At 38.1% G+C, this 144,179-nt stretch overlaps 6 protein-coding genes and 3 long non-coding RNA genes across 20 annotated transcripts in view; 4 read left to right on the forward strand and 5 right to left on the reverse strand.

Moving 5' to 3' along the window:
- Window positions 1-20,985: 20,985 nt before the first annotated feature.
- LOC110896748 lies at window positions 20,986-22,925 on the reverse strand. 2 transcript variants are annotated; one of them, XR_002568137.2, is made up of 5 exons: window positions 22,500-22,925; window positions 22,113-22,372; window positions 21,422-21,503; window positions 21,192-21,268; window positions 20,986-21,098 (listed from the first exon to the last, which is right to left on the reverse strand). It is a non-coding gene; the product is annotated as an uncharacterized LOC110896748 (long non-coding RNA). The 2 variants fall into 2 exon arrangements; XR_004874148.1 differs by having other exon boundaries at window positions 21,422-22,372.
- A 5,457-nt stretch (window positions 22,926-28,382) lies between these two features.
- On the forward strand, window positions 28,383-30,902 carry LOC110895071. 2 transcript variants are annotated; one of them, XR_002566884.2, is made up of 5 exons: window positions 28,383-28,663; window positions 29,731-29,861; window positions 29,942-30,219; window positions 30,489-30,550; window positions 30,655-30,902. It is a non-coding gene; the product is annotated as an uncharacterized LOC110895071 (long non-coding RNA). The 2 variants fall into 2 exon arrangements; XR_002566883.2 differs by having other exon boundaries at window positions 28,386-28,663; window positions 29,942-30,136.
- A 4,123-nt stretch (window positions 30,903-35,025) lies between these two features.
- Window positions 35,026-55,300, forward strand: LOC110895069 (alpha-glucan water dikinase 1, chloroplastic). Of its 7 annotated transcripts, XM_035980588.1 has the most exons (33): window positions 35,026-35,152; window positions 35,746-36,048; window positions 36,858-36,902; window positions 36,992-37,092; window positions 37,197-37,275; window positions 38,403-38,494; window positions 38,586-38,739; window positions 39,536-39,925; window positions 40,778-40,885; window positions 40,974-41,072; window positions 41,163-41,297; window positions 41,400-41,488; window positions 41,603-41,737; window positions 47,440-47,602; window positions 47,697-47,786; window positions 47,872-48,057; window positions 48,310-48,372; window positions 48,878-48,940; window positions 49,013-49,072; window positions 49,158-49,310; window positions 49,417-49,500; window positions 50,166-50,342; window positions 50,692-50,798; window positions 50,899-51,216; window positions 51,553-51,685; window positions 51,786-51,911; window positions 52,000-52,110; window positions 52,818-52,899; window positions 53,008-53,024; window positions 53,093-53,266; window positions 53,406-53,498; window positions 53,598-53,713; window positions 54,832-55,300. In XM_035980588.1, exons 2-33 carry the CDS (start codon window positions 35,779-35,781, stop codon window positions 55,034-55,036), a joined length of 4,218 nt encoding a protein of 1,405 aa, XP_035836481.1. In that variant the 5' UTR covers window positions 35,026-35,152; window positions 35,746-35,778; the 3' UTR covers window positions 55,037-55,300. The 7 variants fall into 7 exon arrangements, 6 of the variants coding, with proteins under 6 accessions (XP_035836481.1, XP_021998027.1, XP_021998029.1 ...); XR_004874149.1 differs by lacking the exon at window positions 53,008-53,024 and having other exon boundaries at window positions 52,818-52,875; window positions 54,832-55,258; XM_022142335.2 differs by lacking the exon at window positions 53,008-53,024 and having other exon boundaries at window positions 35,027-35,152; window positions 52,818-52,916.
- A 13,372-nt stretch (window positions 55,301-68,672) lies between these two features.
- On the reverse strand, window positions 68,673-69,995 carry LOC110892961. The gene has a single exon (XM_022140091.1). The coding sequence runs from the start codon at window positions 69,993-69,995 to the stop codon at window positions 68,673-68,675; it is 1,323 nt and encodes a 440-aa protein (XP_021995783.1).
- Window positions 69,996-78,945: 8,950 nt separating this feature from the next.
- Window positions 78,946-79,947, reverse strand: LOC110895068. Its single transcript, XR_002566882.2, has 2 exons — window positions 79,478-79,947; window positions 78,946-79,134 (listed from the first exon to the last, which is right to left on the reverse strand). It is a non-coding gene; the product is annotated as an uncharacterized LOC110895068 (long non-coding RNA).
- A 3,755-nt stretch (window positions 79,948-83,702) lies between these two features.
- Window positions 83,703-88,795, forward strand: LOC110892960. The gene is made up of 7 exons (XM_022140090.2): window positions 83,703-83,989; window positions 84,108-84,194; window positions 84,326-84,532; window positions 86,949-87,113; window positions 87,423-87,476; window positions 87,599-87,745; window positions 88,394-88,795. Exons 1-7 carry the CDS (start codon window positions 83,780-83,782, stop codon window positions 88,769-88,771), a joined length of 1,248 nt encoding a protein of 415 aa, XP_021995782.1. The 5' UTR covers window positions 83,703-83,779; the 3' UTR covers window positions 88,772-88,795.
- Window positions 88,796-90,595: 1,800 nt separating this feature from the next.
- Window positions 90,596-93,776, reverse strand: LOC110895067 (pentatricopeptide repeat-containing protein At1g60770). The gene is made up of 2 exons (XM_022142334.2): window positions 93,389-93,776; window positions 90,596-92,041 (listed from the first exon to the last, which is right to left on the reverse strand). Exons 1-2 carry the CDS (start codon window positions 93,626-93,628, stop codon window positions 90,815-90,817), a joined length of 1,467 nt encoding a protein of 488 aa, XP_021998026.1. The 5' UTR covers window positions 93,629-93,776; the 3' UTR covers window positions 90,596-90,814.
- Window positions 93,777-95,997: 2,221 nt separating this feature from the next.
- On the reverse strand, window positions 95,998-105,167 carry LOC110895066 (HBS1-like protein). 4 transcript variants are annotated; one of them, XM_022142331.2, is made up of 13 exons: window positions 105,011-105,167; window positions 104,189-104,359; window positions 103,968-104,088; window positions 103,709-103,882; window positions 102,702-102,899; window positions 102,529-102,606; window positions 100,887-101,239; window positions 100,689-100,799; window positions 99,263-99,747; window positions 98,503-98,671; window positions 97,676-97,915; window positions 96,916-97,050; window positions 95,998-96,362 (listed from the first exon to the last, which is right to left on the reverse strand). In XM_022142331.2, exons 3-13 carry the CDS (start codon window positions 104,083-104,085, stop codon window positions 96,228-96,230), a joined length of 2,196 nt encoding a protein of 731 aa, XP_021998023.1. In that variant the 5' UTR covers window positions 104,086-104,088; window positions 104,189-104,359; window positions 105,011-105,167; the 3' UTR covers window positions 95,998-96,227. The 4 variants fall into 4 exon arrangements, with proteins under 4 accessions (XP_021998023.1, XP_021998024.1, XP_021998025.1 ...); XM_022142332.2 differs by having other exon boundaries at window positions 104,189-104,299; window positions 105,011-105,152; XM_022142333.2 differs by lacking the exons at window positions 102,529-102,606; window positions 102,702-102,899 and having other exon boundaries at window positions 105,011-105,166.
- Window positions 104,960-144,179, forward strand: part of LOC110892959 (zinc finger MYM-type protein 1-like) — a 39,504-nt gene continuing 284 nt past the window's right edge. The window contains exons 1-7 of the mRNA XM_022140089.1: window positions 104,960-105,073; window positions 105,179-105,252; window positions 105,921-106,233; window positions 106,276-107,219; window positions 107,307-107,499; window positions 143,624-143,676; window positions 143,881-144,179. The exon at window positions 143,881-144,179 is cut by the window's right edge and continues 284 nt beyond it. Coding sequence (XP_021995781.1) covers window positions 104,960-105,073; window positions 105,179-105,252; window positions 105,921-106,233; window positions 106,276-107,219; window positions 107,307-107,499; window positions 143,624-143,676; window positions 143,881-144,179 — 1,990 coding nt within the window. The remainder of the gene's footprint in view (window positions 105,074-105,178; window positions 105,253-105,920; window positions 106,234-106,275; window positions 107,220-107,306; window positions 107,500-143,623; window positions 143,677-143,880) is intronic.

Here is a 144,179-nt window from a genome sequence, read left to right on the forward strand (position 1 = left end):
TTAACGGAAATGTGTAAAAGACTCGGACAAACAACGAACCGGTCACAGAGGGTTATACCATCATGTAACCTGGTCCTAAGAGAGTCCTAAGGCATATCTAATTCATACTTTAACGGGTCAGAACTGAAGTCAAAGCAAAAGTCAAAGTTTTGCGACTTTCGGCTCCGAACCGGGTCAAAACAGTAAATGGTCGGATCAAACAAGCTTAGACTAGTTAATATACTTATTATCATGTTTTATGAGTGTTAAAATAGGTTACACACCATCTTCATTACTGATTATGCATTAAATCGCAAAATAGCATTTCTGTTGACTTTTTCTAAGCACGTTTGACTCGACATTCGGACTAGTTAGAGTGGGAATCAGAGGGTGCCCTTTTAGGGGTTTAAAGCCCACATAATTACCAACAAATAACTACCTTTGATTCGGCTAATCACTGAACCATTTGTGATTAACCGTTAAGTCAACCGTTAATTACGACGGTTTGACTTTTAAGCTATAACTAACCAAAAACTCAACTAAGAAAGGTTAAGGAAGCTTACCAAAGTCCTATGCACGACTAGGGATGGCTTGGTTCTGCTTTGGAGCTCCAGAAATGATCAGAAGTGCAAGAGAAAGGTGTGAAGAACTTGTTGTACATGAAGGCCTTTATATAGTGTTCATAAGGCTCTAGATTGTTGACAAACAAGTCTACCCATGCTCATTGATCATCAACAAGTGTCTCTAAGGGCCCTAAAGCAGGTAGGGGGCGCCCATGCTGCTACATTAATGCAACTAAGTCGTTTTGGAGTGAAAAGGCAAGCATGGAGCAAAAAGAAACGACCAGAGAGCCCCTCGCGTGACGCGACGGACCCCCCTTGGGCCTCGCGTCGCGCGACCCCCTTCTGCAGCAGATCTTCAACTTTTTGATTTTTGCGATTTGGTCCTTGGCTCTTCGAACACTGATTGGCCATCAGTTTCTTGCATATTGAGCCTTAAAAATTTACGTTTAGGGGCTTCAAGACCTATACCCATTTCGTTAAGTCCCCGGTTAACTTATTGCTACCCGAAAAGTCCTTAACTTTCAACGTTGACGTTTTAGTCCCTCGCATACGAATTTGATCACAACTTGCTCATACGATATCGAAATTTTATGAATTTTTTGTCGAGTATTCTAGTGAGTATAATTAACCGTTACAAAGCTTCGGGTTTGTCAAAAGGTCACTCAGAGATATAACTTAAACATGTTGACACATTTGACCCCTGTAGTTTGTAATTCCTCACTTTCTTCCACATTTCGTTCCGTACGATCCATGATTTATTCGTTTGAAGGTTCTAGCATCTTTTAGGGTTATTGTACAGTATATTTACCCCTTGTTGACATTTTTAACCCTCGAATTTACATACTGTCAAGGCTTGTCAACTTTAGTCCTTTATTTAGTATTTGATACCACGTGTAAACCTAAGACACGTGTCGATACATTATTGGACACAAAATTTCGAGGTGTTACAGGTTAGCAGAGGTATAAGCATTAGACTCAGTCACTTGTTGGAGTGTACTCTTTGTGATAGGTGGTTGAGAGGAACTGATTTATGTCTGAGTTATATCCAAAGCATGCAACAAGGTCATTATTGATGGTGGTATTTGTGAGGTGATGATGGGAGTTGAAAGTGAATTTGCCCCGGGCAGTGGGCTGTGGATGATGGAATCAAGTAATTCCAGAGCATCATAATGTGGTGTCCCTGTTCTTACAAACTGATCTTTTTGAGAAGAAGCAGGAGGAGGTTGAGGCATGGGTTGAGACCTTTCTACCATCTGCTGTGAGGAAGTAGCAGCAGTGATTTCTAGTGACTTTTGTGTTGTCACTGGCAGTTGCTCTGGGATCTCATCTTCCAGAGTTGCCTTTAATGTAGGTTTGGGGGGCTTTTGAATTTTCGTTTGTTTTGGTCTTTTGGTGGATTTAGGTGTAGGTTTCACAGCAGTTGTGTTACTGCTGTGATCACCTTGAGCAGTGGGCTCAACAGCAGGTGCCTGAGGAGCAATGGTAGCTGCTAAAATCTGCTCAGGAACCTCTGCTTTTGTTTTAGAAATTTTTGATAGCCTTATAAATGTTTCAGGTGTAAGGCCATTTATTTGAAAAAGTGATCATGGCATCTGATGCACACACTATTGAATAACATCTGTCCACGTGTAACCTCTGTTGTAAATCAGTGTTTCGCACACACAGAGGATACACTTTGGCAGTGGATAGATTTTACTATTTAACAGAGTTTTAATGCCATCAGTGCTTTGAACAGACATTGAGGATTTATTGAAAATTCAATTTTAAACTATTTTTAAGGTTATTTTTTATTTTTTTCTAAAGACATTTTTATGCTATTTACATAAGGAACACAAGAAAGCTTGCTTTAGTCCAAGTTTAGCACTCCAATCATAGGGATCAAGTTTTTCAACAGTAGATGAATCCAATTCTTAAGTTTGTACATCTACCAACTGATCTTTAGGATGGACATGTTAAAGATAAAATCAAACCTTTTTATAGCAATCCCTCACAAAGTGATGTCTGATGATGAATGATGGTGAATCAATGAGATATTGAATCTTTTGATGATATATTTCAGCTACTTGACTGCCCTGCATAAAAACAATCTTTTGAGCAACTATACCAAGATTCAATAACATATTTTGAAGTTACAAACAGTTGGACTATTCAGCTTGCAGCAGCACAATAATATTCTTCAATCAGTGGTTATGAAAACATCATCTTGCTTTTTGCCTAGTCAAAACACTTTGATATTTGTACTTGTTTGAGTATGATAAATCTTGATAATCAGGCTCCTAGCATATGCAATGTTCTTTGAGGACCCACTTTTCGCCAAATAGATTCTCATCCTTTGGCTGTGGCACAAGATTTTCAAACTTGTTGTCACTGAACTGCTGAAGCTCCTCTTAAATGACAATTACCCAACTTTCTGTCTTTCAGTGCTATAGGGCACATGACATGTTGATGGAATGGTAGAAAGACACCAAGAGGACACACGTTTCAGGAGAAACCTTTTGTAGGAATCCTTTTTCATTGATGTTGTCAAGTGTTTGGTGAAATGGATGAGATGTAAAAGAATTGATGTTTTAAAAGGTGAGGCTGCAGATGTGATTCACCGGAGCTAACAACTGTTGGTGACTTTAGATGATCCATCAGCTGTTTGAAATGAAGGTGAAGGGATTTTAAAAGATGGATTTGGTCCACTGATAATTCTTATCCATTTTTTATGGATATTTATTTACAGTGGTTTGGAGTGGAGTAGTGGTAGAGGTTTGGAGGGCAATTTTGGTCAAACACTGTTGGTGCAACAGTGGATAAGCTTTGACAGAAGTTTTGAACATCTGCTGCTCTGATGAAGGAAATGATTTTGTCCTGTGATAACACAGTATCATGTCCAACATCTTTTGATGGTGATAATGAGATATCTGCAAAGTAACATCCTTAACAAAACACATTTTAGATGCATATGATCAAGATTAACACATTAGCATATTTTTACAGGGATTTGTATCCAAGGTTTTACTACTTATCTATTTCCTGTTTTAAACATTTGATAAATTTTGATTTTTATTCAAGGTTTTACTACTTATCTATTTCATGTTTTAAACATTTGATAAATTTTGACAGTAATTGAGTATCCCAGATGATGGTAACCTTTTCACTTTAACTACACATTTTGTGTTCTAATCCTTAGAGTAAAACATGAGTAGTCAAGAATTTTAAGGTCTGTTAGCAATCAATCATTGATCTGTTGTTAAAATAAACTTGAGTTTGACATGACCTTGACCCATGTACCATTTCCTTTTGATCTATTTTCAAGGATAGTATTACCACAAAAAATAAGGGTTTTACATCTTGACAGGAGATTGAAACTTTTACTATCTAAAACAAGTAAGAGTTCAAAATATATTATTCTTAAGAAAAAAAATAAAGAACAACATATCCTGTTATATTTGAGAAAAACCTTTTCAAGGAAAAGTAATTAAAGGTTTTTCTGAAAACAACATCAAAAGGATCTGGTATATTTTCAATTATACCTTGTTGTATGATCATAATCACATCATTCTCAAGTTTAGGAGAATGGTCAGTGGTTTGAAAACTTAATAACCACTGTTTGTGCCCATTTCCTTGTCAGTTGATTACTAATGTGAGGAAACATGTTCACAAAGGTTTTGAAAGTCCTTTTATAGAACTTATTACCATGTGATGATTTTGAAAAATTTTGTCTAGTCCTCTTTGTAAGTTTAATCACTGGTGATACTTTTGTTACCTGAATTTCCCTGAGTCAGTGAATGCACACAGTTGCATGATGACCATTGTTAACCCAATTTGTGAACTCTTAAGTGTTTTATATTTATACTCTTTTCTTTTGAGAACAAAAGTTTTGAGATAAATACACTTATAAGTTGTTTTTTTTTGTGATTTTTCTTCTTCCCTTTTTACCCTTTCCATAGATAGTTATTAAGATACCTACTGGAAGGTTTTAAGGAAGGAATACTTAAATCCAAGATCATTTTACAGCAATGCTTTGAGAGATTTGGTCATTTTTGCACATACTTATGCCAAATTTCACATTACTCATGATCTGGACACCATAGACTGCTGATTTTCTTAATGTATTCTTAACACGATTGATTTGGTCCTTTTTGAGAATTCTCAACCTGTTTTTCAATACATAAGATCTAATAACTAAAGTTTTGATTTCCCTCTTTTTATGTTAACAAAGACACTAGTGCTTTTATCTGCACATAGGCTTTTGTCAACCATGAGGTGAACACCTTAGTTGCAGTTATGATGAAAACAACACAAACTTCATAATAACATTTGAAACCAATTTTGTAAAGAGAATAATCAGACCAAAGTCGTCAGACGAATTTCCAGATCTGAAACTATTGGTGATTTATGCATGACATCACTTGTTATGTGAAGTTTGTGTGTCATATGACATCTTGGGTGTTTTACAGAGCTTTTGAATAGTGACTTTGAACACCATTACTCGTTACTCTGTTTTTCAACTAAATACGATCAACCTTAGCATCAATGAATTTTGAGCTGAACTGTTATGTCAAATTGATTGTTAGATCGAATTTGACTGTCCAAGCTCTGATACCAATTGTTAGGATTGGAGGCTGTCATGATTGTGTTTGTTTGTATAAATTGAACTAATCCAAAGATTTTTTTTTTCATTCATCCAAAGATATGAATGAAGATTTGAATGCAGCGGAAATGAAAACAAACTTTGTAAACACAATCAAAGAGAAAAATAGATTTGAGAAACACATGATTTGCATGAGTCAAAAGATTACAAAGCAAATCAAATGATTACAAAGTATGCTTACAAAACTAAACTCCCCCTCAGCCAAATACTCCATGGTTGATTGCACAAGATGAAGGATTGGACTATAGGAGAAGAACTCACTCAGTCAATCAAATGTAACAGTACAGAGTACTGTTCCATTTATAGGCAAACCAAACCACTGAGGCATCTCAGCTGACGTCACCATGAAAGTGACATCTAACAAACTAACAAACTCTATCTACTGTTCTACAACAACTGACCATACAGACACTGCTTGCATTCTAAACACTGATGTATAACCACTGATTCTACATTCCACTGATGTAGTCAACCACTGTTGTTTGAGCAACAGTGCTTTCTTCAAAGGATGATCAGACCTTGAATAGGTAGTGCTTTAATTCTTCATCAGTGCTTTGGCTTAACAGTAGATTGAGGATCAGCAGTTGTTGATAAGGACAGTACTTGGAGTATATCAAATGTTGGAGCCACTGTCAAGGGGAAAGCTTAGTGTAAACAGCTGCTTATGACTAATCCACTATAGTGATCCAGTTTTGGCTTTCATCATCTGTTCCTCTGGTAGGGTTCAATCCCAACATTGTTTAAAGAAGCTTTAACATCTTTCTCCTTAGTGTTTCCTTATTGACAAAGTTTTTCCTTAACACCATGTTTTTTAGTTTGAAGAAAATATATAAAATAGAACACAAGTGATGTGTGCCAATCCCACGTAATCCCATGCACACCACATCCTCTACTCCTTACATGTGAATCATACAACGAGTGAACGTGCATACTTAAATCTATGCATTTCCATTTTTAATTCATGTTTTTACTGTCGTTATTTTCATTTGGGTTGTAGCCTATATAAAGGCCTTGGAGTTTTAATATTAGGAAGTAAGAAATGAATTAAAGAAAATTGTTCCATTTAGAATCTCTTCTCTAATGTTAGTATTGGGAGATCACTCAATCATTTCGAATTTGCTTTCTATTATTGGTGCTTTCATTCCCGAACTTCACTTTCACTATGCCAGCCCTCACTTGCATTATGCCGACCCGCACTTCCCTTTCCGATGAAGACGTCCGGGCCTTGGCCCCCAAAATTGACCGGCTATTGACCCTCCACAAAACCATAACCGCCTAATAAGATGCCATAACTATTGCTCTCGCCAACTTCAACAATGTTATAACCAATCACCTCTACCCACTACCAACTCCACTATCACCTCCAACAACGACAATAATTGCCATCACAACACTTACCATCACGTCCATCTCTAGGTTGAACACAATCGACCCAATCTTGCCAACCCCCCTTTCAACTGCCTGACTACCGATGTCAAAAATAATTCCAACACCAACCGTACCCTCTACACTGAAAACAATATTGGTACTGAACTTGTCACCAAAACCATAGTTGTCTTCGGAATTGCCTAGACCACCACAAAATTCGATACAAAACAGTCAGCCAAACGTGTTTTATTCCCAAAATCGCTTGCCTCACGACGCACACACCTCACCCTTTCTTTCTTGCTTGTGACTTGATCTCCACCTACCAAACCAAACACAAGTCTTTCAACATTGAAGGTTGAAGACTTGGATTGTTTAACACATTGTAGGTCACTTGGGTCCTTTAGGGCAGCAAGCTTTGGAGGTTTTGAACCTCATAACTTCTGGAAATTTGTCATGACATAAGCCCCACAACATTAGTTTAGTTGGGGACCAAGTATCGTGCAAGATTTCCATAAGAAGAATGTAAACAAGAATAAGTTGTAAAAGAACTTTGTAAAAATATAAATGTAACCTTCTTTGGACATCAAATATGGAGTTGTACCACCTTATTACACCTTGGTGAACATTGGGTAACAATCTTTGATGTTGTCCAAGAGGTTAGAAGTAAAGAAAGTAGAAGAAACATGAAGAAAAGTGAGGTGAAAGCTCATTTTCGGACTTGATAATAATTTGCCCAAAACTTGAAATTTCTTGAGAATTCTTGAGTGTTTTAGAGTATACTGAGGTTGTGGAAAGTGAAAATGTGATGGAGGAGGCTTGGTTTTATAGGGAAGAATTTGGGTTTGGGTTTAAAGAAGGTTAGAAGGTGATTGGAGGAGAAAGGAGGTGGAAAATGGTGAAATCCGATAGGGGGAAAATCCTGCTGCGGATTGAGCCTGGTCGCGCCACGCCCAACATGCTCTCGTTGTGTGGTGCGACGAGGTCATGTTTCTCAATTTTTTTACATTTGTCCAATTTCAGCCCATGAACTTGGTTTTTAGGTTATTTTATGTTGTTTTCTTATGTTTTAGCTTGTTTTTAGGTATCAAAGTGTATCCAAGTATGGTATAAGTATGATGCATGCATGGTTGATGTTTTGATAGTATTTCAAGTCTTGGTTTTATGTATAAACGTGTATTTGTTGATTAATTGAATGGCAATTAAGCATGAATGTAACATGTGTATAAAAATACGAATTTTGCATTATGTTCGAAGTCTCGGATTACAAATGTGAAAATGAAATACGAATTACAAATTTTCAAAATTAGAAAGTACGAAACGTTACAACCCGCCTATCTTTAGGCATTGCCCGCTCACAACCTAAAATGGCTCCAAAACACCCCCTCATCCTCCCGAACTCTTGTTCGTCTCACATAATTCGTCTTTGGTATTTTTCAACAAAAACATCTTTTCTCTCTCACATCCACATCAACCGCATCTCCTTCGTCTCTCCTCCATTAAGATTAAAAAAACCTCCAAAAACATACATTGGGAATGAATAGCACTATATACTCAACGTGTGATAGACTTTAATAGAGTGTCTTGACAAAAATAGTACTAAACTATTTAGTGAAATAATTACTTAAAGAAAAAATTAAAAATTTCAATAAAACACATCTTCCGAACCTCTCTATTTTCGTAACGATCAATCCCAACCCATGAGGTTTGTTGCAAAACCTTTTCCACCATCCTTCCCCAACCAACAATATGAATTCAAAGCAGGGGCGGACCTAAACCCAGCCCAAGGTGGGTGGGCGCACCCCCGGGAAAAAAATTAGTGCTAAGTTCCGTCGAAAATCCCGTCCGCACACCTTGGAATTTTTCGTCCGCACCCCTTGGAATTTTTCGACCGCACCCTTGAAATTTTTCGTCCACATCCCTTAGGTAAAAAGTGTTATCATTTTATATTTTAATTTTTTTTAGTAAACTCTTATTTAAAAAAAAATACTACCTAAATTATATACCTTTTAATACCTAACTAACTAAACGACCTTTACCTACTTATAATTCCTAACTAGCTAGCCCACTAAGTCTTAGCACATTAACCAAACCCAACAATATTTCAAACTATAATAAAATAATTAAAGCCCAAAATCTTTAGAAATTCTCTCCCGCTCTTTCTCTCTTGCGTCCCTGCACTGCCAACGAACAACATCACCCAGCGACAACACTCTAGCAGCCGGCGACCACCGTAATCAGCCACCATACCACCGTCGTTTGACACCAAATCTAACCGGAATCCGAACACGGGTAAGTTTCTTTGTTATTTTTATGATTTTGGTTGATATTATAGGAGAAAAAAGGGTAATAAAGTTGTTAAATTGGTTTGAAATTTTGTGTGTTTTGACGTTGTTTATGATTGTTTAGAAGATTTTTAGGGTGATTATGTTGTTTATATATTTTTTAGGGTGATTATGTTTATATATTTTTAGGGTGATTACAACTTACGTTATGATTTCTAGGACTTGAATAGTTGAAAATTAAAATTAAAATTGAAACATTATGTTATGGAGCGATAAACTTATGTTATATAGAGAAAGAATTGCTTAAGAAATTAGTTTTAGATGATGTTTTGGATATATTTCAAAAAATGAAAACCCGTAGGGCGTCGACGTTTTAGTTATGTTTGTAACAAGGTTTGACATGTTTTTGATGATTATATAAATTTAGTTTGATGTTCGTTTGTTTTACATGACCCGACCTGATACAAACCGATTTTTTTACTTATATACCTAGGGGCCTAAAATTTTTAAAAATGTTCCGCACCCTCATGAAAAAATTCCTGGGTCCGCCACTGATTCAAAGGGTTTTCTTCGATCAACGGTTAAAGATTTGAATTCTAAGTTGCTCGTCTAGAAGCCTAAGGTTACCTCTGGTGATGGATGTTTATTTAATTGATTTACATAAACCTTGTGTAGTTGTTTAACATTTGGTTTATTATTGTAACTAGATTTAAAGCCCCGCCGCGTTGCGGCCGGGAGGCCACAAGTGTTTGATTACATCATTCTTCCATAGTCACATCGCCTAACCTATATATCAAGGATGTATGATGTAACACCCCGTGTTTTCCAAAAGTCAAAGTCAAAGTCAAGTGTTGACTGTTATTGGAATTAAAGATTAATAAAGGTTAATTTCATTTTAGTTCATTTTGATTTTCATATTATTTGGAGTAAGTGTTGTATAATCAAACTAATCGACCGATAATCGAACCGTGAATCAACGATCGACTGTGAATGGTAGGAAGTAACAATGCAATAAAGCTAGTCAATCAATAATCAAGCTAATCAAATCAACCATCGAACTCAAGTGTGGGGATTTTAGTACTTTTTATACGTGTGTGAGTGCCTTATGTGTTACTTGTGCATGTTTACTTTTATGTTAAAGTGTGTGGTGAATCAATCAAATCAATCAAGACTCAAAGGTGAATCAAACTCAATGGAACTCGAACCCGAAATGGTTGTAGGGATGCTTGTATGTTAGATATAGTAGTTGGAACTAAAGGTAATTTGATTAGGAATTCTATCATTCTCAAATCATCGTTCATCGAAGTCGAAATATCAAGAATCGTCGCGAAACACTCAAAACTAGGCAAGCCGATCGAACAGGGCAACCTGATCGAACAGGCTAGCCGATCGAACAGGCTGTTCGATCGGACAGCTGCTCGATCAGGAATGCTGTTCGATCAGCTGACCCTTTCCTCTTTTGGAAGCCTATAAATAGGGCTGTCCTTGTCAACCTTTCCACTTTTGGAAAAGCTCTGACCGACCAGCCTCTTCTTCTCACTAAATCCAAGATTTCTCTCAAACCGGTAAGTATTTCGCTCTAATCCTTGTACGTTTTCGTTCATTAATCGATTCTCCATCTTTCTATCTTTCAAAATCTGAATTTCATCCATGAAATCACCAAGATCTAGGTGTTCTTGAGTGATGTCATCATGGTGTTCTTGGTGTTCATCAAGAACATCATGTTCTTGACTTCATTTAACCATGAATAAGCTAGATCTAACCGATTTCCACATAAATAACCTAAGATCTTTGGAAAATCTTAACATTTCACGGTGGAAAAGGATTGGAAGATGGGTTTTCATCTATCTTTCAACTCTTTTACACTCAAAAAGGTGAAAACGAGACTTGAACCGGTTTACAAATCAATCTAAACAACACATGGTTCAAGATTCGGGTTCTACCGAGAGATGTACCGATTTCGGGTTAAACGTTAAACTTAGGTTCCAAACCGTCTCTGACCGAGTTTGGGTGATTCCTGCTCGAGTTGGTAGGCTAAGTAGGGACTTCAGCTTTGTGGTTCAACCCGTAGTCAAAACATCTCCAAATCACACCAAGTAACGGGAAGAAACAAGTGTTAAGTGAAAAGTTAACCGAATCGAGAAGCTGGCCGAACGGCTAGGCTGTTCGATCGAACAGCCCAACCGAACGACTATGCCAGCCGATCGGTCAGGCTAACCGATCGACTAGCACTTAGACCCACCAACTCACAAAAGTGTAGTATTGACGAGATACTGTTCGATCGACTACGCCACTCGATTGTAATCATTACTGCTCGGATCATGAGATACTATACTTTAAAACACATAGACTTTTTGAAACAATGGAATGTCACCCGATCGAGCATGCTAACCGATCGAGTGACATCTTGCCAAGTCTACAATGCTAACCGATCGGTTGGGCTAACCGAACGAACAGCTGTTCGATCGGCCAACTTGAAAAGTAGTACAAACCATCATACACAAACACATCCTTCACATCAAAGGAAGAAACAATCCACTTGAAGGAACCAGCCGATCGAGCCAGCCGGCCGATCGAGCGGATGTTCGAACGGACTTTCAAACCAATCGAACAGCCCACTCGATCGAACTGCTGTCCGATCGAATGGCCTACTCGATCCAAGTACATTGTTTACTTTTTCCGCATTACTCATCGTTGTGTTATCGAACTATTCAGGCTAACCTATTCTCAGTGCTCCCTTCAATCCACAATCAACCACTGTGAGTATACTCGATCCCTTTTGCTTTCAGCACTTTTGGGTGTTACATACGTAATCTATCAAATTCACAAACGACACAAACTATTTGAACGCTAACCTACTTGCATGTATTACTTGTCTAAATGACTGCTGTTTATTATGTTTACACGTGGAGTGCTATCTGCCTGCTTTAGCAACGTAGTACTATAGTTTGGACTCAGCACCCGTTCACACGGGGGTTGCTAAGGACAATTACTTGCATGGATTACGGTGGTAATCATGTATTGCGAACTGTCTCGGACAGTCAACTCGAAGTCATTGGTATCGATGGTCCCATGTTGATAATTTACATGCATCGTTTGCCCTTGTGTACGTGCTTGGTTATGCGTAAACTATTCGAACTCTATATGTTATATCAAACTTGTGTACTCACCTTTACATTATATGTATTGACTTTTATTTTAACGTATGTGACAGGTGTTTAAGCTACTAGCGTGCTAGGGAAGCGAGGCAATAATAAGCTTCTAGGAGCCTGTGACCTTAGGACAGTGTCCACGTATCTGCTCCAGGGCCATAATTATCTGTAGATCTTGTACTGGCACCTGTAGTCAGTAAGATTTACGGATAGTTGTCTAGAAGTCTTAAAACAATATTTACTTTTGGTCTGTAATAATTAAGAATCCGAGTTGTCGGAACAGTTCCCATATTGTTTAGTTGATTTCTATGATAACTTGTTATTATTTGGGACACGGTATGGGACGTGTTATATAACTGAATTGTATGATAGTTGTTGTGGAAACTTCTGAACAATCTGTTTCGCTCAGTGCCGCGCCCCGATGATTCCGCCATCGGTTGGGGTGTGACAGATTGGTATCAGAGCCATAACTATAGGGAATTAGGTTAAACACGATCTAGTCCGGATCGCTGTCTTAGAAACCTAGACTATAGTTAGGAACCAAGAGACCAAGTTTATGTGCTTATTTTATGTTGTTTCCTTCTATTCTATCATTACATCCAAACTCCGAGCCAAATTTTGTAATTTGGACGGGATCAGGAGTGAAACCCGTAAATTCCTGCCTAAATTGCAAATTTTTGCCAATTATTTTGTGTAATTTTCTATCAACAAACGGGGGAGAATTATACCAAATTAGGGCTGAAACCCGTAATTTGATGAAAGCTTTCCTCTAAATTTTCTTAAAACAAGGAAGAAATTGCTGAGCTAGGGGTGAAACCCTAACCTTGGCAGTTATTCCAACCTTATTTCATCTCGCCAAGGCAATTGACGGACTCTAACGACCTGAACTCACGAGTATGGCCTAGAATGCGCATGCATAATGCCCAAGAATCGAGGCAGAAACCTGTCCCCTAGAGTCGAAAGTGACGACAAGTCAACTGTGAATAGTTAAATTGCCATGGTTAGTCAAAGTCTAGTAGCCGCAGACAATCCATTTTCCGATTTTGAGTGTTGCTTTATTGATTTTATATGATTTACCTGTTTACGTGTTTTAAGATTCGTTGATTGCTCCATTTGTTATCAATCTGCGTGACTTTTGTTGCTATTCTATCTCGATTCAAGTCCCTGTTGATGTGATCTAAACGAAACCAGTGTGCTATGCTACGACTAAGTTAGACGATACAATGTGATGCTATCCGATATGCAAAACGAACGACACTCGACTTGTGATTATAGGTTTCTGTTTTCTGACAGCCTCTGTGATAAAATTTCGTACGTGTTTAGGGAATTAAGTGCTCTATTTGCTTAATTGTTTATGTACTTTAATTGCTTCTGTGCTTATGTGCCTCTGTGATTATGTGCTTATGTGTTTATATGTGTTACGTGACGTGAGATGTGACGTGATTCTAAGCTTTAGTAAACTAAGACGTGCGAGATTCGAATTCGTTGTGTTGAGCCCAATGGCGATGTCTATTGCAGACCATGTCGTCATCATCAAGGCCTCGCCAACGTCTTACTCGTCGGGAGAAGAGAGATCGTCGTTTTGCTGCTATCCTCTCTAAAACGGTAGCAAAGGCTGTGAGTGAAGTATTCGAGAACGCAAGCAAGTCATCTGAGGAATCCCGAACCCTCACGCCCAAAGACTCCAACAAAGCTACTTTTAGCTTCAAACAATTCAAGGCATGTGGGCCAAAAGAGTTTACCGGTGAAGATGGCCCTACGGCTCTGTTTCATTGGTTTGACTCGGTAGAAGTCACCCTTCGTCAAAGCGGATGCCCAGATCACCTCCGTACTCTCAATGCTACCGGTGTCTTCCAGTCGCGAGCTTTGGACTGGTGGACCGCAGAAAGGAACAAGCGCGGGAACGACGCTGCATACGAGCTGACGTGGAAGGAATTGAAAGCGATCATGATGGACGAGTTCTGTCCTCCCCACGAACGCCAAAAGTTGGAGGATGAGTTCTGGAGTATCAAGCAGAAGGAGGGCGACAACGCTGGTCTTACCGCCCGTTTCAAGCAATTGAGTATCATATGTCCCGACCAGGTCAAGACTACTGACATGACCATCAAGAAATACATCCGTGCTCTTCCGGATTGTGTCGCAGATTTTGTTCACGCCGCCAAACCCGCAACGATCGAGGAAACCTACCTACTCGCTGCCGAGATTAACGACAAGCGAGTTAAGGCTGGTGTCTGGGATAAGCCATCCAAGTCGTTGCATCAAGTGACTACCGCATCAACCGACAACACCACCACTCAAGCCTCCAAGTCTCCGAGAAGAAGAAAGAAGAACAAAAGTTGCGCTACCGCAACCACTGCTGCTCCACTACAGTCTGTACCAGCCCAGCAGCAACAGCCACAGCGTTCAGCGCCAGTGATCAATGCGCCGCCAGCGAAGCGTGCGTACACCGGCCCCCACCCACTCTGTGCTACATGTTCTTATCATCACCCGGTGGGTGTGGCTTGCCGATTCTGCGCTCACTGTAACGTCTACGGGCATTTCACTGCAAGTTGTCGCTATGGTCCCCGTCAAGCCCAAGCTCAAGCCGCTGTCAACCAAGCTCTACTCCCTGCTCCTCAAGCTCCTCAAGCTGCACAGGCCCCGGCAAACAATGTTCGGACCTGCTTTGCATGTGGTGACCCTAACCACTTCGCAAACCGGTGCCCGAACAGGGTGGTGAAACAAGAAGCTCAACAACCCCAGCAACAACAACAACAGCCCCAACAACAAGCCGCTCACGCCAGAACTTTCAACATCAACGCACGCCAGGCTCAAGCTGATAACAACGTGGTCAATGGTACGTTCCTTGTGAATGGTATATATGCATCATGTTTGTTTGATACTGGAGCCGATAACTGCTTTGTGTCCTTTGAATTTGAGAAGCTTCTTAGACGTAAGCGCTCTTATCTTTCGACACCCTTCGAAGTAGAAGTCGCTACCGGAAGAACCATTGCTGTCAATTCCGTGCTCCGTGATTGTACTCTCAAGCTCAACAATCATATATTCCCGATTAACCTCATTCCAATGCAGCTCGGAAGTTTCGATGTCATAGTAGGCATGGACTTTCTTCGTGAAAACCGTGCTGAAGTTGTGTGTTCCGATAAGATGATTCGTTTTGTGCTAGCTAGTGGTGATATTCTATGTGTTTATGGTGAAACTACTGCGAAAGATCTCAAGCTCATGTCCTGTCTTCAAGCTCGCAAATATCTCCGCAAGGAATATCGAGCCTTCTTGGCCAACATTGTTGTAGCAGAGACGGACAAGAAAAAGAAAGTTGAAGTCAAAGATGTCCCCGTTGTCCGAGAATTTCCTCAGGTGTTCCCTGATGATCTTCCTGGATTACCTCCAAGCCGTGATATCGACTTTCGAATCGACCTTATTCCAGGAGCCAACCCAGTGGCCAAAGCTCCGTATCGACTCGCTCCATCTGAGATGCGAGAACTCTCAAACCAACTCCAAGAGTTACTTGAAAAAGGCTTCATTCGCCCGAGCACTTCTCCATGGGGCGCACCAGTCCTTTTCGTCAAAAAGAAGGACGGGTCGTTCCGAATGTGCATCGACTATCGGGAATTGAATAAGCTAACCATCAAGAACCGATACCCCTTACCAAGAATCGATGATCTGTTTGACCAACTACAGGGTGCTCAGTGTTTCTCCAAGATTGATCTACGTTCAGGCTACCATCAGTTGCGGATTCAAGAGGAAGATATACCCAAAACCGCTTTTCGAACCCGATACGGCCACTACGAATTTGTTGTCATGCCTTTTGGTTTGACCAACGCACCCGCGGTCTTCATGGATCTGATGAATCGCGTGTGTAAACCGTTCTTAGACCGTTTCGTCATTGTATTTATCGACGATGTCCTGATCTATTCCAGATCGAGGGCCGAACATGCGCAGCATTTGCGATTGGTTCTCGAGTTGCTTCAGGGAAACCAACTCTACGCCAAATTCTCCAAGTGTGAGTTCTGGTTGGAGGAGGTTCAATTTCTGGGTCATATTGTGAATAGTCGGGGTATACACGTTGATCCTGCAAAGATTGAGGCAGTCCAGGGATGGGTTACGCCAAAGAATCCGTCAGAAGTTCGCTCTTTTCTCGGATTAGCTGGTTACTACCGACGATTCATCGAAGGATTCTCAAAGATTGCTGTACCGCTTACCTCCCTTACTCATAAAGACAAGCCTTTTGTGTGGGGAACCGCGCAGGAGACTGCTTTCCAAACCCTCAAACACATGCTGTGCCATGCACCAGTTCTTACACTGCCGGACGGAAGCGATGACTTCGTTGTCTATTGTGATGCTTCAAACCTTGGACTTGGCTGTGTTCTCATGCAACGAGACAAGGTTATAGCTTACGCATCTCGACAGCTCAAAATCCACGAGAAGAACTATACAACCCATGACCTCGAGCTAGGCGCAGTTGTCTTTGCCTTAAAGATTTGGCGACACTACCTGTACGGTACAAGGTGTACGATCTTCACCGATCACAAGAGCCTACAACATATCTTTAACCAGAGAGAACTCAATATGCGTCAACGCCGATGGGTAGAACTTCTCAACGACTACGACTGTGAGATCCGTTATCACCCAGGCAAGGCGAATGTAGTTGCAGACGCCCTCAGCAGAAAGAATTACGTGATAGGTGTTCAAAACATCCAGGCTCAGTATAACCTCGAAGCTCTCATCCGTGAAGCACAACACGCTTGCTTTAACGAGCGTACGTTGAAGAAAGAACGAATCTATCACGATGGAACTCAACTCGTGAGCAAAGCCAACGGGATATTCTATTATCTGGACCGAATCTGGGTTCCGAGGAGGACAGATTTACGAAAGATCATCATGAACGAAGCCCACAAATCCCGATATTCCGTTCATCCCGGTGCGGACAAAATGTACCAGGATCTTCGCTACAAGTACTGGTGGCCTGGGATGAAAAGGGATATTGCTCTATATGTTGGTAGCTGTTTAACTTGTGCAAGAGTCAAGGCTGAACACCAAAGACCCTCAGGCTTACTCGAACAACCGCCGATACCCGTATGGAAGTGGGAAAGCATAGCTATGGATTTCATAACTAAGCTTCCGACCACGCCATCAGGTCACGACAGTATTTGGGTTATAGTCGACCGTCTAACCAAATCAGCCCACTTTCTGCCGATACGAGAAGACTATAAGGTGGCCAAGCTAGCCCAAATCTACACCGACGAGATCATTAAGAATCATGGTACGCCTCGAGATATCATTTCTGATCGCGATGCTCGGTTTACATCGAGATTGTGGGAAACTTTTCAAGCAGCTCTAGGTACGACGCTGAATTTGAGTACCGCATTCCACCCGCAAACCGACGGGCAGACGGAAAGAACGATTCGTACTATTGAAGACATGCTCCGGGCGTGTGTTATCGATTTTGGTGGTAGTTGGAGCAAACACCTACCTTTGGTCGAATTTTCGTACAATAATAGCTATCACTCCAGCATCGAAATGGCACCTTTCGAAGCCTTGTATGGTAGGAGATGTCGCTCGCTTATTGTATGGCACGAGGTCGGTCATTCACAGTTGACTGGGCCCGAGATTCTGCAAGAAACGACTGACAAGATCCACCAGATAAGGGAAAACTTGGTGAAGGCCCGGGATAGACAAAAGATGTACGCCGATAAACGACACAGGCCCCGCGAATTTGCAGTTGGCGACTACGTGCTCCTAAAGGTATCGCCTTGGAAGGGAGTAGTCCGATTCGGCAAAAGAGGGAAACTTGCGCCTCGATTTGTTGGACCTTTTAAGATTCTGGAAAGGATCGGTAAAGTTGCCTACAAACTCGAATTACCGGAGGAACTCAGCAATGTCCACCCGACTTTCCATATTTCAAACCTTCGAAAATGTGTTGCCGACCACGACGCAATAATACCACTCGACGATCTTCAGGTCAATGAGACGCTACACTTCGTGGAAAAGCCTGTCGAAATCATGGACCGACAGACCAAGCAACTCAGACGCTCTCGTATTCCTATTGTAAAAGTACGATGGGAAGGCAAACGAGGCGCGGAGTTCACTTGGGAACTCGAAAGTGACATGAAGGCCAAGTACCCGCAGTTATTCAGATAGATCTGAAGCATCAAATTGGTAAAATCACACGGCGATGTACGGTTCTCGGCCTAATTTCGGGACGAAATTCCCTAAAGGAGGGGAGACTGTAACACCCCGTGTTTTCCAAAAGTCAAAGTCAAAGTCAAGTGTTGACTGTTATTGGAATTAAAGATTAATAAAGGTTAATTTCATTTTAGTTCATTTTGATTTTCATATTATTTGGAGTAAGTGTTGTATAATCAAACTAATCGACCGATAATCGAACCGTGAATCAACGATCGACTGTGAATGGTAGGAAGTAACAATGCAATAAAGCTAGTCAATCAATAATCAAGCTAATCAAATCAACCATCGAACTCAAGTGTGGGGATTTTAGTACTTTTTATACGTGTGTGAGTGCCTTATGTGTTACTTGTGCATGTTTACTTTTATGTTAAAGTGTGTGGTGAATCAATCAAATCAATCAAGACTCAAAGGTGAATCAAACTCAATGGAACTCGAACCCGAAATGGTTGTAGGGATGCTTGTATGTTAGATATAGTAGTTGGAACTAAAGGTAATTTGATTAGGAATTCTATCATTCTCAAATCATCGTTCATCGAAGTCGAAATATCAAGAATCGTCGCGAAACACTCAAAACTAGGCAAGCCGATCGAACAGGGCAACCTGATCGAACAGGCTAGCCGATCGAACAGGCTGTTCGATCGGACAGCTGCTCGATCAGGAATGCTGTTCGATCAGCTGACCCTTTCCTCTTTTGGAAGCCTATAAATAGGGCTGTCCTTGTCAACCTTTCCACTTTTGGAAAAGCTCTGACCGACCAGCCTCTTCTTCTCACTAAATCCAAGATTTCTCTCAAACCGGTAAGTATTTCGCTCTAATCCTTGTACGTTTTCGTTCATTAATCGATTCTCCATCTTTCTATCTTTCAAAATCTGAATTTCATCCATGAAATCACCAAGATCTAGGTGTTCTTGAGTGATGTCATCATGGTGTTCTTGGTGTTCATCAAGAACATCATGTTCTTGACTTCATTTAACCATGAATAAGCTAGATCTAACCGATTTCCACATAAATAACCTAAGATCTTTGGAAAATCTTAACATTTCACGGTGGAAAAGGATTGGAAGATGGGTTTTCATCTATCTTTCAACTCTTTTACACTCAAAAAGGTGAAAACGAGACTTGAACCGGTTTACAAATCAATCTAAACAACACATGGTTCAAGATTCGGGTTCTACCGAGAGATGTACCGATTTCGGGTTAAACGTTAAACTTAGGTTCCAAACCGTCTCTGACCGAGTTTGGGTGATTCCTGCTCGAGTTGGTAGGCTAAGTAGGGACTTCAGCTTTGTGGTTCAACCCGTAGTCAAAACATCTCCAAATCACACCAAGTAACGGGAAGAAACAAGTGTTAAGTGAAAAGTTAACCGAATCGAGAAGCTGGCCGAACGGCTAGGCTGTTCGATCGAACAGCCCAACCGAACGACTATGCCAGCCGATCGGTCAGGCTAACCGATCGACTAGCACTTAGACCCACCAACTCACAAAAGTGTAGTATTGACGAGATACTGTTCGATCGACTACGCCACTCGATTGTAATCATTACTGCTCGGATCATGAGATACTATACTTTAAAACACATAGACTTTTTGAAACAATGGAATGTCACCCGATCGAGCATGCTAACCGATCGAGTGACATCTTGCCAAGTCTACAATGCTAACCGATCGGTTGGGCTAACCGAACGAACAGCTGTTCGATCGGCCAACTTGAAAAGTAGTACAAACCATCATACACAAACACATCCTTCACATCAAAGGAAGAAACAATCCACTTGAAGGAACCAGCCGATCGAGCCAGCCGGCCGATCGAGCGGATGTTCGAACGGACTTTCAAACCAATCGAACAGCCCACTCGATCGAACTGCTGTCCGATCGAATGGCCTACTCGATCCAAGTACATTGTTTACTTTTTCCGCATTACTCATCGTTGTGTTATCGAACTATTCAGGCTAACCTATTCTCAGTGCTCCCTTCAATCCACAATCAACCACTGTGAGTATACTCGATCCCTTTTGCTTTCAGCACTTTTGGGTGTTACATACGTAATCTATCAAATTCACAAACGACACAAACTATTTGAACGCTAACCTACTTGCATGTATTACTTGTCTAAATGACTGCTGTTTATTATGTTTACACGTGGAGTGCTATCTGCCTGCTTTAGCAACGTAGTACTATAGTTTGGACTCAGCACCCGTTCACACGGGGGTTGCTAAGGACAATTACTTGCATGGATTACGGTGGTAATCATGTATTGCGAACTGTCTCGGACAGTCAACTCGAAGTCATTGGTATCGATGGTCCCATGTTGATAATTTACATGCATCGTTTGCCCTTGTGTACGTGCTTGGTTATGCGTAAACTATTCGAACTCTATATGTTATATCAAACTTGTGTACTCACCTTTACATTATATGTATTGACTTTTATTTTAACGTATGTGACAGGTGTTTAAGCTACTAGCGTGCTAGGGAAGCGAGGCAATAATAAGCTTCTAGGAGCCTGTGACCTTAGGACAGTGTCCACGTATCTGCTCCAGGGCCATAATTATCTGTAGATCTTGTACTGGCACCTGTAGTCAGTAAGATTTACGGATAGTTGTCTAGAAGTCTTAAAACAATATTTACTTTTGGTCTGTAATAATTAAGAATCCGAGTTGTCGGAACAGTTCCCATATTGTTTAGTTGATTTCTATGATAACTTGTTATTATTTGGGACACGATATGGGACGTGTTATATAACTGAATTGTATGATAGTTGTTGTGGAAACTTCTGAACAATCTGTTTCGCTCAGTGCCGCGCCCCGATGATTCCGCCATCGGTTGGGGTGTGACATATGAAACACCCTGCAGTTGGAACTTAAGCTTGTAAAACTTCTCGATCTGATGTCGTGTTCTAATGAGATCTTTTGCCATCACCTTAACAGCTCACTGGATAATCAAAATTTCAAATTTAGTAAAACCCGTGATTTAAAACTAAAAAAATACCAATGATTAAGTGAAAAAATAATAAATTGTGTATACCATTTGGCCTTGTTTGGCGCTCTTCTTGATCTCTGCAATCAGTTTTTTTCTCTTGTGTCTGCAAACCTTGCCTCTCCCTATTCTTATGTAAAAAACTAACTCATCAAAGCCGCTGATAAAAAGGTACACCTACACAAGCCACCATCCATCAACAACATATCTACCACAATTTTACATTAAATAAGAATGCACAAATTGTCCTTACAAACCAATAAACATGCAAGTCCTACCTGTAAAATAATAGGTCTCGACTAACCGGAGACCAAGGATAAGACAAGCGGAGAGCTATCGGAGCCATTTCGCCAAGGATAACTGAAAAACGACATGTGTATAAACGATTTGGTTAAACGATTTGTTTTTACCGCTAATTAGGCTCAGAATAGTACGAATGTTGTGGCTGCAAATATTAGTTTGAGGATAACGTTTGCCACGCCAAAACAGCACTGTTGTGGCTGCAAATATTAGTTTGAGGATAACGTTTGCCACGCCAAAACACCGTATTTTGTACTTTTATCATCGTCGCCAAAATCTATGTCGAGCATATCATAGTTTTAGAGCCTAAATGAAATGCAGGCTCACATAAATACGTGTTCATCATCACAGCCCAACAATCCAATTTGTTCACAGACCTTTGTTTCTTAACGGTAACATAACATACAAAGACACAAAATCTCCCACTGAAAGATTTGAATTTTTCTTCTAGTAATCTCACATGCATTTCGTTGAACAGCCTGTGTGCACACAATAATGACCAAATAATCCAAATGCAAGAACCCCACTTCTTTTGGAGTTCAGTAATAACATAAAAAAAGTTACTACCAAATCAAGATTTGCATTTTCCAGTTCAAATTTATCTTTACCCTCTTTGTATTTGCATCAAGATTGAAGAAGTAATGGAATACAAACTGTATTGGTTTTTACCAAGAGGGTTTGGCGGTGGCGGAAGCGGCTCCCTCACCACAGTGACCATCACCACCGTTACACCATGACAACATCATCACCGTCACGCGCCATAACCACCATCACTGTCACACATATTAACCACCATCACCAAAGCCAACATACGCTCTATACCGTCGGTACAGATCTGTAACCCACTACTCGCCACAGTTTCTCTAAATCAAAGTTTTCAACCACAAAAATCAACATTCAGATTGACCTTCTCTAAATCAAGTTTTCACCTACAAAAATCAACAAGTTCTCTGAATCAACCACAAAAATCAACCACAACCACAAAAATCAGATTGACCCGACACCATAGCCAAAAATCAAGAAAAATGGAGCTTTTTAAAAAATAAAGAAAATCACCAGAGACGGAGGCAGAAGGGGGAGGAGCAACCGGCGGCATCACTGCCGGCGGCGAACTTGGTCACCGGAGCACACCCCACGGCCAAGGAGCAACCGGTGGCATGCGACTGCCAAACACCCTCAAGCCGCAGATGCTACTGCCAGACACCCTCATGCCGCCATGGTCGTCGCCGTGCACCACCATGTCGGCCACTGCCATCTTTCTTCTGGCTCTCTCTCCCTCTCTCTAACTATATGTGTCCAGATGTTGTGAATAAAAAAAAAGGACATTTGAAGACTTTGAAATCAGACTTGATTTTCAAGATCTGGGAGAGAGAGAAAGCATCAAAGCAAGACACGTATGGGTAGGCAGAGGACTACACCACCTCCCAAATTAGCCAATCAAAAGGAGAAGAGAAAGCAGACCCCAATTTTTTTTCAAATACACCCTAAACTCAACTTACAACACACATATGCAATAACATGTTGCTTCTTTATAAGAATATAATATAATTATCACACTTGGGTTTATTTTTTGCCAGCTGAAATTTATTACGTAAATTATTGTAAGAAACTTTATTATAAATCACCTAATAGCGTCAAAACCCGATTAATACATGGGTTAAAAAGATTCATATGTTAAACACAAATTTTACCATGATTTATTTACCTTTGTTCACACAAATCATATCTTAGCGAATGTAAATTGTGATTTATATGTGATATAATCTCCGATCAATTTCGAAATATTATACCACCATGAATACAAAACATACAATGTCAGGAATCAATTGGTAGATAATAAGACCCATATTTACCATAATTCCCTAAAATCAGATTGCACATCCACTTGAGTTTGTTTCCCAAACGTACAACATATATATTGTTGGAGATGATCATCTTGCCTCAAAATATCACCTGGGTTTCTGTATTTACCATGATTCCAATTTAATCCATGTATTTAAAAGGTTGCATTAACATAGCCACAATGTGCACCTAACAATGATTGGATGGTGCACATATAAGAGCCCATGAAAGGTCATTAAACCAACCTTCACCCTTTAACGTTCAATCTCCATTCATATCACATTTTTTCAACATCCCCTCGTGTTAAGAGAGATCAATCAATAACTTATGAAAATCCATATATGAAATCTTAATGTATAAATCCTACATACGATAGATAGTTGTTAGCCTTTTAACCTTCACTTGTGAAAGTATACTTTGTCTCTAAGTTGTATGTAGACACTATTACCTTGAACTAAACTTTTGTTTATGTAGACGACAACACACTTCAAATTCCTCATATAACGTTCGTCATAGTCATGTACACCGTCCTTTAACAGAATCGTATATGAAGTTTATAACTCTCTCATACAGTTCAGAAAAAAATATATATAACTTACCTTATTTTATTTTATTCTCATAATGTATTTATGCATTTGGTTTGTTTGGCTGATATATCAAACAAAATAATATGATGTGCTAATCATGTATATAAGACATGCATTAAACTTATTTCACGTCAAAAAGTTTTCTAAATAGAAAATCTTAATAAATTAAAGGTTGAGATTTGATTTTGATAGGAGTACTTTATTTATTGTGAAAAATATGTCATCCGGATCCGTGTGTTCTTTGGAGTCTTCCAATGGTTTTGTATGTTACTACTCGTAACGTCCTCCACATGATTCTTTGAGTGGTCCACAGCCACGTACTAATGTATTAAAAGAAGAAAATCAGGAAAAAATTGTTTATTTTTTAAAGATTTTTATACGTCACTATAAATTTTTTAGATAAGATTTGATCCTTAAAAATGAAAATAATAAAATACACAAATATATTTCATGTAGATACTTTATATAATTATATACATGTATCGTTGTTTTTTGTTATATAAAAAGTTATATCCCTGATCGGGAATGTAATTTGTGTGGTTATTTTATACGGGTTAGAAAGATCCGTATGATAAACATAAAGTCGACCTTGATTTTAATGATTTATTAACCTTTGTTTACAAAAATCATGTCTTTCTGATCTGATTCCCTCCGGATTATGTGAGAACATTATAACACCATGAATACTAAATATAATACATATATATGTAATCCATATAACAAAAAAATGTCTAAACATACAACGTCATAAATCAAATGGCTGATATATTCATGTCCGGGGATGAAATTTATAACTGCCACCTCCTTGTCATGTAATTTAGTAATTTGTTTACTAACTTAATTTTTATTCACGGACCGGGGATGTAATTTGTGTGGTTGGGTTTCAATAAGAATTAGTTGATCGGATTTTAAAAAACATAGAAAAAGTTTCAAATTTACATTTAGGAGATACACCCATGGATGGCTTTGGGGGAGAGTTAGTGGCCAAATCTCGTCATAGATCTCGTCATAGACACAACCACATCACACTTGAATCAGCCACATTCCACTCAAAATAGTCACGTGTACCACTCGAAACAGCCATGTTCACTCGTTTATGACATGCGGCCACCTCTAAGCACCCAAGAGGGTGTTTCGGGTTGAGTTTTGAAAATAGATTATGCATTTTGAATAATTAGAATCAGATAATTAACTGTAACAAAACATGATGTTGAAAGATAGTGTTTGAATTTGATTATGTTGCTTGATATCACAATAGTCAGATAATCAACTATTTGAGTGTTTGGAAAATATGTATTTAAAAAAATAAACAAGTGAAAATCCTTTTCTAAACGCAAATAATCAATTTTTGAAAAACTGCGTTTTGTTGCAGTAGGAGGAGCTGCTTTGGAAGCGTTTTGTAACTTTCTAAACGCAAATAATCAATTTTTTAATTTTTTTACCCAAAGTCCCAAACACTCAAAACTGATTATTTACGAGTTCAAAACTCAATAATCTAAAGATCTCTTTCAAAACTCAACCCCAAACACCCTCCAAATTGTTTTATGGCGACATGTGAAACTCCACATAAAGAAAACTCGAACATAAAAGCCTAGTTTGAGTTTTTTTTTTTTACCTCACAATCTCATTGCTTTAAAAAATATTCCTCACTCTGCCTCTATCACCTTAAACTCCCATTTTCTAGCGATATTTGTACTCTCCATTTCCATTGTACCTTAAACGAAACCAGAAACACCAAACAAATAGACTCACTACTTATCTTCACTTTATTAGCAACGTTTGGTCGTATCTAGTTGCTAAAAAAGAAGATGAAAAAACAATGAGGTAAATAAAGATTATTTATTATTTTAATAAATAGCATAATGGGCTAGTTGGCGTAAGCCTTACTGCAGCCCTTTATCGGCAACCCATTTCTTTGCAAACCCAAACTCCACCTGAATCTATTTTAAACCTTTAATCAAAAGCCCAAGTGATTTAGAACTCTCACAAACCTTTTTTCTTTTACAAAATTAACTTATATTGATGAAAACAATAAACTTACATTTGGTTTAATTAAACAATTGTATTTCCTATATTAACTAGTGTGAGATTAAAATTGTTTTACAAAATCTTTGTATAATTCATTTTGTTAATTAGATTTATAGGATTAGTCATCTTATAATTTAAAGTATCTATAAAAATTTCTTGAAATCGATTGAAATGTCATTTATAGTTTTATGACTTAAGAAACCAGCTCCCCTAAAAAGCAGCCGCTAAACATGAATTGATATGGAATCCGCAGCTATCCTCACCATTGGCTACCCCTTTCGAACCCACAAAAGGCCTGAACAACTTAATTCCAACCACCAAATGTCTTCGAGAAACCCTTTTTTAGGAAAGTTCTTTTCTTATACAGATTAAACAAAAATGTTGATTATTTTAATTGAACATTTAGTTCACTTATTTGATAATAATGTGTTGTGGTTCCAACAGTTAATCGTTAGCTAAAGAAAATAGGAAAAAAAAAACTTAATAGAAATTTAGAAAGAACATTAAGACTAATTTTTCTTCATATCTCATTAACAAATGGAAACTCCCTTTAAAAGGATTACGTACACATTTCAAGCAAATAGATGTGATAAAATAAGACACCATGAAGGACTTATGCATACGTGATCTAGGAACATTTCAAAAACTCAAAATTTATAAATAAAAATTCAAAAAGTTCCGGTGACCAGAGGGTCAACGGACCCTCTTGACCCCCCTCTAGTTCCGCCCCTGAACATATCATAATGTTTGAAACCTGATTATTTAGATTGATTAATTTACTTGAATGTCTAGGTTGATAGCTTGAAATTTAGTTACCAATTTAGTCATTTAGGTTGATTACTTGTTTTCATTGGTTGATTGGAGTTAAGGTTTTTTTTTTTTTTTTTTTTTTTTTAAACTTTAGGACTATGAAAAGATACTTTTTTTTTTTAACGGCCAACAAACTCAATCCCGAGCACTCTCGGGGCACCCACTGGACAAACGGAGTACTCCGAGAGTAACCCGAGTCCACCACCAATTCCGGGGAAAACCCGGTAACCCACCCGCCCGTAGACACGACGATGAAATTACCGGTAAAACCCGTTTGACTATGAAAAGATAGTACAAAAAAATTATCGAACTTTGAATCTTTATCTTCGCATAACGAATACATTAATTTAGAGGATCTTCTAATGGATCGAAATGTCATGTGACCAAACCCCAAACCAAAGACGGACCCAAGGCATTCCTGGGGTGGGTGGGTGGGCGGGCGCCCCCCTTAAAATTGTTTTTTTTTTTTTTTTTGTATTTTATAGGCAAAAATCCCGACCGCACCCCTTGAAAGTTTGGTTAAACTATTCATTCGCACCCTTAGAAAATAATTTATGGGTCCGCCACTACCCCAAACTGAATAGAAAAATGTATTATAATATTGAGTGACAAATCCACCAAATGTTAACGATATTAATGAAAAAAAATTCTACACCCGATCTCAGTGTATAAAATTCATTTTACACATCACAAAGTATTTTTAAAACATAAATTAAATTAAAGATTGAAATATGATGATGATGGAGATACTTTATTTATTGTTGAAAATGCTATCAATCAAAAGAGACCCAGACCCCATATGTTCTTTGGAGTCTTATGGTTGTGTTGTTCGTAAAGATGGTCAATGATTTCTGCTTCTACAGATTTTTTGAGAGGTCCACTGCAACGAACTACTTATGTAATTTAGTAAATTGCTTACAACTTAATTGGTGTAAATTTTGACAAGATTTAAACTTTACAATAAAAAAAAGTATACAAACAAATTTCATATATCAAATTTAACTTACAAACTGTTACTTTGTAATAGGGGTGGAATCACTCAACTCAAGTGAAGCCACGGGTGTATTTTTTTTTTTTTTTTCAGAGATTTAACTAAAAAACTGGGCACTCAACATTTTAATGTATTATTACTTTAAAAAATAAGAATTTATAGAACTATTATCAGGGGAAAAAAATAAATAAGAATTTATACAACTATTATCAGAAATCATGTTCCATCAATGTTTTTAATTCATTGTCTATTAATGGTTTGACTAGCATCAAACAATTTGCTTAACTTATTTTTTATACATTATAATTATATTTCCAAAGGGGGTTTTCTCCAAATTTATTGAGTTTTCTCCTAAATTGGTGTATATGCATTATAGTCTAGTGAATATGGATATGATCGGGTGGTTCCGCTGGTGACACAATGATATTTTAGTGGTTCGTCACTTATAAAAAATTTTTGTTGAAAAAAATTTGAAGAAGTTTATGGAAGAAAGAATCTTGGATCGAAAATTGAAGAAGTTTATGGAAGAAAGAATCTTGGATCGATCAATAACTTCAAACGGGTTTAAAAAAACACAAGACATCATTTGGGCCCACGATTTTCAGAATACACAATTGAACACTTCATAACCTCTAAAATTTACCTTATTCTTAAAATGAAAGGTCGGTGAATTTGTTTATTATTTTCCTTAAACACGTGTAACTGTCATTGGCTTCTTCACGTCGCCTCTTTCCACGTTACCTTTCATCTTTACCAAATCGATTAAACGTCTCCATTCTTCTTGAACCCTAAATCGATAATCAGAAATCGATCGCATGACAACAACTGCGCTCAAACCTGGCACCCATCTCCTCCTTAGCAAGCCCTAAGTTCTCCTTCTATTTGACCACCAGATCTCCTCAGCGTGTCATCCTTAAAGTCGGGTTTGCCGAGCCTCGATTTTGCCTTCATACAATGGGCAGGTAACTGTTTTTATGTTATTAGCATTTTAATTTCTCTAGCTTTGTATTGATCGTGATCTACGATTATTTTTAGGGTTTAGTCGATTGATTCGTTTACGTTGAAACACTGTTGGTTATCTCTATCTGTGTGATTTTTTGTATGATGACGAATAAATCCAGTACTAGCATTTTATTTGATTTGGATATCATACATATACATCGTACGAAAAATAAATTAAACGTGTGTGTACCGGCTGCCTACACTTTTATGTGAACATTGATTTTGAGATAGTTAATACTCCATTTCTATAGTTTATCAAACCGTTGGCGTTTTAGTAGAGGTAGAGAAACACATATACAATAAGAACAAAGATTTTCTTGAATCAATTTGAAGGATTTTCTTGGCATTTTCAACATGCTTTTTGGAGGGTTTCTTTAAATAGCAAAAAAAAAAAAAAAAAAAGTCGAAACATTAAAAGTTCACATGATAATTGATCGAATCTTCGATTGAATCACTCAAAAGTTTTCTGGCAATTGTTTATTATATAAATACTGAATGTCTTCCTCTAATGTTTCTTGAAGGTTGTTTAGGCCTGGAATTGGAACCGGAATCGTTTGGTCATTTTATTTATCAACATTTTTGGTGTTATCACGCAACTTATTTTGATGTGAAACCTTCCAAAATAAAACTATGTTATTATAGTTTATTACATCAAAAAGAAAAATAATACATAGAAACTGTTTTTCCTCATTTTAATCTACATCAAAAATTCTTTTGATCACCATGTGTTATGGACTTGAAAGGTTATACTCACCACTACGTAAACAAAAGGCGTTATAGGAGAAACACTGTTAACGAAATATAATTGTCATGTAGAGATTAAAATGAGGGGTAGAAATTTGTAGGTATTTAACTAAAATTAAAGTGATTGAGTTTTGATGTAATTTCATGAAAGGTTTTAAGAGATTTCACATCCAGGTGAGGGAGTATGATAGCTCTTTAGGGAGCGCTACTACATTATCATACTATTTCTTTTAAAAGAAGCTATTTTTGCTACTAATGTAACTTTTCCTTTTGAATACTATAGAAGTTGGATTGTTGATGGTAGAGCTATTGCATGAAAGGTTGAAACCTGTAGTCTGCCTTTGGTAAATAAAGTCAAAGACTGGAGCAATTCAGGATTGACCATGATGCCATTTCAGGATTGATAGTAGTGATGTAAGAAGTCTAACAAATCATTCCAACTTTTTTAGTCACTCATGTGACATGCATGACTTTAATTATATTTCATATTGAAGGTATCAGTAGAGTAGTGGTCTGGGCTTCCCATTGGTGTGAAATTTGAACCCACTGATTTGATCTTGAGCTCTTAGAACATTCGACAGCCAAATGTGGTGTGGGGAATCAAAAACCACACCAATTAATTGATGAGTTCATCCCTACACTTGATGTAGATGAAGGAATATGTTCCAAACATCCTGAAAATCTTCCTGGTGAGAAGAGTGCTTATGATGCAATGTTTTCAACAATTAGTAGAGCTGGAATACTTGGCGGATTGGGCAATGGGTGAAAATGGGTAACCTTTTTGCAACAAGTCAGGTTTGGTCAACCTGATTGACCTATGTGGCCCATTTTACTTGCTTTTTTAAACCTCAAGCTTATCTTCTTTTTTCTACCTGCTTACTTAGTTTCAACAATGCGGTTCATTATATCTAACGATTTGTCTTTGATGGGTCAAATGTGTAAGCACAAAACATTAGCTAAAAGAAAAAGTGAAATGAGTTGAGTTGGTCAGATGTACTTAAAGGGTTATGAACTTATCATGGATCCATTTTTATTATGCAGGATAGTGACGTTGAGAAAATATTATATGGACTCAGCTATATAGGAGCAACTAATGCATCATTGTAATATTTCATCTTGAAACACACTTGCAAGTCTACATCACATAGTCATTCTTTGTTTTCATATCTTCAAATATGTGTATTTAATTTTTATTTTTGCATAACAGGTTGGGGGTGAGATGGACAAACTTGCAATTGAAGAACCAGGTTTAAAGAACCGTGGTGTTCCTCAAAAAGTTTCTTACAAGGATTTACCATCTCAAAAACAGGTTTTAGTTTAATTTTAAGTTCAAATTAGATCATTTTATATTAATATGTTAGATAGTAACATAAAGTTTTGGTAAATATTAGGATTACGGATTTGAGAGTTATACAGTTTAATAAATACATATCGGGTATTAATGTGTTTTCCTAATATCTTGATTTGCCACTGTATGTTGTCAACTTGTCATTTGTTTTAGACTCCCACATCGCCTGAGATAATTTCACTAGCAAGATTGGTATGCGTTGGTATTGTATGTCGTACAACTCCTGTAAACATAAAACATGAAGTACTGTATGTTTTTAAGACTATAATGTCCGCAATTATAAACAACTAAGACGTCGCAACAACTAAGTCGCCGCCGCAACGCGCGGCCTATGACAACAACCTAGTGAGTACTTATAGTTATCAACATGAGTCTTATCGATAACATCAAATTGCCAAATGGGTTCAAAAGATACAAATCACCAATGTTGTCCCCATTATTTTTTAACATTTAAATTGAATATACTTGCCACATTTTATTACGATTTTTATAAACTAATTCAAGAATATTTACTTTTTTATCTCAAGTTATTTCCGTTAAGTGGTTTCCTTCTGGGAAGGTCTCAGGTTCGATTTCTACTATGTGCAAAATTATGTAAATATGGGAGAACACCTCTAGGAGGGATTCGAACTTGGGGTGATGGGTTTAACTTTAAACAGCATATGTTGGCCCTTTGGAGTAAGCTGGAAATCCAGTTGATCTACCGTTTAAAAAAATTTATAAAAAATATATTGATATTCTTTTAAAAGATTTTAATGACAACCACTTTTAAGACTAGAGGTAATTTTTTTAAGGTGGTTGGGGTAAAAAACCATTGATTTCCAATCTTAATCATTTGTTAATAAACCTATTTTCTTTGCAATTATCAATATCGCAATTGGATGGTTAGTTTTAATAATTCTTTTATCAAATCATAAGCATTTGAAAGTTATGATTCATTTTGTTTTAACAATTATTAGTAGTGTCAATATTAGATCATACACCTAAAGTTGGACCATTTTGCAATTTGGTTTATTATTTGTAAGTTTCGCGTGTAGGTAAGGCGCATGAATGATCTAAAACGGGTCTATTTGGGCGGGAATCAAACGCTCATTTTGGCACTGTGTGTGAATTTCACTAGTTAAATACAAGTGCAATTTACATGGCTTTATAGCCTAGTGGCATCTTTGGGTGGGATAAGGTTTTGGGATCAATATGTCTTGGGTTCGATTCTCATCCCATATTTATTGGGTTTCCTTCTGAATTGGTGTATAGGCATTATGCCTAGTGGAGATGGATATGATCGGATGGTTCAGCTAGTGTCACGATGATACTCCAGTGGTCCGTCAGTGATGCAAATTTACCGTTAAAAAAATACAAGTGCAATTTTAAGATATGCTCAATAAATCAATATTACAAGTTTTAGAATGATTGATATCAAGAGGTTTCTCAATTTCTTCATTAGTATCGTATTAATTGTTTTGTATAGATAAATAAGATAATCAACACTCGATCTCTTTTATTAAAGTGTTCGATAAAATAAAAAAAAATTGCATGCTTTTTTAAATTAAAATGAAGGAAGTAAAGAAACTTTAATCCACCACGAAATATTTCTGGTTCTAACAAATAGTTTTATTTGGATAAGTGAATATGTGATACAAACAAATAGAGTGGAAAAATTAAACAAAATGGTACCCTAGTCGAGTTTCCAAAAATATCCAACATGCACATAATATCTTCAAGGGGGTAAGTTGAAAGTTGTATAAAAATTAAAGGACTTTTCTGCACCAATAATATAAGTCAGCAAAAAAATATCAATGCCAATGAGGGCCCACCGCCATGGCGCCAATTTTGGGAAGTTTCTCTTTATTCAGTATCTCACACGTGATAAAGCTCTATTTTCGTGACTTTCATACGTGCATGCGCGACATTATGACACGTGTCATTTTCTTTTTTGCTTTTTCCTTTTTATTTTTGTTTAGAAGTCGCACTAAATACCTTTGAGTATACACATTATGCTGCTATCGTTCACTAAAGTACAAGGACACCCCTTGACATTTAGAAATGAAAAACATGACAGGATGTTTAGCGCTAATAAAGTAAATAATAGGGTAGCACGGACTAAACGAACATGAACAAGATTTTGTTTGTTTTATTCGTTAAGAAAACAATGTATACGAATTGTTCATAAACACTTATCGAATGAGATTTTATGTTTTTGATCGTTTGTTAAAGTAATGAACCTTATTTGTGTTCGTTCGTTAAATTTAGGTAACAAGCACAAACGACATTCATGAACACAAATGAATATGAACAAACACAAACAGACGTTTATGAACAGAAATGAACACAAATAAACATATGTTAAAAGATATGTTACATATATAATACACTAATAGGGTTAGGGTTAAAATCCTAAAAAAATCAAATTTTCCAACAAAAAAATATATATAGTTTTGTTGATTTACACCACCTGTAAAAACTGTTTACAACTATTGTAAATGTTGATTTATGCTGATGTCAACAACTTTTTATAGTAGTTGTAAGTTGTAACAGGCTCAAAATGCCACTTCGAAATTTTTTTACACTCGTGTTTATAATATTTTAATCTAGGTGTGTGCAAACAATGGGGCAAAACTCGCAGGAGAAGTCGGAGTTCTCTAAGTTCTCACAACTCGTAGGAGTTTTCTCTTGATCCGAATCCTATACTAATATTTATAAAATATTGTATTAGGGAGAATTTTGAAGTATATAAATAAGATATAAAACTTAAAAAACCTTAAGGAACTATCAACCACAAACAAACATGAACGAACACGCTATTGAACGTTTATGAACATAAATGAACGAATGTCGTAGGTTCATGTTTGTTTATTTAACTAAACGAATGAAAGTTATTCTTCGTGGTCGTTTGTTTATTTATTAAACGAATGAATACAAACGAACTTCCCATCAAACAATTTACAAAATGTCACTAAACGTTGATTCGTTTACAACCCTAGTAAATATTATAACAAAAAGATAGGGACTAACAAGATTTATTTTAACCTTTGCCTTCTTAAATTGAGGTTATGACAAAAGGATGGATGGAAGACATGTGAATATGTTGTAACTTTTAACATGTTTGTTTTATATACTTTTTAGATTTGAAATGTTAATTTTGTTATTAATGTATTTGTTCAACAATTGAATGAAATTATAATTGATTCACTTAAATTCCTCAGGTAAACGAATTCAACAACTATTCTAAAATGTGAAGGAGTTTAACCAAAAGAATTGAAATCTTAAGCTTCGCGTTGCACACATCATCATCGTTGCCGCCACCACTGCTCCGCCAGCTCGCCACCACCCACTTCGTCACCATTGTTGCCGCCCACCACATCGTCGTCGTTGTCAATGCAACTGCCACCGCCACCTCTCGCACCTCCGTTGAGGTACCTAGTAGGTGGGATGGCGGTGGTGCAGTGACGATGACGGTGATTCGAGGGTGACGATAATAGATGATGGCAGTGGGTGGTGACAACAATGATGGATTTCAATTTCTAGGATTGTTATGTCTCCCAAATGCATCATAAATTCAATTTTTGATAGATTATATTTTTTAATTATAAATCATTTGGCAAAATTCAATTATAAGCTCCAAATTGTTTTAAAGTTTCTGATTTACTTAAAAAATATTCACCAAACAAAATTCACCTTAAGTACTTCATGTATTCACCAAACAAAATTCACCTTAAGTACTTCATATATTCAAAGCAAACAAAAGAAATAATGTGTTTGATCATAGAAGACACATATAAAGAGTTTACCACTGAATATTTCTTGTTGGCTTTCAGCACACTCGTTGTATGTCCTTTCGTTTTCTACATTGTATATATGTATTCACCATGTCCCGACACCCTTATTTACGTTTTCGTTGTCAAACGACTTTAGACTAATAAACATTTATTGCATCAAATTTAAGCTCATCGACCTACATACCAACGATGAACATTCCCACACCTCGTTCTCATCCCATACAAAATCGATAACGTTCATAAAAACTGATTGTATTACCATTAAACCATGCTACATCCTGATTCCACCTAGCATTTTATACTTGGGATACAAACACACTTCAATTAAGCCATCCCTTCTAGCAAAATGCATTATACATACATGCATATTCAACTATCTAAAACATGAAGGTGTTTCTGTCAATCAACATAACTCAAAGGACTTCCATCGTTCTTATTAATAATATTAATATTATTATTTGAACCCCCCCTTAACCAACACTTAACCGCATTCTACACTAATCCCCTCTTTTCAACCTCCATCACTCATCTCTCGTTTCGAGATATACACTTTGCAGATCCCTATAATTCTCATAATAAAGGTAACATTTCATCAGATTTCAGATCTAATTCGTTCCGTAAGCCGATACTCTGACAGTTATTCGATCAATTAGGTTAAAATCTCGTTGTTTATTCTTATTTTCTTCTAAATTTCACGTTATTCTCGTTCAATCAATGTGTATATACATCGATTGAACTGTTACAACTGTGTTTTGCTCGTTTTTTATGTTAATTTCGTGCAAAATTTCATGCTCTTCTCGATCAATCAATGTGTATATGCATCGATTGAACTGATAGTCTGATTCAACTGTGTTGTGTGCCTCAATTGCTTTTTTTTGTTCAAACTATTCGTTGTTTTATGTTAATTTTGTACAAAATTCATGTTGTTCTCGATTATTCAATGTGTATATGCATCGATTGAACTGATACAACTGTTTTTGTGCAAAATTTGTACAAAGTTATATTTATTATTCTGGATTAATCAATGTGTATATATCGAAAATGAGCTGATATAGTTGTGTTTGGTGCCTTAATTGCTTTGTTTTTCTAGTTTTCTGTTACGAATTCGAAAGTATTTATAGTGATGGTACTGATTCTTGCTCTGTAATGAGGTTTTGTAACTTTTGAATGATAGTGACGTTGAATCGATTAAAGGAAGGAGGAGAATATGAGCAATTCGTTAGGACACAGTTTGCTTCAATCGTCAGTTATAAAGCATCAAAGTCAGAGAAATTATTCTGGTAGCATTGCAGGAAATACTTTGTTTCAAGCTCAAGCAACTTCGGAGATAAGGAAGTCATCCTCGTTTGCCTTGACCTCTATATTAGCCAGTGATTTCCGTGGTCGTAGATTAACTGTGAGGAGATCACAATCGCAGAGAAATCGGTTGGTTTCTGGTCTTGTTCGAGCAGTTTTAGCTACCGATCCGACTTCTGAGGTACTTCTTTTTGTTATTTCATTGTAATTTCATGATTTTGATATCACTGACATGTTATGGAGTGGATTTTACATGTAGATATGGCAATTGTGTCTTCTCATTGTGCACTTTTATCTTCATTTTTTGAAATTAGGTTGATGATTTCATGTTTATGTTTTAATTCTTCATGTTTATTTGTAAAGATGAACAAAGATTATATGTATTTTATAGCTTAGATGTGAATGCCAAAGGGCACTGGTGGTCTAATATGTAGGTGTTATCTTTTGATCATAGGTTTTGCATGCTTCTTACATAATGAATATGCTGATACTGTGATACAGATGAAAAGGTTCTAAAAGTATTATGATATGTGATTTTGTTGTCCGTTACTCTGCCATTCTGGAGTGAGAATATGTTTTTTTAATCATAAAGGGTGTGCAATTGGCACATGTACCAGTTAAAGTGATTTTCTAGAAGTGTGTCATTCACTGCTTGCTTATAAACAAACTATTGATATTTTGTTCCCTTTCTGTGTGACTTAATAAATTATTTATAAATCTTGCATTGCTCACATAAAGTATTAGATGTATAAAGCAGCTTACATTTTCCTTTTGGTAACTTATAGAATACTCCATTGTTCCCTTGAACGTAGCAGTTTCACGTGAAGGAACCATACATCAGGATTAAATACTCAGTTTCACGACTTCCCCAAAAGATATAACATTTAAATGCAACTTCTGTTATGTGTTGGCAAAGAAATCTTTCTGATTTTGATAGGAAACAACTTGTTATGTGTCGCGGTTTAATAGACTCTATTTCTTTCCTTGTAGCAGCTAGGAGAAAAGTTCATCCTGGGAGGAGAGATCGAGATGCAGGTATCTATGGATTAAAATACGAGATGACAATTCGGTTACTTTATTTTACAATTTCAGTACTAAAAAGCTGTACATCTTTTTGTTTACAGGTGGAGGTTAATGTCTCTTCTGTTCCAGTGGTAGAGATTCAGCTCGCTAACTGTGCGGGCAATCTATATCTACATTGGGGTGGGCTAAAAGATATAAAGGGGTAAGATGTGACTCACAATAATATTTGTAATGTAATTTTACTAGGTATAGATTTTATTTACACCCTTTAGAGAGTTTATTTATTTTTATCTGTCATATCTCCAGGAAATGGGTACTTCCCGGTCGTCGTCCTAAAGGGACAAAAGTATACAAGGACAGGGCACTTAGAACTCCATTTGTAAAAGTAAGCTACAGCTAAATTAAATAATAGAGGTGCCGGAATGGCCCGGTGGGATAATGGGTCAACATGGGCTTGTTGCAAAATGGGTAACTTTTATGTGCATGCCAAAAGGGTTGGTTGGGAAGACCTACTACCACTTTCTTTGTCCATTTTGTTAGTATTTAAATTTAAAATTTAATGTATAAAATAGATAAAAAAATGAGATTATTGAACTAATAAAGGTTTTTCGACACTATAGGCACTTGAATACACTTTAGGTGACTTTTGACCCATTTAGTCCATTTGACCTCTTTCAGTTTTAGCTAACTATTACATATGACTCATTATTACATAAATCTTAAATTGAAAGGTCGGTGCTGACCACCTTTCTGATTTCACAAAAATCACCCCTCAAGTTTTATAAATTGACAAAATTTACCCCTCAAATATCTAACTTGACAAAAACCAACTCTCTAACTTAACAAAAATGACCCTCCTACTTTCTAACTTCTCTTTAACCCTCAAAATTTTGACATGTAACCCATTCTACCCCCAAACTTTACTATAATGTCAAAGGTAATCCTCTAACTTTGTAAATGTCACTTCGACCCCCTCAAGTTCCTAAAGTTTCGAGCTTACCCTAAAACCAATTTCTTACATTTTTTTCATGGACGTATCGGTATAAATTTGAGTTCGTCTACATTTCAACGTAATTGTTGTTTGAAAACGAGTCAGGTCAATTTAAAATGTTTTTTATGTACGTTTTGAGTTGGACTACGTTTTGATGTAAATTTTGTTTGGAAACAAATCGGTTCAAATGTAATACGTTTTTATTCGATAGTATAAATTTGAGTTATCATACACGTAAATTTAGTTCGGAAACGAGCCTGGTCGATTGTAGTGTATTCGTTATCATTTTGCATACAACACCGCCACAACGCGCGGCGGGTAAAAAAACTAGTTATTAGTAAAATCTGAATTGGCCCGCTTTCATATTATTTTGTTTTTTGAAATTGTCGCCCCTATTATGTTCAAGTTGGCACCTTGTCAATAAACCAAATAAGGTATGAGGATTTTTTTTTTTTTTTTTTTTTTTTTTTTTGTGTGTGTATTAACTCCCAACTAATTATGCCTGTTTTTTTTTCTACTAGTCCGGTTCGAATCTATTCCTGAAAGTAGAAATAGATGATCCTTCAATTCAAGCTCTTGAGTTCCTAATAGTAGATGAAGGAAAGAATCAATGGTAAGGCTATATCTTTTAGGCTTGTTCATAACTTCATATTGAAGTGCACATTCAGTTTTTACATAAATGCCCCCACCCCACTTTCGTTTAGGTACAAAAATAATGGTCAAAACTTCCATGTTAAGGTGCGTTCAACGGAAAAAGCAGTTTCAAATGTTGTAGTTCCTGAAGATCTGGTACAAATTCAAGCTTTTTTGAGATGGGAAAAGAAGGGGAAACAAATGTATAGCCCGGAACAGGAAAAGGTAAGTAAAATTTAAATATCTTTTATGTTGTCTTTATGAATCATGTTTGTGTCTGAACATGTTCAAATTACAGTGCCTGTTAAGAAGTAGGATGCCTGCACTTTTTGATGAATATGTATAGCATAGAGTTATTATGTAAGCTAATTAAATATATATTTTTTTTGAGTAAAATGCCAATTTCGTCTCCGAGGTTTGGCCAGATTTGTGCCTTTCGTCCAAAGGTTTATTTTTCCGCATCTAGATCCGAAGGTTTGAAATCTTGCGATTTTCATCCGGCTCGTGAACTCCATCCATTTGTCTCCGTTAAGTCGGGTATTTCTGTCTTTTTTGTTAACTTAAAGGGCAATTTGGATTTTGGTCTAAGGACTCGGTCAGGGGTATTTTAAATGCTTGTACATAAAGTGAAAAAGACTGAATTGCTCTTTAAGTTAACAAAAAAGACGAAAATACCCCTGACCTAACGGAGAAAAATGGATGGAGTTAACGAGCCGGATGAAAATGGCAAGATTTCAAGCCTTTTGGATTCAGATGCGGAAAAACAAACCTTTGGACGAAAGTCGCAAAACTGGCCAAACCTCAAGGACCAAAATGGCATTTTACTCTATTTTTTTGGTTATATAAAAGTTACAGGGTTAAAAAATGTTTATGGATCAAGAAACAGTAGCACAACAATGTAAACATTGTACATATAAAAACTTCTTATATGCTAACTGGATTTGTTTCCTACAGTATCGAAGCCTATTCTTTCTTTTGAATTTTGTTATTCACAGTACTAAAATAATTAAATAACTCACAGATGGAATATGAAGCAGCTCGTGCTGAGCTATATGATGAAATTGCTAAGGGCATTTCATTAGAGGACATACGTACAAAATTAACCAAAAAAGATGGTACAAGTTCTAAACAGGATACAAATGCTTCGGAAGGACAAAAACAAACTAAGGTTCAAAAGTCGGCGGTGAAGAAAAGAAGTTACTCCACTCAAAGGATTCAGAGGAAGAAAAGGGACCTCATGCAACTTCTCAACAAACATATTCCAGTTTCTATAAAGTCTGCAGAGGAAAAAACCTCCATCAAACCAAAAACTTTGTCTGCAGTAGAACTTTACTCTAAATCCATCGAAGAACAAATCAATATAGATATTCTAAACAAAAAGACATTCAAACTTGCTGACGAGGAGCTTTTGGTAGGATCTCCTTACTTTATTTGTGTTCAGGAAAGTAGAGATAACTGCTTTTTCAAATATAATTATAGAAATTATATGATTTCAACAATTGTCAAAGTTTCTCAATAACCAAGTTATAATATTGTTCCAATAAAGTCACTCCTACTTTTTTTCTAACTATATAAACCACTTAGGTTTCATTATTGTTCCAGTGTTGTGAAATATATTTTATAAGTGTTAATCTTATTCTCTTTAAATTAGGTGACTTAAATGGAATACATATGAAACTTGGCTAATTATTTAGTATTTATTTTTACAAAACAACAACCAAGATTCATATATGTTTAATTTAGGTCACTTAACACTAAAAAAATTAACATTTAAAATAAAATTAACAACAATGGAACAATATTGAAACTTTAGTGGTTTTTGTACTTGGAAAAAAGTGTGAGTGACTTTAGTGGAACACTGAAGAAACTTTACATGAGATATTCCCTAAAATATGGTTTAGGAAGTTTTTATGTATGAAATACCCTTTGGGAGACTATCTACCTTTTTTGAACTGTTATTTTTTTATTGGGATAAGGTATGTGGATCTTGGTATTCAACTTTTTTCATTACGGTCACCCATATATTGATACAATTTACGGCCACTCAAATATTTTGGATGACGAAAATGCCCTTTGAAAGTTTTGCTTTTGATGAGGTGTCAAAATTTTATGGTTAAAGTTGTTTTCTTTTAAATTAAATTAATTGCATGTTGCCATTCTAACATGTTTTTGGCTAGCATTGGTATAAATGAAACTAGATGCATACTTAAGTGGCATATAAGGTTGTGATTGTACTTCATCTTAAAACCCTTGTGTGTTGTAGGTGCTTGTAACAAAGGCTTCTGATAAGATAAGGGTTCATTTGGCTACTGGCATAAAGGATTCACTCACCCTTCATTGGGCATTGTCAAAGAAAGCTGGAGAGTGGCTGGTAAGTTTCTTAGTTAAAGCTGGTTGATATGGCATTAAACAAGTTATGGTTCTTTATTCGAGTACTGAAGTTGATGTGCATATTGTAGGTCCCACCTGAACATCTACTACCACAAGGGTCTACTCCTTTAGCTACATGTGCTGACACACAGTTTTCTACTATCTCTATTGATGGTGCTACTAACAAGGTCTGCCTAAAGAAATATTTTCTGAATATCTTTTATTTGACTTCAGGGCCTAATTAATGTTACATTTTTGGCTGCTTTGTTGTGTAACAGATACAGTTGTTAGAAATAGAAATTGGAGAGGGTTTTGTTGGGATGCCGTTTGTTCTTTTTTCTGGTAGTAAATGGATCAAGAATAATGGCTCTGACTTTTATGTTGAATTCATTGGACCCAAGAAGGCAATAAAGGTTCCTCTTTGTATAATCTTATTAATTACTATAGTTCACATGCGTTTTTGTTTTCCTATTTTTGATTTTCCATTATTTTCAATTTCTTTTTTTCTTATGAAGGATGCTGGTGATGGGAAAGGTACCGCTAAAGCCTTGTTAGATAAAATAGCAGGTCTGGAAAGTGAAGCACAAAAGTCTTTTATGCATAGGTCAGTACCGTTGTTTTCATTTTACTGTGAAGCTTCCTTTTCATGATGTTACTAATTATGTTAATTCATGGTTTATATGAATCATGGTTAATGAATTCTTCCTTCCATTTCTAGATTTAACATCGCAGCAGATTTAATGGAAGAAGCCAAGGACAGTGGTGAGTTGGGTCTGGCGGCAATTCTTGTATGGATGCGTTTTATGGCCACAAGACAACTTATATGGAATAAAAATTACAATGTAAAGCCACGGTAAGGTGTCTAGCTGATTTTTTTTCTCTCCTTTGACTATATAGAGGTGGCCAAATAGACAGGTTGAATAATTTTGTCAGAAAGGTGCCAGGCCGAGCTGACCCGAAACACTTTTTATTTAAAGTGAATAAATTTTACTTGATGATCAGTGTAATAACTAAAATTATATGATAGACAGTGAGAAATCACTGGAGAAATTACTGGATAAATTACAGGAAATCAAATAATTAGATTGATTACGTTTTCTTTATTATTTATTTGTTTCCTTTTCTGTAATGTCCTATATATAGGACTTTATGTTTTGTATTGCAACTCAAATCAATAACAACTCAAATTCTATGATTTATCTTGGTATCACAGCCTTCTTTTTTTTTTTTTTTTAACCCTAAAACAACCTGCAGGCCGCTTTTTTTTCCTTACCCCTGCCTTCCCTTCCCCTCTTCTTCTTTCTGATCAACAGCTAACCACCCAACCGGCTCCATGGCAATGATTTCTGCCTTCACCAGTACTGAGAAAACAGCACATAACTCCCACAAATTTGCCTTTAAACTTACCCCTACCAACTATGGCTTCTGGAAAAACATGATACACCCCTTCTTAATCACCAATCACCTCTTTGGTTATGTTGACGGGACCATCCGCTGCCCTCCATCACGGACTGCTGCCACCACTGAAACAACAGCCATGGACAACCCGAGCTACTCCAATTGGCTCGCGAATGATGCTCATGTTCGCATGGTCATTATTTCAACCATCTCCGAATCCTCTTTTCAACATGTTCAAGGTGAAACCTCCGTGACCTTTGGCTCTCCTTGGAACGGGCATATGCTCCGCATAACTCATCTAGAGAATACACCCTCAAAACTCAGTTGCTGAAAATAGAGATGAAGCCTGATGAAACATCTGCTGCCTATCTCACCCGTGCCCAAGATTATGCCACGGCTCTAGCGAACATTGGGGAACCATTTAAGGACAAGGATATCACCATGTTGGTACTCTCTGGCCTACGTGATGAATATGATGGCCTCAAAGCTAATCTCCTGGCTCGCTCTCCGCCAATTACTTTTAATGAATTACATGGCCTTCTAAGTGACCATGAGTACATGATAAATAGGAAGCCACCAAACTCGTTGCAGGCTTACTCGGCTGCTGCACAGCCTGCGATTCTGCCCTCCCCCTCGGCAGGCCTGCTGCCTCTTCCTCAGCACAACCCTGCCCTCACTATGCTGCAGCAACAAGCCGCCCTTCTTGGGTACCAACTCAGCCCCGTAATTAATCAGGCCAACCAACAACCGCAGGCCTATTTCTCCAGCCGCTCCCAAAACAATTCTCGTAACAACCGGCGTGGAAATTACCGTGCTAACTCACGTGGTGCTAACACCAGAGGTCGCGATGAGTACCGTGGATCCAACAATCAAAACCGAAATTCTCAGTTTGCTTGGGCATCCACCCAAAACACCGTTTACGGTCACTGCAATCGTTGTGGCATAGGACACATTCCTGCTCAATGTCCAACTCAGTCCACATCAGCCCGGGAGTCTTCTCAGGCTAACTATGCTGCTTTTGCTGAAACTGGATCCCCATCAGGCTCACTTTGGAAACCAGACACAGGTGCGAATGGCCATGCTACTCCTGATCTTGCAAGCTTGGATAACTCTGAAGCCTACTTTGGTAACCATTCACTTCATGTTGGCGATGGTAATCCTCTTCCAATCTGTCATATTGGCTCATCAATCCTGATCTTGCAAGCTTGGATAACTCTGAAGCCTACTTTGGTAACCATTCACTTCATGTTGGCGATGGTAATCCTCTTCCAATCTGTCATATTGGCTCATCAAAATTTTATTCTCCTAACAAAACCTTTACTTTAAATAATATTCTTCACGTACCCCAACTCACACAAAATCTCTTATCAGTCCAGCAATTTTGTTCAGATAATAATGTGTTTTTTGAATTTCATTCTTCTTTCTTTGTTGTGAAGGACGAGTCTACACATACCATCCTACTCACGGGCCCAAGTGATAACGGTCTCTACTCGCTTTATCTTCCGAAGTTGAAGTCCCTACCACATGTCTCCTTCACAGCAGTCAAAGCTCCTTCAAAAATTTGGCATCAACGACTCGGGCATCCCCATGCACGAGTTTTTCATTCTATTTTGTCTAGCAATAATTTACCAGTTTTAAATAAATTGTCTTCTTCATTGTGTTCTTCTTGTCAAATGGGGAAATCCTCCGAACTGTCTTTGAAACTTTCCAATTTTCGTAGTACTAATGTTTTGGATTTAGTTTATTGCGATGTTTGGGCCCTGCTCCTTCTGTTTCTTTCACCGGTTGTCGATTCTTTTTACTATGTGTGGACCATCACTCGAGATATATGTGGTTTTACCCTTTAAAACATAAATCTGATGTTTTTCCTACCTTCAAATTGTTTGTTAAAATGTCCGAAAGACAATTCAACACTAAACTCAAACGGGTTCAATCCGATTGGGGCGGTGAATTTCGTCCTCTTGCGCCTTTTCTTTCTTCACTTGGCATCATTCACCAACGCTCGTGCCCACACACGAGTGAACAAAATGGTATTGTCGAACGCCGGCATAGACATGTTGTTGAAACCGGTTTAACCCTTCTTGCTCACTCTCACACTCCCCAACATTTTTGGGATTTTGCATTTGAAACAGCGGTTTATCTGATCAATCGCATGCCCTCGAGAACCAACTCAAACAAATCTCCCTTTGAATGCCTATTTCACCGACCACCTGATTACTCTTTCCTACGAGTTTTTGGGTGTGAATGCTTCCCTTACCTACGACCTTATAACCCTCACAAAATGGACTTTAGGTCCATACCTTGTGTCTTTCTGGGTTACAGTTTAATCCATCATGGATATCGCTGCCTAGACCTACAAACTGACCGCATCTACATTGCTCGTCACGTACGATTTAACGAGCACCTCTTTCCTTTCAACCCACCTGACACAACCACCTTACCGGAAGAATCCTCACCATATTACTCTTCATATCCTACTCCACCTCCACCAAACTGTGAACCCAACCCTGTCCCACATCCTATCACCGAACCTGTCAACCAGCCCGTACCCGAATCTGTCCAGCAAACTGCTTCTGTCTCTATCACCGACCCTCTTCCTGACTCGAACCCATGTTCCTCGGGTGAACATGTCCTCACTTCCCAGCCCTCGACTGCCTCCCAGCCCTTGGCTCACACTAATCCACCACCTCGTGCTCGTCCACCCAATCTCCGTCAAAATCCCAAACCTACCATTCGCTATAATCCTTCCGCTTATCATGTCTCTACCTCTACCGATCCTCCCAATTCTGTTGAGCCATCTTCCTTTACTGTCGCCAACAAATCTCCCGAATGGCGCCAAGCCATGGCTGAAGAGTTTGATGCTCTTGTTAGAAACCAAACATGGTCACTTGTACCTTGTGTTAAAAACACTAACGTTATTGATTCTAAGTGGGTTTACAGGATTAAAAGGGATGCAAATGGTAATGTTACACGCTATAAAGCGAGACTGGTTGCTAAGGGCTTTAACCAACGGCCTGGTATTGATTATCAGGAAACTTTCAGCCCTGTTGTCAAAGCAACAACAATACGAGTTTTGTTGTCTCTTGCTGTAACGAATCAATGGTCGCTTCGCCAACTAGATGTTCAAAATGCTTTTCTTCACGGCGAATTGAACGACACTGTTTATTTACGCCAACCACCTGGCTTTATTGATGCATCCAAACCTGATCATGTATGCTTGCTGCATAAGTCTCTCTACGGACTCAAACAGGCACCACGTGCATGGTTTGAACGCCTCAGTAACACTTTGCATCATCTGGGTTTCACTGGGTCCAAAACGGATCCCTCACTCTTTATTCTTAAAAATGGTGGAACTTTGGTCTATGTTTTAGTCTATGTAGATGATATTATTGTTACAGGCAACAACACCAATGCTATTAATGATGTTATTGCAAACTTGGGCACATCCTTTGCAGTCAAAGACCTGGGAGATCTGCACTATTTTCTGGGTATTGAAGTTATTCGTCATGGCAGCCACTTAATTCTCTCCCAGCAAAAATATATATCTGACCTGATCCAGAAGGCAGGTTTGTCAGATTGCAAACCAGTTCCCTCTCCTATGAGTACCTCTCAGATTCTCACTCGCAATGACAGTCCAACTCTTGTTGACCCAACCAAGTATCGTCAAATAGTGGGGGCTCTTTAGTATGCTTCCTTATCAAGACCTGACATTACTTTTGCTGTCAACAAGGTATGTCAGTATATGCACACTCCCACTGAAAACCATTGGTCGGCTGTTAAGCGTATATTACGCTATCTGAAAGGTACTTCTCACTTTGGCCTTTTTATTCGTCATGGCTCGGGTTCCACCCTACACGCCTTTACCGAAGTCAACTGGAACTCAACTTTGAGGGCCTTTTCTGATGCTGATTGGGCTGGCTGTCCCGATGATCGTCGCTCCACGGGGGGGTTTGCCATATACTTGGGATCGAACCTCATCTCATGGAATGCTAGGAAGCAACGCACAGTATCTCGCTCCTCTACGGAATCTGAATATAAAGCCATGGCTGATACTGTGGCTGAATTAACATGGCTAGATGCCCTTTTACAGGAACTTGGAATTGCCTCAATAGTCACTCCTACGCTTTGGTGTGACAACTTAGGTGCCATGTACTTGTCTGCTAATCCCGTTTTCCATGCTCGGACAAAGCATGTTGAGTGTGATTATCATTTTGTTCGCGAGAAGGTTTCTCAAGGAAAACTACAGGTCAAATTCATTTCAACACATGACCAGCTAGCCGATGTGTTCACTAAGCCTCTACCTACTCAAAGATTTCTAATGCTTCGGTCCAAGTTGCAGGTCGTTCCCCGCCCTCAACTTGCGGGGGGATGATAGACAGTGAGAAATCACTGGAGAAATTACTGGATAAATTACAGGAAATCAAATAATTAGATTGATTACGTTTTCTTTATTATTTATTTGTTTCCTTTTCTGTAATGTCCTATATATAGGACTTTATGTTTTGTATTGCAACTCAAATCAATAACAACTCAAATTCTGTGATTTATCTTTATATGTTATAAAAACATCAGTGAATTGAAACAATTATAACAAAATAACACAATTCAACCAACGATTGCTAATGATTTTATTGAACGAGAATGAAATTGAAAACGAATTACAAGTTTTACAAACCCAATTGAAAATCCCCAATTCATACTACTACTACTACTACTGCCCTAATCAACTTGTTAACAGAATTCAACAAACTCTGTTTCACTTATTACACATTTAACCCCTATAGTTTGGAAACTAATCCAACAGATGCTGAAACTTCACTAAAACTTTCTAAAATGGCAATACACCCCCCTGCACATCTTTGACTGTCTTTGACTTTGCCTTTGACCTTCTAATTTTGACTTTTACCATAACATTATAAAAAAAATATTATTACAGTGATAATCTAACTAATTAACTGTTTCTAGTAAGGATAATACATAACCAAGTTGAGTTCATTTCAAATAAATGGGTCAAAATGTCAACATTTAAAGCTACATATTCAGTGGCTTGATGGATCTTGTGTACATTACTAAAATAGGTTTTCCCGCACAAATAAAAAAAATCTTCTTTCAAACATCCTAATTTTGATGTGATATTCATGTCGATGTTTGGTGCAGTGAGATAAGCAGAGCTCAGGATAGGCTCACAGACTTGCTTCAGAACGTATACGTGAATTATCCACAGTATAGCGAACTTCTGAGAATGATCATGTCAACTGTGGGCCGTGGAGGTGAAGGGGATGTTGGCCAGCGCATCCGTGATGAAATCCTAGTCATCCAGGTAGAATTTTTTTATATCAATTTTGTGTCGTTAAATTTGCATAAATCTCTCTTCAGTCAAAGCTGATATTTGTTCACCTATTTGCCAAATGTAGAGAAATAACAATTGTGCAGGAGGAATGATGGAAGAATGGCATCAGAAACTGCATAATAACACAAGCCCTGATGACGTTGTTATCTGTCAGGTATATTGTACGTGAAGTTAATTTGTCTTATTTGAAACTTTTAATATGCCAGAAATGCTCACACATTGCTACTCATTTTGTGCAGGCACTAATTGATTATATTAAAAGTGATTTTGACATTAGTGTTTACTGGAACACACTGAATACAAATGGAATAACAAAAGAACGACTTCTAAGTTATGATCGGGCCATTCGCAATGAGCCAAAATTCTCGAGTGACCAAAAGGAAGGCCTTTTGCGTGATCTAGGAAACTACATGAGAACATTGAAGGTTTGGACTCTGTACGAGTATCTTTTTGTTGGTTATTATTGTTTTTTTCCCCATAAAATACCATTGTACTCTCACTTGTCTCCTTTTAGTCATTGTACTTGAGTGTAAATTTGAGTCATTAAAATATTTTTTTTTTTTCGTTTGGGTCACTATGGGGTATTTTAATGATGACCCAAACTGTACAAAATGATTCAAACAGGACAGAAATCCATTTCTCAATGACTCAAATGTGTAAAAATCTCATTGGTGCAGGCAGTTCATTCAGGAGCAGATCTGGAATCTGCAATATCAAACTGCATGGGCTATACATCGGAGGTAATGCCAGTATCTTGTTCTTCTCAACTTTTTTAGGCCAAATTTACCTCCAGTATCTTGTTCTTCTCAACTTTTTTAGGGCAAATTGCGTAGATAGATGACGTACCCAAAGATTCTTATATTTGGTAACATCTTTGTTTCTAACCATGATACCATTGAGCTTTCCAAAAAAAAAAATGATTTAAGGTGTCCAACTTTAATAATTTTTTTGACTTAAAATAGCCTGATCCAGTGATCCTGTTACTTGGTCAAAAGTGGTGATGTGGCAACTGATGTGTTGTTAACTTTGACCATGCTCATTTTTTAGATGTAGCTTTTGAAAATGGGTTAACATATAAGATCATACTAATGTAGCTTTTGACCATGCTCATTTTTAGGTGAAAACAAAGTTTGTTACCCAAAATGGAAATCTGTCTAAACTACGTTGAAATTTTATGCAATTTGCCCTGAATTTATGCTTTGAACAAACCTTACCTTTTCTTTTTTAATTTTTTTGAAAATACAGGGACAAGGATTCATGGTTGGGGTGAATATAAATCCTGTTTCTGGTCTGCCATCGGGATTTCCGGTAATTATTTATTGGTTTGTATTTTTGGGTTGAACTCCATGATTTGTGTGCAACTCACAAAGTTTCATGCAGGAACTGCTTCAATTTGTTTTAGAGCATGTTGAAGATAAGAATGCAGAAACCCTTCTTGAGGTCCTTGCTGCACATAAAATCCATTCTGTATTGTTTTCTCTTGCCATTATAAATAAAAAAATAACTATATATTTTTATCATCTAGGGACTACTAGAGGCACGTGAGGAACTTAGGCCATCACTTTCCAAATCAAATGATCGGCTCAAAGATCTTCTCTTTTTGGACATTGCACTGGATTCTACTGTAAGGACAGCCATTGAAAGGAGCTATGAGGAGTTAAATAATGCTAAGCCAGAGGTAATTCATACATTCCACATGTTTTATTTCATTATTCAATTTAAAGATGTTTTATTGTTTGTTTAGTGTGTCATATATCTCATGCTTCACCTCAATGTTTTGGCAGAAAGTTATGTATCTAATCACTCTTGTTCTCGAGAACCTCATACTCTCATCAGATAACAATGAGGACCTGATCTATTGCTTAAAGGTAGTTTCAGTACCCTGTGTAAATTGTAATCATGCTACTCCATTTGCTGTGTTAAAGATAGTTTGTTAAATAGGTAAATTGCACAAAAAAGATAACATACTATTAAACAATACATTAGTTAAGGTAATCAACTTTCAAAAAAAGGTAAGCTGACCTAGTTACCACATCAAAATGATGGCGTGACAGCAGACGATTTGGTTACTTTGACCATGTGACCGTTTTCTTGATGTGGCAAATAAAAACTTTTGAAAATCAGGCTGAAGTATGTTACCTTTTTATGCATTTTACCCTGGAAAGATTGTTAATTTTACTCAATTTGTCTTCAGATGTCATAACGTAAGATGGAAATAATCTTTTGGGAACTAATTACTATATTTACATTACTAGACAATTCAATCATTGTACCAATAATACTGTCTTTTGGTTGTTTGTTATAACGAGTGTCAACATTGTATCAATACCATAATGATTCGAATCGATAACAACCGTACTCCCGCCGCAACGCGCGGGGAAATTACACTAGTTTGTTATAAATTTAGGTAGTTTTTTTTTTTTTCATTTTAGAAGGCTGAAACTCGAATCAGGGCTGGGTGAGTCTAGTTTCTACCGATTATTGCTTTAAAATTAATAACCAACATTTGTTTTTGCTTCTATTTTCTTTGAAGGGATGGAATCAAGCACTTGGCATGTTGGAAACCGGTGATGGTAGTTGGGCATTATTTGCAAAATCAGTCCTTGATAGAACCCGACTTGCACTCGCAAGCAAAGGAGAGTCGTATCATCAACTTTTGCAACCTTCTGCCGAGTACCTTGGCGCCCGCCTTAATTTGGACCAATGGGCGGTATATCATCTCATCATTTCTTTTAAATCTGGTGTTGTGCTATAATATAAAAAATTTACATTGTTAATCAATTGTTGATATAGTTATAGATAAAAAAAGATGTCTTAACCTAGTTGGTAATAAAATATAATGGGAGGGTACAATTGTATTTACGTAGTTACTTAATAATCGAAAGGGTAATTATGTTATTAGTTAAATAGATGACAGCATCATCTTTAATACATTTCCAACTAAAGGACAATTCATGCCTAATTAGTTGCATGTCTCCAGTTTGGCCAAAGGATGACAACATCATTATTTTGTTTAATATAACTTTTCTTGATCTACCATGTTCTTCGAATTCTTGCAGGTGAGCATATTTACTGAAGAAATGATTCGTGCGGGATCAGCTGCTTCTTTATCATCATTGGTTAACCGACTTGACCCTATTCTCCGCAATGTAGCTAATTTGGGAAGGTTGGTTTTACATCCTTTCAGTTAAATCAGTTTTGCAGCTTTATGATGTCAATCAGCCATAAAAAAAACTTCTAAACACAACTTCCGTTCTTGTGGACAGCTGGCAGGTTATCAGCCCGGTTGAAGCTGTTGGATATGTTGTGGTTGTTGATGAATTACTTTCTGTTCAAAACAAAACTTATGAATCACCAACTATTTTAGTGGCAAAGTCTGTGAGGGGAGAGGAAGAAATTCCTGATGGTACAGTTGCTGTAGTAACACCCGACATGCCAGATGTTTTATCTCATGTTTCTGTTCGAGCAAGAAACAGCAAGGTTTGCTTTGCAACATGTTTTGATCCCAATATTTTGGATGATCTTCGATCAAAAGAAGGGAAATTGTTGAAACTAAAACCTACATCAGCTGACATAAAGTATAGGTAACACGCTTTAGTGCTTAGTAAACTAAATATGCATCTTATATACGTCTGAATTGTCCACCTGTAAACGAACCAAACGTTCATGAACTGTTCGTGAACTTGTTCAGCGGGACGTTCGTTTAAGTTTGTTTATTTAATAAACGAACGAACATGAACACAATTTTTGGTTCATTTAATTAAACGAACATGAACAAAAAAGTGTGTTCGAATATATGTTCGTGTTCGGTTAGAGTTAAATGAACGAACACAAACATGCCTATGTTCGTGTTCGTTCGGTTCATTTACAGGCCTATCCTTATCTAACTTACATTCTCTGCTTTGTGTGTATGATCTTAGTGAGGTGCAAGAGGGAGATCTAAAACGATCAAAGAACACGGAAGATGTTGGTCAATCACCAAGTATAAAATTGGTCAAAAAACAGTTTGCTGGTAAATTTGCTATATCGTCTGAGGAGTTCACGAGTGAAATGGTTAGGCTTACTCTGTCACTCTTATATACATTATAAAATTTTCATTATTTTCCAAAACATAGAGTTTATTTTGTAATTCACTTTCTTTGAACTTTTTAAGGTTGGAGCTAAATCACGTAATATTGCATACCTTAAAGGAAAAGTCCCCTCATGGGTTGGCATTCCTACTTCAATCGCATTACCTTTTGGAACTTTTGAGAAAGTTCTTTCCGATGAACTTAATCAGGTACTCCATATCTCTAAATTTTGAGAATAATCTAATATTTGTGAATGAAGCACCAAAAACTCATATAATGAATATGTTATATTTGCAGGGTGTGTCTGGAAAGTTACAAATATTGAAGGAAAAGTTAGCAGCGGGAGACTTTGATGTCCTTGAGGAGATCCGCAAGACGGTGTTGGGGCTTGTTGCACCACCCCAGCTGGTAACGTCCATATTATCTTTATATTATTAGTTTACAACTAGTGGGTTACCACCGCCCTCTGCAGCGGGTTTGAAACATAGATAAAAATAATCAAATCGTGAGAGTTAAAGTTGTTTGATGTTTTAGTTAAGGGCCTAAAGTTGAGGGGTTAAACATGTCATTATTAAAGTTGAAGGGTTAAACATGTCATTATTAAAGTTGAAGGGTTAAACATGTCATTATTAAAGTTGAGGGGTTAAAGTTGTTTTAGTTAAGGGGTTAAACATGTCATTATTAAAGTTGAGGGGCTAAAGTTGTTTTAGTTAAGGGGCTAAATATGTCATTATTAAGTTGAGGGGCTAAACATGACATTATTAAAGTTGGGGAGATAAAGTTGTTTATTATTAAAGTTGAAGGGATAAAATTGTTTTAGTTAAGGAGCTAAACATGTCATTACCAAAGTTGAGGTGCTAAACATGTCATTATTAAAGTTGAGGGCTAAAGTTGTTTTTATTGTAGTTGAGGGGCTAAAGTTGTTTTAGTCAAGGGGATAACATGTCATTACCAAGTTGAGGGGCTAAACATGTCATTATCAAAGTTGAGGGGCTAAAGTTGGTTAACGCCAAAGTTGAGGGGCCAAAGTTGATTGATGTGACAGAATAGCATATTTATAGTATATATAATGGTCAAAATTGTGAAAAAAATGATGATGGCTATCGTTATCTCAGGTACAAGAGCTGAAAAACAAAATGCAAAGCTCTGATATGCCATGGCCTGGGGATGAAGGTCAGCAGAGATGGGAACAAGCATGGATTGCTATAAAGAAGGTCAGGAATTTTTTTATACTTTCGAGTTTATCGAAAGAAGTTTTCCACTTTGTTTATAATGATAACTGAATTACACTTCCTCCAGCAATACGGTTTAGAAATTTTAAGGTTTTTTTTATCACTTCACTTACACATGTTAAAATAGATGAGGGATGGATATGATTGTCATTTTTCAGGTTTGGGCTTCAAAATGGAACGAGAGAGCGTACTTTAGTACAAGAAAAGTGAAGCTAGATCATGACCTCTTATGCATGGCTGTCCTGGTTCAGGAAATAATAAATGCTGACTATGCATTTGTTATTCATACCACAAATCCATCTTCAGGAGATCCATCAGAGATATATGCCGAGGTAATTAAAAAAAAATATTAACATTTTTTAATGTGTCATATCGAATGTTACATTTATGTTGCCTACAATGGATTAATAGTATTCAGTTGAACAGATATGGAAATATAACACTGTCTATAACTGTTTGTTGTGCTAACAGGTTGTAAAGGGACTTGGGGAGACTTTGGTCGGAGCTTATCCAGGTCGGGCTTTAAGTTTCATTGCCAAGAAAGACAAGCTCGACTCTCCTAAGGTACATCAGTCTTTTCCAAATTTCATTTTCTGAATAAATTTATTAATTAAAAGGAATTAAAAAATATAGTTTCATATACAACCATGTTGAATTCTGTAGGTTTTGGGTTACCCAAGCAAACCCATTGGCCTTTTCATAAGAAGATCCATTATTTTCCGATCTGATTCCAATGGTGAAGACCTTGAAGGCTATGCTGGTGCAGGACTTTATGATAGGTAAAATTTCCATGAGAAATTTGAAACCATAATTAATTCCATTATACTGTTCCTACTAAGGATGAGCACGGTGCCCGTTCGGTACCGAACCGGTACCGGTCCCGAAAAACGGGAAAACTTTGTACCGATATTTATTTACCCGTAAATACCGGTACCGAAAAACGGGGAAAATGGGTATCGGTACCAAATGTTCATCCCTAGTTCCTTCATTTTACCTTCTGTAAAAAAAATATTTGCATAAAAAGGTAACTAACTTTAATCTACTTTTTACTTTTGGTAACTGACTTTCTAATAAAAAACTTAAAAAGGTAAGTGAACTCTGTTTTCTTTTTTATCTTTTAGAGTAAAATGCCATTTCCGTCCCTGAGGTTTGGCTAGTTTTGCGACTTTCGTCCAAAGTTTTGTTTTTCGCATCTGGATCCAAAAGGTTTGAAATCTTGTCATTTTCATCCGGCTTGTTAACTCCGTCCATTTTTTTCCGTTAAGTCAGGGTATTTTCTATCTTTTTTGTTAATTTAAAGAGCAATTCATTCTTTTTCACTTTATGTACAAGCATTTAGCATAATGTACATAAGTGAAAAAGACCGAATTGCCCTTTAAGTTAACAAAAAAGATGAAAATACCCTTGACCTAACGGAAAAAATGGATGGAGTTAACGGGCCAGATGAAAATGACAAGATTTCAAACCTTTTGGATCCAGATACGGAAAAACAAACCTTTGGACGAAATTCACAAAACCGGCCAATCCTCAGAGACGAAAATGGCCTTTTACTCTATTTTTATATTGGGAATGTGTGAACTTGACATAGACTTGGAAACCACAAATTTTAACGAACCCAACGGCAAAAATAGAAAACAAACAACAGTTGGTTACCCCCTACCCCAAATTATAGTGTAACAAATTTCTATAAGCATTTAAAATAGCTAATCATATTGGGTAATTTGTATTAACCCCGGTCAAGAAACATGTATTATTGATGTCAATATTCATAAGCTACAGATAGATAATTATAAAAAACCAAAGTAAATACCTTCTAACTATCCTAACTATGGGAGAAGATAAATGTACACAATGGAAAATAATATAAATATTAATAAAATATTTTTCTCATGTGTAGTGTACCTATGGATGAAGAAGAGAAGGTAGTACTTGATTATTCATCTGACCCGTTAATGACCGATGGAAGCTTCCAGAAATCGATTCTCTCAAGCATCGCAAGTGCGGGAGATGCCATCGAGAAGTTATATGGATCTCCACAAGACATTGAAGGTGTGGTACGAGATGGGAAGATCTATGTTGTCCAAACAAGACCACAAATGTGATCTTATTCGGTGTGTCAACTCGACTTTGATTAGTTATAGTTAGTCCGTACAAAACCCATATATAGAAGTATAAATAAATAATTATAAGAATAAATTGGTTACGGTCAAATTGATGTTATGATTTATGAACATAGTTTATTTATCTTATCAATTCAATGTAATCATCTTTGTTAATTAACTCTTATGTCATATTTCTAATGTTTTACCACATCTACTCTACTAGTGGTGGTACTTTGGTGGATTGTGTAACAAGCTAATGGATAATTATCTTGTTTTTATCTTTATGGGTTAATATCATGTAAAGTGACATATTTTTTTATAAGAAAAAGTTAACGTAATCTTCATATATTATAGTCACTTGTAAAAAATATATGAAAAAGTTATTAACTATTTTTCTGTTAACTTAATTTTGATACATTAAAGTCTGTTGTAAAAAATACATGAAAAGTTACTAACTTTTTTTTTCTGTTAGCTTGATTTGATATATCATATTTTCTTGTACAAAATACATGAAAAAGTTAATCAACTGTTTTTCTGTATATTTAAGTCTTTAACCTTATCTAGAATGAATGTATTCGTAATCTATCTATCTATACTTTCTATAAAAGGAGAAATCCAAGTGACATAAGAAAAGCTGATGTGTCAGCTAAAGAGCATGTTCAACAAGGCTTTTCTTATGTCATTATTACATCATAATGCCTAATATATAAATCACTTTAAAATACATTTAATGTTCTATCGAACCACTGCCTTGTGTATTCAAGTGTTAAAGGTCTGGCCCACATTCCAAAGGGCAAACCACTGCCCATCTACAAGAAAGTAGCAGATGGTTCCTTTGGTAAACGTATACCTAGCAGCAGATGTTTTGAAATTGCGGGTAATTTGAATTTTAAAATGCATGGGGGTATGTAATTTTCAATTAATGCATCTCACTCGCCAATAAACATCTGTCGAGATTCAAAATTCGGGCTCCACATTCAAAATTCAAAATTCAAACCATATATTCTAACCCTATAAATAAGGGTTAATAATCTGGCTCCACATTCAAATCTCTCCCGCTCACATCTATGAGTATGTCTCTCCCTCTCAAATGCATCTTTCTCGTGATTCAGCCGCTAATCTCTGATTACACTTCTTTGGTCGAATGTTGATTATGTTTACATGTTATCGTTCCAGTATCATTGTTCCAACATCGTCGTTTCAATGAAGCTTCCCATCACACATCAACCTTTCAGTATCGATGTTGCAGTATCATTGTTGCAACATCGTGAATAGTTGCATGTGATATCTTCTTCGATGGGAGACTTCGATGGTTTTATAGAAAGTATATATAGATTCGTGCAATATCATGAAAACTCAGATGTAGTACAACAGTTCTGTTTTGCCCTTTGCATGTTAGGTTTATTTCTTATTTTGATTAACTGTTGATGATGTTGAGAGTTTTTATAGACACTGAAATTTTAGAATATTTTAAGATGCATGTTTATATTATTAAAATGAGCTATTACATAGAAAAATACAAATTTAAAGAAATATTTATAAATGATTACACGCTAGAGTTAACACTTGCTAGGATTTCATAGACTCTGGCCTTTCTCCATGTGATTTCATGTTCTCTTTTGATTTTCAGGTCAGTTAGCATGTTGCAGATTTTCTGATCCTATTTTAGAAGTTGTGTCAGAAACTCCTCTGCATTCTTCTGGAACTCTGATGGAGGAGAGTGGAGGACTTCATCGAGCAATGCTATGATGTTCCAGGTTTTGTCGTAATTAGTGTCATTTATTATGTCGACTTTCCTGTTTAGTTTTTCATCTGTTTTTTGTTCTTTGAGTGACCACATGGAGAAGTGTGTTTTAACATTGCTGGTGTCTGACCAGTGGTAGAAGCTGAAGTTTGCCATGTAGATTTTTTGTTGGTTTTCTGATTTGGAACAATTTTTGACAGAAAGTGATGTTGTGTGACAATTTGTTGATGTTTTGAATCAAAAGTAATCATCGGTATTTTATAGAGTTTAAAAACGCGTCTACATGGTAAATCAAGAGGTTAACTGTAATTGTGATAATCTGCTTTAGTTCTTTGAACTTCGAAATTTTGTCCCTTGGGTTTCTTGGTATTTAATTTTACAGTTTTCCCATAAAAGTTGGGGTTTGAAAAGGTGTTTGCATTAAAAGATTGCTGTTTTGAAATATACATTAATTAATATGTTTATATTAAATGTACACGTTTTCATAATACGAAATTTCAGTATATAAACTCATAGTCACTTCACCTGTTTTTCATCACGTTTCCTACGAAGATATCATAATTTCAGGAAAGTCGAGTAATATAGTTTATTCAAATGGCATCATTCACAAATGCAAAATCAGATGATTTCAAGCAGCGTTTTGTCAGGTAAATCGAGGAACAGGTGTATGAAGATAGGGCTACTCTTCAAGAGTTGAAGAGATGTTTTGATGGATTGCAAGTTGGCCTGTTCACTAGAGAGCAGGTTTCCAGAGATCTTATGCGGGTGCCTTCAACCTCTGTTCGTGAGCTTTGTGTTGTCAGTAATATAGAGTGCGGTGATAGACGTGGAGTTCATGGCGATGTTGAAGGACATACATCGAGAGGTTCAGCAATCGATGGAGTTGAAGCTAAAGTTTCTTAATTCTTGTTGTTATTGTTAGATTTGAAAACTAATGTTGTTCAGTATTTGATGTTATTATTATTATTGGAGTTTTAGTTTTAATGTTATGAATAAATGAATAAATTTTAGATTATGTTCATGTTGAATTGTGTTTGAACATGTTGTGTTTTGTTTTTAGTTATTTAGTGTTTGAGTAAGATTTAGATTATGTTCATGTTGAATTGTGTTTGAACATCTGTTTGGTAAGTCAACAGAGGTTTAATAGTATGAAGGGTTGGTTTGATGGTGAACAGATGATAAAAAGATAAAACAAATGTTTAGAATTTGATCAGAAATAGCAGTTTTTTGAAGAATTTGTGCTCCTGCAAATTACAGAGGGTCAATACTTCGAGTTGTAAAAGGTCTGTTGTAGTTAAAGTTTAGCAAAGAGAACATTTGCTGATGATGAAACAACTGTGTATTCTAACAACTGTTGATACTACCGGCGGTTGGACTAATGATGAATAAGTATTATTATATAACGTCTGCTGTAAGTATTATTATATAATTTTGTTTATCAATAACAGTTTTTTGGAAGAATTTACGGTATATTTTGGTGTTGTAAAATTTGTGTTGTAGTTAAAGTCTGACAAAAGAGAACATCTGCTGATGAATAAATGTCTGAAGATGCAAAGGTCTGCTATGGGTCAACAGATGTTAACGAACAACAGATGATATTCAATCTGAAAACGCTTAAAAGAGGATTTGATACTAACAGTGGTTGGGCTAATGATGAATAAGTATTATTATATAATGTCTGCTATAAGTATTATTATATAATTTTTTTTATCAACAACAATTTTTTGGAAGGATTTACCGTATATTTTTGTGTTATAAAAGGTGTGTTGTAGCTAAAGTCTGACAAAAGAGAGCATCTGCTGATGAATAAATGTCTGAAGATGCAAAGGTCTGCTATGGGTCAACAGTGGTTGGGCTAATGATGAATAAGTATTATTATATAACGTCTGCTATAAGTTGAAGATGCAAAGGTCTGCTATGGGTTAACAGTGGTTGGGCTAATGATAAATAAGTATTATTATATAACGTCTGCTATAAGTATTATTATATAATTTTTTTATCAACAACAATTTTTTGGAAGGATTTACCGTATATTTTTGTGTTATAAAAGGTGTGTTGTAGCTAAAGTCTGACAAAAGAGAGCATCTGCTGATGAATAAATGTCTGAAGATGCAAAGGTTTGCTATGGGTCAACAGATGTTAACGAACAACAAATGATATTCAATCTTAAAATGCTTAACAGAGGATTTGATACTAACAGTGGTTGGGCTAATAACATATGTTAGAATTACGACTGTTGAGTTACACCGATTGAAAAAAAACTGTTTTTGAAACTTCTGCTTGCCTAAAAATACATCCACTATTAAAGGTTACCGTCTGTTGTCATAATTTCTGTTTATCCTAATGACTGTTGATTTACTAAACTGCTGACTGTCATCCATTATGATAACAGAGGTTCTGACGTGGGCAGATGTTAGCTAAATATAAAACAACTGCTGAAAGTTATCATATGTTCTCATAACTTCTGTTTATCTAACGACTGTTTGACTCACACTATTCCCAACGACCAACAAAGGTTTCCAAACAACTGTCATCGGTTGGCGCAAGAGAGCTTCTCACGTGGACAGATCTTAGCCATCAAATATTTGTAATTACTGCCACGTCAGCATTCACTTATTCTCTCTATATAAAAGTTGTTTCATCCCTAAATCGAGGTTCTACCACTGCAGTCTCGAATTTAAAATTCTCAAAAACAGTTTCCAAAATATTAAAAACCCTCCAATTTAAATCCTGTTTCATCCCCGAATCACCTTCTTTTCCGATCATGTCTCTGAACATCAAAAACCCTCACAACTACCTCCCCATCTTCGAGAAAACTAGCAAAAATACCAGCTATCACTCAATAATTGACCTTTTAACGTGATCGAAATACAAATCAATTCTTACTGCTGATACTCCGGTTCATAAAGAAACACTCTGACAATTTTGGTTTAATGCTGAAATAGAGGTTGAAGATAATAATCCAGTTGCCATCACATCTAAGGTCAGGGAAAGTGTGGTACGAATTTTTCCCTTTACAATTTCCACTACATTTGAATTGGACGATTTGGCAGGTAAGAACAAGTTTGAAAATTTTGAACTTCATACAGAGTTCATTGAAAGAGGGTATGATGCATAATTAAAGGAAGTTACTATCTACAAACGAAACTTCCCTCCGCCAATGAAATTTTTGTTTCATACTCTTTTAATTTGTCTCCCAGCCAAGACCACCGCATTTAATGAGATACCTTTGAACATTCAGTATTTGGGTTATGCTATTTTAACAAAATCTGATTACAATTTATCAAAAGCACTATTTTCTGATTTGTTGAATAATGTGAAAAATGTGAAAAAATTGAAAAAAGGTGTTCGTATTAATGCTTTTTTGTTGTATCCAAGACTTCTAAGCTTCTAGCTACGAAAACAAGTGTCACAAACAGATTTTGAACAAGGTGTAGCTTTTCAAATAAATAGTCTTACAAGTAAAACTTTTACTAAACTTATGGATAAAGAGTCAAAAGTTTCAACAACTGAAACAAAGGGAGATGAGCCTCTTTTAGATGCGTCTGCATCAGTTGCTCAAACTTCTGTTGTTGAGCGAACTGCTCATGCTGATCATGACACCACAACCGGTGTTGTGAAACACACACCAGGAAAACGCAAAAAGAAAGCTGTCACAACCAAAAAGTCCATCAAAACTAAACAAAATAAAAAGGTTCCTTTGGAAGATGAGATCCCAGAGGTTAATGCAGTGACAACACAAATGTCACTTGAAACCACTGCTGCTACTTCTTCACAGTTATTGGAAAGATCTCAACCCATCCAAACTCCTCATGTATCGTCACAAAAGGATCATGTTATAAGTACAGGGACACCACAACATGAAGTAGAGCTTTCATATGAAAGTATGTTTAAAAGTCCCTCTCCCAGGGCAATCACTCTTTCTACACCACAACCCTCGGCTCAAGTTCCATTAACAATATTACCTCTGTTAGAAGCAATTGAATTTCAGAAAGAAAACAGTTCCTCTAATGCACACATTACTGATAGTAGATCGAATGACTACGTCTGAACCAATTAAATCTTCTATTCTACAAACAGTTGAGGAGGTTATCTCCGTTGAGTATTACGAAACTCTTGGTGGTAGTTTAAGTGGAGCAGCGACTACAACTGTTGAACCCATTGGTGATCAGTTGGACAGTGGTTACATCATTAAGACTCCTTTGAAGGCAACTACTGATGAGGTTACAACTGTAATCTCTGCTTCACTGGGAAGTCCCCAGAATGAAGAAAAAGGCACATCTGTTTCTGATGATATGGAGACTTCTCCTATTATCAAAATAAAAACAATCACTACAGGTAGCAATTTAGATGATCCTATTAAAGTAGGTGATGAATTTACTTATAAGGATTTGACGGTTAGAGTGTCTAACATTGAAACAGATGTTGCTGAAATGAAAGAATTGATTAAGCAGATGATAGAGCTTTTTAAAAGTCAACCTAGCAGACAGGGAATTGCCAATGATCTTTGGAATTCTATGCAACCCATCTTTCAAGTGCAGAGGAATTTGGCTGAAAGTAACCGCAATTTCAGTTTGGAATTTATCAGAAATTTGGTTGATGCCAGGTATAAAGACGCACAGGCAGATATTATGAACATTAAGGAACATCTGTTGGAACTTACTGGCTCCACTTCTACATCAATCTTTGAGAAAGATGATGATGATGATGATAATGATGCCAAAAAGGGGGAGAAAGATTCATTGAGAAAGTTGCCACCAGATTCAAAAGCTAATACTACAGAAATTGTATTGCCTGCTCAACCTAAATCCCAACCTTCTCCAAAAAAACCACTACAAAAGAAGGAGAAAATACCTTCCACACCATCATCACCCATTTTGTCAATAGATGTTGGGAACACAAAAGTATCAGCAGATGTTTACCAAACAGCTGCTGAGACACCAGTTGTTTCAGCAGAAGTTTCTCAAACATCTGCCATGATCATTTTTACTACACCAACCACAATCCAAGCATCTCCAACATCACAAAGATTTCCCATACATTCATCTTCACTACCAAAACATTCTCCTTCACCAAAAATCATCTCCACACGTAAGAGAAAAACTCATATCGATAGAATCACAAAAATGAACAATGATCCTCTGGTAAAGCCAACTCAATCTAATTGGAAGAAAGTCAAAACAGTGGATTCAGATGAGGTATTGAAGTTTAAAAGAATGAGAGCAGAGCTTGTGGCTGCTGATTATGGTCCAGTTAGATCCATTGCCAAATGGTCTAAACTGAAAATTGTTGAGACCTACAAAAAGCTGGAAGAAGATAGAGCTGAACATTCAAATGTTTTTCAAAAGTTAGTCTATCCTACAACTGCTGCTCTGTCTCCAAAAATCGGTACTCCAAAAAACCTTCTCTCATCATCTGATTTGTCTGAATCAATTGTAAATTTAGTTAGCAGACCACAATCACCAAACTCATCTTCAATAATCCTTTGCCCAAGAAAACCAACTGATCCAAAAATATTAAAGTGGAAATCATGTTAAAAAACCCAAGTATTAACTTTGATCAAATCAGATGGTAGTGTTGAAGAGATTAAAATGGATAGTGCATATAATCTGAATGCATACGATCTCCAAGATTTGTTGGATCTTCAACTTGAGAGGGATGATGAAGAAGACATGTTCTCCGTGGACTTTGAACTACAATTCAAAGGACAAATTAGGGAGATGTTGATGAGAAATAAAAATCAGTAATAAAGAAGGGTTTTCATATCATCTGTTGTATAGGGAGATTGTTGAATCAGCATCTGTTACATTGTTTGCAGTAGCATATTTAACCAGATCACAACATGTAGCGAAGGACATGTTGCTGCGTAACAAATTCTTGAATGAGGTTTGATGTGTGTTGTTTAGGCAGGTGATCGTATGTTCTTAGTTAATGTTTGTTAAAGTTAAGTTGTATTTGAATTTTATTAAGTTTGTTAGACATCTTTCATATGTACTCTCTTTTTTGAATAAGAGAATTGAAATAATCATATGTAACTGATGAATTTTATTAAGTTTGTTAGACATCCTTTAGACATCTATTATTAAGTTTGTTAAATATCTTTTATATTTACTTATAGTTGTCTTTTAGCTATAACAGATAACACGTTTTGCTACAATATCTATACACATATCTATATGTTCTGTCAATATGTGTTATGCATGGTTTTCTAAGAAACGACCCGTGTTTGCACACGGGTCTTACCGCTAGTACTTTCTATAAAAGGAGAAATCCAAGTAACATAAGAAAAGCTGATGTGTCAGCTTGAGAGCATGTCCAACAAGGCTTTTCTTATGTCATTATTACATCATAAAGCCTAATAATATTAAAAGAGTTTAAAATTCAAAGTTGGCTCACATCCACCTTTTCAAAGGTTTGCCCATTCGTTTAAACCCTTATACTCAAAGGTCTGCCCTCATTCATAATTTAAAGTACTGATGTTTATTGAAAATTCAAAAAACTTCTTCTCACGTTCAAAATTCAAAATTCTGGCTCCACATTCAAAATTCAAAATTCAAACCATATATATTCTAATCCTATAAATAAGATATAATTATCTGGCTCCATATTCAAATCTCTCTCGCTCATATCTACATATGAATTTGGCTCCACATTCAAATTTCAATTTATCTCTCTCCTTTATATTTGTGATCATATCTCTCATGATTGAGCCGGTTAATCTTCATATACAGTTCTTTGTTCCAATATCATTGTTCCAACATCGTTGTTTCATGGAAGCTCTGTTTCACATACTCACCTTTGACCTTGGCTTTGCGGGTTATTTTAGGTTTGTGGATTCTTTTAAACTGTTGATATATGTTGATAATATTTATTTTAAGGTGTTGATATATTTCAGTTTTTTTTTTACCGAGCGAGCAGTGGGGAGTTCTTTTGCACTGTTTTTGAAGTCTGAAGTGCAGAAAGTGGAGTACTTCTTTATGATAAATGAAGAAGTTAATGGTAATTTTGAGCATATGTTTTTTTTTTGTAATTTTATTTTTGTTCTTTCGGTTTATTGATATTTAACTTTTTACTACGATTATTATATCTTTCTTTTACATTAGACTTGAAGAAATATACAAGTTAAATAACATATATGAATTTCGCTCCACATTCAAGAGTTAAAAATGTCAGCATACCCTTTTGTAGGTTCTTATGATTTAAAGTATCGGTTTATCAAGCAAGTTGAGGATCAAGTATATTAGGATAGGGCTACTGTTCAAGAGCTGAAGAGGTGTTTTGGTGATGTCTTTCTGCACTTCGGAATTCAAAAACAGTGCAGAAGCTTTTTCAATACGTTTTACTACCATTATATCCTTCTTTTACATCAGAGTTGAAGAAATATACAAGTTAAAAATGTAATCATATCCTTCTGTAGGTTCTTATGATTTAAAGTATCACTTTATCAAGGAAGTTGAGGATCAAGTATATGAGGATAGGGCTACTGTTCAAGAGCTGAAGATTATTAAATTTCGTTGTTCAGTTCTTAATGTAATTGTTGATCTATCGTCATATGTGATATGTAAATTTTAATTCTATTAATTTTTGTAGAGCATTTTATTTTTACTGATTTGAGCATCAAGAGTTGTTAGTGTTGATACCTGATATTGTAAATGTTGAGTTGCTATTGTTGCCAGCATCTGTTTGGCAAAAGATTTATCCACTGTTTAAAGGTATTGTCTGTTCTCATAATTCCTATTTTTTGTAAGGACTGTTGAGTTGCTACTGTTGCCAACATTGTTATTCCCAACAGCGGTTTCTAAAGGATTGTCAACCATGAACCCAATAGAAGTTCTGAACATTCTTAAAAAATAGGTATTTTGAAAAAAAAATTGACAAAAAGTCTTTAAAAGTCTGTTGAAAACAGCTGTTTGGCAAAAGATTATCCACTATTTAAAGGTATTGTCTCTTCTCTTAATTCCCGTTTTTTGTAACGACTGTTGAGTTGCTACTGGTGCGAACATATGTTATTCCCAACAGCAGTTTACAAAGAATTGTCAATGATTAACACAATAGAAGTTCTGAACATCTGTTATTGCTCAACGTCTTTAAATGAAGAGGTTTTTTACTGCTGTTGATTTACCACTGCTCAACAGTTCTGAACATCTGTTATTGCTCAACAATTCTTTTTTTTGTAACGACTGTTGAGTTGCTACTGGTGCGAACATCTGCTATTCCCAACAGCATTTTCCAAAGAATTGTCAATGATTAACACAATAGAAGTTCTGAACATCTGTTATTGCTTAACGTCTTTAAATGAAGAGGTTTTTTACTGCTGTTGATTTACCACTGCTCAATAGTTCTGAACATCTGTTATTGCTCAACTGTTGATTTACCACTGTTTACAACATGTGTGTCCGATGAAGTGGTAGTATCCTTTTGAAGAAACACTAGATAAATGGTCGGAACCGAGATATCTAGGGGATTTGAATCTGCATAAAAAAGGTTGATTTCTAGTCGATCGATTCAGGTCTAACAGACCTTCTTCTCCGATAATTCTGCAAAAAAGAACACCGTTAGCCTCGCCAAGGGGAGAAGAGGGTTCTCTCCTTGACCCGACTCCGGTGTGAGAATAAGTATTGGTAATGAAGAAGAAGGTGTCTTTGAGAAGTGTGAGTAACTTGTATTCATACCTGATTTTTCTCGTATTTATAGCCGGGAGTCGTTTAAAGGCGGGAAAACCCGTTAGTGAAAAGAAGACGGAAGATGCTAACCCCGTAAGCGGTTATGCTTCCTTCCGTTAATGCTCCTTGATCCGACGGGATAGCACACGGATCGTGGTTTAGATCAAAGGCTAGGGATTGGCCACGTGTAAAGTGACTAAGTGGAGATTACTCTTCATTTACATGCATTCGTTGTGAATTTAGGGACGCTTGATATAGTGACACGTGTCCAGACGGTTGTAACCGTCTTGGTGGTGCACGATTGTATTACTTCTAGAAGATTACTGCTGTAATCTGGTGTGACACCTTATCGTGTGGAAACAGGTGAATAAATCCCAAGTCTGGGCAAATAATATCCAAGTCTGGATATTAAGCGGAAGTATCTGACTCCGGATTCTTATCATTTGTTTCGTGTAGGAAAGGCGCAAGGTTTTATGGTTCCCTTTAGGCGCAAGTGTTGACTGTTGTAGGCCTTTTAGGCCTTTCTTTTTGTGAGACCAGTGCGCGGCCGCGCAAGGTGCCAGGCTGAAAGTTAAGGTTGTGGTATGGTCCCAAGCACTTATTATGAGGTTTTTGGGACCTTACCCCTTCAAGTCCCCCCAGTCTAGTGTTGTACTTATGCAAATAAGTGGAGCACTGGACTTGTGAGAGGGAAGTGCTTTTGGGCACGAAAAGAAGAGAATCTTCTATGAGAAGATTTAATTTTGTTAAAAAGGTTTTTTAGGAGAAATTGTGTCTTCTGCTCTCTTGTAATCATGCCCTGACGTGTGGTGACGTTAGTTTGCAGTAAAAATTGGTATATTTCCTTTTTATTTTGGGATTCGTAGTGGCGCTTGTCAGGCCTTATTTATGGGGATATGACGCTTGTTCCTGTAGCGCCGTTTTGAAAAGACATCTGACAGGTAATCATGCCCTTCCAGTTCCCGGAGTTATGTGCCTATATATACATGTGAGTGTTCCTCTTCTTCTCTTTGTTTGTTTCTAGAAAGATGAAGATCGGTCGTTCCCCTCGTACTCGACGTCTGTTGGATGTTCTGAATATGTTTGAGGCTGCTGAGAGTCTCTTACTTCTTGCTAGCTTACCACCATTAACAGTTACCCGAGCCGGGAAGCTGATATCTTCTGTTCATCCCTCCTTGACGGGGGTTAGCTCTGAACTTTGTCCACCGGAGATTGAAGAAGAAACCGGTGTATTGTCTGCTGAAGCCTTGATGGCTCGTTTCCCAATGCTTCAACCTGGTGGATGCGAGTTAGTATATCGTCGTCGGCAGAATCGTCGAGTTGGTCATGTTCCGACTGCTGATGCTACCGTTGAATAGGGTAGGTTTGGGAACTGTATATTCCCTTCTTTTTTGATGTTTAAGTTGGTTTTGTTTCTGAAAAATTTTTGTAAATCACTGTCGTGATTGTTGTGAATGGTTGTTTATGCTGCCTGATGATATGTATATTTTTGATGCACTGCTGTACCTGTAGGTTTTGTTTGTTTTGTATGTTTGGGTTACAATATGTTGCATATGTTTTAATTGCTTTGATCAGGTAAAGCGAATGAAAGATGGTATTGTGCTCATGTGTGAACGTTTGTCCAGAATGTGCGCTTATGTTGCGCTTTTCTCAGACTGTTCATGAGGTGTACAATGTTTACCATATTGTTTTCGCGCAAACCAAAAGAATTACATGCAATTTGTAACAAACAGTAACAAGTATGGAGATAATGTTTATATTAATAAAGCGCGAGGCTTGTAATACAGGTGCAAATAGGAAATACATTGCCTGTGAATGATTTGACCTACATGTAACACCTGCGCAGCTGCTGCGCGTTCCAGGTGTGTGGGACTAGAGTCCCGTCAATTCTTTTTAGAGTATACGCCCCTTTACCTAGGACCTCGTTAATGACATATGGTCCTTCCCATCTTGGCGCTAATTTGCCCGGCTTTTCAGCGTTTGATGCTTCATTATCGCGCAAGACGAAATCACCCGGAACGAATGTGCATATGCAGACGCGCGTATTGTAGTATTTTTCGAGTTTGGATTTGTACCTGGCCTCTGTGATAGCGGCATTCTCGCACCGTTCTTCGAGGAGGTCTAGATCCAATCTTCGTTCTTGCTCATTATTCTATTTTTTCATAGCTATCATGTGTGGTGATGGTACGCCAATCTCAGCTGGGATGACGGCTTCAGACCCATAGACTAGACTGAACGGAGTTTCGCCTGTGCTAGTCTTTGGCATTGTTCGATGCGACCAGAGGATGCTGGGGAGTTCGTCGACCCACCCTCTGCGTGTTGTCCCTAGTCGTGCTTTTATGCCGTCAACGATCTGTTTATTTATACTTTCTACTTGACCGTTCGCTTGTGAATGCGCGACGGAGGCAAAATGATGCTCGATCTTCATTTCTTTGAACCACTTTTGAAGATCTTCTGAGGCGAAGTTTGTGCCGTTGTCAGAGATAATGCGCAATGGTAATCCAAACCTGCAAATGATATGTTCCCATATAAATTTGCGAATTACCATTGCTGTGGTTGAAGCCAAGGCTTTAGCTTCTACCCATTTGGTGAAGTAATCGACCGCTACAATAATGACTTTTACTGCGCCTGGCGCATCAGGGAATGGGCCAACAAGATCGATGCCCCATTGTTGGAAAGGCCAGGCGGATGTGACAGGCACTAGCGGATTTTTTGGTCGGAGTGTCTTTGGTGCATGGCGTTGACAGGCTGCGCATCTCCTTAATAAATCAACTGCGTCCATATGCATTCCTGACCAGTAGTATCCGGCGTTCATTATTTTTGCCACAACCATGCGCGGTCCCGCGTGTATTCCACATAAACCTTCATGGATTTCTCTGACCAGGTATTGAGCATCTGTTTTTTCGACACAGCGTAATAATGGTCCCATGAATGACTTTCGGTAAAGGACGCCATCCGCCATTTCGTAATTTATCGCTTTGTGTTGGAGTTTTCGGGCTTCTACTTTTCCTTCCGGGAGTTTCCCGTGTTGTAGGTATAAGATGATCGGAGACATCCAGGATGGATTACCAACCTCTATAACGTTTACTTGCTTGAGATGGATTGATGGGTTAGACAATACCTCTATGCGCACTTCTTTTGCTAGGTGCTTGAAGCTGGTAGCGGCTAATTTGCTAAGCGCGTCTGCGTGCTTATTTTCGCTTCTGTTTATATGGTTAACCCTGAATGTCTAGAATTGGCTGATTAACATCCGTGCTTGTTCAAGGTATAATGCCATAGCTTCTCCTTTTGCATCATAGTGACCGTTAACTTGCTCGGCTACTAGTTTTGAATCAACGTTGGCCTCAAGGTTTCTTGCCCCCATTTTGAGCGCTAGACGAAGGCCTGCTAAAAATGCTTCGTATTCTGCTTCATTGTTGGTACTTTGCAAGTCTAAGCGTATGGCATATGTGAGCTCGTGATTGTCCGGACTGACCAATCGGAGGCCTGCTCCTGCTCCGTCATCATTGGAAGCGCCATCTGTGTGCAAGGTCCAGACTCTGTCATCGAAAACAGGTGTAGGGTTCTGGATTGCCTTGCATTCTTGTACTTTATCGATGGGCACTTCAGTAGCGAAGTCTGCTAGAACTTGCCCTTTGATTGCTGGTCTTGGCTTGTAAAAGATATTGTATCCTCCCAGCTCTATGGCCCATTTAGCCAATCTTCCCCCACATCGGGTTTTGACAAGATTTGGCCTAAATGATAATTTGTGAGAACCGTGATGACGTGGCCTGAGAAATGCCTGCGCAAGCGTCGGGATGCGTGCACTAGTGCTAGAACCAATTTTTCTATCATTGAGTAACGAGTTTCTGGGCCGGTGAGCATTTTGCTGATATAGTAAATTGGAGTCTGAACGTTTTCTCGTTCCACCATTAATACTGCACCTACCGCTACTTCCGCGGCTGATAGGTATAAGATTAGTGGCTCTTTTTCTTTTGGCGCAGTCAGCGTTGGTAACTGAATTAAACATTATTTGTTTGAATGCTGCTTCTGCTTCAGGTGTCCATTGAAAGGGGGTTTTCTTCCCGCAGTTTCGCAGCGTACTGATAAATGGATAAGATTTAGCCGCATGATTAGCCAAGAATCTGTTCAAGGCTGCTAAGCGTCCGGCGAGTCTTTGCATTTCTTTTATTGTTGCGGGTGAGGGCATTTGCTGGATAGCCTGTACTTTTTCTGGGTTTACTTTAAAGCCATCCCTTGTGACTATGAAGCCCATAAATTTTCCTTCTTCCATGCCGAATGAGCATTTAGTTGGGTTGAGTTTTAAGTTTACGCTGCGCAGAGAGTCGAATGTACGCTGAATATTGTTGAGCATTAAGTCTTCCTCATGGCTCATGATGATGAGGTCATCCATGTACACTTCAACTGTCTTGCCGATGTCGCTGTTGAAAACTGTGTCCATTAATCGTTGATAAGTTGCGCCAGCATTGCGCAGGCCAAAGGGCATTTTAGTGTAGCAGAAGATGCCTTTATCTGTGCGGAAAGCGGTTTTATCTTCGTCTTCTTCCTTCATCTGGACCTGATGATAACCTTTGTAACAGTCGAGAAAACACTTCCATCTGAATGATGCTAGAGAGTCGACTTTTTTGTCTATCTCCGGAAGCGCGTAACAATCTTTCGGGCATGCTTTATTCAGGTCTTTGAAGTCGACGCACATTCTCCATCCGCCACTATGTTTCTGTACCATTACTGGATTGGCAACCCATGTATGGTATTTTACTTCGCGCAAGATTCCCGCATTGAGTAGCTCTACCACTTGTTCGTCCATGGCTTTCGCTTTTTCTGCGCTAAAGCTGCGCCTCCCCTGGGCAACAGGTTCCGCTGAAGGTTTAATATTCAGGCAATGTTGCGCTATGTCGCGTGGAACCCCTGTCATGTCTGTTGGGCACCAAGCGAATATATCTTTGTTGTTGGACAACAGTGCTTTCAGTTGTATTCGTGTTGCCGGTGAAATGGCGTGTCCTAGTGAGATGGTCTGCTCTGGGTATTCTTCGTTCAGGACCCATTTCTCCGGCTCGTTTGATGCTGAAGGTTTGACTACCTTTGCTGGTGGCTCGTCGTCCACGTACATGACTTCTTTGCTTGAGTACAGAATTGCAACTCCGGTTTCCGTTGGGAACCCACATGCAGCGTGTGGGATAGATGTGATCATACTGAACTCTCTTTGTGATCTCCTTCCGAGCAGAACATCATGACGTGATGTTGCCGGCATGACCATGAAATTGACTGTAACTGTCCGTGAATGTTCGCCATCCGACAAAGTCACAGGGAAAGCTATTTGCCCTAATGGGAATACAGCTTCATTGCAGAATCCGGTGAGGGGAAAATCGACCGGTTCTAGACGTGCCTTATCATCTGGGTCAAGTTATTTAAAACACTGCTCGTATATGATGTCCATCGAGCTTCCCGGATCTACAAACATGTAGTCTGTCCGGTAATGACCGAAGATGCCAGTAATAATTACTGGTCGCTCTTCCTGAGGGCCTCCTGGAACGACGGGAAATATGACTTGTTGTTCCCTCCAATGTTGGTCATAACTTCGTTTGTTTGTCCTTCGCGATGGACCTCCTTGAATCATGTTTATTTGTTTTGGCTTAACTTTCTGATGGCTGCTATTTCTGAATTGTATTTCAATGTTACGACTAGATTAGATGTCCCCCCGACAGGGTGTTGGTGGGTCCAATACTGTAATGTTGCTTTCTTCACCAGATCTAATGTTTAGGACCTCAGATATGGCGATTTGTATAACGATTGTGTTTAAAGCAGCTTGGCATCTGTTGAACCAATGTGATGGGGATCTTTTTATGATTAGATCTGAGAAATTCTCCCTATCTGAATAACCGTTGTTGTGAGTGTTTTGGGTTGTAGAACCTTCACACTCGGATCGGGGATCTGATGAGTGGAATAATGAATCCTCTGCCATGTGCAAAACAGAGGATGAAAAGAACTAAATCGAAACGAGATGAAAACTAGAAAAACAGAGGAATCAGTGGGCGCCAATGAAGAAGCACTAGATAAATGGTCGGAACCTAGATATCTAGGGGATTTGAATCTGCATAAAAAAAGGTTGGTTTCCACTCGATCGATTCAGGTCTAACAGACCTTCTTCTCCGATAATTCTGCAAAAAAGAACACCGTTAGCCTCGCCAAGGGGAGAAGAGGGTTCTCTCCTTGACCCGACTCCGGTGTGAGAATAAGTATTGGTAATGAAGAAGAAGGTGTCTTTGAGAAGTGTGAGTAACTTGTATTCATACCTGATTTTTCTCGTATTTATAGCCGGGAGTCGTTTAAAGGCGGGAAAACCCGTTAGTGAAAAGAAGACGGAAGATGCTAACCCCGTAAGCGGTTATGCTTCCTTCCGTTAATGCTCCTTGATCCGACGTGATAGCACACGGATCGTGGTTTAGATCAAAGGCTAGGGATTGGCCACGTGTAAAGTGACTAAGTGGAGATTACTCTTCATTTACATGCATTCGTTGTGAATTTAGGGACGACTGATATAGTGACACGTGTCCAGACGGTTGTAACAGTCTTGGTGGTGCACGATTGTATTACTTCTAGAAGATTACTGCTGTAATCTGGTGTGACACCTTATCGTGTGGAAACAGGTGAATAAATCCCAAGTCTGGGCAAATAATATCCAAGTCTGGATATTAAGTGGAAGTATCTGACTCCGGATTCTTATCCTTTGTTTTGTGTAGGAAAGGCGCAAGGTTTTATGGTTCCCTTTAGGCGCAAGTGTTGACTGTTGTAGGCCTTTTAGGCCTTTCTTTTTGTGAGACCAGTGCGCGGCCGCGCAAGGTGCCAGGCTGAAAGTTGAGGTTGTGGTATGGTCCCAAGCACTTATTATGAGGTTTTTGGGACCTTACCCCTTCACCTTTGTTTGCCATGTAGATTATTGTTGGTCTTTAAATGAAGAGTTTTTTTTATATTTTTTTTGGCAGAGGTTTAAAATTTGTCCTTTCAGTTTCTTGATATTTAATTTTATAGTTTTCCCATGAAAATTTATTTTTTAAATGTGACGTGGACAGATGTTAGCCATCAGATCTTTCTAACTTCTGACACGTCAGCATTCACCTTTTCATTTTTAAACCGTTGTTTCATCCCCAAACAGAGGTTTTATTTTCTCCTGGAGTTTAAAATTCAGCAGAGCGGTTTCCACCTTCTTCTTCAACACTTCTACGTCAACCTCTCGCAACTTTCAATTCCGATCATGACTTTGGTGATGAAAAAATTGCATAACTACGTTGCTATTTTTGAGAAAACTGAGAACAATACTCTCTATCATTCGATGATTGATGTTCTTCTATCATCAAAATATAAGGTCATTCTTACCGCCGACGCTCCCATTTTCAGGAGACGCTTCGCGATTTTTGGGCTAATGCGAATATTGAAGAACAAAACAATGTGGCCGTAAGTATAACTTCAAAAGTCGGAGGTGAATCGGTTGCTATTACCCCAGTATCATATCAACAACATTTGAGGTATACGACTTGGCAGGTAAGACCTCTTTGCCGAAAAATGAGATTCAAACATACTTGAAGGGAGGGGATATGATGGAGAGTTGAATAAGGCAACTATGTTTAAAGGTAATTTTCCACCGCCGATGAAATTCCTGTCCCATACTCTCTTAATCTGTCTCTCAAATAAAACTACTTCTTTTAATGAAATACCTTTGAAAATTCAGTCATTGGGGTATGCAATTTTGACAAATACTGATTTTAACTACTCCCAAGCACTGTTTGCTGATTTGGTTGCAAATTTAAATAACATTAAAAAGGGCAAAATTGCTGCTATTAAAAAGGGCAAAACTGCTGCTATTAAAAAGGGGAAAGCTGCTGCTATTAAAAAGGGGGAAACTGCTGGTTTTCTTTTATTTCCTAGACTATTAAGCTACTACCTGCGAAAACATGTTTCTTAAAAAGCTTTTGAAAAAAGGCGAAGGTATTAAAATGAATAGTCTAACTTTTACTCACCTTATGGCTAAAGAGTCAGATGTTTTCAAAACTGAAGCAAAGAGGAATGAGGAAATTTTAGATGAGTCTACAACTGCTCCTCAAACCTCTGTTGCTGAGCCCACTACTCTTGGAGATCACAGCACTACAACCACTGCTGTGAAACCCCCACCAACAAAACTCAAAAAGACCAAAACAAAATCCAAAAAGCCCACCGAAACTAGCAAAACGGGTCCTCTGGAAGATGAGATCCCAGAGGTTAATCCCGTGACAACATAGATGTCACTACAAACCACTGTTGCTACTTCCTCACAACATGTGGAAAGATCTCAACCCATAATCCAAACTCCTCATGATTCCTCACAAAAGGAACATGTTGTATTCACAGGGACACCACAATATCATGTCATACCCTCGTATGAGAGTATACTTAAAAGCCTTTCTCCCGCGGCAATGTCTCTTTCGACAGCAATCCCTTCATCTTCCATTACACCAAAGTTTGTAACACTGCTTCAAGCTATTGACATTCAGAGTGATAGCAATCCCTTTCATGAACACTTTACTGAGAGTTTAACTTCAACAATAGCTATGTCTGAACCTTTTCAATTACCTAACCCAGAAATAGTTGAGGAGGCTACACCTCTTGAATTTCAGCAATTCTTGATGGTATTTCAAGTGGAGCAACTACTACAAATGTCAAATCCACTGATTTACATTTGGACAGTAGTTTCATCAGTCAGACTCCCTTGAAGGCAACAACTGTTGTGTCTATCAAGGTATCCACTGGTGAGTTCAAGTTAACCACGGGTGAGATCACTAAGGTAACCACTGATGTTGAGGGAAGTCCCCAGAACCAAGAACAGGGGGCATCTGCTAATGAAAATTTGGAGATACCTCCTCTTTCAAAAGCAGATACAACCACCTCTGGTGGGAATTCAGATGATCCTATTAAGTTAGGTGATGGATTAAAATACCAGGATTTGACGGACAAGATATCTAACTTAGAAACAACTGTTGCTGATATGAAAGATCAATTGAAGCAGTTGGTGGATGTTTTCAAAAGTCGACCTTCTCATCAGCAGTTATGCCAAGAGCTTTGGAATTCGGTACAACCCATTCTTGCAGCTCAAAGGGAACTGGCTGAGATTCAACTTAATTCCCACATGAAGCTAATTAGAGTTATGGTTGAAGCAAGATACAAAGACACACAAGGTGACATCAAGGGCATAAAAGAATGCATTGCAAAGTTAACTGGTACTACCCCTACACCTGTGTTTGAAAAAGACGATGAAGATGATGCTGAAAAGAGGGAAAAGGATTCCATGAAAAACTTTGGCAAACCAACACCAAGGAATCAGCCAAAACAAAATCCAAAGCCTGCCAAGCAAACTTCTGCAAAATCTCCTGGAAAATCTGATACTGGTAAGAAAAAGGGAATTGATGATTCCGTTAACAAACAGACAGATAAGGAGATTGAACGAAAACAGAAGAAGAAGCATACAAAAGAGGAAGATGAAGTGCTTAACATTGGAACTTCATATAGTAGAAAATCACAGAAAGATAACGAATCACCACCAGAAAAACTAACCACTGCTGTGAAACTCAAAACCACTGCTGAACCTAAGAAGTCAGATTCTGATACACCTAAAACAAAACTCTCACCAGAAAAACCACCTGCCAAAAAGCAGAATACAAAATCCTCATCACCACTGCCAACCTTGACTGAAACAATTGTTGATGCAACAAATGTTTCAGCATATGTTAAGACAACAACGGTTGAGACACCAGTTGTTTCAACAGTTGTTAGTCAATCTACTGATTCTACCCAATTTTAATTTCCATCACAATCAACCCTTACAGTCATGGCACATTTTTCTTCCCTAACTCCTCCTTCTCCAAAATCTATCTATTAACTGTTAAAAACTTCTGTTGCTTTCCAACAGACTTTCCTAGAAAATGTTATCCATTATATAGATACGTGCATAGATATTGTACCAAAACGTGTTATCTATTATAGCTAAAAGACAACTATAAACATAGATTATCGGTTAATATATCAGTTACATACAATTTAACTGTTTACCCAAAAAGACAATATAAACTGTTTATACACATACGTACTTCATAGAATTTGAATACAACTTAAAGTTCAACAAACGTTAACTACAAACACACAATCACCTGCCTCAACAACTTTCAGCAAAACTAAATCAAGGAATCAACAAATCTTTATTCTCTCATCAACATTTCCCGGATTTGCCCTTTGAATTGGAGCTCAAAATCTAAGGAATCAGTATCATCTTCATCTCTATCAAGCTGAAGGTTAAAAAGATCTTGGAGGTCAACTGGATTCAGACCAAGTGCATTCTCCCTTAATATCTTTTCAACACACCCATCAGACTTGATCAAAGTCAATTCATGGGTCTGTTTGTCAGACTTCCACTTTAGTATTTTTGGGTCTGATGGGTTTCTTGGGAGAAGTTTTATTTGAGAGGAGTTTGGCGATTGAGGCATGCTTGCCAACTTCTGAAGTGTTTGAGCAACTTGAGCTTGTAATTGCAACGAAGCATCATCCAATCCATATCGTAACTGATTTCTGATAGACTCTTTTCTGTGCTCAACATACCTATTTTCATCTTCCTCATCCATCAGTTGTTGTCTTTTTCTTTGGTTCAAGGCAGTGATGGATACATCTGCTGATGAGAACAACTTTTTAGATGTAACGGTCTGCCGACGTATAACAGTCCTTTCATCTTTGTATACTGGCTTTTTAGGAAGGGATGGATCTGTCTTTCTTCGCTCTTCTAACCTATTGTAAGCTCGATCAATAGACTGCTTAGTCCATTTTCCAATTTGTCTAGCAGTCCCAACCTTATCTGCTACAAGTTCTACCATTATTCTCTTATACGTCAACACTTCATCCACTTCAACCTTTTTGTATTGTTTCCAGTTGGGAGCAGATTTTGGCATTTGAGGATCTTTATTCATCTTTTCAATTCTATTAACTTCCTCATTAAGAGCCTCAAGGGGCCAGTTTTTGAAATCAGATCTGTAGGCTTCGTAAGGCTTGGTTTCCATGATAGTGTTTAAGAAATCATTTCTTAATGTCTTTTCTAGCTCAGCATTTGGTGACAGATTTGACATATTCTTACTCAGGTCTCTAGCAAAATCTTCCAACTTCTTGACTTCACCAAGACAATGTTGCATGCGAGCTGATAAATTAATGTCTCCTAGCCCTTTACACTCTTCATTTGCCTTATCTTCTGCTTGCTTGCCCTTTAGCTGAAGATATTCATAAATATTCTTTGGAGTTTCGAATCCCTGAAGAGATGGGAAGATTCTTTTAGATGGATCATCCTCTGTGTAAAATTGAGTCATTTCATCTTGAACTGCAAGCAGTTCCAGAGGGAAAGTTACTGCCAATGGGTTGATCTTTGTTGATGGAGGTGGGACGAATGGTTTGGGTGAAGTTTGAATTAACGGAGTAGCTGATAACGGAATTGGTGCGGGTATATCTTTTTCTTCCTTCTCTTCTTCATGCACCATGAATTTTCTCTTTCTTGTGTAAACAACATTAGTTTGCTATCAACATAATGGAATTGCTGTTGAATAAACCTATTGACCATTAGTGTATATCAATTTTATAATTCTCCACTAATTATTTTTTTACTCTCTGTCAATATGGGCTATGCATGGTTTTCTAAGAAATGACCCGTGTTTGCACACGGGTCTTACCGCTAGTACTATATAATAAAAGAAACCATTTTGGGGACACTTGTCATCATATTAGGCCATGTTTTATAGATATGTATTATTTTAGTTTATTCTTTTCTAATTAATTATAGATAATCCTCCTACTAAATATTATTTAGTTTAATTTCTTATGGATAATTATTATTTACTTTAATCTCCTTCTCATTTATAATATTATTTATTTAACTAATAGTGTAAATTACAATTTTGGCCCCTGTGGTTATATTACATTTACCCTTTTAGCCCAAAAAGAATTTTTAACATCTGAGACCCCAACGTCTTTTTTTCTAATCTTTTTGGCCCCTAACGTCTTTTTTCTAACCCTTTTGGCCACTAACATTTAATGGATGGGGTTAGTGTTAGGGACCAAAAGGATTAGAAAAAAAGATGTTGAGGGCTCAGATGTTAAAAAAATCTTTTTTGGGCTAAAAAGGTAAAAGTGATATAACCACAGGGGCGAAAATCGTAAATTACTCTAACTAATATTATTTATCATTTATACATTTACATAGTTTTAAATAATGAGTTGAATTTATTGAGACTTCGTTAACTAATTTTGCTACAACAAAATAATCTATTTATATCAATCTAAGTTTTTATCTATACTATACTATATAATAAAACACTAATGTGTGACACATGTCGTTCATTGTAGGTATTTATTTTATGATTTCCTCGCCTCACTTCCAAACTTATTTTATATTAATTAAATAAATAAATGAATAATGAGCTAATATTAAATTTTATCCTACTTTAAATTTCGAATACCATTCTTCTATTTTTCTAATAAAAAATTATCCGAAATTGTAAATGTTAATTTAAAACATTTTAACTAAAACAAATTATTTCTCACGAAAACCAAACTTTGTATTAATATATTAAATATTTATATTTTCACTATACAAAATTACATTTACTAACTCTTTTATTATTTGGTATATAAAATTACATTTATTTAACTCGTGTAATAAATGAGGTTTTTTAAAGATGTATTATTTTATTATTTGGTAAACAATATTACATTTATTCAACTCGTGTAATACATGTGGTTTTAAAGATATATTTTTTATTTGGTATATAAAATTACATTAATTCAACCCGTACAACACGGTTCTTATATATATATATATATATAACTTTTTATTATTTAATATATAAAATTATATTTATTCAACCCGTGCAATAAAAGAAGTTTTTAAATATATAATGTATTATTATTTAGTATATAAAATTATTTACTTAACCCGTGTAATACACGGGGTTATAATCTAGTTATTTATAATGGAATAACTTGTTAACTTTTAAATTGATCAACTATCATATGGTAACACTCAGCAATTTTGCAAAAAAGATAAATAAATAAAGAGTAAACTGCAATTTTACCCCCTGGGGTTTAGGCCAATTGGCACTCTGACCCCCTCTAACAAAATAATTGCAATTTTACCCCCCCCCCCAACGTTGATGTTCTGTCGCAATTTTACCCCCTGTCGTCAAATAACTTAACAGATCTGTTAACTGGAATGTGAAATGACTATAATGCCCTTTCATATTACCCCCTATGTTTTGTTCTATTCTGTAATATTACCCCCTGGTTCATCAAGAACTCAAACAACGATCTCTTTTACCACCACAACCACCACTGCCACCGCCATTCACCACCACAACCACCATTGTTATCAAGTAATCAAAACATAAACTGATAAACAGGATCATCATTGATTTTTGATAGGCGATAGCATAGTAAAAAAGAAATAATAACCATAACATCAAAATAGAATATAACAAGATTCAAAAGTCACATGAAAATATAGTAGTTCAGATTAATAAAGTTCAAACATAGACAATAATAGAACCCTAAAACATCTATTCCTCTTGAGCAGAATCACCAGTCTGCTGGTTGTGCTTCCTTGCATACCTCTGGTTCCTCAAGAACTTAGGGTCCATCTGCATAAAAAAAACACAAATTTAATAAATATGACATCAAACACAATTGCATACACCCTTGAATTGAAAACAAATAAACAATCGTTATCACTTTCTCTGCACCTCACTCATATATCTATCAAAACAAGCAGATAAATTGACAAATAATAGATAAAAACCTAAAATCACTATAAAAATCTTGAAAATAATCATTAAAATTCGCTAATTAAATCAGTTGAATAAATTAACTTTTCATCTAAATCTCAGAAAACTATTTCAATTTTAGATTGATAATACTCAACTTATGTACATATCAGAAGCTGGAAACAGGGTTTTAGATTGAGAAAAATGGTGAGAGTGATACCTGCTTGGCTGATGCCGCTGCTCGAGAAAGAGATTAGGGTTTTTATGGTGGACAGAAAGAAGGAAATGGGTCGTTGTCTCTATTAAAAACCCTAAATTGCAATGGACCTCTTAAATTGGGCTCTGCCAACACCATTGTTGATTGTGTGTCTGGTTGTGGATATTTTGGAACCGAAATCGGATGATAATTTGGAGTGATGAACAAAACTCCACTACCCGTGTCTTTTAAGGGCTTTTTTCCCTTTCTTCTTCATCGATTGCAGAGTGAAGGAAGGCACTTAGTGTAGATCCGATTTATTTGTGATAGATATATGAGTGAGGTGCAGAGAAAGTGATAACGATTTCAGATCTGTTCTTGTGGGTTGAAGGAAGAAGGGGGTGGGTGGTTGCGGTGGAGGAGCGGTAAAACGCCGATGGAGGTTCAGATCTGTTACTTGAAGATGATGATGATGATGATGATGATGATGATGATGGATCTGTGAGTTATTTGAAGAAGATGATGATAATTTGATTTTATAAATAATAATAATAATAAAAATAATAATAATAAATATAGGGTAAGATTATCAAGATACCCTTACCTATAAGGGTCAAACTACCGTTGACTGACGCCAGGGGGTAATATTGCGACATAACAACAACGTTGGGGGGTAAAATTGCAATTATTTCGTTAGGGTGGTCAGAGTGCCAATTGGCCTAAACCCCAGGGGGTAAAATTGCAGTTTACTCCTTTATAAACTTGTCTAACAAGAAGGTTGATAAATCAAACAAGAAAATATGAAATAAATCAACGAGTCACGTACCAATGGGGTGGTGGTCCATTGGTAAAGGCAAAATCTTTAAACACTTTGGAAGATAAGGTCTTGAGTTCAAGTATTACAGACGATAAAAATAAAAAGAAATTTGCTGTTAAAAAAAAATCAACGAGTCAAGTGTTGAAGGTGGAATTAATTACATATATCATATATATTCATTATAGAGAAATTATTTATTACACTTGCATTTCTTGGTCATAACCCCAAATCTACTAAAAAGCAAATTATTTAAACATCACTAGTCATTGATTCATTATTGAGAAATTATTTATTACACTTACATTTATTGGTCATGGATTAGGTTCAAACGTGAACAAAATCCCAAGAGTGAACTGCGTGAACTGATCTGAACCATTGATTATTATGATCTTGATATTTAAATGAGTGGCATGATTGTAATTATTAGGTTACTTTTTATTGTTTTATTAAAATCAAAAGGTTAAAAGTGTAATTAGATTAATTGGTTATTTAAAATCAGGAAACTAGATTGTTTCCATATTCTTTTATTTCATTAAATCCCGTAATTATCTATAGGTTTGTTTATCAATCTTTTGATTTCCCTTTAAAAAAACCCAGATCCTCTTTCACTCTGTGCCTCTAGATGACTGCCGGAGTATCGATCGTTGCCTATATTGGACATGAAAGCAAAGTGATCTCATTTCTTGTATAAATTTCGTCAAACACCTGTAAGTCATTTTCAATTCTACACAAAAATTCAACCAATAACAAAAAGATAAATCTTAGTGGGTACGTCAGTGGCATAAACATATAAAAACCATGAATAACATTTTACCAAAACAAGATTTTTTTTATATTTTTTATTGAATTCTGCCATCGTATAGGATTTTCCGTATGTGCCGTTCGGGTAACAGAAACATTGAGAAATGGATACGGACACGTAAATGCAGTCGAAATGGCTGAGTGTCACCGGCGGCAGCCGCAATTTGTTTTTCAGATCCGAATCGATCACCGGAGTATCAATCGTTGCCGGATGACCAGACGGAATGCAATCTATCGGGTTTGTGATTGTTTTTGCATAGTTCTCAGTTTTTGCTGCGGTAAGTTTCTGATTTTATTATATTATTAATGTGTATTTCGATTATTGTTATTGTTTTTTTTTTGGGAAAATGTAATGAAGATTGTACACAGGGTTGTACACATATATACAGGGGTGTTTTATATCTATTATGCTCTATTTGAGGCGGGTGTACACATGTGTATTCCGATTATTGGTATTGTTTTTTTGGGGAAATGTGATGAACATTGTACACTGGGTTGTACACATATGTACAGTGTGTTTTTTGTTTATTATGCTCTGTTTTGAGGCGGGTGTACACATGTGTATTTCGATTTTGCTTTGTTTTTAATGCAATGTACACATGTGTGTAACGTCTGTTTTTGTGATATCTCATAATTTTTTGTGTATTGAATGTGTAAAGTTGTTTGATGTACACTTGTTAATTATGCAAAGTATTAGTTGCTGATTTTTTTGTGCTATTATAGGAGATATCGTTAACGAGAAAAGTGGAGATGGAAGGTCGATAAGGATAATTCACGTATGAGCTTGGCTGATGTGACCCGGTTAACTAGTAATGGTATGTTTGTTTGCTTGGACAATAAGGATGATTCAGCATACGACGTGGCGAATAGTTGTAAAAGACTATGTTTTTTGTTTTTCGGATTATGTTGGGTTTATTGTTTTTACGAAACTGGAACTTTGTAATTGTATGTTTTTTTGCTTGGTTTGACAAACATTATGGAACTTGTAATTTCTTAAATATAAAATAGTTTTACAAGCATTGTTTCTATGTATGTATTATGTAGGTAGATACACATATGTACGATGCTGAGTACACATGCGTACTGTTCTATTCATATCCAAGTACACATGTGTATACCGTTGAAATATGAAGTGGATCTTAAAAATCAGAATTTGAATTCTGGTGATGAAATCTGAAAGTTACTGTTAATCTTAAAAATTAAAATTGAAATCTGGTGATTTGTTGTTTGTTTTGATAATTATCTTATTAATAAATAAAACATAATGTGGATAATGAATTTAAATTAGGAAAGATGTAACTTAATTCAATTATTAAAATAATAATTTAAATCTAATTTTTCATATAATTACAATCCTACCCTTAACAACTAAAAAGGAAATCAAGGGTCCAGATCTGTTCACGCAGTTCACCCTTGGGAGGTTGTTCACGCTGGAACCCTACCCTATCGGTCATAACCCCAAATCTACTAAAGAAGCAAATTGTATAAACATTTAACCTAATATAAAAGATTATAATTTATTAATCAGGAACCAAAATATATAAACATTTAAAATTTTACTTTAAAATTTAATTCATTCAAGGCACATGTCTTGATTTTAAGCTTTCAATCTAATAACCAATAAAAGCCCAATTAATTAAATAGATTTTTTTTTTTTTTTGAAAGGTGAGAGTCTACTTATGGTTGTGAGATCAACTCCCACACCCCCCAAGCCAGGGGGCTCTAGCCAAGTCTGCCCAGACTACGTTGTCTGAACCGGGTCCGCGCTGGTTATCAGACTTGGTTCCGGCTTTCCCCCGGAAACCGTTCTGCCTCTACACGAGAAGCCTCGCTAGAGTAACAGCCGGATGAAAACCGGGGGCGGGCTCAGGCTCAGGCCCGCGGTCCTTTGTGTCCACGGGACTCCTCGCCCTCATTATATCATTTAATAGATTTATTTGATCAATTAAAGACTCCTTTAATCAATTAAAGGGGTCTTTAATCAATTAAAGACCCCTTTAATATATCATTTAATAGATTTATGTGATCAATTAAAGGCGGATCAAATAGATTTATTTGATCAATTAAAGACCCCTTTAATTATATCATTTAATACTTCAAATGAACTTGTACTTTTATTATATGTTTTCCTAAAGACATTGTACTTTTTTATGATCTTGTACTTTATTATGTGTTTTCCTAAAGACGTTAGTACTTTTTTTATGATATAGGTTTTTATTTATGTGAGTCAACTATACCTAAACAAAAATTTTAACGCTGAGTTGTTATATATCTGAGTATCGAAAAAAATGATACCATAAGATAAAATTCAGTAATCAGCCACCGCCCTTCTCTACATATAAATTGTTCAACAAAACAATTCATACATATGGTAAAATTAAAGAAGAGAGTATGTAATAAATAAATCATATTTAAAAGATGGGAAGGATTACATACATCAGATACGTATTATTAGTCAATTCACTATATTTCATAGGAGAGATTATTGTTTAATTAATCTTAGAATTTATTGGTCATAACTCAATATCTAATTTTGAATTTCTCCAAAAACCGAATTTTCTGTAAACCACTATATAAAGTCGTTCATATGGTAATGTATGTATGAACATATTTTGTTTAAACTTTATTATGTTTCTGCATTGATATAGCAAAATAAAGAAATTAAACAAGAATACAAAATTTGTAGTTAAACAGGATAATCTACAACCATGCGGTCTAGTTACGGTCATGAGATCCCTACTATCATTTCCATTCTTGTGTTGTCTTTCTTCTTGTTTTCACCTATATTTGTGGTAAAGGGTTCCGAAAAGTTATGGCAAGAAAACGGAACTTCAGTGTTGGTTGACGAGTCTAAGAAGATGAAGTTGATAAATGCTCAGCTTAAGAAGATCAACAAGCCTTTTGTTAAGTCGATTGAGGTAACTCTTCTATTGGATTGTTTACAAAAGCATGTTTTATATGTTTATAATTATGATTATGATTATTATATTTATTTAGACACTTGATACTAATTATTGATTCTTATTTTTTAATCAGAGCCCGGATGGTGATATAATAGATTGCGTTTTGATTCATCTTCAGCCAGCTTTTGATCTCCCAAAGCTAAGAGGAACGATGCCAATGGTATATTTTGTTGAGAGTTGAAAATTATGATTCTGCCAACTGCCACTAACTTAATTTATGTTATATTAAGTTTATATAATTGGAGGAATTTAATAATAATCTAAATTGTTTTAAAAAATAACAATGAACAGGATCCTCCCAAATTACCAAAAGAACATGGTAAAAGGAGAACAAGTTCTAGAGTGAAGCAGGCATGGAGTTCAAATGGTGAATCATGTCCAAATGGAACAATACCAATAAGACGAACAAGTGCAAGTGACATACTAAGATCTCGTTCTATATCTAAATTTGGAAAGAAAATTAGTGCAAAAAACAACTCAAGTGGCCGAGGGCATGAGGTAACCACTTTTATTCTTTTTATCATCATTCAAAGTTAGATATACATAGGATAGGATGTGAATTTCTGACACGATCCGAAAACTTGAAACAAATCTAACACGAAATTCATGGGTTTAAGTTTATGTTTAGTCTAAACGGGTTCGGGTCAGTTTCAGGTTGAAACAGTGAACCCGTTTAGCTAAACAGCTCGGGTTCGGGTCAAACCGGTAGGGTTGGCAGGTTGACCCGTTTAACCCATTTAAATCATATTTTATTTTTTACAATATGTTTTGTATCGATCATAAATTAATTTGGGTGGGTATTTTATGTTATAATTATAACTTAAAAAGAGAAATTAACATAATATTTTATAATTAAAATGTAATTCTATTATATACGATTGTGTTCTTTTAGTAGTAAACTTTTAATTTTATTATAATTAAAATGTAATTCTATTATATACAATTGTGTTCTATTAGTAGTAAACTTTTAATTTTATTTTAACTAGTTTTTTTATATCGCGTGTTGCGCCGAAACCACGCAAATGATATTGTAAAACAAACGTGATTTGAAAATAAAGCATTTTTTTAGAAAGTCAAACCATTAGAACGACTTAGTTTATCATCGTACCGCTTTATGATACCAAATAAATACTTTATTTTGAGTATAACTTCGTTTTTAACAAAACTTATAACGGAATGTCAGGGAAAGAAATCAAGCATAACTACGTACTTAAGTTTTTAGAAAAAAACTATAAACGTAATTTATTAGAGAAGTATCAAATTAATCGATAAATTAATATGTTCAAAAAAAGAAAAAAAAACAATTATTAAAAAAGGTAAAGGAAATATATGTTTAAAAAAAGAAAAATATGTTATTAAAAGTAAATATAATAATAAACTATTATAATATATTAAATAATAAAATAATAAAAACTATATATTATTATAAAAATAAAGTTACTATTCATCATAACGTAATTTATTAGAGAAGTATCAAATTAATCGATAAATTAATATATGTTCAAAAAAAGAAAAAAAAACAATTATTAAAAAAGGTAAATGAAATATATGTTCAAAAAAAAAAGAAAAAAAATGTTATTAAAAGTAAATATAATAATAAACTATTATAATATATTAAATAATAAAATAATAAAAACTATATATTATTATAAAAATAAAGTTACTATTTATCATACCTCGAAAACAATATATAATATAATATAATATATAATATACTAATTTTTGAAAAAAAAATTAAAAAATTTGGTTGAACGGGTCGTGTTCGGGTTCACATGTATGACACGATTTTCGGGTTAGGGTTGCGTTCGGGTTTGGGTCGGGTTAGACCCGCCAACCTACAAACACGACCTGTTTAGCACCCCTAATACATTTTAATAAATTTTAATATGATAAACAACATACCATACTATTTTTAATCACTAACTCTATTTTTATATGTATAAAAATATGATATCTTTTTAAAAATTTAAAAATCTTAAAGTACATTTTTGGTGATTAATTCTGCTACAGAAAAGCCGACAAAGCATTTTTGTTTGGCCCATTCTATACACACCCCCCCTCCTTCCTGATTACACCCCCCCTTGTGAGAGGAAAACTGTCGGTCCCACGCAGGCCCCACCTGTAAATATGTGAGAGAAGGGGGGTGAAAAAAGTAAATAGGGGGGTGTAGAAAGTAGCACCCTTTTGTTTTCGACTAATAATTTAAAACTTATTCAAGCTATATACCAATATTAAATAATAAAGATTTATGATACCGTTTCATTAAAATCTGTAGTCAACCACAAGACCGGTATAACTTTTGTTATTTATAAAGAAAGGTTAATTATGGAATAATGATTATTCTTTATAGTTAAAGCTGTGCGTTTTAATTCTTTTTGCATTTTATCTACATTGAGGTTCAAGAGTGAACACTAGTATAGCTTGTGAACTGAGTGAACTAATCCTGGCCATACACGTGTGTAGATCAATGGCTATGATTTGATGTTGAAATACACTAGGGTATTTTACGATTTTATGATGAGATCTTGGCCATACACGTGTGTAGATCAATGGCCACGATTTGTTCACTCAGTTCGCAAATACATTAGTGTTCACTTTAGAACCTCACCCTATCTGTTATCTATTAACTTTGGCATCAAAACATACAAATTTTATCCTTAATATAAAATCAGAAAGTTCAGACTCGGTAGTGTTTAAAAACTGGACTACCAGTCGGCCTTACAAAGTTTTTTGGTGATTTATTTACAAAGTTTCAAATCACAAAAAGAAAATCGAAATTATAAGAAAATATTAACAATAACTTGAATCGCGTTAGTTATTCTTTATAAGTAATTTAAATGTATCAAGTTTATATATATATTATAATATTTCTAAAAAGTTTTAATTATGGTTATTATATGTTTGTACTTGATAGCATGCATTGGGATACTTGTTGGGAAAGCAATACCATGGAATAAAAGCTACTGTAAATGTATGGGCTCCAAACATTGCTCATAAAGATGATTTTAGCAATTCACAAATTTGGGTTATTTCTGATATTCCCAATCATGATCTCAATGTTATTGAAGCTGGTTGGATGGTTGGTACCTTCCCTTCCTTTTATATTTATATATATATTTAGTTCATTTAAAATCATTTTTTCTTGTTTCTAATATAAATATTGAATTTATTCATGGTTTTTTTTTTATATAAATTACATTAATATTCATATTCATTTAAAACTTGAGAATTTGTACTAATATATTATGAGAGACAAATTAACTGAAAATTTAATTCGCTATTCTTGAACGAATTCATACCCATTTTAGAATATATATTTTTTCATCATATCATAGTTTGTATAATATTTTTAAATGTTATAATTTTTTTGGTGTATTTCTTATGACAGGTTTACCCTGGGCTATTCGGAGACAATTCCCCAAGACTTTTTATTTATTGGACCGTAAGTATTATTATGTTTAATAAATAACCTACTATTCTCGATTATCACAAACGAAATATTATACATATTTTTTATTTTTAGTAAAATACTAATATTAACATTTCGAAACTAAAAAAATGCAGAATGATGGGTTTCAAAAGTCTGGATGTTACAATTTATTGTGTTCAGGATTTGTCCAAACGAGTAACGAGATCAGTGTTGGAGCTGCTATTGCAGAAATATCAACTTATAGTAATAGCCAGTTTAATATCGACCTAATGATGTACAAGGTAAATATTTTAATCTTTTTAGTACACTTGTTGTCAAGGTGCTAATCTCGTAGTTTGACTCGTGTTGATCTTGATCTTCGAGTCTTGGTAACAGTGTCCAGGGATGTTCACGGTGTGGTTTTGGCGGCTTTTAAGTCTTTAGTAACGGTTTTTTAACAATTGTAAATTGAAACGGAACCAAACCAAATCGATACTAGCAGTCTTGCATTGATTTAGTTTCACAGTATGAACTTATTGGGCCAGGGGCGGATCCATAGGTGTTTTGGGGTTTCCTAAGAACCCCTCGGTTTGGAAAAAGATAGAAAAAATTAGTGGAAACCTTGTGTGATTTGGAAAAAAGATAGTGAGAACCCGGTGAAAAATAATCCTGCTTCCGCCACTGTGTATTGGGCCTTTATAAAAATTTGCACAAAATATCTTCAAAACAAAGAAATTGTTTCTAGTGTCGCAAATCATCGTCTAAGGTTATAAGAGCCGAAAATGTCCCAACAACTAAAAAGATTAAAAAAACGTTTGTGAAACCAAACAGACGACCAATTGGGATAGTTTCACAGTTTTAAACTGAACCTTGAACACCCCTAACGAATGCTACAAATACATATAGGTATTGGTAACATATAAGCATGGTTGTAACATTAATTTTAACAGGACCCGGAGACCAGGAACTGGTGGTTGAGTATGGATAGCCACATGATAGGGTACTGGCCTTCGGCTCTGATCCGGGAACTTGCAGACCACGCAACGATGATTCAGTTTGGAGGAGAGGTGTTCGATAGTCAAGCATCAGGTGGGCACACGTCGACTCAAATGGGAAGTGGTCACTTCCCAGGAGAAGGGTTCGGGAAAGCTTCGTTTATTAAGAACATAGAATTGGTTGATGGGGAAAATACTAGCATCCCAGACTTGTCTGATATAATTCTGGGTGCAGAAAAACCCAACTGTTATGATGTTACAAGTGGGTATAATGGCATTTGGGATAATTATATCTTTTTTGGAGGACCTGGAAATAATCCACAATGCCCCTAACATGTTTGTTATATCAATTTTCTAATACAATAATATAAAACAATTTTTTTTTGTTATTTTTTATGGTTAATTGGTTACTTTCTTTTGCTTTTATGTGAACGAAATATTAAATGCATAAAGACATTATTTTGTTTTGAACTAATTGGTAAAATGTAGAATAAAAGACATTTTTTCCAGGTATTGAAAAAACTAATTGGTCATGCCCACGCTCTGCGGTGGGGCGACCTGTTGTTTTTTTTTTTTTTTTTTTTTTTTTTTTAATGCCAGCTTGGTCCATTTAAAAAAAAATTATATGACGTATTTAGTTTTTGTAAACAAACTAATGAATGTAAGTTTCAAGAGGAAAATAAAAAGGGTTATTGGATTTTATCACCCTTAATTATTGGTCATTGGTGGTTGCCACCCCCAACTATCACTTTGACGCCCGCCACCCCCAACTTAACACTTAGTGTGTTCTGTCACCAGATCACTAACTTTTGATCTTGTTTCTATACTTTTGGGGGTGTCCTAAGATCCCTAAAACCTTCCCAACATCTCTATGACACCCTAAAAAGTGTAGTAACAGGATCAAAAGTTAGTTATCAGTTAACGACATGGTGACTAAACACATTAAGTGTTAAGTTGGGGGTGATGAACGTCAAAGTGATAGTTGGGGGTGACAGCGGCCAATAGGCAATAGTTGGAGATGATAAAATATAATAACCCAAATAAAAATGCGTATATTATTTATAGTGTAAGAGATTAATTTAAAAAAAGTTAAAAAAAAGGTTTTAACTTTTTACTATAGCACTGTAGAATAAACCAATGTTATTTAAAACTGGAGCTCTTTGACCGCTTCTGTTTGTATAACTTGACCCGAGATCAGGCTAAGCTTTTCGGATTCATTTAATAGATGAGCTAAAAAGCTTAATTGCTATTACAAAAGGTTGTTAAGTTGTTTAACTTGTTTATGAAACCAAATTCACATTTGGACTCAACTTCAATGAGAATATGTATGGGTTAGGATCAAATACAAAGTCTCCTTAAAATAAAAAATCATAAGAAGCCTTTGTAGAATAACTTTACCCGAATATGTATATGGCCGCAACACATTTTAGGTCCTTCGAATAATAGACGTTTGGTTTTTACGTTAAATTGTGTTAAAGTTTTACCCATGATTAGAAAACAAACAAACAAACAAACAAAAATATTACGTAGTAATTACCCAACCTAACCCAAAACAGTTTTACCAGTCATCAGCTCTGGTTACCATCTCCGGTGGTGTGTTTCTGTCACGATCAGCTTCGGTTATCATCTCTGGTGGTGTGTTTTTGTCATGAACAGTTCCACACATATTTTCCATCTCATTGATGTTCTCTTAGTCGCTATCTTGTGGATATGGCAGCCGAACCATTCCATGCTCTTTTCTAGTTGGTGTTCATGCCAACTGCTTGTGGTTTATTGTCAAAAACTTGGATTGAAGACTGAAGTTTCCGGATCATCCACGGAGAGATGCGGCCAACCAACTTATGGTACTACTCATTACATTCCTGTGATCGTCTCGTCTTCTCTTGTCGGATACGAGTATGGGGGTCTAATGTAATGTACATGAGCAACAAATGGTCATGCGATTATTATGCCATTGAAACCATAATCTTTCCCAACTTACGACTCAAAGTTAAAATACTAACTACCATACAGGAACCATCCGGGTTTCGAGAATGATTAGTTAGCGATAGCGATTGACGGACTAAAATCCGATCTATGACCTCGTATACAACTTAGTTGTTTTAGTCGACCCATCACTGACCATCGTATAGGGTCATACAACCATGAAGTCCACTATTAAAACACAATTGTATAAGAATAAGAAACAGAAAACAAAAAAAAACTATTACAACATAAAATCCGTAGAATCTAACTCATGATGTTGCATTTTGATGGAATTTAACACAAAAATCACAAAAGTAAATCCCTTATTGCTACTTCAAGATCCAAATGCAAACAGCCAACAAATGGAACTTCTAACAATTTTTCATATAAATGCACGAACACTAAACTTTCTTACTTGACCGATATCTTTTCAAGCAAAACTTTACCTTCATCACTCAACTCGACATTCTCCATTTTCACCCGACGATGCATAATCGGGCTTGTTTTTCCAGCAGATGCATAAATCCTAAACAAAGATTCCAACACGTCACCACCAACATTATCATCAGCTTTCTGCAAAACCTTCACTAACCCTTCAGCACCATCAACATCTTTACTACCCTCATAATACGCCATAAACTTCCGAATAACCGCTTCCACGGGGACCCACTTTTCACCAATCGCATTATCAACGCAACTAACAGCAGATACAATCTCACCTTTTTCCAAATGATAATTCAGGAAAATCTCCCACGTTTTAGCGTTCGGTTTCGCACCTCTCCGTTTCGATAACTCCCGAAGCTCTTCCGCTTTATCGAACAAATCGGATTTTAAATAAGCTCCGATAAGAACATTTGCGATCCGAATATCGTAAGTCGGAGAACCCGATACCCATTCTCTGAAACATTTTTCGGCTCCTGGTAAATCATCTAATTTGACCAAAACTTGTATCATGTTTAGATAACTAATATTTGCCGTTTTCGGAAACGCTAGCTTTAACGATCGCCAGACGCGATACACTTCAATTAGATTACCGGTCTTCCCGTATAACGTTATCAAATGCTGAAACGCCGATAGATTTTTGTGGGCATTTTTCTTCTCTAATTCCTTTAGTGCGTCTTCCGCTTTGTTGGTCAAACCAGAGTCAACGTATATTGATGCCAGATTCGAATATGTAGTCCAATCTTCCAAAACTTCGTCATCCCTCTTTAATTCATTAATTACGCGTTCAACCGCAGAGATATCATTCAATGCAGCAACGGCTCTCATCCAAATATTGTAAGTCAAAATATCAAGTTTGACTTCCGATGCCTTCATTTCCATAATGATCTCTGGAATTCTTTCAGGTTGACCGGTTTTTTCGTATAGAGTCATGATGCAATTGTAATGAACTGAAGTTAACGTTAAGTTTAATTCTTTCATTTTTTCGAACATAGACTCAGCTTTGTCAGTTATCAATTCTTTGCAGTAATGGTTTAAAAGCGGACCGTATGTTAAGTGGTTTTTTGATTGTTCGGGGAGACTAACGAAATAAGCCTCTGCAGCGTTTATTCCCTTTGCTTTGGCGATTAGATCAATGTGTATAGCTTGATCACCGACTGTTTTGTTCATTCCCCTTTCTGCCATAGTTTCTGATAGCTGTAAAATCATACAACAATCAATATAGAAATTATGTAAAAAAAATAACCGTAATAGAAAGTCTCAGAGTCAAAACTTCTTTAAATACGTTATCATAACAAGACCATAGGCTTATGGAGGGATGCTATTTTAGGTTTTATTCTGTTTGTTATTAGTATTATTCGACAACAAAATTGGAGATATTCACACCTATGCACTCTGTTGCTTATACAAATATTTCACAACATGAAAACATAAGCCTTTTAACAAAAAAGACCGAAGGTGGAAATGACGATAATCAGGTGTTTGTATCAAACTATAAACTAGAACTACTCATTTCAAACTAATAAAATAAATTTGAACATAAATCTAGAAAAAAAAAAAAGTAACTTTGCCGCTAATCATTACAACGAAGTTTGGCTATGTTCATTTCTGACTTCAATCAACAAACACAATATCAAAAAATGATCCTGACAGCTATAATCGGATACGCTGTCCTAAAGCATTTGCTCTATGAACAATATCATCCTTTAATAAGCACACTAGTGATATAGCACTGCTGACCTCTGTAACTATACACATTTTCTATGCAGCCTAAGTAAGCTCATCGAAATCATTTTCGAATTTACAGGACTGCTCAGTGCTTACTAAACATACTTTCATAAAGACCTATTCCACTGGCTTTTCTAGGCAGCCTAAGTTGTTTTATTTCATCTCCTGCTACATTTTTAGTAAAAAACCTGAAGTAAAACAATTTAACTCGAAACGAGTACTTAGGTATCATTTCGAGTGGCTGATAACTAACTCATCTTACAATCAAAACTTAATTCTACACTTAACTCACACAACAATCCACCTGAATCCAGGTGTCTGCATCGCCATCTAGTGGTCATAACTACAGCTCATATTTAACTTCATCATGCTAGATCAATACAAAATACATTATAAAAACATCAAATCAACGCCTTTAATAGAGGTAAGCAATAACCGAACCGTTAACCAAAACTGAACCAAAAACCGACGAAACCAAACTAAAATTAACCGAATTAACCACGTTTTTTTTTTGGTACCCTGGAGTAACCGAAACTAACTTTTACACCTTCATCCCATGTTTTATAACTCCATTTCATGTATTTATACCTTCATTTCATATATCTATACCTCAATTTCATGTACTTGTATATATATTCATTTCATGTATTTATATCAACATTAAATGTATTTCCAAGCAAAAAGTATTAGCCCAAGTTATGTTTTGGTTATTAACCTGACCAAAAACCAACTAACTAACTAACTAACTAACTGAATAACCGATTCGTTAATAAACAATGACTTGAGTTTCAATTAAGGATGATAACAGAACTGAACCTTTAGAGCCGGAGCGTATCGCTTGCGATGACGAAGGATTCGAACGGTGTGATCCACCTCCCATTTGTACGCCTTCTTTCTGGACTTAACAAACTGATTCAAATTCTGTCGAACACTAACATCTGATCCTCCATCTTTAAACAGCCGCCTGTAAAGCGCTTCTTCCAGATACTTCTTCGTAGATCTCTTCGTTATACTCTTTGTTCTCCCGAATCGTTTGATAAACAGCGAAGACGACATCTTTCAACGTGAATATTTGTTTCGAACCCTAATTGTTCGTCACGAGGGGTTTAGGGTTTACGAGAGTGGAAGAAAGGGGGGTTTCAGGTGATGGTTGGGAGCATGGGGTCTAGGGTACACCCTCAGTTTTCTGGGCTCAGACTGATTTCCAAAGAGACTTAGGCCCATTTTCTATTTATCCGGACGGAGGTGAAGAAGATATGGATAGTGGTGCACAAAAAACCTAAATCCGAACCCGAAAATAAAACCTGGAACCGGGTATTATAAAACCTGGGTTTTTTATACCCGAACCCGAACCCGACCCTACCCATAGGGTAGGGGTTGGGTATGTATTTCTGTTATAAAACCCGAACCCGGAACCGGGTTTTTTTATACCCGTTTTCAACCCGGGTTTTACGAGTACCCGGTTTCAACCCGAACCCGGAACCGGGTTTTTTCAATACCCGGTCCGGTTTTTTCAATACCCGGTCCAGGTTTCCCAATACCTTGTTCAGGTTTTTTCGTTTTTTTGTGTTTTTTCGAGTTTTGTACCTTGGTAACGGCTATATAGCCGTTAGAAAGTGTATTATGATCATTTGTTTGGTTTACATTGTATCTCTATACCCTATAAAAGGGGTCTTTGATGACGAACAATAAACGAAGAAGATCAAGTTATTCGAAGCTATCTATGTTCATCATCTTATTCGATCTGGTTCAATGATTATTTAGGTGTTATGTATTTCTATGTTTTATGAAATAAAAAGGTTTTGCATTTTATATTTCTATGATTTATCCAAAAAAAATGAATACCCGAGGCATACCCGAACCAAACCCGACCCGAACCCGGGTATATAGGGTATACATTTTTTATATAAAACCCGGACCCGGACCCGACCCGGGTATTGTCAATACCCGATTTTGTAGAACCCGATCGTACCCGAACCCGGTTCCATACCCGGAACTGGGTATTCAGAAAACCCGATTTGTGCACCACTAGATATGGAGTTTATTTATTGAGTAAAAATTATATTTTAGTCCCGGTGATTTGGGTCATTTTGCTAGTTTAGTCCAAAGGTTTTATTTTTCTTCTGTGAGTCCAAAAAGCTCTCACCGTTGTCATTTTAGTCCACCTGGTTAACTTCATCTATTTTTTCTGTCAATGAGAATGGCAATTCAGTCATTTTATATGTAATTCTGTTAACTGGAAGTGCAATTCGGCCATATAAAATGACAGAATTGTCCTTCTCGTTAACAGAAAAAATGGATGAAGTTAACCCAGTGGACTAAAATGGCAATAGTGAAACCTTTTTGGACCCACATGCGAAAAATGAAACATTTGGACTAAACTGGCAAAATTGACTAAACCGATTTTTATATATATCATAGAATCTTTTTGCCGTTAAGCGTCCAATGCTGGTTATTTGGAGAAACCAGATGAGTTTGGGTATTGAGGGGAAAAACTAAACCATATCTATCTAGGTAGGGTATCAAATATATTGGAACCGGGTGTTAGTACCTGGTTTTTATCAAAGAAAATGTATTTTTATTTTAAAGTTGCTTAATTTACACAAAAATTAATTCTTTTTAAATTTGAAGTTGCTTAATCTTTTGTATAAAATAATTATACTAAATTACCACAACATAAATTAGCTCAACTAGATGTTACTTAGAGTGTTTTAAAAGCGTTTTTGTGTTGTTTTGAGATTTGAGAGAGTGAAAGCACTTTTGAGATTTAAAAGTGCTTTTCATTGTTGTTCAAAATAGTACAAAAACAAAAAATAGTTCAAAAAGGACCTTTAACGGCTATAAGGTTGTTAAAAAAAACAAGTATTTTCGAACTCTAAAAGCAATACTAGGTTAAAACTAGGTTTAAATACGACATAATACCCAAGTTCGGGTGTTACAAAAACGGTTTTGGGTATTTTCGTTTCGAGTTCACGTTCTAGCCTAAAAATCTATACCTTATATATACTCTGATGATAGAGTCGGGTACGGAATTGGCTTCAGAATCATGGGTTTCTTTTATAAGTAGTTTAGGGTATGACTTAATACCCTGTTTTTTTTAGCACATCTAGCGCGAACCACTAGGTGCGTGTGTTATCGTGTTTCACAAAAGGAACAACTAACATCTTGAGGGTCACCCTTGTCAGTGTTCAAACAAGATGGTCTAACGATGGCCAACAAGTGAGTCAATATGGAAGAATGAAGATGATAAACGCATAGTGAAGCAAGCGACGTGTGTGAGAGAGCACCTACTGCAACTGTCTTTCTCTAATTTATATAATTTTAAAAATTCTTGAGTTTTTTATGTATTCATCTTAAATTGTTGCATTGTTTTTACTTTTTTTTTTTGAACGGCCAACAAAAAAAAATGCTTTGTACATTACCAGTTAATCCAATGTGACCCAGAAATGGGTGTTCGGGTTGATTTTGCCAGCTACATAAACACATTCTCGATACAAAGCATAAAAACAAAAAAGAACCAAAACATAAAACACGACAAATAAAAATATCCAACAATTCTTCATATCATGAAACAGGGACCGCCTAATGGATACAAAATTGTACACTCGATAAATTACCTAAAAATAAATTCAAAACGACTTTTGTTTATGATAAACTAATTCGGCTCGGCTGTTATAACTCGGGTCACAACACCAACTGCAACTGTTGTCCCTGATGATCTTAGAAATACCCTCCCAAGTGCTCTACTACTTGAAAACTCATCCACACAAACCTCTCCTTGAAGCACCACCTGAGAAAAAATGCCATTAAATATAAAGAAAAATATGAGTAAATTGTCAAAATCGTCCCCGAGGTTTGGGCATGTTTTCCAGTTTCATCCAAAACAACTTTTTTGTACTATATTGTCTTTCACTTTTGGGATTTTTTGTCATTTTCATCCAAATATCTAACTTGGTTATTTTTCATATTTGGATGAAAATGGTAAAAAATCTCAAACCTCTTCTGGCAAAAAAGTTAGACGTTTGGAGGAAAATGACAAATTAAACCAAAATTGAAGGGCAATATGGTACAAAAAAAGTTGTTTTGGATGAAACTAGCAAACGTGTCCAAACCTCAGGTACGATTTTGGCATTTTACTCAAAAAATACCGTTAAATTGTAAAACATAAATAACCATAAAACAGATTTGTTACAAAATACATCCCCTTGGTGACCACTAGAGAAGAATGCCGTTAAATTGTAAAACATAAATAACCATAAAACTATTTTCATTTGAACATAATATATATTATTTCGATAATCGTTTGTTTTTAAATAAAATGAATTAAGAAAAGTCGAACACACCTCAACTATAGCACTTTGCTTGGCTAACAAGCATCGTGGTGACTTCTTCGTTACTTTACCCGTTTTGGGATCAAGCAATGACACGATCTTTGCAACTTTTGCTACTTCCTTTGCATGGTGTATATGAAACTCCAACTGCTCATTTTGTAATCCCATCACAAACCATCAATATGTATATCCCAATAGCAAAAAAGATAAAAATACGCATGATTAGAAAAAAACTAAATGCACCATGTTGGGTAACGAGTCAAAACGGGTTTAAGTAAAGCAAATCATTTTTGTACGGGTTGGTTTTCTTGGTCAAGGTTGACTAACAAAACCTAAAGTTTAAGTTAAAAATTTAATATGTTATGAGTAAATTCTCAAACTATCACATTATAATAAACATTTGACTTATGATGAGGGTTATAGTATGCATTAAAAAACACTTTTTTTGGAATAAATTTGCTACATTTCCTTAATAGCTTAGTAATTTTAACCCGTTACCCATCATAGTTAATAGGACAAACTTGATATATATCTTTCTAAATAGCATGATATCAAATTTTTACATTTTTAAAATACCAAAAAAATCACAACTATTAAGTCCTCTTGCATATAATGTAAAATCCGTTGTCTATAATAGTCTTCACTGAATAAACGAATAGTAAAACAGCCTTTGTTATACTGGATCATCCCGACGTTTGATGTTTCTTTCGCTTATTAACTGAAACATACGGTTGTTATAAGTAATTAAAGATACTTTTAGTAGAAACGTTACCTGTGAGCCAATCAATATTGGTGTTTGGACATCCAAAACAAGAATTTTCAACTCCAAACGATCGCTAACTGCCACCGGAAAATCCGGGTGACATAACACACCACCAGACATCACACTACTAGCATCAACGCCTTGTAGACTAACAGCTACATTGTCTCCTGCTCTGGCAACACTACACGGCAGAGAATCACGTTCTAGTGACCGCACTGTTCCAACGTCTCCCGAAGGCAGAACAAGAACCTATAAATGTGAAATAGCATTAGTCAATTAGGCATATAATAACAAGCAAACCAATATCTTTTTCCTTCATAGAGCTTGGAAAATTTTATCTTTATAGGATAGAAAAAAAAAACTACTTTACCCATAACAGAAATTTTAAAATAGTAAAGCACACGGACGGTCCTTGTGGTTAACCAAAATTTTGGATTTAGTCCACAGCTTTTCAAAAGTACATGGGTGGTCCCTGTGGTTTGCACTTTGTAACGTATTTAGTCCCCAACTTTTGCCAAAAGTACACCGATGGTCCCTGTGATATGCACTTAGTAATGCATTTAGTCATTAAACATTGGAGACTAAATATGCTACAAAATGCAAACCATATGGACCATTCGTAACCTTTGGCAAAAGTTGGGGACTAAATACGTTACAAAGTACAAACCACAAAGACTATCCATTTACTTTTGAAAGCTGGGGACTAAATCCAAAATTTTGGTTAACCTCAGGGACCATCCGTGTACTTTACTCTAAAAAAATTGGTTACCTTTTAATGCAATTAGTCCTTATGTTTTTCCTATGATGAATGTATGTGTTATATAATGTGAATGTACCTTGCTTCCATTACGGAGGGCACCCGCCTCTAATTTCCCGCACGCAGATACCTGACCTTGAGACGGAAGTTTGATGACATCACATATGGGCATTAATAGAGGCTTCGAGTATTCTCTAGCAGGCGGTTGAAGAGCATCTATAGCTTCCAACAAACTAGGTCCCTTGTACCTATAATATAACAACCAAATAACTGATAACTTAATATGTAGTTTCTTAATCACCATTCAATGTTGCTTAAATAAATGTTTGCATAACATAACGGGTTTTGACCCAAATAAAACATAACACAAACCAATCTAGTAATTAAATGGAGTGAAATGCCATTTTCGTCCCTGAGGTTTGGCCAGTTTTGCGACTTTCATTCAAAGGTTTGCTTTTTCGCATCTGGCTCCAAAAGGTTTGAAATCTTGCCATTTTCATCCGGGGGGTTAACTCCATCCATTTTATCTCCGTTAAGTCAGGGATATTTTCGTCTTTTTTGTTAACTTAAAGGGCAATTCGGTCTTTTTCACTTTATGTACATTAAGCTAAATGCTTGTACATAAAGTGAAAACGACTGAATTGCCCTTTAAGTTAACAAAATAGACAGAAATACCCTTACTTAACGTAGAAAAATGGAAGGAGTTAACGAGCCAGATAAAAATGGCAAGATTTCAAACCTTTTGAATCCAGATGCAGAAAAACAAACCTTTACGAAAATCGCAAAACTGGCCAAACCTAAAATAGCATTTTACTCCTAATAAAAAAACCAAAACTGACCAGGAAAACCGTGCATCAGAAGCGGGTCCCACCAAATTTTGGTTTTCCATGGCACTCAACGGAACCCATGACACATTCGAATCTCTAAAATTACAAGACCGAAGAAACGTTCCAAGTTGCAATTTAATAGTATCAAAACGATCCTTCGAGTATTGAACAGCGTCCATTTTATTAACAGACACAATAATTTGGTCAACCCCAAAGCTTCTAATCAGCTGTGCGTGCTCCCGTGTTTGACCACCTGCACTAGCGATGCCCGCTTCAAACGCACCAAGTGATGCGTCAATAACTAGAATTGCTGCGTCTGCTTGTGTTGCACCCGAAATCATGTTTGGAACAAAATCTTTATGGCCCGGTGAATCAAGTATCACGACATGGTACTTGTTGGAATTAAAGTAGGCAACTGCTACTGTCATAGTTATTCCCCTTTCTCTTTCTTCGGCACTCTCGTCTAACGCCCATGCATACGCAAAAGAACCTTTCCCCTTAATTTAAATAAAAATTAAGTCATAAATCCAGTAAACCAAGTTCAGCATGAAAAACTGTAGGTCAATTGACCCGTTTAGTTATGAATGGGTCTATTTGGGTTGTATTTTATCTCAAACGGGTCAAATAAATAACAGCTAAAAGAGGAACGGTAAAATAGGCCATACAGGTAGGGCTGCAAACGAACTGACGAACACGAACATGACCTTGTCCGTGTTCGTTTGTTAAGGAAAATATGTGTTCATGAACGCTTACCGAACGTGATATTCTGTTCGTGTCCGTTTATTAAGGGAAATATGTGTTCACGAACTGTTCATGAACTCTTACCGAATGTGATTTTCTGTTCGTGTTTTTGTGTTAAGGAAAGGAACGTGTTCGTGTTCGTCTGTTAACTTTAAATAACTAATGCAAACGAACGTTCATGACCACAAACAAGCATTCATGAACAGATTATATACACACTGATTCTTATTAAATATTTTGTTTATCGGAATTTTGACGTATTTTTAAATAAAATATAAAAATAAAAACACTAATTAACTATCGAACATAAACGAAAACGTTACCGAACGTTCACGAACATAAATGAACGAACGCGGCCTTTGTTCCTGTTCGTTCATTTATTAAACGAACAGACACAAATAAACTTCCCGCGGAACGGTTCACGAAATGTTCACTGAACATTCGGTTCATTTGCAGCCCTACATACAGGTCAAAAGAGTACAAAATCGAAATTTAGGTCATTGCTGTAATAACAAAATATCACATTTATCTATGTTAATTAAAGCATATGCAAAAGAAAAGTGTTTGTAGGTCAACCCAATCCACCCAGGCTGTTTAAACCTGTACGAAAAAACGACATATTTCAACCCAACACCATTTTGACCCGTTATCCAGCCCCACCCGTCTGACCCCACTTGATACACCAACCAAAAAATACCTGTAATTTAGCCTCCTTTTCATATTTATGCATTTGTTTCTGAGATATTTGGCCCAGAAGGTGTAGCAGCCTTCCCGAGAGTGTTGACTTTCCAGAATCCACATGACCAACCTGCAGATATCAAATAGATGGTGTCACACCGTCACCCACATAATAAACCATTTCAAAGATTTATAAGTTATGACACAGCAAACTTACAATAGCCAGATTCAGCTGAGTTAAACAATCATCGGTCTGGTCAACTAACATCCACTTCTCAGGTTTATATTCCACACGAGATGGTATCTTTTCCTTGTTATGAATTTTGGAATTTCCAGATTTGCCAGTGACGGTCAAACTGTTCAATTCACTGGAAAGGTTGTTTGTTGTTTTGTTGGATGTGTGTGCCTCGACATTGGAAGCATGACTGTTCTCCACGTAATCGGATTTAACCTTTGAATTCGACGGTGCTGACGTGGCAGAAGGTATCGCACTTGTACTAGTGTTGGCATTGTTTGTTGTTTTGTTGGAAGGAGCAGTAGAAGTTGACGGTTTGTTCAAGTTGGGTGCAACTGTTTAAGTAGAAAAGAACAGAAAATGTCAGGTTTCAACCATAGTTGTCAATAGCGGCTATAGCGCGCTATGTAGCGAGGCGACCATGTGTCGCTATCTGGGTCATAGCGACCAATAGCGACAGATAGGTTTTTTTTATGTAAATAGCAATTAGATATATCTATAAAATAGCTAGATTTATAGGTTTTTTGTTAAATATACATGTAAAATAGCATATATACCAAGGTATTTTGATATAATATACATATGAAAATTTTCAAAATTCTTTTTCTAGTGTATCGCTATTTATAAAATAGCAGTCGCTATTCGCTATGTAGCATATAGGTCCCTTGTCGCTATTCGCTATTAACAACTACGGTTTCAACTAGAAATATGAGGGTTTATATTAAACATAACGGAAATTATAAATACTATAAATATGCTATTCTATCACATCAACTAACTTTGGCCCCTCAACTTTACCATTAACCAACTTTAGCCCCTCAACTGACATAATGACATGTTTACTCCCTCAACTTTGATAATGACATGTTTAGCCCCTTATCTAAAACAACCTTAGCCCCTCAACTTTAATAATAAACAGCTTTAGCCCATCAACTTTAATAATGACATGTTTTGCCCCCAGCTTTAATAATGACATGTTTCGCCCCATAACTACATCAAACAACTTTAGACTCTCAACTTTAATAATAAACAACTTTAGCCCCTCAACTTTAATAATGACATGTATAGCCCCTTAACGAAAACATCAAACAACTTTAACTCTCGCGATTTGCTTATTTTTATCTAGGTTTCGAACCTGATGCGGAACGCGGGTGGTAACCCACTAGTTTAATAAAATAAAGCAACAGAAAATTTACAGCTAGAAAGTTGGGCATCATCTGATGAACATATTATGACTCATGAAACGCATGCCAGTAGTTAGACATGGTACATCTACATGTTAATATAGATCATGTGTATATGTGAGTGTCTTTAGTTGGGAAGAGAATTCTCGGAAACTTCAATCTTAAACAAGCATATTATTTCATCGCTAGGTTAGAATTTAGATCGCAGCTTCCACTATCTTTCTCTTCCCCAAAATACAGTGAAGCTGACTAGACCACGAGCTAAGAAACGTTAATATTTAGAGATGTTTTCGAAGCATACGATGTGATACGATAAGTCAATAACTGAAGATGGCAAAATGGGTGGATCGGACAGATTGGGTTGACCCAAAATATTTCTAGTCAAGAAATATATGTATCTTTAAATTATAAAGGGTGCCAAATATGATCACAAACAGTACCTTTAGAACCTATTTTGTAAGATCTCAATCCGAGAGAAACCACATCATCCGGAGATGGGATATCAAACTTGAAAGGGGCTGAAGCAGTCAAAACCGGAAAGTACAGGGATCACTAAAGTTAGTTAGTTATTACGAAACAAGGGTTTAGATATATTTGTCTTATAGATGTCAACCTATGTTAGCCTTGTTATGTTTTTCAGAAATATAGGTGTTATGTAAATCATGAAATTGGCCTCGAATGCTTCCGCGCAAGTGGGAAAATTTGTCGTCTTTTGTTGAAGAAGCATCTTTATGTGGTTGGAAGTTCGCTAACGATGCAAAAAGAGACTTTGCCATCATCGATGCCCCGGAATTCATGCATGTGCCACCAACTGCATTGAAAAAATCTAATCTATGAAGCGGTAACCTAGAATTAAAAGAAGTCCTAACTCCCAAATGTATGTAAGCTCCATAAATTTAAATTATTCTTCGGCTCACATATTGGTGCATTGTTAGACGGAAATGTCAAGAATAAGATACTCAATTTGTCAAATATTAACTACTGTACAACCCATAGTGAGTGAAGGAACCAAATTAATACAATTTGTTAGACATTATGTCACATAACAGTTTCTATTATAACAGTTAACCACAATAACCATGTCTCTTATAGCAATTAGCCACCACTGTTGACATAGTTGACTTGTATTAATCCATAAATATCATGTCATGTATCGTACTTGAGTTTTAATCATTACATAATACACATTACTTTCTCTAGTTTCTCTTTCTAGATTTCGGTTTACTCTGTAAGATTAGAGTAAAGTACACAGATAGTCCCTGTGGTTTTTCAAATATTGGATTTGGTCCCTAGCTTTCCAAAAGTACACGGATGGTCCCGGTGGTTTGCACTTTGTAACGCATTTGGTCCCTAATTATTGCCAAAAGTACATGGATGGTCCTTGTGGTTTGTACTTTATAACGCATTTAGTCCCTAACTTGGACCTCCTGAAACCTTTAGATTTGTTAGTTGGGGACTAAATGCGTTACAAAGTGCAAACCACAGGGACCATCTGTGTACTTTTGAAAAGCTAAGGACCAAATCCAAAATCTTGGAAAAGCACAGGGACTATCCATGTACTTTACTCATAAGCTTATTAACTTACGAAACCACAAAAAAACACTAAACAAAGATGCATACCTGTACTTGATTGGCCATTGTTATTGCTTCTGACCAAAGGGTTGCGAAGGACACCACATATATCACACGATGACAGATATTCTTCATTGTCAAATGTACATATGGGGCAGCGCCAAACATTTTGCCGAGCGACTTCTTGTTTAACTTCATGTTTTACTTCAACAGAGTCCCAGGCTATACAAAAGGTATCATATTCAAACAACATATAAATAAAAAAATTTTAAGTTCAAGAAAAAATTGCAGGTCAAAGATCAATTACCAGTGTTATGATCATCTGTACCGTTGCCATAATTGTAATCGTAATTGTCCTCATTGTAATCATCATAAATATCATAGTCGTCATCGAAATCAACTCCATATGTCACTTTGCGAGGCATTTTCTGGTTCAAATAAAAAACAATAACCATTAGTCTGAAAAGATACAAATACGCAGATTAAATTATCAATCCAAACGAACAAGAAATTTTCTAAAAGAAATACCTTGAGCTTGCTGTACACTTAATCAAAATTATAACAGCATCCAAATCATTCCCATATGATTTTACGAGACCAACACGATGCTAATATGCCAAAAGAATTTGACGACGTAACCTGCCAAAGGAATGCTTTCCTACTTCATGTCCGTTTTGCCACCCAGTAAAAGATTAAATTCTGATATGAAAAAAAAAAACGACCCGTAGACGGTTAGGTTGTACCCAGCTAAAAAGCCTAAAGTGACAAACTAAATGTTTACTATTAATGGAGTTATAGCCTATTAACCATTAGAACAACCCATTCAAACAGACAAACCGTTAACTGAACAAAACAAATAATTGCTTATCATGTTTCGAAGCACACCCTTCACATGAACACTTTACACTTATAATCATATAGAATTTAAGGTACTGCCAAAGAGAGTAAGCTCATTACACACACTCAGTTAATGCAAAAAAAATAAATAAATAATAGTTATTCTGTACAAAAGTAACACCAGTGAAAACAGAAACTTGAAAATCATCAAACTGAAAATAGAAACATCACATTCAAGCATCACATCAAGTATAATCAAGATAATACAAAAATTAGGGTTTTAGAAAACACAAATTAGGGTTTCGGTATACTAGCGAATATTCGTAAATTCAACATCAAGTTTTATCAGAAACAAAATCTGTAGGTTTAAGAAGTTATCAATTTGAATAAAAATCGAATATTTGTAAGCGAATGAATCCAGATATAATGTATAGCAAAAGACATGAAGATATAATTGGATAAATGGTAATTGAGATTAAAGTAGTTGTGATTGAAAGGGATGAAAGAAGAAACCAGTGTGGTGAGTTGATTGCGAGAGAAGCTGTGGGTTATGATGAAGCAATCTGGAGTGTGGAAGTTGGTGGATTTTGTATCGGATGATCGACGAGGGTTGCAAACGTTTGGCTTCACTTTATAGTTTCTTTCCGGAATAATCTTAACTTCAACTTAAAAATTCTTAAGCCCGGTCTCAAGGGCGCAGCATGTGAGGGGCGGGGGTCGCCCGACCCTCCGAACTTTTCGGTTAGTAGTGTTACGTATGTGTTTTTCGTATAGAAATTTTTAGGGATATACGTATTAGACCCCCCGGTTTAAAAAAAATTATGTATATATGTGTTAGACCCCCCGGTTTTCTAAAATAAAAAATTATGTATATACGTGTTCGACCCCTTCGGTTTTCTAAAAAATAAATTATATAACCCAAATAAAATACTAAATTAGCCCAAATAAAAGAGTATGTTACGTATTTTTATCATAAGCCCAAAATAACCAAATCAAAACTCATGGCCCATTTAAGAAATTAAACCCAATATGATTCATAACCCAATAATCACTGATTCAACTTGTTGCCTTGTTCGACTGTGCGCAGACAGAAGAAGCAGAAAGAAAAAACGCAGGGGGCTGGGGGGATTTCACTTGTTCGACTGGCCTGCTGCTTGTTCGACTGTTCGACCGAAGACTTCAACTTCCAGATTTCACTTGTTCAATCATCAATTCATCATCAGGTATGTTAATTTTTATGTTTAGGTTTGATTTAGGGCTCCAATTTATATGAATTAGGTTGAAATTAGGTGTAAGTTTTAGCCCTAAACTTGTTGAATCTTTATCTAGCTATTAGAATTTTTGAAACTTAGGTCGATTTGTTCACATTTGTTATTAGATTGCCATGGGGAAGAATAAATGCATAACCTCTTTTTTTCAAAAGAAAGAATGAAAATGAAGAACAAGTAGAGGGAAATCAGGGAATTGTTGATGGAAACAATGAGAACAAACGTCAAAAAGCTTCAACAAGTGAACCGGTTAGTGAAGTGAATAATGAGCCGAATCAAAACATTCCACCGGTTAATGAAGCGAATAATGAGGCGAATAATGAAGCGAATAATGAGGCGGATAATGAGGCGAATCAAAACATTCCTCAAAATCCGACTAACATCAATGAAGTGGATGTTAGTAGTCTAGAAAGAGATCCCGCTAAGCGACTTCCAATGTGGAAATATCCGGTTAATATACGGGAACAAGTAAGACTAGCTTATATATCATTATGAGCGTATCAAATAAAGCTAGATGAGTATAAGCCTAGGGGTCCAAAGAACAATCTTCGTAGATTTAAATATGCTTGGTTTGATATGTTCCCTAATTGGTTAGAGTATTCTCCAACAAAACACAAGGCTTATTGTTTCCTTTGTTATTTATGTAATGATAAACCGAATGAGAGCCACGATCATAGTGCGTTTACTAGAGAAGGCTTTGACAATTGGAAAAAGGTTAATGATAGGGATAAATGCCCATTGTTGAAGCACATTCAATCTTCAAATCATAAAAAAGCTTTTCTATTGTATACGAACTTGTTGAATCAAGAAGCACACCTTGACAATTTCATAGTAAGGAAAAGTGAAGGGAAAATTAGGAACAACCGGTTAAGATTAAAAACCACAATTGATGTAGTTCGTTGGTTGACTTACCAAGCTTGTGCCTTACGAGGACATGATGAATCTTCCACATCTAAGAATCAAGGTAACTTTCGTGAATTGCTAAAACTTTTAGCCCATTATAATGGTGATGTTGCAAAGGTTCTTTTCCAAAATGCTCCATATAATTGCAAGTATACGTCTTCTGATATTCAACAAGAAATTCTTAGCATTATGGTTAATAAAGTTCGTAAGCATATACGAAACGAAGTGGGGGATTCATGGTTTTGTGTCATGGTTGACGAGTCACGGGATGAGTCGAAAAAAGAGCAAATGGCGATAGTTTTAAGATTTGTTGATGCTGAAGGAGTGATACGGGAAAGGTTCTTGGATTTAGTTCATGTTACGGATACTTTATCAACGACCTTAAAAGTAAATTTGTGGAATACACTGTTGCATTACGGTTTTGATGTTAGTAAAATTCGGGGTCAAGGCTATGATGGTGCTAGCAATATGAGAGGAGAATGGAATGGATTGCAAGCACTTGTCCGGGAATATAGTCCTTATGCGTATTATGTTCACTGCTTTGCTCACATGTTTATACTTGTTTTTTTTTAACTTTCTTTATTCGGTTTAACGACAATACTCTTATGATTATTACATTTTTTGTTTTTTACTCACAGGTTACAACTTGCCTTGGTTTGTGTCTCAAGAGATGTGACTCCAGTACACCAATTCTTCTCAAACCTAGTTTTTATAATTAATGTGGTTTGTGCTTCTAGTAAGCGCCATGATGAGTTACAAATGGCGAAGGTGGATGAGATTAAAAAGTTACTAGATTTGGGTGAAATCAAATCGGGAAAAGGACAAAATCAGGTAGGGACATTAAGAAGGGCCGGTGATACACGTTGGGGTTTCCATTTTAAATATGTTTGTAGTTTGGTTAACATGTTTGATGTCACCCGTGTTGTTCTCAAGGGAATAATTGAAGACACAGCTCATTGTCACACCCCGATTTCCACGTGTTTCACCGGTGGGCCCGGTGGGGGATTACCGTGACGTAGTTGGCAACAATGTAGTCAAACCACAATATTTAAATGCATAGCGGAAGCATAAAGATAGATTATATTTCAACCATTGTTTGTAATATCTAAGTATTACGAATAGTCGAAACAAATCCACAGGGGATCAAAATAAAATATAAATATTGTTCAACAGATATGGCATCCCAAGCTTGCGAGACTCTATCGATGCTTAAGGAGTGGCTAGCCTATTTCGTACAGAGCCTGCATTTAATCTTTTGGGGAAAATACGTCAGTTTACACTGTTAAATACATTCAACCGACACTTTGTAAAATTTTTAATAAAAATTGATTTGAATGCACAAGGCACAAACTCTTTATAACTTGGGATAATTTATCAATCAAATCTTGTAAAAGAATTACATGTTCACTATGCGTTCGGTTGCCCGGGTCGTGCCGGGTTTAAGATTAATAAACACGCCACAAAGCATAAAGCCGTGGCGGGAAAAACCAACGGTTATACCTTTATAATATAGACACATTGACGGGTGTACGCCTACACCCGTGTGTCGAGGTCGTGGCCATTTCGTAAAATGATGCCAAGGATATCCGGGACATGGTCATTAACTCCCAAAGGCGTAAAGCCAACAAAACCAATTTTTAAACGGGTCACATTGATAATACCCAACTACTAATGAGTTGGGGTCAATTGCCCGACCAAGCGGTATTTTAAATACCGTAAGCCAAGCCCGTATAACGGAAAATAAGTTAAAAGTATTTACCCGAGCAAGTAATATCCTTAATAAATAAATGCAAGTTTCTTTTACTGGTCTCCTATTCTGGAACAAAGGTTTAAACAATCTATTAGAATCCTAACGGGTCTTTCCATTTAGCCTTAGCTTAGACCGGTCAGTTTCAAAGGATATATACGGTTTAGTCGCGTGAAAGGCGAAAACCGGGAATGGAATGTGGTTTGAACCCAACAAGTTTAAAGACTTGTTTTATATGGGTAATATAACCACACTCTGGATTTTGAGGTCAAAACAATAAGGTTTGACCCGTTTCAGCTAGTTTATGTAAACTAGTTACATAAACCGAACCGTGCGCGCAAAAGGCGTAAGGGTAACCGTAAGAGTCCTACACAAGTTTCCTAAGTCAATATGCTTTAAAGAGGTTGTGGTATCAGTAGGATACCTTCCATAATGCCCGTAACGAGTTTAAATCCATTACATGCCCCGTAGGGGTATTTCGGTCATTTTAAAGATTATAAAAGAGGTTTCTGAGTTCTATAGGAAATCTAAGTTTTCCGAACAGTTTATAAAGTCCAAAATACTCTATTTATTATTTAAAATCAGTAGCAACTGGAATCGGGTCAAAATACCTTGTAGAGCTCAAGTTATGCCCGAAAAGGGTATATTCGGTATTTACCGAACCGATGCCATAACCGCAGGTTATGAGCAGGTTAAAAATAATTAAAAATCTTTAAAAATTCCAAAATATTATTTTACATCAGTGTGTAAAAGGTTTGGTGTCGAAATTTGGGTTTAGATAGGCTTTACGCTAAATGCGCCGTTTAATTACTAAAGTTTCCGTAATTGCGCTATTTAGCATAACTCCTATTCTAGACCTCTGATTGACATGAAATTTTAGGGACATGTTTAGAAATCAGTAACTAAGATTATTGTCCTTTCACATGTCCAAAATTCTCGTTTTAAAGTGAAAAGGGCGTTACGGTCAATCTTTAAGCATTTAACGGAAATGTGCTAGAGACTCGGACAAACAACGAACCGGTCACAGAGGGTTATACCATCATGTAACCTAGTCCTAAGATAGTCCTAAGGCATATCTAACTCATACCAAAACGGGTCAGAACTGAAGTCAAAGCAAAAGTCAAAGTTTTGCGACTTTCGGTTTCGAACCGGGTCAAAACAGTAAATTGTCGGATCAAACAAGATTAGACTAGTTAATATACTTATTATCATGTTATATGAGTGTTAAAACAGGTTACATGTGTAACACCTCGAAATTTTGTGTCCAATAATGTATTGACACGTGTCTTGAGTTACACGTGGCGTTTAATAATAAATAAAGGACTAAAGTTGACAAACCTTAAAAGTATGTAAATTCGAGGGTTATAAATGTCAACCAAGGGTAAGTATACTGGATAGTAACCCTAAACGATGCTCGTACCTTCAAACGAATAAATCATGGATCGTACGGAAGCGAAACGCGGAAGAAAGTGAGAGATTTCAAGCTACAGGGGGGTTAGCTGTGTCAACATGTTTAATTATACCTCTGAGTGACCCTTTGACGTACCCGAGGCTTTGTAACAGTAAAAATACGCTCACTAGAATGTACTATATAAATTCCGCGAAATTCCGTTTTAAAACGAGAAAATTATGATCAAGTTCGTACGAGAGGGGTTAAAAGCGTCAACAATGAAAGTTAAGGCTTTTCGGATAATAATTAAACTAACCGGGGGCTTAACAGTACGGGTAAAAGGCACGAGGCCCTTAATTGTAATTAACCGAGGGCCAAATCGCAAAGTTACCCCTTCAAACCCGAAAGGTCAGCTTATTAATTACCAAAGATTTCGTTACTAATTACAAGGATTTTGTTAATCATTACAAAAGATTGAAAAAGATTTAAAAACAACCTTTACGGACCGCAAGGGTCCTGCCTTACGGACCGTAAAGGGGTGAATGATTAAGCTTGTCTCCGCCACAGGCTTACGGACCGCAAGGCCCAAGCCATACGGTCCGTAAGCGATGCCCAGCGACAGAAAGTTGGCTGTTGGCTGTTTAAAGCGGTAAAACATGTATGAATGGGTTTCCCAGAGGTATGGGCGCCCCCTACTCGACCCATAGCACCTTAGGACAGCTGCCATTCATCCATACTCATTTATAGGATGTGTTGTAATGATCTAGAGGCCAATCTTGCACTATAAAAGGCCATTCACAGTTCACAATTAAAACACACCTCAAAATTCACCTTCTGATCATTCTTGGAGCTCTCAAGCTTTACTCTATCATTCTAAGTCGTGCACTAACCTTCTGTAAGTTGTCTAACCCTTTTGTGGTTTAGTTTTGCTTAGTATATAGCTAAAAATCAAACCGTCGTAATTACGGTTTGACTTCGAGATTAGTCTACAATGGCTCAGTCATATCTCGAATTGAAAGTAGTTATAAGTTGGTATTTATGTGGGTAATAAACCTCTAAAAGGGTTCCCCCTGATCACCACTCTAACTAGTTCAAATGTCGAGTCAAACGTATACTTAAAAAGTCAACAGAAAGCCATTTTTGCGATTCTTGCATAATCTGTAATATAGATGATATGAAACCTGTTTGAACACTTATAAAACATGATATTAAGTACATAAACTTGTCTAAGCTCGTTTGATTCGGCCATTTGCTATATTGACCCGGTTCGGAGCCGAATGTCGCAAAAGTTTGACTTTTGCTTTGACTTCAGTTCTGACCCGTTTTAGTGCAATGTAGATATGCCTTAGGACTCTCTTGGGACCAGGTCACGTGATGGTATCACCCTCTGTGACCGGTTCGTTGTTTGTCCGAGTCTTTTACGCATTTCCGTTAATTGCTTAAAAGTTGACCGTAACGCCCTTTTCAAAATAAAATGAGTATTTCGGACACGTGAAGGGACCATAACCTTGCTTACTAAATTCTAAGCATGTCCCTAAAGTTTCACGCCAATCCGAGGTCTAGAATAGGAGTTATGCTAAATAGCGCAATTAAAAGAAACTTTTGTAGTAAACGGCGCGATTAGCATAACGCCTACCTAAACCAAGATTTCGTCACCAAACCTTTTACTCACTGTTGTGAAATAATATTTTGGGATTTTTAAAGATTTTTAATTAACTTTAACCTGCTCATAACCTACGGTTATGGCTACGGTTCGGTAAATACCGAATATGCCCTTTTCGGCCAAAACTTGAGTTCTACAAGGTCTTTTGACCCGATTCCAGTTGCTACTGATTTTAAATAATAAATAAAGTATTTTGGACTTTATAAACTGAACGGGAAACTCAGATTTCCTGTAGAACTCTAAAACCTCCTTTAAAAGTCTTTAGAATGACCGGAAAACCCCTACGGGGCGTATAATAAACTTAAACTCGTTACGGGCATCACGGAAGGTATCCTACTGATACCACAACCTCTTTAAGGTATATTGACTTAGGAAACAAGTATAGGACTCTTACGATTACCCGTTGCGCTCTTCGCGCGCACGATTCGGCTTATGTAACTAGTTTACATAAATTAGCCGATACGGGTCAAACCATATTATTTTGACCCCAAAATCCAGAGTGTGAACATTAAACCCATATAAAACAAGTCTACGAACTTTTTGGGTCAGAATCACATTCCATTCTCGGTTTTCGCCTTTCACGCGATTAAACCGTATCTATCCTTTGAAACTGACCGGTCTAGGCTACGGCTAATATAAAGACCCGTTAGGATTCTAATAGGTTATTTAAAACCTTCGTTCCAGAATAGGAGCCCCAGTAAAAGATATCTATGATTAAATCAATGAAGGACAATACTTGCAAAGATAAATACTTTTAACTTATTTTCCGTTATACGGGCTTGGGTTACGGTATATTAAATACCGCTTGATTGAGCATCAAATCTTCCACCGTTTAGGTGGTTAATTGAATAATTTTATCGGCTCATTTAAACAGTCTTGTTACTTAAAAGCCTTTGGGGGGGTTAATGACCATGTCCCGGATATCCTAGGCATCATTTTACGAAATGGCCACGACCTCGACATCCGGGTGTAGGCGTACACCCGGCATTATGTCTATATTAATTAAAAGACGTAACCGTTGGTTTACCCACCTCGGTTTTACGCAAAGTGGTGTGTCTATTGATCTTTAACCCGGACTAGATCCGGGCTACTGAACGCAAAGAAGGAACATGTAATTCGTTCACAAGATTATAATATTAAATAATTCTCCCAAGTTATAAAAGAGTTTGTGCCTTGTGCATCCAAATCAATTTTAATAAACATTTTACAAAAGTGTCGGTTGAATGTATTTACCAGTGTAAACTGACGTATTTTCCCAAAAAGATTAAGTGCAGGTACTACACGTAATCGGCTGGCAATAGCTCCATAGCATCTTAAGAAGTCTCGCAAGCTTTGATGCCTTGTCTGTTGAACAATATTTTTATTATTATTTTGATCCCCTGTGGATACCATTCGAGTATTTGTGATACATTCGATATTACAATCAAAGGTTGAATTATATCTATCTTTATGCTTCCGCTGTGCATTCATATAATTGTGTGGTTTGACTATATTATTGCCAACTACGTCACGGTAATCCCCTACCGGGCCCACCGGTGATACACGTGGAAATCGGGGTGTGACAGGTTGGTATCAGAGCCAACATTGAGTGAATTAAACACTATCCTAATGTGTTTAATCTCAGTGACACAATTGCACATACTTGAGTCTAGACAAGAACATAGGACAAATTCGAATTCTTTATTCCAGTTGTCTTTTATTGTTATTGTGATTTTTAATAGTTTTGAAAGCAGGATATATGGCACCTGTAATTTTCCGAGGAAGAGGAAGAGGAAGAGGAAGGAGAGGCAGAGGAGAGATCGTTACTCACAATGATCACGAAGCTGGACCTTCAAATACGCGAGCTCCTTCGACCACAAGGAGTGAAGAACCGCAAAGACGGAGAAACCTTTTCGAACCTGCGAGGCATTCCACCTCGCACTGATCGACGCCATCGTACCGTCGCTCGTTCGGGCCAGATTCCGAGAATGATCCCAACAACCCTCAACCCTCCTACATGCCTCTACAACGTTCGGTATCGCACCGCAATTTTGACGATCCTACTCCATACTTCAGAGGTCAGTTTAACCCAGCTGACTACATTCAGGAGCCTGCTGGCTTTGTCCCATTAGGACCACAGGATCACTTCTCCGAAGACCACATGGATGAGGACACGGATCCGATAGAACCTGCTCGTGGTACGCCCACGCATCCAATAGAAATCTCTGATGGGTCATCCTTTCATGGCACACCCTATCAGGGACCAGATAGCTTCCAAGCGTTGTTCGACTGACATGAGTGGTACTATACACCATCTCATCAGACATCACAACACCAGCCGCAACATCCGCAAGATCCCTCTGAGGATCCACGTTTCGTGGCAGTTACGCCACCACCTCCGCCACCGGTACAGCCAGTAATGCCTGATCCGCCAAGGCGTAGGAGGACAAATGCCCGTATGTCCACACGAGGAGGAGGGGATTTCCACTTCAGCACCCCTCGACACTCTAGTAGTAGCCACTACCCGCCACTACCAGAAGAAGGACCTGCAAGTCCAGTACAGGAGGCGAACTCCGCACCAGTTGCACCATCTTCGCCACCGTTTGGGTATGACCACCCAATACCTGCGTACATGGGCCCAACGGCATATAACCCGTTCGAACCATCGTCGCACGCACATTACAATTACAACTATGAGCAAGACCCATATGTGGTAGGGGCTAGGTATAATGCCCGATATCCAGACGAAGCATATGGAAACATGGGAATACCGGACTACTCAGCTCATGGGTATCCAGCACCTCCTAGACCTCCAGTTCTGCAACCGGCGCCACAACCACGTTTTTCCCCACCTGAACAAGAAGAAATACTCCACCGTTTGAGCCGTGTGGAAAGAGACTTCGAGGAAGAACGTAAGAGCCACCGAGGATTCCTCAAGGGCTTGGCAAACCTACTGAAGGGCAAGAAGAAGAAACGAGACCCTTAGTCTCCTTATGGATTGTTGTACTTACAATTTAGTCCCTACGTGGACATTTATCGTATTTCAGTCCCTAAGTGGACTTATCTCTTAGTCCCTGCGCGGACACCTATCTAGTATTAGTCCCTGCGTGGACTTGTCTTTTTATTAACCTCTATGTAGGTATGTACTTGTTAAAAGTCCCGTTTAGGGCAGTGTGTAATCGTATTTGAAATTTTGGAGTGTTATGTTATGAATTTCATTTTTGTTATTACTATATATGAAATAAAACAAAAATCATTCCTTTTAGTTTGATCTGCCTAAATAAAGAATCTTAAGAGTGAAACCTAGCCAGGTGTCTGTATAAGATCCGGCCAAGATGGTAAGACCTAATTAAAAGATTAAGATTCCTTGTTAACCTCTGTGAACATGTTAACGTTCATGGCAGATGTGATTCGTTAAAATCGCACACGTCATTCTTATATAAGAATCCTCTAAAGGATTCCAAAGCCCAAATCAATGATTCGTAAATCATGGGTTAAATCATCAATAAAGGTGATCACTTGCTAAACATCCATTAGTGATGTAGTGCCTACGGGCCAACCTTATTAAACATCCATTAGAGATGAAGTGCCTATGGGCCATAATTATTGTCATATAAGACTAAAGGCAGTGGCGGTCTATGCCCCCCTGTCAGAAAAGGTAAAAGAACTACGGTTCAAACCTTCATACCTGGACTCTCTGAAATCTCGGCTAATATTATAATAATGTCCTCGTGACTAGGCTTGTATGCCACTAGCAATATCATATTGTAATTAGGATAAGTATGTTCAAATCCTAAAATGAAAAATGAGTAACAAATTAACCCGATATGGTCTTCATTACCATGGTTAATGAATTGCCATAAAAGACAATTCAATAATAAACTTCTGAATAGAATTTTCATTATCTTCTGCAGCAGATACCAGCTACTATGGCGAATCCCAATGGAGAAAATAGCCATACGAGTGAAGATGATTATGATAATGCCCAAGTACATTTAACGGGCGCTCAACTAAAGGCTCTTGTCGACAACGCTGTTCAGGCAGCTCTAGATCGACAATATACCGAATCTCGAAGCAGGACCGTGTCCAAACCACCCTCTAAGCCGAAGACACACTCAAAATCCCACAGCAAACCATTATCCAAGCCCAAGAAGGACGACGATAACCACTCGTCCAAGCCCAAGAAGGACGACGACAATCACTCGTAAAATGAAAATAGTGTTCGTCGTGAAAGGGAGTATACTGATGCTTCCCGTGCCAGGGGCTGCACATACAAGTACTTTGTGTCTTGTAAACCCCGAGACTTCACAGGGGAGAAAGGTGCCGTCGAATGTATGACGTGGCTGGATGAGATGGACACTGTGGTGGACATCAGTGGCTGTGCGGAAAGGGACGTAGTGAAGTTTGTGTCGCAATCGTTTAAGGGCGAGGCCCTGGATTGGTGGAGGGCGTTGGTTCAAGCCTCGAGAAAGACTGTGCTATACAGCATGACGTGGGAGGAATTCGTTTCTCTCATCAAAGAAAATTACTGCCCTCAACATGAGGTGGAGAAGATAGAGTCCGATTTTGTGTCATTGGTGATGACAAACCTGGACTGCCAGGCCTACTTGACGAGCTTCAACACGATGTCTCGCTTGGTTCCATATCTGGTAACCCCGGAACCAAGGAGGATCGCTCGTTTTATCGGGGGGTTAGAACCCGCGATAAAGGCAAGTGTGAAGGCCTCTCGCCCAACGACCTTCAGGTCTGTAACTGACCTCTCTTTGTCCCTCACCATGGACGCGGTCCGACTGAGATCGCTGAGGAACAAAGAGGCCGAGAAGAGGAAGCGTGAGGACGATACCTCACGAAGGTCGGGAAAGAAGCACCGTGGGAACGGTGATGGCAAGAGAGGGACATAATCGAGGAAAGATGGGCAACAATCGGGATAGAAGCCCAAGTGCAAAAACTGCCAGAAGCATCACTTTGGTAAATGTAGGCTTGGGTCAAACTCACAGTCCCAGTCAAAGTCGTATACTTGTGGACTGTGCAAGTCCAAAGACCACAAGACTGTGGACTGTAAGAAGATTAAAGATGCGACCTGCTACAACTACAGTGAAAAGGGGCACATTAAAAGTAATTGCCCCAAATTCGCCAAGAAGACAGAAGAAACCAAAAAGAATAACGCTAGAGTCTTCAAGATGGATGTGAAGGAAGCTTTGCAAGACGACAACGTAATCACAGGTACTTTTCTCGTAAATAATATCTTTGCAAGAGTACTGTTCGATTCAGGCGCTGATAAATCCTTCGTAGACCAAAAATTTTGCAAACTGTTGAATATGCCTGTCAAAACCCTAAATGTGAAATACGAGGTAGAGCTAGCAGACGGCACGGTAGAAACCGTCTCCACTATATTAGATGGATGTATGATATCCATTAAGAACCATTCTTTTCCTCTATCTTTACTTCTCTTTAATCTGGCTGGTTTTGACATCGTTCTGGGTATGGACTGGTTATCGCACAACCAGGCCCAGATCGTCTGCAACAGAAAACAAATAGTGCTAAAGACTCCGAGTGGTGAATCGCTCACCATTCGAGGAGATACGCAGTATGGATTGCCCGAGAATGTAACTATGCTCAAGGCTTCAAGATGCTTAAAAAGAGGCCGTGTCATCTACATGGCACAGGTGATAATAGAAGAGCCCAAACCAAAGATAGAGGACATTCCTGTCATTTCGGAGTATCCAGAAGTTTTCCCCGAAGATCTACCTGGGTTGCCACCTGATAGGCAAGTGGAGTTCAGGATAGATATCATTCCTGGAGCGGCTCCCATTGCTAGAGCACCCTACAGACTAGCACCGACTGAAATGAAGGAATTAAGGACCCAGCTGGATGAACTGCTGGCTAAAGGTTTCATTAAACCGAGTTCATCCCCTTGGGGAGCACCTGTCCTGTTTGTTAAGAAGAAGGACGGATCGATGCGGCTGTGCATCGATTATCGTGAACTTAATAAGGTCACGATAAAGAATAGATATCCATTGCCAAGAATCGACGATCTGTTTGATCAATTACAAGGGGCTAGCTACTTCTCGAAGATCGACTTGAGGTCGGGCTACCATCAGTTGAAAGTCCGAGATGAAGACGTACACAAAACAGCATTTAGGACTCGCTACGGTCACTACGAGTTCCTAGTGATGCCTTTTGGGCTCACAAATGCACCGGCTGCGTTCATGGATCTCATGAATCGCGTCTGCAAGCCGTACTTGGACAAATTCGTCATCGTATTCATCGACGACATTCTTATCTATTCAAAGAATAAAGCTGACCATGAGAAACACCTACGATGCATTCTCAAATTGCTGCATCACGAGAAACTTTATGCCAAATTCTCCAAGTGCGAATTCTGGCTAAGAGAAGTCCAATTTCTTGGACATGTCGTAAGCGAGCGTGGTATCCAGGTGGATCCCGCTAAGGTAGAGGCGGTCATGAATTGGCAGGAGCCAAAGACGCCTACCGAAATTCGTAGTTTTCTGGGATTGGCAGGATACTACAGGAGATTTATTGAAATTTTTTCAAGGATTGCTGCGCCCTTAACCTCCTTGACCAAGAAGAAAGAAAGATTTGTTTGGGGTCCTAAGCAGCAAGAATCCTTTGATATCCTAAAGCAAAAGCTGAGCAACGCCCCTGTGTTGACACTACCGGAAGGTACAGAAGAGTTCGTAGTTTACTGCGACGCGTCACACACCGGCATGGGGTGTGTGCTCATGCAAAAAGGCAAAGTTATTGCCTATGCTTCACGACAGTTAAAGGTGCACGAAAAGAATTACACCACCCATGACTTGGAGTTGGGTGCCGTCGTATTCGCACTAAAACTGTGGAGGCATTATCTATACGGAATCAAGTTTGTGATCTATTCAGATCACAAGAGCCTTCAACATTTATTCAATCAGAAGGAGCTAAACATGAGGCAACGCCGTTGGATAGAGACCTTAAATGATTACGATTGTGAGATCAGATACCATCCCGGCAAGGCGAATGTAGTCGCTGATGCCCTGAGCCGGAAAGAAAGAATGAAACCCATCCGAATCAATGCTAGGAGAATGGAAGTAAAGAATAACTTGATTGAAAGGATATTAGCTGCACAGCGAGAGGCTGTGTTAGAAGCTAATTATCCTAAGGAAAAGTTAGGAGTAACTGAGGAGCAGTTAACTCTTAGCAAGGATGGAATTTTGAGATTGAATGGGCGAATATGGGTTCCTGTTTATGGAGGACTACGAGATGTTATCCTCCAGGAAGCCCATAGTTCCAAATATTCTGTCCATCCTGGAGCGGATAAAATGTATCAGGATTTAAAGGCAAATTATTGGTGGATAGGCTTGAAAAAGTCTGTAGCCGCTTATGTAGCCAAATGCTTAACTTGTGCGCAAGTCAAGGCTGAGCATCAAAAGCCATCTGGCTTGCTACAACAGCCTGAACTTCCTGAATGGAAATGGGAGTGTGTAACTATGGATTTTATCACCAAGTTACCAAAGACGAGCAAGGGAAATGACACGATATGGGTTATAGTTGATAGACTGACTAAGTCAGCTCATTTCTTACCCATCAAGGAGACTTATAGCTCCGACACTTTAGCCTAGTTATATGTTGATAAGATTGTAGCCTTACATGGCATACCTGTATCTATTATCTCTGATCGAGATACTAGGTACACGTCTCATTTCTGGAAGGGTTTCCAACAATCTTTGGGCACACGTTTGAATTTTAGTACGGCTTACCATCCTCAGACAGACGGTCAGAGTGAGCGTACTATTCAAACGTTAGAAGACATGCTGCGTGCATGTGCTATCGATCTAGGTGGTAGTTGGGATAAGAACCTACCCCTAATCGAATTCTCCTACAACAATAGCTACCATACCAGCATAAAGGTTGCGCCTTTCGAGGCATTATACGGTAGGAAGTGTAGATCGCCTGTTTGTTGGGCGGAAGTGGGAGAGGTCCAATTATCGGGACCAGAAATAGTTTTCGAAACAATGGACAAGATTGTCCAGATTCGGGAACATCTCAAAGCTGCCCGTGATAGGCAGAAAAGTTACGCTGATCCAAAGCGTAAGGATTTTCACTTCGAGGTAGGTGAAAAGTGCTACTAAAGGTATCACCCTGGAAGGGGGTGATGCGCTTCGGTAAGAAGGGCAAACTGAGCCCGAGATACATAGGACCTTTCGAGGTTATCGAACGGGTCGGTTCAGTTGCCTATAAATTGAACTTACCAGAAGAGCTCAATGGAATTCACAATGTATTCCACATCTGCAATCTAAAGAAGTGCTTCACTGATGAATCATTGGTGATCCCACACACAGATGTGCATATAGATGAGAGCTTGAAGTTTGTGGAGAAGCCCTTGTCGATTGAAGACCGACAGGTGAAAAAGCTTCGAAGAAAGCATGTGCCGATAGTAAAGGTTAAATGGGATGCTCGGAGAGGTCCTGAATTCACGTGGGAAGTTGAATCCACGATGAAAGAGAAATACCCTTATTTGTTTGAGTAAATCTCGGGTCGAGATTTATTTTAAGGGGGTGAGGATGTAACACCTCGAAATTGTCACACCCTTCCAAAATCCCACACGCGGAGTACCACCGCTTGGAGGCGTGACGTGACCAGGATCAAGCCATCAATCATATCAAACATAGCATTTAATAATAAAAGTAGATAAAGTAATTCATCACGACATGATTGATGTTTCAAAAACCAAACTTTGTTTAAGTAGCGGAAGCATAATAAGGAAAACCCAAATAAGTTATAAGTTCAAATATTGTTCACGATCCGTATCCCACAACGACCTGCTCCTCCCTGTGCAAGCTCCATAATGTACCTAAGGTCCTGCAAGTCATGCAGCAGATAATCAACAACTAGTTGAGCGAGTTCACAGTTAACAGTTCAGTAATAGTACAGTGTGAGTAGCGTTTTGTTCGTTCGTTAAGTCGTATATCGTTTAGTTCGTATCGCGGCCTCCCAGGCAGGTGTGCGAAGATATTAGGGGATGTTCCTCCCGAGTATTCTAGACTAGGTTTTGATTGTATCGCGGCCTACCAGGCAGGTGTGCGAAGATTAGTAGATTACAGTTCGCGGCCTTCCAAAGGCAGGTGTGCGAAGTCAGTCATAATATCGCGGCCAACCCTTGGCAGGTGTGCGAAGATCGTTCAATAAGTGTTACTAGTCTAGCAGTAGGTTCTACCATCTATGTATGTACATTAAATCATCAAATCCCCATTCCCACCCTGGGAACCCCATGCCTTGGCTTGTGTGAACTCACCTTGGGTTGCTCGGCAGATACACAGAAAGTACAGGTAGCTAGTAAGTGGTCAACCACGTCCTATCATGGTTATTATACAAGTCAGGTTCGTATATAGCACGTATGTTCTACACGTATTGTACACAAAAGCAATCATGGTAATTCACATACTTATCAGCAGTCCAATAGAAATCAGATATCAATATCCAAGTATTCGGCCCAAACAATTGGGCTGTAACAGTGCAGGTCCAATAGCAAACATAGTCGGTCTCGAGTCGAGACTATCGGTCTCGAGTTATGCTGGTGTCGAGATCTCGAGTCGCAACGAATGAGATCTCGAGTCGCAAGGGGCTGGTCTCGGTTTGTCATGGTCCACTCGAGACTACGCGGTCTCGAGTCAGGTCTCGAGTCGCAACGTGACTCGCAAATCTCGGTCTCGAGTTGTGCTGCTTGTGCGAGTGTTGTGGTCTCGAGTCGAGACTAGGAGATCTCGACTCGCAACCCGTGTCCAGATCAGAATGTAACCACTTCCTAATTTCCATAATTTGCAGCTCAATCAGTTCCGTAAAATTAGCAAACATCTTTGGCAGTTTCGAAAATCAGATCAAATCAATTATCATTCCATATTCAAACATGTTCATGATCATCATCAATCAACAATTAACAGTTTCATAGCATGCTAATACCCGATCAAATAATCAATGATATTACTAACTCGTATGAACCCTAATCCAATCATGTGAACAATAACTCGACATACTCGATCATATGCATCTAAGGTTCCATTATCAAATGACAATCCAATCAACAAGACATGATAACCGGGTTAACATCTAATCGGTTTCATATTAACATACCATCCAATTCATGTGAACCTATATCCGGTTAACAAACATCATTCAGTTTTCATACGTCAAAACAATCCGATTCGCATGAATATAACATCAATCAATCAAGGAAAACAATTTAAAACACACTAACCGAGTCAAGTGAATGATAGGATCGGTCCAAGCAAAAAGCTTCGATGAAGGGATGTTCGGCTGCCTTGGTTCCGAGTCGGGAGGGTGTTTGGTATGTGTGTGTTCTTGATTGCAAAGTTGTGAAAACTAAAACCCTAAGGGATGTGTATGCATGTATACGTATGGAATAGAAGTGGGCCGAAACCCCACTTGGGCTACCTCATGGTCTCGAGTCCAACTATATGGACCGAGTGGGTTTTGTGCAATCGAGTAGGTGTTGTGCGATTCGAGTTCAAATAACATACATACATTACACGAGGCACGTATCAACATAACATTCATATAATCACAAAGTTCACATAAACACATAACGATACACAAGGTAGGTTCGAAGTACGAGTTGTCACATTATCCCCAACTAAAAAGAAATTTCATCCCGAAATTTGGTATGCACTCACTGAGGAAGCTAGGTAGATTATAACGTTCACTGGTTTTCCTGGGGTGTCACATCCTCCCCCCGTTGATCTGGAATTTCGTCCCGAAATTCCGAAGTAGTAGCTTCAGCCTCAGCAGTGGTTGCATTGGTTCCGAATAACTGGGGGTACTTTTCTGTCATCCTGTCTTCGCGTTCCCAGGTGTACTCTGGGCCACGTTTGGAGTTCCAACGTACTCGAACAAGAGGGATTCTCTTGTGTTTGAGGACCTTCACATCCCGGTCCGTGATTTCTACTGGTTCCTCGACGAACTGCAACCGCTCGTCGATAGTGAGTTCCTTAAAAGGAATGATAAGGGTCTCATCTGATAGGCACTTCTTCAGATTCGACACGTGAAATACATTGTGAACTGCCCCGAGTTCAGCTGGTAGGTTTAGCTTGTAAGCTACTTTGCCGATTTTCTCAATGATTTCGAATGGTCCGACGTACCGCGGATTTAGTTTGCCCCGTTTGCCAAAACGAACCACACCCTTCCAGGGTGAAACTTTTAATAAAACCCGGTCCCCGACCTGAAATTCCAATGGCTTTCTACGCTTATCCGCGTAGGCTTTCTGACGGTCGCGTGCTGCCGCCATGCGTTGTCGTATCTGTGCTATCTTTTCTGTGGCGTCCACTACAATCTCTGGACCTGTGATCTGACTATCCCCCACCTCTGCCCAACAGAGAGGTGACCGGCATTTACGCCCGTACAATGCCTCGAATGGAGCGGCTTGGATGCTGGTGTGATAACTGTTATTGTATGAGAACTCCACCTAAGGGAGATGTTTTTCCCAGCCGTTGCCGAAATCGATAACGCATGCCCTAAGCATGTCTTCAAGTGTTTGAATCGTTCGCTCAGACTGCCCATCCGTCTGAGGGTGATACGCTGTGCTCATGTCTAACCGTGAGCCGAAAGATCTGTGCATCGCTTGCCATAGCTCTGACGTGAATCGTGCATCGCGATCCGAAATGATGGAAGTGGGCACCCCGTGCCTTGAAACAACTTCTTTGAGATAGATGTCTGCGAGAGTGGAGAACTTATCCGTTTCCTTTATAGCTAGGAAGTGTGCAGACTTGGTGAGTCGATCCACGATCACCCATATGGTATCATTCCCATGTTGGGATCTAGGTAAGCCCGTAACAAAATCCATGGAAATCTCTTCCCATTTCCATTGCGGTATCTTGGGTTGCTGAAGTAGACCCGCTGGTTTCTGATATTCAACCTTGACTCTTGCACAGGTCAAGCACTTGCCGACGTAAGTAGCGATGTGAGCCTTCATACTAGGCCACCAATAAGTAGTGCTGATGTCGTGGTACATTTTATCCGACCCTGGATGTACCGAGTAGCGAGACTTGTGAGCTTCATCCATTACAAGTTCGCGTAGACCGCCATAAAGTGGGACCCAAATACGCCCCGTTACATAGTAGGCGCCGTCTGCCTTTTGTTCCATTCGTTGTCATGAGCCGCGTAAGGCTTCAGCTTTGACATTTTCGGGTTTCAATGCTTCTACTTGAGCATCTCGTATCTGTGCAGGAAGGCTAGACTGAATCGTAAGCTGTAGCGCTCGCACGCGCCGTGGTAGAGTGTCTTTCCGACTGAGGGCGTCAGCCACTACATTGGCCTTGCCTGGATGGTACTTGATAGCGCATTCATAATCGTTCAGTAGTTCAACCCATCGTCGTTGACGCATGTTCAAATCCTTTTGCTTAAGGATATGCTCGAGACTCCTGTGATCGGTGTAAATCGTGCACCTGGTACCGTACAGGTAGTGTCGCCATATCTTAAGCGCGAAAACAACAGCTCCCAGCTCTAAATCGTGCGTCGTGTAGTTCCGTTCATGAATCTTAAGTTGACGCGAGGCATAAGCAATAACCTTGTCGCGCTGCATTAACACACATCCAAGACCCTGAATGGATGCATCACAGTAAACCACGAAGTCGTCTGTGCCCTCTGGCAAAGAGAGGATAGGTGCACCGCAAAGTCTATCCTTTAAGTGCTGAAAAGCAGTCTCCTGGGGCTCTCCCCAGCGATAGGTGACACCCTTCTGTGTCAGTAGCGTAAGCGGTTGAGCAATCTTTGAAAAGTCTTTAATAAACCGTCTGTAGTAACCCGCCAAACCCAAGAATTGGCGTATTTCCGTTGGCGTACGTGGTGCAGGCCAGTTTCTGATCGAATCTACCTTGGATGGGTCGACATGGATCCCATCCTTGTTCACTACATGGCCTAGAAAGTGGACTTCACGAAGCCAGAAGTCGCATTTCGAAAACTTAGCGTACAGCTGTTCCTTCCGTAGGAGTTCCAGAATAAGGCGTAGGTGCTGCTCGTGCTCCTCCTGACTCTTGGAGTAGATCAGGATGTCGTCGATGAATACTATGACGAACTTGTCAAGATAGGGTTTGCACACCCTGTTCATAAGGTCCATAAATACGGCAGGCGCGTTCGTTAACCCGAATGGCATGACAAGAAACTCGTAGTGACCGTAACGAGTTCTGAATGCGGTTTTGGAGACGTCCTCCTCTCGGACTCTCAGCTGATGGTAACCAGACCTCAAGTCTATCTTGGAGTAATAACACGACCCTTGCAACTGGTCGAATAAGTCATCTATGCGTGGAAGTGGATAACGGTTCTTCACCGTCACCTTGTTGAGTTCACGGTAGTCGATGCACATTCTGAACGTGCCATCTTTCTTTTTCACGAAAAGCACTGGAGCTCCCCAAGGCGATGAGCTTGGACGAATAAAGCCCTTTTCCAAGAGCTCTTGTAGTTGCTTCGACGGTTCTTCCAATTCTGATGGAGCTAGACGATATGGTGCGCGAGCTATGGGTGCTGCTCCTGGAGCGAGCTCGATTTGAAATTCGACCTGACGATGAGGCGGTAAGCCAGGTAAGTCTTCAGGAAACACCTGAGGGTAGTCGCGTACAATTGGAATATCTTCCAATTTCTTTTCCTTTGCTGATGCGTCTGTAACGAGTGCCAGAATGGCAGTGTGACCCTTTCGTAAACATTTCTGCGCCTTCAAGAAAGAGATGATGCCAACCACAGCACCACTCTTATCGCCTTGGACTTCGAGAGGTTCTTGACCAGAAGGTAGAATGCGAATGATCTTCTCACTGCATAAGATCTCTGCCTGATGTTAGGATAACCAATCCATCCCAATAACAATATCAAAACTTCCCAAGGCTATGGGAATAAGGTCGATGGAGAAAGCCTGACTGGCTAAGACGATACTACAACCCTTGACTATCTGCGTGGCTTCTAAACTCTTACCGTTAGCTAGTTCTACGACATGTTTGGTGCTTAGGGGTGTGGATGTACGTTTTAACAATTTACTGGCTTTCACAGAAATATAACTTGTATCCGCACCCGAATCGAATAAAACAGTAACATAAATATCATCAAGGAGAAACTTACCCATAACCACGTTGGGATCGTTCACTGCGTCACCTCGACCTAGCACAAAAGCGCGTCCCCTAGCTTCGTTGCCATTATTGTTGTTGTTTCCCCCGTTGTTATTGTTGTTGTTCCCGTTGCCCTGATTGTTGTTGTTGTTGCGATTCTGGTTCTGGTTCAATTGAGGGCAATCGCGTTTGTAGTGACCTTCAGCCCCACACTGGAAACACCCCCGGTTTCCACGCTGTGGCTGCTGCTGCTGATTCTGTGGAGCTGGTGGTGGGAGTTGCTGGTTCTGGTTTGCTGGCCGTGAGCTTCTACAATCCTTTGCCTCATGACCCGGCTTGAGGCATCTTTGACATCGTTCCCTGCGACACCTTCCACTGTGGTGTTTGTTGCATCTACCACACCATGGGTGAGTTCCCCTATAACCATTCTGCCCCTGACTGCCCGATGATTGCTGATTCGGACTCTGATAATCGTTGGTGCGACGCTGCTGTGTTTGGGACTGAACAGATACTGATCCCCTGCTGGAATCCCCATCCCATTTCCGTTTGTTGTCGTTGGGTGTAGCAGAAGTAGCAGCTGGAGTAGTAGCAGTAGTAGTAGCACTGATGCGTTTTGGCAGCTTGTTCTGTTCTACTGCCTGATCTGTGAGTCGATGCGCAAGACGCTGGATGTCTTGGATGTTGTCGAGGTTTGCCGATGTAACATGGCTCTGAATCTCTGAGGCTAGACCCTTGAGGTACAACTCGATGCGTTTGATGGGAGGGTCCACCATGGTAGGACACAAAATAGCCAGTTCGTTCGATCGCTTCGTATAAGCTTCTATCTCTGACCCCGTCATCTTCAAGTGATAAAACTCATTCTCCAACTTGTGGATATCATCCCTTGTGCAGTACTCACGCTTGATAAGTTCCTTGAATTCGTTCCAGGGTGTGGCGTTAGCAGCTGCCAACCCTAAGATCTGAACTTGGGCGTTCCACCAAGTTAGTGCTATTCCTTCTAGCGTGCCAGTGGCGTATTTCACCCTGCGAGCCTCAGGGCACTCACACATTTCGAAAACTGACTCGAGCTTCTCAAACCAGTGGAGGAGTCCCACTGCCCCCTCTGTGCCGCTGAAAGTACTTGGACGACAGTCCATGAAGTTCTTGAAAGTGCAGACAGGTTGCTGTGCATGTTGACCTATTGTGTATGAATAGGGCAAAATTTAAATACAAGGGCTAGTTTAGGAGTGTAGGATCTAATGATCCTAGTGTAAGTTATGACTACAGGATATACTACCTGCTTGAGCAGCTGCAAGTGCCGCAGCAACTTGAGCTGGAACGAGAGCCTCTAGCTGGGCTTGAGTCATGTTAATTCGTCCAGACATGATCTTCATAATAAAAGTAGCGTAAGTGAGAATGGTTCGCGAGTAGGGTGATGACAGAAAAGCGTAAGCACGTAGGTGTTCTCATATAAACAAGTCATGTGTATCTAAGCGTAATGCGAGCAAAGTTCTATATAGTTCTAGCAAACAGGCAATAAACATAAACCTTATTACCTAAGATGTCGAGTCTTGCACGTGGAGCGAAGCGTCGTTGTGGATCGTTGAGAGTACTGTTCTGGTTATAGTCTGGTTTTAATAAAAACGTTTTCCCCATATTAAAACCTAGTTCTCTATAACCAATGGCTCTGATACCAATCTGTCACACCCTTCCAAAATCCCACACGCGGAGTACCACCGCTTGGAGGCGTGACGTGACCAGGATCAAGCCATCAATCATATCAAACATAGCATTTAATAATAAAAGTAGATAAAGTAATTCATCACGACATGATTGATGTTTCAAAAACCAAACTTTGTTTAAGTAGCAGAAGCATAATAAGGAAAACCCAAATAAGTTATAAGTTCAAATATCGTTCACGATCCGTATCCCACAACGACCTGCTCCTCCCTGTGCAAGCTCCATAATGTACCTAAGGTCCTGCAAGTCATGCAGCAGATAATCAACAACTAGTTGAGCGAGTTCACAGTTAACAGTTCAGTAATAGTACAGTGTGAGTAGCGTTTTGTTCGTTCGTTAAGTCGTATATCGTTTAGTTCGTATCGCGGCCTCCCAGGCAGGTGTGCGAAGATATTAGGGGATGTTCCTCCCGAGTATTCTAGACTAGGTTTTGATTGTATCGCGGCCTACCAGGCAGGTGTGCGAAGATTAGTAGATTACAGTTCGCGGCCTTCCAAAGGCAGGTGTGCGAAGTCAGTCATAATATCGCGGCCAACCCTTGGCAGGTGTGCGAAGATCGTTCAATAAGTGTTACTAGTCTAGCAGTAGGTTCTACCATCTATGTATGTACATTAAATCATCAAATCCCCATTCCCACCCTGGGAACCCCATGCCTTGGCTTGTGTGAACTCACCTTGGGTTGCTCGGCAGATACACAGAAAGTACAGGTAGCTAGTAAGTGGTCAACCACGTCCTATCATGGTTATTATACAAGTCAGGTTCGTATATAGCACGTATGTTCTACACGTATTGTACACAAAAGCAATCATGGTAATTCACATACTTATCAGCAGTCCAATAGAAATCAGATATCAATATCCAAGTATTCGGCCCAAACAATTGGGCTGTAACAGTGCAGGTCCAATAGCAAACATAGTCGGTCTCGAGTCGAGACTATCGGTCTCGAGTTATGCTGGTGTCGAGATCTCGAGTCGCAACGAATGAGATCTCGAGTCGCAAGGGGCTGGTCTCGGTTTGTCATGGTCCACTCGAGACTACGCGGTCTCGAGTCAGGTCTCGAGTCGCAACGTGACTCGCAAATCTCGGTCTCGAGTTGTGCTGCTTGTGCGAGTGTTGTGGTCTCGAGTCGAGACTAGGAGATCTCGACTCGCAACCCGTGTCCAGATCAGAATGTAACCACTTCCTAATTTCCATAATTTGCAGCTCAATCAGTTCCGTAAAATTAGCAAACATCTTTGGCAGTTTCGAAAATCAGATCAAATCAATTATCATTCCATATTCAAACATGTTCATGATCATCATCAATCAACAATTAACAGTTTCATAGCATGCTAATACCCGATCAAATAATCAATGATATTACTAACTCGTATGAACCCTAATCCAATCATGTGAACAATAACTCGACATACTCGATCATATGCATCTAAGGTTCCATTATCAAATGACAATCCAATCAACAAGACATGATAACCGGGTTAACATCTAATCGGTTTCATATTAACATACCATCCAATTCATGTGAACCTATATCCGGTTAACAAACATCATTCAGTTTTCATACGTCAAAACAATCCGATTCGCATGAATATAACATCAATCAATCAAGGAAAACAATTTAAAACACACTAACCGAGTCAAGTGAATGATAGGATCGGTCCAAGCAAAAAGCTTCGATGAAGGGATGTTCGGCTGCCTTGGTTCCGAGTCGGGAGGGTGTTTGGTATGTGTGTGTTCTTGATTGCAAAGTTGTGAAAACTAAAACCCTAAGGGATGTGTATGCATGTATACGTATGGAATAGAAGTGGGCCGAAACCCCACTTGGGCTACCTCATGGTCTCGAGTCCAACTATATGGACCGAGTGGGTTTTATGCAATCGAGTAGGTGTTGTGCGATTCGAGTTCAAATAACATACATACATTACACGAGGCACGTATCAACATAACATTCATATAATCACAAAGTTCACATAAACACATAACAATACACAAGGTAGGTTCGAAGTACGAGTTGTCACAGAAATTTTGTGTCCAATAATGTATTGACACGTGTCTTGAGTTACACGTGGCGTTTAATAATAAATAAAGGACTAAAGTTGACAAACCTTAAAAGTATGTAAATTCGAGGGTTATAAATGTCAACCAAGGGTAAGTATACTGGATAGTAACCCTAAACGATGCTCGTACCTTCAAACGAATAAATCATGGATCGTACGGAAGCGAAACGCGGAAGAAAGTGAGAGATTTCAAGCTACAGGGGGGTTAACTGTGTCAACATGTTTAATTATACCTCTGAGTGACCCTTTGACGTACCCGAGGCTTTGTAACAGTAATAATACGCTCACTAGAATGTACTATATAAATTCCTCGAAGTTCCGTTTTAAAACGAGAAAATTATGATCAAGTTCGTACGAGAGGGGTTAAAAGCGTCAACAATGAAAGTTAAGGCTTTTCGGATAATAATTAAACTAACCGGGGGCTTAACAGTACGGTTAAAAGGCACGAGGCCCTTAATTGTAATTAACCGAGGGCCAAATCGCAAAGTTACCCCTTCAAACCCGAAAGGTCAGGTTATTAATTACCAAAGATTTCGTTACTAATTACAAGGATTTTGTTAATCATTACAAAAGATTGAAAAAGATTTAAAAAAAACCTTTACGGACCGCAAGGGTCCTGCCTTACGGACCATAAAGGGGTGAATGATTAAGCTTGTCTCCGCCACAGGCTTACGAACCGCAAGGCCCAAGCCATACGGTCCGTAAGCGATGCCCAGCGACAGAAAGTTGGCTGTTGGCTGTTTAAAGCGGTAAAACATGTATGAATGGGTTTCCCAGAGGTATGGGCACCCCCTGCTCGACCCATAGTACCTTAGGACACCTGCCATTCATCCATACTCATTTATAGGATGTGTTGTAATGATCTAGAGGCCAATCTTGCACTATAAAAGGCCATTCATAGTTCACAATTAAAACACACCTCAAAATTCACCTTCTGATCATTCTTGGAGCTCTCAAGCTTTACTCTATCATTCTAAGTCGTGCACTAACCTTCTGTAAGTTGTCTAACCCTTTTGTGGTTTAGTTTTGCTTAGTATATAGCTAAAAATCAAACCGTCGTAATTACGGTTTGACTTCGAGATTAGTCTACAATGGCTCAGTCATATCTCGAATTGAAAGTAGTTATAAGTTGGTATTTATGTGGGTAATAAACCTCTAAAAGGGTTCCTCCTGATCACCACTCTAACTAGTTCAAATGTCGAGTCAAACGTATACTTAAAAAGTCAACAGAAAGCCATTTTTGCGATTCTTGCATAATCTGTAATATAGATGATATGAAACCTGTTTGAACACTTATAAAACATGATATTAAGTACATAAACTTGTCTAAGCTCGTTTGATTCGGCCATTTGCTATATTGACCCGGTTCGGAGCCGAATGCCGCAAAAGTTTGACTTTTGCTTTGACTTCAGTTCTGACCCGTTTTAGTGCAATGTAGATATGCCTTAGGACTCTCTTAGGACCAGGTCACGTGATGGTATCACCCTCTGTGACCGGTTCGTTGTTTGTCCGAGTCTTTTACGCATTTCCGTTAATTGCTTAAAAGTTGACCGTAACGCCCTTTTCAAAATAAAACGAGTATTTCGGACACGTGAAGGGACCATAACCTTGCTTACTAAATTCTAAGCATGTCCCTAAAGTTTCACGCCAATCCGAGGTCTAGAATAGGAGTTATGCTAAATAGCGCAATTAAAAGAAACTTTTGTAATAAACGACGCGATTAGCATAACGCCTACCTAAACCAAGATTTCGTCACCAAACCTTTTATTCACTGTTGTGAAATAATATTTTGGGAACTTTAAAGATTTTTAATTAGCTTTAACCTGCTCATAACCTACGGTTATGGCTACGGTTCGGTAAATACCGAATATGCCCTTTTCGGCCAAAACTTGAGTTCTACAAGGTCTTTTGACCCGATTCCAGTTGCTACTGATTTTAAATAATAAATAAAGTATTTTGGACTTTATAAACTGAACGGGAAACTCAGATTTCCTGGAGAACTCTAAAACCTCCTTTAAAAGTCTTTAGAATGACCGGAAAACCCCTACGGGGCGTATAATAAACTTAAACTCGTTACGGGCATCACGGAAGGTATCCTACTGATACCACAACCTCTTTAAGGCATATTGACTTAGGAAACAAGTATAGGACTCTTACGGTTACCCGTTGCGCCTTTCGCGCGCACGATTCGGCTTATGTAACTAGTTTACATAAATTAGCCGATACGGGTCAAACCATATTATTTTGACCCCAAAATCCAGAGTGTGAACATTAAACCCATATAAAACTAGTCTTCGAACTTGTTGGGTCAGAATCACATTCCATTCTCGGTTTTCGCCTTTCACGCGATTAAACCTTATCTATCCTTTGAAACTGACCGTTCTAGGCTACGGCTAATATAAAGACCCGTTAGGATTCTAATAGGTTATTTAAAACCTTCGTTCCAGAATAGGAGCCCCAGTAAAAGATATCTGTGATTAAATCAATTAAGGACAATACTTGCAAAGATAAATACTTTTAACTTATTTTCCGTTATATGGGCTTGGGTTACGGTATATTAAATACCGCTTGATTGAGCATCAAATCTTCCACCGTTTAGGTGGTTAATTGAATAATTTGATCGGCTCATTTAAACAGTCTTGTTACTTAAAAGCCTTTGGGGGGGGGGGGTTAATGACCATGTCCCGGATATCCTAGGCATCATTTTACGAAATGGCCACGACCTCGACATACGAGTGTAGGCGTACACCCGACATTATGTCTATATTAATCAAAAGACGTAACCGTTGGTTTACCCACCTCGGTTTTACGCAAAGTGGTGTGTCTATTGATCTTTAACCCGGACTAGATCCGGGCTACTGAACGCAAAGAAGGAACATGTAATTCGTTCACAAGATTATAATATTAAATAATTCTCCCAAGTTATAAAAGAGTTTGTGCCTTGTGCATCCAAATCAATTTTAATAAACATTTTACAAAAGTGTCGGTTGAATGTATTTACCAGTGTAAACTGACGTATTTTCCTAAAAAGATTAAGTGCAGGTACTACACGTAATCGGCTGGCAATAGCTCCATAGCATCTTAAGAAGTCTCGCAAGCTTTGATGCCTTGTCTGTTGAACAATATTTTTATTATTATTTTGATCCCCTGTGGATACCATTCGACTATTTGTGATAAATTCGATATTACAATCAAAGGTTGAATTATATCTATCTTTATGCTTCCGCTGTGCATTCATATAATTGTGTGGTTTGACTATATTATTGCCAACTACGTCACGGTAATCCCTTACCGGGCCCACCGGTGATACACGTGGAAATCGGGGTGTGACAACATGCCATCTACATTACTGATTATGCATAAAATCGCAAAATAGCATTCTGTTGACTTTTTCTAAGCAAGTTTGACTCGACATTCGGACTAGTTAGAGTGGGAATCAGAGGGTGCACTTTTAGGGGTTTAAAGCCCACATGATTACCAACATATAACTACCTTTGATTCGGCAAACCACTGGACCACTTGTGATTTATCGTTAAGTCAACCGTTAATTACGACGGATTGACTTTTAAGCTAAAACTAAGCAAAACTTAACCAAGAAAGATCAAGCACACTTACTGAAGTATTAGTGAATGATCAGGGATGCTTAGAGAGGGCTCTTGTGATCCAGAAAGCTCCAAGAGTGAAGAAATGAGGTGTGGACAATTGTTACAACATGAATGGCCTTTTATAGCACTCTTGGATGAATTAGATCATGACAACTAGGTCTATGATTGTGTCCAGATCATTTACAAGTGTTTACTAGTGCCTACTAACTGTTAGGGGTCGCCCATGTTGCTGAAAAGATCTTGTTAAGTCGGTTTAACGTTTGTAACAGCCAACAGCCAAGCTGCTGTCGCTGGGCACCCCTTACGGACCGTAAGGTAGGACCTTTGCTGTCCGTAAGCCTTTGATAGAAAAATGTTTTACCCTTTCGCACCTTACGGACCGTAAGGCAGGACCCTTGCGGTCCGTAAGCCCTTGTCAGAGGCAAAAAAATAACCTTTCATGATTTGAATGGACAACTTGCAACGCATGATTTCTGGTTTAATTTTCAGCACAATGCCTTTAACCCATGCTTGTACCAGTTATGTCTACTCCATCATGTATCATTTGTTTGAATAATGGTAAAGATTCATGAATGAAGATTTAATGTACATTATTTCCATAGGATCCATACTTACAAGTTTGGCATCCATCATTTTTAGTAATCACCGGATTAAGGTATATTAAATGTTTATTAATCATGTTAGGGTCTTGGGATTTATAATGAAGTCGTTCAGAGGTTTAAATTAACATGTCGACATGTTCAAAAATCCTACCGTACATCTTTAATTAAATCCGGGTTTACCATACTTTTGTCGTAAGTGACACGTGTCATTTATTTATTGGGCACAAATTTTCGAGGTGTTACATCCTCACCCCCTTAAAAGAAATCTCGACCTCGAGATTCATTGAAATAAACAAGGGTACTTTTCTTTCATCGTGGACTCTACCTCCTACGTGTACTCGGGACCTCTACGAGCATCCCATTTTACCTTCACTATAGGTATATACTTCCTGCGAAGTTTCTTAACCTGTCGATCCTCGATCGACACGGGTTTTTCAATGAACTTTAAGCTCTCGTCGATGTGTAAATCTGTATGCGATATAACTAGTGATTCATCGGCGAAACACTTCTTCAAGTTACAGATGTGAAACACATTGTGGATACCACTGAGCTCCTCCGGTAAGTTTAATTTGTAGGCAACCAATCCGACACGTTCGATTACCTCGAAAGGTCCAATATATCTCGGGCTTAACTTGCCTTTCTTACCGAATCGCATCACCCCCTTCCAGGGTGATACCTTAAGCAAAACCTTGTCGCCTATTTGGAAATTGAAAGGCTTACGCTTCAGATCTGCGTAGCTTTTCTGCCTGTCTCGGGCAGCTTTCAATCGATCGCGAATTTGGACAATCTTGTCCGTTTTTTCAAATATTATATCAGGTCCTGTCATTTGGACATCCCCAACTTCTGCCCAACAAACGGGCGTTCTACACTTTCTACCATATAGAGCTTCAAAAGGTGCAGCCTTAATGCTCGTATGGTAACTGTTGTTATAGGAGAATTCGACTAATGGTAGGTGGTTATCCCAACTGCCAACTAAGTCGATCGCACATGCACGAAGCATGTCTTCTAACGTTTGGATCGTACGCTCACTTTGTCCATCTGTCTGAGGGTGGTAAGCCGTACTAAAGTTCAAACGTGTGCCCAAGGATTGTTGGAAGCTTTTCCAAAAGTGTGACGTGTATCTGGTATCTCTGTCGGAGATGATAGACACAGGCACGCCATGAAGGGCTACAATCTTGTCTACAAACATCTGGGCTAATATATCGGAGCTATGCGTCTCCTTTATGGGTAGGAAATGTGCTGACTTAGTCAGTCTATCAACTATTACCCATATTGTATTGTTTCCCTTCTTTGTCTTTGGCAACTTGGTGATGAAATCCATCGTCACCATCTCCCATTTCCACTCGGGAAGTTCAGGCTGTTGTAGCAAGCCTGACGGCTTTTGATGCCCAGCTTTCACTTGCGCACAATTCAAGCACTTTGCTACGTAGGTGGCTATAGACTTTTTCAAGCCTATCCACCAAAAGTTCGCCTTTAAATCCTGATACATCTTATCAGCACCAGGATGAACGGAATATCGGGAACTGTGGGCTTCCTGAAGGATAATGTTATGAAGACCTCCATAAACAGGAACCCATATCCTTCCATTCAATCTCAGAATTCCGTCTTTGCCATAAGATAACTGCTCTTCAGTTACTCCTAGCTTTTCGTTTGGATAGTTAGCTTCTAACACAGCCTCTTTCTGTGCAGCTAACAATCTCTCATTCAGACTGTTTTTGATTTCAATGCTCTTGGCATTGATCCTTATTGGTTTCACTCTTTCTTTCCTGCTCAAGGCATCTGCGACTACATTGGCCTTGCCTGGTATCTTATTTCACAGTCATAGTCGTTCGGAGTTTCCATCCAACATCGTTGCCTTATATTCAGATCTTTCTGATTGAACAGATGCTGAAGGCTTTTGTGATCAGAATAGACCACAAATTTAATGCCATAAAGGTAATGCCTCCAAAGCTTTAGTGCAAATACAACGGCACCCAACTCCAAGTCATGGGTGGTGTAGTTCTTTTCATGCACTTTCAATTGTCGCGAAGCATAGGCAATCACCTTGCCCCTCTGCATAAGCACACAACCCATACCGGTGTGCGATGTATCGCAATATACGAGAAATTCTTCCATTCCTTCTGGCAATGTCAACACTGGAGCATTGCTCAGCTTTTGTTTAAGGATATCAAAAGCTTCTTGCTGCTTAGGGCCCCAATTGAACTTTATACTCTTTCTAGTTAGAGAAGTTAGGGGTGCAGCAATTCTTGAGAAATTTTCGATGAAGCGTCTGTAGTATCCTGCTAGACCTATGAAACTGCGAATCTCCGTAGGCGTCTTTGGCTCCTGCCAATTCATGACGGCTTCAACCTTGGCGGGATCCACTTGGATGCCATGCTCACTCACCACATGTCCAAGGAACTGGACTTCTCGTAGCCAAAATTCACATTTAGAGAATTTGGCGTAAAGCTTTTCTTGATGAAGCAATTTGAGAATACATCGAAGATGCTTTTCGTGGTCATCTTGACTCTTTGAGTAGATGAGGATATCATCGATGAAAACAATGACAAATTTATCCAGATAAGGCTTACAAACGCGATTCATGAGATCCATGAATGCGGCAGGTGCATTAGTGAGCCCAAAAGGCATCACTAGGAACTCGAAATGACCATAACGAGTCCTAAATGCAGTTTTGTACACATCTTCATCCTTGACCTTCAATTGATGGTACCCTGACCTCAGGTCAATCTTGGAAAAGTAGCTCGCTCCTTGCAACTGATCGAACAGATCGTCGATCCTAGGCAAAGGATACCTATTCTTGATTGTAACTTTATTTAGCTCACGGTAATCGATGCATAGACGCATCGAACCATCTTTCTTCTTGACGAACAGGATTGGTGCTCTCCAAGGAGATGAACTTGGTCTAACAAAACCCTTGGCTAGCAGATCATCTAGCTGCGTCCTCAATTCTTTCATTTCTGTGGGTGCCAATCTATAAGGTGCTCTCGCAATTGGCGCGGCTCCTGGAATGATGTCGATACTGAATTCTACTTGCCTGTCTGGTGGCAAACCAGGCAGTTCTTCCGGGAATACTTCGGGATAGTCAGAGATGACTGGAAGTCTTCAATTCTGGGTTTCTCCTCACCGATAGTCACCTGTGCCATATAAATGACACATCCTTTCTTCAAACATCTGGATGCCTTTAGCATAGATACATGTGCAGGCAATCCATGTCGAGTATCTCCTTGGATGGTAAGTGGTTCTCCAGACGGAGTCTTGATTACCACTTGCTTCTGGTTGCACACGATTTGGGCTTGGTTATGCGATAACCAATCCATACCCAATACTACGTCGAAACCAGCTAATTTAAAGGGCAACAGGGATAAAGGAAACGAGTGATTCCTAATGGATATAACACATCCATCTAAAACAGTTGAGACTGTTCCCATAGTCCCATCAGCTAGTTCTACTTCATATTTCACATTCAAGGCTTTAACAGGCAATTTTAACAATTCACAGAACTTATCATCCACAAAGGATTTATCTGCTCCAGAATCAAACAATACTCTTGTGAATACATCGTTGATAAGAAACGTACCGGTTATGACGTTGTCGTTCTGGATAGCCTCTTTAACATCCATCTGAAAGACCCTCGCATTGGTCTTTTTACCTTCTTCGGCCTTCTTCACTATCTTTGGGCAGTTAGTCTTGATGTGCCCTTTCTCGTTGCAACTATAGCAAGTTGCATCCTTGAGTTTCTTGCACTCAAGAGTCCTATGCTCAGAGGACTTGCATATCCCACACGCCTTCGGTTGGGATTTCTTTTCAAACCTACACCTTCCAAAATGGTGCTTCTGACAGATCTTGCACATGGGCTTATCGCCCGACTGTCGATCATTCTTTTTGTTCTCTGACCCCCTCTTGTGGTCACGGTTTCCCCGGTGCTTCTTGTTGGATCTTCGTGAATCATCGTCTTCACGCTTCCTCTTCTCACTGTCGGCATTTCTCAGAGATCTCTGTCTCACTGCATCTAGTGTGAGAGACAGAGATATATCTGCCACGGATCTGAAGGTAGCAGGCCTAGAAGCCTTCACGCTAGCTTTTATTTCTGGGGCCAAACCCCCAATGAAGCGCGCGATCCGTTTGGGTTCCGGTGTTACAAGATACGGAACCAATCTTGACAGAGTGTTGAAAGTCGTGAGATATGCCTGGCAATCCAGGTTCTTAATGACCAACGATAAGAAGTCAGACTCTATCTTCTCAACCTCGTGCTGAGGGCAGTAGTTTTCTTTGATGAGAGCAATAAATTCCTCCCATGTCATGCTATACAAAACAGCCTTCCCAGAGGCTTGAACCAGAGATCTCCACCACGCTAGGGCTTCACCCTTGAACGACTGGGATACAAACTTCACCACGTCTCTCTCAGCACAACCACTGATGTCCACAACAGTGTCCATTTCGTCTAACCAGGTCATACAATCCACCGCGCCCTTCTCCCCAGTAAAATCTCTGGGCTTGCAGGAGACAAAGTACTTATACGTGCAACCTTTGGCGCGAGGTGCGTCATCGACCACTTTCTTCTTAGGGTGGACGCTATTCTCATTGGATGAGTGCCTATCGTCATCCTTCTTAGGCTTAGACGGAGTCGAGGGTGGTTTGCTGTGAGATTTAGAGTGGGTTTTTGGCTTTGAGTGTGGAGTAGATAAGGTTCTGCTTTGAGACTCGGTGTATTCTTCGTACTGACGGTCTAAGGCCGTCTTCACAGCGTTGTCTACTAAAGCTTTCAATTCAGCGCCCGTTATACAAATCTGGGCGTTATCATTGTCATCCTCCTTTGATTGACTATTAACTCCACTTGGGTCAGCCATTGCAACTTGAATCTGCTACAGAAGATCATGACAATGTTTTATTTAGGAGTTTATTATGGAATTGTCTTTTATGGCAATTCATTAACCATGGTAAACATAGACCATATTTGGTTAATTTGTTACTCACTTTTATTTAGGATTTGAATATAACTTATCCTATTTACAATATATTGTTAGTGGCACATAAGTCTAGTCGCAAAGACATTTTTATAATATAAGCCGAGATTACAGAGAATCAAGGCATGAAGGTTTGAACTATAGTTCTTTTACCTTTTCTGACAGGGAGTCATAGACTACGGCTGCCTTTTGTCTTATATGACAATAATATGGCCCGTAGGCACTACATCACTAATGGATGTTTTAACCCAATGATTTATATCTCATTAATTCAGGTTTTGGAATCCTTTACAAGATTCTTATAAGAATGACGCGTGTGATTATAACGAATCACATCTGCCAAGAACGTTAACATGTTTACAGGGACTAACAGGAATCTGAATCTTTTAATCAGACCTTACCATCTTGGCCGGGTCTTATAATGACACTAGGCTAGGTTTCACCATTAAGATTCTTTATTTAGGCAGATTAATTTAAAAGGAATGATTTTTGATTCATTTCATATAACAATGTATATAATAAAAATGAAATTTATAACATATATTCCATTATTCATAATAATAATTACACACTGCCCTAAATGGGACTTTTTAAATAAATAAATACCTACGCAGAGGTTTACAGAAAACAAGTCCACACAGGGACCAAATACATAGATAGATGTCCTCACAGAGACTAAAAGATAAGTCCACGCAAGGACTGAAATGCAATTTGTCCTCGCAGGGACTAAACACGATAAATGTCCACGTAGGGACTAAAATACTCAAAACAAATGTCCTCGCAGGGACTTGATTGTAATAGTAAATACTATAGTACATAAAGAGACTAATGATCTCGTTTCTTCCTCCCTTTTAGTAGGTTTGCTAGGCCTTTAAGGAATCCACGATTACTTTTACGTTCTTGCTCAAAGTCTCGTTCCACTCGGTTTAGACGGTGGAGGATTTCTTCTTGCTCCGGTGGAGAAAAACGTGGCTGCTGCGACGGTTGTTGAACCGGAGGTCTAGGAGGTGTTGGATACCCATGAGCTGAGTAATCTACTCCCCAAAGGTTTCCATAAGGTCTGTCGGGATGGAGGGCATTGTAATTAGCCGCTACCATGTATGGGTCGGCATCATAATTATAGTTGTAGTGCGTGTGAGTCGGCTGCTCAAATGGGTTGTACGCGGTGGAACCGGCGTACGCTGGTATAGGGTTATCATACCCAAATGGTGGCGGAGGTGGTGCAACTGGTGCAGAATTCACCTCTGCAGGGTGGTTCGAAGGTTCACCCAATTGTGGTTCTTCAGGCACTGGCGGAAAGTGACTTGCACTCGAGTGGCGAGGGGTGATAAAGTGGAATTCCCCTCCTTGGGTAGACATCCGCGCGCCTGATCTCCTACGCCTTGGCGGATCTGGAGGTTCTTGCTGAACTGGTGGCGTGGAGGCGGTGGCGTAACTGCCACGAAACGCGAATCCTTGGAGGGATCCTGTTGCTGTTGCTCATGAGGCGAGAAGTGGTGAGAAGGTGTGAAGTACCAATCACACTGGTTAAACCTCGCCTGGTAACTGTCGGGACCTTGATAGGGTGTTCCATGAAAGGATGACCCATCGGAGATCTCGATAGGGTGGTTGGGAGTACCTCTTGCAGGTTCTATGGGATCTGTGTCTTCATCCATATCTACCGCATTATCTTCGGAGAAATGGTCTTCGGGTCCTAAAGGGTTATAACCTATTGGTTCTTGGACGTAATCAGCCGGGTTAAATCAGCCTTGAAAGAAAGGAGTAGGATCGCCATAGGAACGGTGCGAAGAAAATCGCTGGAGAGCTATAAACGAAGGTTGAGGGTTACTGGGATTGTTTTCCGAATCTGGCCCAAAAGAGTGACGGTATGAAGGTGTCGAACTGTGTGAGGTAGACTATCTTGCTGGCTCAAAGAGGTTTCTTCTACGTCTCTGAGGTTCTTCACTCCTCGTGCTGGAAGGAGCTCGCATGTTCGAAGGTCCGGCCTCGTGATCATTATGAGTAGTGATCGGCCCTTTGCCTCTTCCTCCTCTTCTAATTGCTGGTGGCATAATTCCTGCTTAACAGATCTTTAAATCACAATAAACAATAAAAGACAAACTAGAATGAAAATTCGAATTTGTCCTATGTTCTTGTCTAGACTCAAGGTTGTGCAATTGTGTCATTGAGATTAAACACATAAGGATAGTGTTTAATTCACTCAACGTTGGCTCTGATACCAACCTGTCACACCCCGATTTCCACGTGTTTCACTGGTGGGCCCGGTGGGGGATTACCGTGACGTAGTTGGCAACAATATAGTCAAACCACAATATTTAAATGCACAGCGGAAGCATAAAGATAGATTATATTTCAATCATTGTTTGTAATATCTAAGTATTACGAATAGTCGAAACAAATCCACAGGGGATCAAAATAAAATATAAATATTGTTCAACAGATATGACATCCCAAGCTTGCGAGACTCTATCGATGCTTAAGGAGTGGCCAGCCTATTTCGTAGAGAACCTGCATTTAATCTTTTGGGGAAAATACGTCAGTTTACACTGGTAAATACATTCAACCGACACTTTGTAAAATGTTTAATAAAAATTGATTTGAATGCACAAGGCACAAACTCTTTATAACTTGGGATAATTTATCAATCAAATCTTGTAAAAGAATTACATGTTCACTATGCGTTCGGTTGCCCGGGTCGTGCCGGGTTTAAGATTAATAAACACACCACAAAGCATAAAGCCGTGGCGGGAAAAACCAACGGTTATACCTTTATAATATAGACACATTGACGGGTGTACGCCTACACCCGTGTGTCGAGGTCGTGGCCATTTCGTAAAATGATGCCAAGGATATCCGGGACATGGTTATTAAGCTCCCAAAGGCGTAAAGCCAACAAAACCAATTTTTTAAACGGGTCACATTGATAATACCCAACTACTAATGAGTTGGGGTCAATTGCCCGACCAAGCGGTATTTTAAATAACGTAACCCAAGCCCGTATAACGGAAAATAAGTTAAAAGTATTTACCTGAGCAAGTAATATCCTTAATAAATAAAGGCAAGTTTCTTTTACTGGTCTCCTATTCTGGAACGAAGGTTTAAACAACCTATTAGAATCCTAACGGGTCTTTCCATTTAGCCTTAGCTTAGACCGGTCAGTTTCAAAGGATATATACGGTTTAGTCGCGTGAAAGGCGAAAACCGGGAATGGAATGTGGTTTGGACCCAACAAGTTTAAAGACTTGTTTTATATGGGTAATATAACCACACTCTGGATTTTGAGGTCAAAACAATAAGGTTTGACCCGTTTCGGCTAGTTTATGTAAACTAGTTACATAAACCGAACCGTGCGCGCAAAAGGCGTAACGGGTAACCGTAAGAGTCCTACACAAGTTTCCTAAGTCAATATGCTTTAAAGAGGTTGTGGTATCAGTAGGATACCTTCCATAATGCCCGTAACGAGTTTAAATCCATTACATGCCCCGTAGGGGTATTTCGGTCATTTTAAAGATTATAAAAGAGGTTTCTGAGTTCTACAGGAAATCTGAGTTTTCCGAACAGTTTATAAAGTCCAAAATACTCTATTTATTATTTAAAATCAGTAGCAACTGGAATCGAGTCAAAATACCTTGTAGAACTCAAGTTATGCTCGAAAAGGGTATATTCGGTATTTACCGAACCGATGCCATAACCGCAGGTTATGAGCAGGTTAAAAGTAATTAAAAATCTTTAAAAATTCCAAAATATTATTTTTCATCAGTGTGTAAAAGGTTCGGTGTCGAAATTTGGGTTTAGATAGGCTTTACGCTAAATGCGCCGTTTAATTACTAAAGTTTCCGTAATTGCGCTATTTAGCATAACTCCTATTCTAGACCTCGGATTGACATGAAATTTTAGGGACATGTTTAGAAATCAGTAACTAAGATTATTGTCCTTTCACATGTCCAAAATTCTCGTTTTAAAGTGAAAAGGGCGTTACGGTCAATCTTTAAGCATTTAACGGAAATGTGCTAGAGACTCGGACAAACAACGAACCGGTCACAGAGGGTTATACCATCATGTAACCTGGTCCTAAGAGAGTCCTAAGGCATATCTAACTCATACCAAAACGGGTCAGAACTGAAGTCAAAGCAAAATTCAAAGTTTTGCGACTTTCGGTTCCGAACCGGGTCAAAACAGTAAATGGTCGGATCAAACAAGCTTAGACTAGTTAATATACTTATTATCATGTTATATGAGTGTTAAAACAGGTTACATGCCATCTACATTACTGATTATGCATAAAATCGCAAAATAGCATTCTGTTGACTTTTTCTAAGCAAGTTTGACTCGACATTCGGACTAGTTAGAGTGGGAATCAGAGGTTGCCCTTTTAGGGGTTTAAAGCCCACATGATTACCAACATATAACTACCTTTGATTCGACAAACCACTGGACCACTTGTGATTTATCGTTAAGTCAACCGTTAATTACGACGGATTGACTTTTAAGCTAAAACTAAGCAAAACTTAACCAAGAAAGATCAAGCACACTTACTGAAGTATTAGTGAATGACCAGGGATGCTTAGAGAGGGGCTCTTGTGATCCAGAAAGCTCCAGGAGTGAAGAAATGAGGTGTGGACAATTGTTACAACATGAATGGCCTTTTATAGCACTCTTGGATGAATTAGATCATGACAACTAGGTCTATGATTGTGTCCAGATCATTTACAAGTGTTTACTAGTGCCTACTAACTGTTAGGGGTCGCCCATGTTGCTGAAAATATCTTGGTAAGTCGGTTTAACGTTTGTAACAGCCAACAGCCAAGCTGCTGTCGCTGGGCACCCCTTACGGACCGTAAGGCAGGACCCTTGCGGTCCGTAAGCCTTTGACAGAAAAATGTTTTACCCTTTCGCACCTTACGGACCGTAAGGCAGGACCCTTGCAGTCCGTAAGCCCTTGTCAGAGGCAAAAAAAGTAACCTTTCATGATTTGAATGGACAACTTGCAACGCATGATTTCTGGTTTAATTTTCAGCATAATGCCTTTAACCCATGCTTGTACCAGTTATGTCTACCCCATCATGTATCATTTGTTTGAATAATGGTAAAGATTCATGAATGAAGATTTAATGTACATTATTTCCACAGGATCCATACTTACAAGTTTGGCATCCATCATTTTTAGTAATCACCGGATTAAGGTATATTAGATGTTTATTAATCATGTTAGGGTCTTGGGATTTATAATGAAGTCGTTCAGAGGTTTAAATTAACATGTCGTCATGTTCAAAAATCCTACCGTACATCTTTAATTAAATCCGGGTTTACCATACTTTTGTCGTAAGTGACACGTGTCGTTTATTTATTGGGCACAAATTTTCGAGGTGTTACACTCATGCTACTAGTTCTCAACGTGGAGATGCTAATATAGCTTACGGTTACTTGCAATCATTTGAGTTTGTGCTTGTTCTTCACTTGACGAAAGACGTATTGGCAAAAACTGATACGCTTTGTCAAGCATTACAAAAGAAATCCCAAGACATCCTTAATGCAATGGAGTTAGTTTCTGCAACAAAGGCTAGTCTAACTAATTTTAGAAACAGGGGATGGGATTCTTTATTTGAAAAGGTTCGTTTTTTTTGTGAAAGGCATGACATAGATATGCATGATATGAGTGCTCCATATACTTCTACTCGGTATCGGC

The sequence above is a fragment of the Helianthus annuus genome, chromosome 12 (assembly GCF_002127325.2).
Source record: "Helianthus annuus cultivar XRQ/B chromosome 12, HanXRQr2.0-SUNRISE, whole genome shotgun sequence".
Lineage (NCBI taxonomy): Eukaryota > Viridiplantae > Streptophyta > Magnoliopsida > Asterales > Asteraceae > Helianthus > Helianthus annuus.

What these genes read in the sequence shown, in the direction of transcription:
- LOC110892960 (XM_022140090.2), top strand. Translation starts at nt 83,780, where the DNA reads ATGCGGTCTAGTTACGGTCATGAGATCCCTACTATCATTTCCATTCTT. An exon ending in TAAGAGGAACGATGCCAATG is followed by an intron (nt 84,195 to 84,325) that starts GTATATTTTGTT and finishes AACAATGAACAG; the next exon opens with GATCCTCCCAAATTACCAAA. An exon ending in TCGACCTAATGATGTACAAG is followed by an intron (nt 87,746 to 88,393) that starts GTAAATATTTTA and finishes TAATTTTAACAG; the next exon opens with GACCCGGAGACCAGGAACTG.
- LOC110895066 (XM_022142331.2), bottom strand. Translation starts at nt 104,085, where the DNA reads ATGCCTCGCAAAGTGACATATGGAGTTGATTTCGATGACGACTATGAT. An exon ending in TTACAAAATAGGTTCTAAAG is followed by an intron (nt 101,240 to 102,528) that starts GTACTGTTTGTG and finishes CTACTTAAACAG; the next exon opens with TTGCACCCAACTTGAACAAA. An exon ending in TCTGATGCACGGTTTTCCTG is followed by an intron (nt 98,672 to 99,262) that starts GTCAGTTTTGGT and finishes GTTATATTATAG; the next exon opens with GTACAAGGGACCTAGTTTGT.
- LOC110892961 (XM_022140091.1), bottom strand. Translation starts at nt 69,995, where the DNA reads ATGAAGGAAGAAGACGAAGATAAAACCGCTTTCCGCACAGATAAAGGC.
- LOC110895069 (XM_035980588.1), top strand. Translation starts at nt 35,779, where the DNA reads ATGAGCAATTCGTTAGGACACAGTTTGCTTCAATCGTCAGTTATAAAG. An exon ending in GGGCTAAAAGATATAAAGGG is followed by an intron (nt 37,093 to 37,196) that starts GTAAGATGTGAC and finishes TCATATCTCCAG; the next exon opens with GAAATGGGTACTTCCCGGTC. An exon ending in AGAAAGCTGGAGAGTGGCTG is followed by an intron (nt 40,886 to 40,973) that starts GTAAGTTTCTTA and finishes TGCATATTGTAG; the next exon opens with GTCCCACCTGAACATCTACT.
- LOC110895067 (XM_022142334.2), bottom strand. Translation starts at nt 93,628, where the DNA reads ATGTCGTCTTCGCTGTTTATCAAACGATTCGGGAGAACAAAGAGTATA. An exon ending in GATACGCTCCGGCTCTAAAG is followed by an intron (nt 92,042 to 93,388) that starts GTTCAGTTCTGT and finishes ATGATTTTACAG; the next exon opens with CTATCAGAAACTATGGCAGA.